We start from the raw sequence: 105945 nt of genomic DNA, 5'->3' as shown, positions 1-105945 counted from the left end.
ATTTTTTGTGATGGTTCAGTTCAGCAAATCAAATGGATTTCAAAGTTAATTCTTGTAGATCATCCCTCTTTTTGGGTTCTTAGTAAATGTGCTATATTGAAAAGAGGAGGGAACTGTGTTCTAAAAGTAGGAAATGTAAAATACTACATTTAATTTGACTCATTTTGATTGTCAACAGTAAAAAGAATATATAATGCATTAATGTAGTAATATGTACACCATGAAACATTTCCTGTTTATGCACAAATGTTGCTGACCACACATAAAATGAAAACCCAAGAACTATGAATTTATTTTTTTTATTCCATTAATATTTGTCTGATTAATCCTCAACAAAACAAGTTACTGTTGAAACATTAGCTCTGTCCATTACGTATTCCTCTGAGGCGACTATTAACCCTTAAAGACCTAAACAATCAATGATGAAAAAAATTTTCTACTGATCGACAATGTTTATTAACTGTTGAACCATTATTCATATTAATACATTTAAATAATTCAGGTAAATGCAGAATCTCATCTTTTCATGGTCATCACATATGACCTGCTGGATGTTCAGAGGCTCCGTAGTGAACTTGGAAACACCATCATCTTCTGTAACACTGATCCACCAGTAAAACCAATGTAGTTTGACAAACAACAGTGGTTGGAGGCATTGATTTATTACTCAATTAATGATATATTTTCCTGAAAAGATTCATTTTTATTCAGTTTTCCTAGTTTGTACAAAATACCTTTGCATTTGCTTTGAGCTTTTATGAACTTCTACATGGCTGGCAAATTAAATATAGAAAAATACCTGCTTTTTAATGAACAATACAGAAGCTAATATAAAGGGGTAGTATAACAGGGTAAGAAATGGCGATAAATTATTAGGAAAGTTTGATGTAGAGCAACATTTATTTGGAAGTCTAAAACATCTAAAATCAACTTTCCCATAGAAATAGTTCCAGGTCTTTTAATATTGTTAATTTTACAAATGCTAGCAGCAGTGCCTTGAAAGGATGAATATGCCTTTAAGGGTTGATATTGACAATTATATACAGTGTTATTCATAAAAATAAACAAATGCAAAAATAATCCCGATAAAAAACAAATGGTGTGACTAATATCTGATGAGTCAAAATTTTTCAAGCCATTTACAAATTGATCAAGTTACATGTGTAATTCCTTTTTAGCAGGCTGTAGAATGATCCCTTTCACTGTGGAAGCAAAATGAAAACTTGGCTCTAATGGTCAGAGGAGGATAAATGTGGAATAACGGTGGCTTAAAGCATTTAAGTTGTGTGTGGGCCTCCTGTCAATCACACAGACAATTTCCTCAAGCAGCGTGGATCCAAAGGCCAACCAAGTATTCCAAATATCTGTAATAATCACTAATGCAAACCAGGAGAAAAGGCCTTCACAGTTAAGTCTTACAGGCTTTTCTTTCTGTTTCCTCACGTGTGGATAAAAATGCAGTTGAGTGAACAAAAGCAGCCAGACTTCTGGTTTTTAGTCTGTTCACTGGGGCTCACAGTAAGGGAACAGCAGTGTTACAATGGAGGAACCCCTCATGCTTTGAATCCTAACATTTTGGTGTTAAAATTAAAGTGCTAGAAAACCAACATGTCTTGCAAAAATATGAAAATCACTTTTTTTTTCAGCTTTAAAAACAAAAATATTGTGTTAAGTCTTACTGTCATGTTTAATCATATTTATACTTAATACTTTAAACTTTACACACTTCTGTTCAGATATGTAAACTTTTATGTTCTGACAATTTTCAATGTAACATAACACAGACGACAGATGGAGTCTGCCATCAACAACTTTAATTAAAGAAAAGTTAAAAAGCTCAAAATTTCTTGGTCTCTTTTAAGCCCACCTTCAAAGTGCTCCACCATTTTTCATATTATACATTAGTAATTCTGCTTATGTTTATATTTAATTTACACCAAACTTCTCCCCTTAATTTTCCACAACACATCAGTTTCCTCTTGACCCTTTTCATTTCTGGCATTAATAAAACCAAAATACTAGATAAACTGCTGTGTATCCAAACTTTATTTTCTGTCTTTAGTACACCTATACTAAGGCCTGTAAAGCTGGAGATTGTTCTTAAAAACATATGGACCCAACTTTGACAAGAGAGTAATAATGATGGCTGAATCAGTGGGTCAGAGCATCTCCAGATCTTGTTGTTCATTCCCAGTTCAAAGTGGCTAATAGTATCTAAAGAACAACAACCAGATCTCAACTAATCGAGCATCTATGGGAGCAGAACGTTATTACTACAGGTATAACATTGTATAACTTCCCCTCTTTCCACAAAAAACATTTATGAGGACCACTCCATCAGCACACCTTCAGAGGAAAGTGTGCTGTGGTATCTGGACCAAGGCATTAGCAGCAGATCCCTGAAGTCCTGTGGAGACGTATTATATATTGCCATTCGAGTACTAGTGTCCTTGTCAAATGAAGCAATATAAAAACTAAAATTGAGCAACAGTGAACTCTTGTGGACATGTAATGGAAGTGACAAAAAGCCAAAACAACTTAACTTGGCCTCATAACTCTATTGTATTTTCCAGAAATGTAGACAATTCAGCGTAATAATCAATAATTGCTTAATTTTTTTAAACTTATGGCTTTGTGTAAAGAACTTTGTAAAATGGATTTGACGAGAGCTGTATAAATAACAATTTGTGTTTGTGGACTGTGTTGATGAATCAATTGATTATTGGATTAACTGTGTACAAGTGTCTATAGCGTGTGTGTGTGTGTGTGTGTGTAGAACTGAATCAGTTACACTTGCACTGGTCAACTGGTCATGTTATTACACCCAACAAGAGTGAGGGGATGTTCAGCAGAAACACTGATGGAAAAAAGGCATTTGATTTATTAGAGTCACTCATTTATTGGACAGGGGAGTGTTTTCACTGTATGTAATATCAGACATACATGTGTGTTTGTGGAAACCAGCTGAGGACAGTTCTAATGTCTTGTTACAGTTAATGAGTGAAGCTAGAGAGTTTTTTTTTTTATATGTATTTTCACAGACAGTCTTTTTGTTGAATTTTTTTTTTTTTTTTAAATGTTGAGCAACTCTATGAGTACTTTGTGAGAACCGTAAAAAAAAAAAAAATGGAAAAGTAAATGGAAGCATTATTTTTTCATGATTTAAGAGAAAAATGATATCCATTTAAAGGCTTGTTCATGCTTTATCTGAGTGTAGAGACTTTTAAAAGCTAAAGTTGCAGTTAATATGAGTGTCAAATTATATGCCCTTTGCCTTATACAGATGAAGAAGAGGTACCAATGTTTGTGGTTCCTGGATCATGAGACTGCACTAATAAATTTGTTCAAACAAAATCTTTCAACATATTTGTGCCTTTTTAATATGGGATTTATTGAAAGATAAACTTCTACTGTTCACTACAAATATATTATTAGAATCAACTTAACTTTGTTATGTATTATTGAAACCATTCAATCAACTTAGTATGCACTAGAAAATAAGTAATAACAATGAAAAGCAATCATGTTGGATTTAAGTAATATTTAAACATTTAAAGGCATGTGAGTTGTTGTTTGCTGTGAAAAATATTTGATGATGTTTTTATATTTTGTTTTTGTTTAAAGGTTTTCAACCAAACAATCCTCTAAATAAAAACTGAAAGGATGAAGAGTTGACCCGTTTCATCTTTTATGGTTTGCCAGGCCATTTTTCAAGTTTGGGCAGGAACTGAACAATATAAAAAAACTGTATATAACTTGACACACCTTATTTTACAATTCAGACATGCTCATCCTGCTCATCCAGTGTTATCAAAAGGCCCACACCATCAAAAGCTCTTAAAAATAGAGGCAGGAGACAAAATATGCTATTTGAACATTTTTCAGTAGTTATAAATAGATCAGTTCATTGTTTTTCAGTTACACCTTTATGTATACAATATTAGACCAATGTGTCACAAACTCAGCAAAAACTGGATCAACTAACAAGCCCCCAGATCTGGTTCTTCCATCATCCTGTGGCGCCCCCTTCAGACTGGATTGACTCCATTCGATCCATTGAACAACTACAGAGCTCTTGGTCAATGTGTGTGTGTGTGTGTGTGTGTGTGTGTGTGTGTGTGTGTGTGTAGGTGTGTGTGTGTGTGTGTGTGTGTGTAGGTGTGTGTGTGCGCATATATATCTATATCTATCTACGAGGGCCGTTCAATAAGTTCATGGCCTCACCCAGAACAGAACAACACAGACTGATAATTTATATTTTATTTTTCAACATAATCTCCATTTACAGCAATGCACTTGGTCCATCGATGTTCAAGCATCACTATCCCATCACGAAAGAATGTAACATCCTGTATTATAATAACCAGTATTTCTGGGTGAGGCCATGAACTTATTGAACGGCCCTCGTATCTATCTATCTATCTGTCTATCTATCTATCTATCTATCTATCTATCTATCTATCTATCTATCTATCTATCTATATACATATATATTAGTGCTAGGCAGCCATTAAAATTTTTAATCGCGTGGATTTCTGCGATTAATTGTGATTAATCACATAGTTATATGGGGGGGGGGGGGGGGGGGGGGGTTGCTGGCATCAACAGTGTGTATTGCCTTTAAGTGATACTTCAGACTTGAAGTACTCCAGTGATAAAAAATAATTTCCCATTGCAGTGCTTCCAAACAACTTTGGCCTTCTCAACCTTACCATCTGGAGACATTTAAAATGAAAATGTCCATGGAAAAGACCGGTACTTTTCTCCATGTTTATGTCCCCACCAGTTTATTTCTGCTTGTGACAGGAGTCTTAAGTCCACTAATAACTACTAATACTAATAAGTCCAATAATATGTGATGTTCAGTTGTTAAAAGCAAGCAAAGGGGGCCCTCTAGTGGTCGGAATAAGTTGCACTAGCATATGTTTTGTCCTTTCAGTGTTCCTGTAGTCAGTTCGGACATAAGAAGGAACTAACAGACATGTTTCTTTCACTCTGTTTGTATGGCCCCAAAAACATTTGCCTGTGAGTATTTTATGTTCAGATGTTGTAAGAATGAATAGTGTAAAATATCTCTGATGTGGACCTTTGTTGCTTGATAAAAAGATGTTGTAAATCTTAAATTAATCTGTAAATGCTAATCGTTTGCGTGTCTATGGATTTTCCCATTCAAGTTAGCATTGAGCTAGCAATCTTTTTCGCATTCTTTTAAATGTATAATGCCATGTAAATGTACTAAGCCAATGAACATAACTGAGACATATTTTGTATGTATGTTGCAGTTTTACAGTGAGTCTCCAGTAAAAGATCTGGAGAGAAGTTTTGGACTATTATACCTAAATACAACCAATGGATTTACATAAACTTAACATGAGCCTGCATAAAGAATTAGCAACCCATCTCCGACTGCTAGCATAAACGAATTAGCTTAAACATGTTAATAACACTTTGTAATAAACATATCCACAATAATGTCATAAACATATTTCTAACAGCACGTTTGCATGTGAAATTATTTAGCAAACAACAGAATGATTGACACATACAGGCACTGCTTCTGCAGGAGTTAAAGCTTGATTCAGCATTACTCCGAAAGTTCGCTTGCTTTTCTCCTCTCTCAGCTAGATGCACAGTTCACACAGAGCACCGGTGCTTGCTTCTACAGTGCGTGTGGAGCGCCAAAATAAAAGCATGAGTTTCAAAATAAGAGTCCGTATGTATAAATGAACTAAGACTTGCTTGAAAGGCAGAACAGCATTAATGGGAGATTTAAAAAATTGTCGGCGTTATTTAATGAAGGCATTAACGTGGTAATAACGCGTTAACTTGCCCAGCCGTAATATATATATATATATATATATATATATACATATATATATATATATATATGTATAGGGTGGGGAAGCAAAATTTACAATGAACATTTAGTTGTTTTTTTCTCAGCAGGCACTACGTCAATTGTTTTGAAACCAAACATATATTGATGTCATAATCATACCTAACATTATTATCCATACCTTTTCACAAACTTTTGCCCATATGAGTAATCAGGAAAGCAAACGTCAAAGAGTGTGTGATTTGCTGAATGCACTCGTCACACCAAAGGAGATTTCAAAAATAGTTGGAGTGTCCATAAAGACTGTTTATAATGTAAAGAAGAGAATGACTATGAGCAAAACTATTATGAGAAAGTCTGGAAGATACTATTAAAGAAGAATGGGAGAAGTTATCACCTGAATATTTGAGGATCACTTGCGCAAGTTTCAGGAAGCGTGTGACGGCAGTTATTGAGAAAGAAGGAGGACACATAGAATAAAAACATTTTCTATTATGTCAATTTTCTTGTGGCAAATAAATTCTCATGACTTTCAATAAACTAATTGGTCATACACTGTCTTCAATCCCTGCCTCAAAATATTGTAAATTTTGCTTCCCCACCCTGTATATATATATATATATATATATATATATATATATATATATATATATATATATATATGTATATATGTATATATATATATATATATATATATATATATACATATATATATATATATATATATATATATATATATATATATATATATATATATATATACACATACATATATATATATATATATATATATATATATATATATATATATATATATATATATTAGGCCTGTAATGGTACACGTACCGAACCGAACCGTTTCGGTACACACCTGTTCGGTTCGGTACACAGCTGTACCGAAACGGCACAGTATGATGAGAAAAAGAAAAGGAATGAAAGACGTCGATCGACGTGGAACTTTAAATCCGTGCAAGTTTCACACGGACTTAATAAAGGAGTACACATTGACCCGAAATATGAAATAGCAGTTGATATAAGGTAAAAAAAAAAACCAAACATGATGTGAACCTGGAATGAAGAGACTGAAGACCCTCCACCATCAGTCCAGTCCAGTTTGGATCAGTTCAGATTCAGGTGAAAGACAACAACGAGGAAAGAGACGTTAATAAGACAGACGTTGTTTGGCCCCTAGGAACTACACTAGTTCTAGAACACTTACACCTGCTCTGTCTGTCTGTCTGTTTGTTTGTTTGTTTGTCTGTCTGTCTGTCTATCACGCACGCTGTATAATAGAGGAATAAATAGAACATTGAAGGTATGTAAAGTTTCATTTTCGTTTCACAACAGCATTTGTTACATTAGTTATGGACCACACCCCCAGGTATGTAACTGCGCGCCCCACCTAAAAAAATCCCCCATGCACACAGGCACACACAAATACACACAGTGTCCTAAACAGTTTGTTCTCTGTCCTTAAATAAATAATTTGGTTCATTGTGTTGTCAGTGTTTCTCTTCAGTTTGTTTAAACAGAATACCAGTTTACCCTCTTGTTAATGTTGCACTTCATGTGGAATTTTATTTTTATGCAGAATGTGAACTGACAGAACTGTGATTAGATTTTTCTTGTTTGTTCGAAACTACCTTTCAGGGAAAAGTGCAATACTAATGTTTAAAATACATTTAGTAATATTAATAATTTATTTTATTTTCTATTTGATTTATAGCAGCAGAATTATATTATTCCTGTTTTTCTATGTTACATTGTCTCCAAAAATTGGGGGGAAAATGTAAAAAATTTTATAAATGCATTAATAGACATTTTGAGGGGTTTTCTTTCTTCCCGTACCAAACCAAAAAAACACAAACCGTAGCTTTGAAAACCGAAAATGTACCGAACCGAAATTTATATATATATATATATATATATATATATATATATATATATATATATATATATATATATATATGGGTCATTTCAGAATTGGGGGTGCATTTCGCGTCCCCAGAAAAATCTTTATTGAATCAGTTTTTAATAATACTACTAATTGAATCAAACTTTAACAATTAATAATGGTTTTTGTTTATTTTTGACAAAGTGTATACAGAAAATATTAGCCTAAGAAGTCCCACCCTATCCACAATTGACTGTCTTCAGCTCAGGATTCATACACTGAACTTAAGTTACAATGAAATAATTTAATATAATTTTCATTTTTTTTTGTGCTCACTCTAATAACATCAATGAAATCAATTGCACAGAATATCTATTTTCTGTATTATATGAAATTCCAGTATTAAATAAGTATGTTTTTTGTCTGTCTATACGTTCTGGTCAAAGTGCTGTTTCTCAAGGAGAGTGCAAGTATTTAGCATACCACACTTTTCTTAATATATGAGAGTACATTATATCCAATAATGAAACTCACATTTTTAATTTTGTTTTAAAAAACATTAATTCATAGTTGAGATGTTTGTTCAGTGTGATGCACAATAATAATCAAAAATTTTATTTATGTCTTTGGCGGCATAGGTTTCATTACTTTATTTAACACACATCTTTCTGCTGTTTATATATATATATATATATATATATATATATATATATATATATATATATATATATACAGGGTGGGGAAGCAAAATTTACAATGAACATTTAGTTGTTTTTTCTCAGCAGGCACTACATCAATTGTTTTGAAACCAAACATATATTGATGTCATAATCATACCTAACACTATTATCCATACCTTTTCAGAAACTTTTGCCCATATGAGTAATCAGGAAAGCAAACGTCAAAGAGTGTGTGATTTGCTGAATGCACTCGTCACACCAAAGGAGATTTCAAAAATAGTTGGAGTGTCCATAAAGACTGTTTACAATGTAAAGAAGAGAATGACTATGAGCAAAACTATTACAAGAAAGTCTGGAAGATACTATTAAAGAAGAATGGGAGAAGCTGTCACCCGAATATTTGAGGAACACTTGCGCAAGTTTCAGAAAGCATGTGAAGGCAGTTATTGAGAAAGAAGGAGGACACGTAGAATAAAAACATTTTCTATTATGTAAATTTTCTTGTGGCAAATAAATTCTCATGACTTTCAATAAACTAATTCCCCATGTGCTTGCAATGCAATGCACAGGGGACTATTGTTTGTCATATTTATTATTATTATGACTTATCATTATTATTATTATTATTATTATTATGACTTATACAAAAAATTTTGCAAAAAACATGCGGCCCAGACCGTTGGAAATAGACCCAAACATGTTATTACAAAAATGTGCAGCCTGATCTCGAAAGCTGTGCTATGTTATTGGCTTGACATTCCGATGCACAGATTTCGTTAAAATTGCAAAAAAAACGGTCAAATTTGTCCATCCGAAATGAATTGGGCCATTTTCAAGTGGCTACAATTCGTAAACGATTTGTGCTAAAATTATTCTGTCAACGCAGAGATGTTCAGCTTGGCCCAAAGATTATCTGTGTGGTCATGTGGTAACGATATCACTTACGGTTTTCGCACAAGAATGCGAAAAAAAACCCCATTCATTTTCAATGGGAGCGACAAAAAAGTTGTCTGTTTTCTGACCACTACTGCTTTGCCGTACTTTCACCTACAGACTTCATTTAAACTTTAAAACGCAGGCATTTTTGTCATCTCTCCAAAAATGTCTGTGGTATGAGGATGGGGTTTACGGTTTTCAATAGGTGAGTCTTCAAAAACCCCTGGATTTAGTGAAAATCTGATCTGCTAGAGTGTGTGATGTCATCACCTAGAGTGGAGGAGCAGCGAAAATTCACCTGAAAATTTTCTGGACAACTCGCCCTCTCGGCCAAATGATAAAGAGGAGGAGAATGATCTTTTCCACAGACGTAGCCACGGTTCCTGGGCTTCATATGAACCCATGTTTGAAGACCTAGCTCTTTCTAAAGTGAAATGACAGGCACTAGTTTGGAGGCTCATCCCTTCTTTCCCCCATTAACTTTCCATTGTAGCGGATTCCTTCTTGTCTTGGTCAGTTGACTGTTTTTAAACTGCCCTAACTCAGTCATTTTTCACAGTACGAGAAAAAAACCTATATCTGTATGTTCCCCAGGTCTCTCTGAAGCTCATGGTCATTTCGGTTTTCACCTATCTTTTACGGTTTTCCCGTAATTAGCAGTTTCTCTGGACCTGTTCTGAGTGCCTCACTCAGCCTATTCCTGCTGCTCTGTGTCTCTCTCACTCTGTGTGTGTCAGTGCAGCACCGTTGCTGCGGTAACAGCCCCTCTGCTCTGTGTCCCAGGTGTGTCCAATAAACCCAATCAGTCTGTGAAATGACAGGCACTAGTTTCAGGGCAGGTCCCTCCTCAGCTCCTATTCACAGCAGTACAGATTACTGCTAAACAGATCTCTGTGCTCCTGGTGAGATGACTGTTTTTACACTGTCATAGTTCAGTCATTTCTCACAGTACGGACAAAAAAAACACATCTGTGTGTTCCCTAGGTCTCTGCTGCTCACCATTATGTTAGTTTTCACCTATCATTTACGATTTTCCCATAATTAGCAGCTGTTCCAGAGCTGTTTCAGTGTTTCAGTCATACATGAGCATGCGTGTGTCTGTGTCCTCAGTGGCTGCGCTGCTCGTCGTTGTCATGGTAACAGCACATGTGGTCTATGTGTCACAGCTGCAGACAATTAAGATAATTAAGGCTCCACTAAAGAACATACACTAATACAGATACAGTACAATTACAAATAAACTGAAATAATAAATAATGAATGCAATAAGAATAAATATAAAAACATATAAAAAAAATATATATATATAATTAAGCTGAAAAACTTCCCATAAATTCTCTCTATGAAATGAATGAGCTCACCTGGGATCACAGACACACACACATGGAACTAGTCAATTAAAGGAGCCTATTGAAACACTGCTTTAACAGGACTGACACAGACTGTGGGAGGGGCTTCTCATCTGAATACAGGTCTACAGAAAGTCTGTGCTGACGTCAGTCCACAAACACTGACACACACATACACATATGAACTGAATGGGACATATTTCTTGCTTTAACATTGCACAAGTCCACCGATCCGGCAACAGGCAAGCACATGGGTTACATTTCCTTCAGGAAATGTATGGAAGTCTAGTTGGTCATACACTGTCTTTCAATCCCTGCCTCAAAATATTGTAAATTTTGCTTCCCCACCCTGTATATATATATATATATATATATATATATATATATATATATATATATATATATATACACATTGGTATTTACATTCTGAATTTATGCTTTATACATTCATTTACAACCCTAGCTGTTCTTAATTTACATTGTAAATTACAAATTGTACAAAAAAAAAAATTGTAAATTAAAAATGACTTTTTTCTCACATATGTTCTTATATATCCCGTTGTAATTCAGGTACAAATTAAACACAGTTTTAGAAACTTAGAGGTCTGTGTCTTTCATACTGAGTAATCAGAAATATTGTTTTAGAGAAAAAAGATATTGGCCCTGATGTTCACTTTTGCTTGGCCAGGCCTGGTAGCTCTGCACTCTACAGCTGGCAGAAGTAATTTAACATCCTGAGATTCCACCAGAAATGCGTAATGCTCAGCCGTGCCTCGAGCCATGATTTTACGTTATGGTGGGAATCTTCCAGGAAAAGCCAATAAGAAGCTTTGGTTTAATCTTCGTACCCACCTCCTCATTAGCATATGCTCAACTAGTTTACTAGTAGGCATTTTGCACTATACTAGTTAACTAGTATGTCTAAAATGCATCTACTAGTAAACTAGTGAGAGATTTTGGCTTTTACTAGTAAACTAGTAAAGGTCAAATATGCATTCACTAGTTAACTAGTGAACATTTTGGCTCCTACTAGTTAACTAGTGAGAGATTTTAGCTGCACTAGTAAACTAGTAATGGCAAAAATGCATCCACTAGTTAACTAGTGAACATTTTGGCCTTCACTAGTTAACTAGTGCACGTTTTTGCCCCTCACTAGTAAACTAGTGTGATGTTTTGCCTTACTAGTGCAGCAAAACAGCAGCAGATATCAAGGATATGTAATAAATGCTCAGTCGGCTTGCCATAACAGAGTTAAGGTCAAAAGTGGAAGAAAATGTCACTGTGTTAATGGTTTAATGATAACAGACACTTGACAGTGACTTACAGAGTCAAATGCTCCTAGTCTTTTTTGAGTATTTTGAGGCATTTTACTTTTTTAATATACACACATATATTCACATTTATTATGGCTGCTGACTCATATACTATAAAGGGAACATCAGTACTATAACTTTCCAGTTTAAGGAAACTGAATCATATGTTGTAGGCAGATGAAAATGAAGCTGTCAGCAGCAGAAAGCCAACGGCAATACAGGGAAAGTGAGATGCTGACCCTGTAAGGAGAGCAGAAAATGCGCAAAAAGACAGAGATAGATGGAACAAAAGAAGTGCAGGGCAGACAAGCAAAGTGGCAGATTTGAGTCAAAGGGAGCAAAGACAAAAACGCAGGTATTGGAGAGAGGCTCAGCAGAGGTGCAGAGCGAGAAGGTAGAGAATTTTAGAGATGACACCACCACCAAGTCCAGAACCAGACCCTGAACCACAGCTATCCAGGTTAGATTAGTACATGATTAAATGGCTACATAGGTCCATGAGTTTATAATTATATTCTATAAAGTACACTGCCAAATAAACTTATGGACAAAGAAAAATGTTTTCCAAAACTGTATCAGTAATATGCTGTGTTCTTTAATCGAATTAAGACTTCCTTAATTAATATTCTTATTTTCTTATTATTGAAGAATGTAAATTTCCATGTGCATATCTAATGTTATCTGAATAAACTGGCCACCCACTGCTTTTGAATAATCTGTTATTTAAGTAGAGAATGCTGATCAGCACTTGGTGTTTCCCGTAAAACTGTGGCCATTTCTTCTGAAAGAGAGAGAAAGACAAACAGAGAGAGATCAGCTGATCTGTCCTGTTCAGCCAGCTCAGAGAAGGCAACACCACACCCTCTACTTTTAAAAACACTTATTTACAAGTTTATTTATTGAATTAGTCAGATTTACATACACATATTCGCAAAGCCACAAATCCCCTCCCCCTTCTCCCAAGAGTCCACTCAATACTCATATTTTCACATCAGCTGCACAGGGCCTATGAGCCAGCCATGTTGTGTTTTCAAAGGGCTATTGAAGATCTGAAAACGTACATGTCAAACACAGGTGTATCATCTAGACTCAAGGAAAACATTGTTTTTTTTATTTAGAACCATTCAAATAAACTAATTGTAGCTGTTATGAGCACATAAGTTTCTAGCTTAACCAGTTGTGTGATGATAATAGTATGGAGCAGTGACCAGTGTAATAGGTGTGGTTAAAAAAAACCCTGCACTTCTGGGTCTGCCCTGATCAGCTGTTTGTGTTGTGATGATGATCCAGGTTATTAACTGACTGTCTTCAGATCAGAAAGACATTCACAGCAGATTGAACCACTCACTGCTCACCACAAAAACCATTATGGCGACAGAGGAGCCAAAGAAGAAAACAGCAAGGGTACAAACTAAGGTAATATCACAGACTTTATACAGCAAATATATGTTTATTGCTATATAGTAATTGTTTTTTGTAATTATTAGTGACTTTGTATAGCACCTGATCTTGATCTAGCAAATTAAATGAATATAAAAGTACTTAAAGTAACATGGGTCAGATTTTGTAACTATCAAGTCTGTTTATCTTTTTCCAACTTCATACACAATCAAATGGGATCAAAAGAACTGCATGTCAACATGTAGACAACATCACTGGTACAAAACAAGGTGATATATTTCATATGGTACCACAGATGTTTATGGCTATATAACAACTACACCTTGTTAAGGAATAAATTCTACATTTCTCATGCCTGTCTTAAAACATTAGTCAGATTGTATTGAGTTCAGTGAAATACAAAACCCAGAACAAAAGACCTATAACAACATGTTTTAAAGTGCTCATGAAAACGTTTATGACAATGAAGTGTTTGTAAAATATGTATTGTACAGCCAGAACAACCCATTTATGATTTAAAAAAAAAAAAAAAAAAACAGTTCAGGTATTCTTAATGGTATTTTGCTATAAATCTGGAAAATACAAAATTTTGACGACTCACCCTGCATATGTGTGTTTTCTAATCTTTGAGTCCAAAGAAATACTCATATTTTTATGTCAGCTGCACAGGGCCTATGACCCAATCAGGTTGTGTTTTCAATGGGTTGTTAAAGGTCATTGCTTCTCAACTGGGGTTGACTGATCAGAGTTTTATGTGAACTGGAGTGAGATAAGGGAACAGACGCAGTTAGAGAAAATGTCAGTCTGGGTAAAATGGTGGAGTGTGAAGAGGTGCGTTAGTTGAGAAGGTAGACAGTGAACTGAACAGAGGTGGACGTCAGAGGACAGGATGAAGACCAGGAAGGCAGTCATCAAAATGAGCCAGGTGAAAAACAAACCAGTCAAACCAGTTAAGGTTGGACTTGATGTTAGGTATGTTACCAACTCATGATCAAGAACCTGCATGCCAGCAGGTGACCCAGGAATGTTTCCTGGTGTGGCTGGCCCAGGAACAGGAATGACATTGGCATGAACATCGAAGGTAACATCAGCCGCAGCAGTGGGTGTTAGAGGCCATCAAACAAAACCTGCGAAGGGCTAGAAGACCCCAGTATTATATGATTAGTAGGGACTAGCTTTGTAAAGACAATCCACTGGGGATGGAAAATAAAGAATGTGTGGAAGTTCTTGAGGAGAATCTCTGGGCAATCACCAAAATCCACTTTTTGTTGTCTTTTATTTTAGTTAAAATGCATAACTTCCACCTCCTTTTAGAGTCAGCTTTAAAAAGTTCAGCAGTTTGTCTTTAGATATTTTGGGCTTGCTTTCTAACTTTCATGAAAACAGATGCATTCATTTATGTAATCCCTCTGACAGACAGATAGATGAACAAACCAACAGACAAAAGGAAGTGACTGAAAACTTTGGTCATTCAGTTTGATTACTCTTTACTTATTTACATTTTTGGGATGCTTTCAAAGCACAAAAATGAATATCAGAAATGTACATTTAATGTCAATGTGAAATAACAAATGTTGACAGAAACGAACATTTCAATTCTTTCAAAGACAGCCACTTGTCCTCAGATGAAACACTTCTGGGAGAAATCATGTACAAACTAGAAAAGCACTTGGAGAGCGCAGACCTCCGCCAAGGCAGATCAGTGTGTCATCTCCCCATCAACATTTCCTGAAAATATGCCTGTGGGTGGGCTAATAACAGTGTCAATATACACGCAGAAAGCTTATAATGTCGTACAGATAACACACCAATTTACCATCAAAAGGGGCATGTATATTGACACAAAGTCATGATATCACGTTGCATCACGTTGGACAAACAAAGAAAAAATCTGCCCCCCCCCCAAAAAAAAATAACTTTTTGAGTTATCTTGCTAACAGACAAACAAAACCCTGATGAAAACATAGCCTCCTTGGCAGAGGTAACTATAAGTGAACGAACTTAAGAGGTTTCTGTTCATAACTGTATCCTCCTGGTTCATGGTGCCGATAATGAAGAAAGACTCACTCACTGTAATGTTATGTTCCATCAGGTGTTCAATGATCCTGTACATGGACATGTGGAGTTACACCCTCTTCTCTGCAAAATCATAGACACGCCTCAGTTCCAGAGACTTCGAAACATCAAGCAGCTGGGAGGAGCCTATTATGTTTATCCTGGAGCATCCCACAACCGATTTGAGCACTCAATTGGGTATGCTGAAAGGTTTTACACACTCAGCATGCTCTATGTGCCTTAATACTACAATGAGACCAATGTGTTAATAAGATAGTATCAAGTTTTACCGTCTCCAATGCTTATTAAGGAAAAGGCTTTTATGTATCAAAAGTCAGACGGAAATTAATTTGTAAGGTGATCATGCAAGATTTGTAGAATATGGCATTTGTTTTTCACATATTTTGTTTTGTACCTGTACAGGGTGGCACATTTAGCAGGACAGTTTGCTCGAACTTTGAAAGAGAGGCAACTAGAGCTTGGAATAGACGACAAAGACATCCTTTGTGTGGAGGTTGCTGGTCTCTGCCATGACCTGGGTGGGTAATAGTCAGTTATCCTACCAAATGTGAGATGCATATATTTGATAAATCCATGACATGTAAAAGACAACTGGTGGATAAAAGATATACAAACAGCAAAAAAATAGAAAATGGAAGATCATAAAACAGTAAATCTTTTCATATAATATGATGTACTTATCAATTCTAATGAAAGTAAAAGTCTGCCTCAAGGTATAATAAAACATTTATCACATGGATCTGAACATACAAATAATTCATTTATATTTACATCTAAATATTTAGGACATGGGCCATTTTCCCATTTGTTTGATGGAAACTTCATTCCCAAAGTACGTCCAGGTCATAAGTGGAAGGTAAGAACAATTAAAACAATTAACAATGAAAAAAAAATAATGAAGCATTTAAAGGTTCCAGGTATGATATTTAGCCAGTTCTAATAGTGAAACTGAAACTGTAATTTACTCATCCTGAACCATACTGGTGTATATATATACATGTGCCAAAACTGGTTAACAAGCAATAACTTAATCTTTATCAGTTTACAGTGAATACTAAATAAAACTGAATCTAATTACAAATGAATGAGTCTGTTTCTGTTGCAGCATGAGGAAGCTTCTATTGCCATGTTTGACCACCTGATGAGAGAAAATGGTCTGGAGAATGAACTAGATGAGGACGACAGGGTCTTCATTAAGGAAATGATTTTTGGACCTCTGGAACCTGAAACATCTGAGAGAAAGGAGGTATTATCACCTATGTTTATTACAGGGTTATCAGTCCAGTCAAACACAAAGGAGGATAACAGAAATAACATTTAATAATAACAATAATAATTGATTAGATTTGTATAGTGCTTTTCAAGGCACCCAAAGTGCTTTACATTATTGACCCATTATTCATTTGCTCTCACATTCACACTCTGGTGGTGTTAAACTCCTAAACTCCTTAAACTCCACAGCTGCCCTGGGGCAGTCTGACAGAAGCGTGGCTGCCAATTCACGCCAAACAGCCCCTCTGACCACCACCGAGCATTCATACGCCAGTGTGAGTGAGACTGGAGGCAGGTTGGGTGAAATGTCTTGCCCAAGGACACAGTGGCACATGACTAGGACAGAGCGGTATTCGAACTGCCAACCCTCCGGCTATTGGATGACCCGCTCTACCTCCTGAGCCATGGCTGCCCATTTCACTACAAGTTTGCAAAAATCATAATTAATTAGGCCAAAAGAAGCATCCAAACAAACTCAGTGTTGTTCTACCAGACCTATTCCACTTTTAGTACTATGCAAAAAAAAACCCACAATATAACAACACATTTTATTACAGACGGGTATCTCTTGTAGCAAAAATGAATGCCAATTCTAAAGCAGGAATCCCAATGAACACAACTGAGCAGGTCTCCTTTCACTGCACAATGTACATCATCTCAAGCACAATCATCAATATGTACTTAACAAAAGGACAAAAAGACAAAAATGTTGTAAAATACACTATACTCGCAAAAACTACTACCCATTTTTAGTGTGTCCATTTCTTCTCCTCTGTCAGTTAATTTTGGTTGGGAAAACTATTAAATTTAAACAAATATATTTTAACTTATTCAAGTCTCTACAGGTGCAGTTAGCTGGCTGATTTGTTCTGACTAGTTAGTCTTTAACCATCCAATCAAATGACTTGAAAATACTGACTTTATTGTGCACTTTTGTGTTAGATCATCTCTATGTGGTCAATATGAAATCTGATCAGTTAAAGCAACAGGTTTACTGCCAATTATTTTAAACTGCAGATACTGTACTGTTGATTCTGAAGGGATCAAGATAGATTTATTTCACCCGGCAACACATGATGGTGAAACATGACTGGAAAATTTTTGAATATGTTTTTTTCTTCTTTTTTTTATGTTTTTACCCTCACCCACACTGGCTGCAGGGTATTGTCATCAGTTGGTCGTCCGTCCGTCTGTCCAAAAACTTTGGCATGCACTGATAAGTCAGGCCACTGGGGGCACTAGTGTGCCTGATAAGTCAGGCCAAGAGTTTTCCTTGTTGTTTTGGTTTTAAATGCTGATATTCGAAATAAAAAAATAAAACAAATGCCTTAACATACACATACACCACTGGAAGCAATGCAACCAAGAAAAATTTAACACATTTTCATTGAACAAATATAAAAATATAGGTTGTAAATGCAGGTCAGTGATTGTGATTCTTCCACCACCAGAGAAGGCCATGCTGGTTCTGAGGATCCACCACTGAACAAACTTAACCACTGCAAAATAACAAAAGTAAAGCCAAACTAATGAACCCCAAACCCTCCATAGGTCCCCAATGGTCTTATTAGTGCTTCCTCCATCTATAGATGTTGCATCCTTGGACCAACCTCTACCTGCACCCAAGGATAGTGACAACATGGAACCTTACAAAATACAAACAGTGTATTTTCAACATACAAAATAAAATGTATGAAATTATGTGTTAATTATGTGTAATATGTATGTGCAATAGTTGTGTGACTGCAGGTGTGGCCATTACAACTGTGATGCAACTAATGAGTTATGTCTACAGTGGCCATACAAAGGACGAACAAAGGACAAGTCCTTCCTCTATGAAATTGTGTCCAACAAAAGAAATGGCATCGATGTGGATAAGTTTGACTATTTTGCCAGGTGAGTGGATAGCTAGTAGAAGTTAGTATAGTTTTTTTTTTTCTTTATTTTCACTTTGTGTCTAATTAGGGACTGCCTCCATTTGGGCATGAAGAATTCCTTTGACCACTGCCGTTTCATCAAGTTTGCCAGGGTGTGCAAGGTGGCAGAAGATGGCCAACCTGACGGGGAATGGCAAATCTGCATTAGAGACAAGGTACTGATTTTCATTTTTGGGGGCAAGATGTTTAGATGATCAGATGTAACTACATGATGGTCATTCTCTTAACAGGAGGTGTCCAATATCTATGAAATGTTCCACACAAGGAGCCGTCTCCACAGAAGAGCCTACCAGCACAAAACGAACAAGATCATCGAGCTGATGTATGAACCAACTCCAGTATTTGTTACAGAAGAAAGTTTTAGCTTCATCTTCTGCCACCTGGAGTTTATTCCTTTTGTTTTGTGATTTATTTTTTAGTATTAAATGCTTTAAAATGCAGTGGTGGCATGATGAGTATTGTCTTTCAGGATCACAGAGGCCTTTGAGAAAGCAGACAAACACATCCGTAGAAAAGGTTCAGATAGAGAGCTCATTCTCTCTGAGACCATAGATGACATGGAAGCCTACACCAAGCTGACCGGTGTGTATTTGTAAAAATTGTGAATCAGTTTCCTCTTCATTACCTTGACTCTGGTTTTTACTCCCAACTGTGTCATTTAGATCACATATTTGATGAAATACTCAACTCTTCCTCTGCTGACCTGAAGGAGGCCAGGGAAATTCTGCAGAAGGTCGTCACTCGCAAATTCTACCCATATCTGGGCCAAATAAAGCGTCAGCAAAACCAAAACATCACAGAGGTTTGAATTTATGATTACAATTGTAAAAATACAATCATATCCTTAAATCATAATTATAATTGTTTTGTAAATAGTATTCAATATTGCATATTTAAGGCCTTCATACATTATCTTTCAAAGAACAAAAATTCCATCTTGCAAATTTCCAAGGCAACCTGTCATAAACAAAACAGAAAAACATCAGTCAGTGCCATTTTTTTTTAAACAGACATCCAATATCAGTATCTGTTGTCAGATCACTAGTTTCTACATTACCTGTTTCTGTTTTCTTTATGAATTATACTATTGCGTGTCTGTGTGTCATTTTGTATTCCTGCATATTATAATATGAAATCAGATGACAGATTGATGCTGGTGTTAAATGCCATTTAATGTATTTTCCATGTTAAATGATGGAGTAAGATTTACTTACTCCATCTCTCCCTCTTTATTTCCATTGGATTTCAAGATGGAACTCAAAGAACAACTGGCTGAAGAGTTCGGTGTCACAATGAAGCCGAATGACTTTGAAATCATTGTGAGTATTTGGTCAAAATGTTTTCACTGGCTTGTTAGAACCATAGGCTCAAGAGTATCCTTTTTTTCAGATGTTACTTGTGTTTATTGTGAGATAATACTTGTGTAAATATACAGAAGTGCTTCTCTCTTAGGTCAGTAAAATTGACTTTGGGATGAAACACAAAAACCCCATTGACTACTTGCGTTTCTACAAGAAGGATGACTCCAACAAGGCATTTAGGTTTTCAGATGACCAGGTAAGAACAAAAGACAAGACAGCACAAATATTCAATGATTATATTTCTTTGCCTGAGCTTTTAAGTGAATCTGAATCTACCAATGTGTTTGTCATCCTGTCAGGTGTCAGACTTTGTTTTGCCAAGGGTCTTTAGTGAGCAGTGGATCCGCTTTTACTGTAGGAAGAGCCTCACCAACGATGACCTAAAAGCTGCCAGAGAGACTTTTGAAAACTGGCGCCAAACAGTCCTCCATCCTGAGGTAACATTTTCATCCTAAATTGCATAAATATTTGATGGTTCCAGCTATAGCAGTCATGTCAGTAACATTTAGTTACAAGTCCAGTTAAAAACCTGCTAAAGTATTTGCACTTTTTCCATTTTAGATCAGCAGATGGTGTAATTAATTGCACCAAATACTAAGAAACAGCACACCTTTCTAATTTTTTTCTGCATTGCCGAATTTTTAATATAATGCCATTTTTTATCCTTTTTCTAGCCAAATGCAGATGGTCCCTGAAGAAAAAGCAGGAAGGAGGAAAAGGAAAATGAAAGCAAACACTCACTGATTCTTTATACATGAAAATTATTACATTTTTCCACAATGTAAGTAGCTAAACTTGGATCATGAAAACTTTTCACAGAAGAATTTATTATATCATCATGCCACAAATTGCATTGTTTTTAAAAAGCTTCTTTTAGGCTACGTTCAGACTGTGGTCGAATCAGGCCCAAATCCAATTTTTTTGCCCATGTGTGACCTGTTTCCGATCTGTTAAAGACAGTTTGAACAGCACAAATCTGATTTTTTTCAAATCCAACCCAGGCCACTTTCATATGTGGTCCTAAATCTGTTACGTACCTGATATTGTGCAATGCTACTTCAGCTGAACAGCCAGGTTGCATTTATTCGATCTTTACGTCATTGAAATGGGACAAATGTCACAATTCTGCGTTCCAGGAGTGTTACTTCCATATACACAGTGTGTGCCTGTGTGGTCACATATTACATCAGGACCTCTTTTGCGTATGCGGGTCACTTCACGGTCACGTTCAGTTCATACTCAAAACTGATAGAGGTCACATTTAATATATAATATGAACGAGCACACAAAAAAATCAGATTTCACAAAAAAATCCTAATTGTGCATTAAGACCTGCTGTCTGAATGTAGTTTACTGTCTCTTTTTACAGCTGCTGACATTAGTGAAATCACTTGTACATTTTTTTTTTTTGGTTTTTTTTTTTAATTTAATCATTTGGTGTGGTGTGGTTAAAAAATGGTCTAGTTTTTCTACTGTTAACTTTTTTCAGTTATAGCGTGTGTCTTGATCAATGTGTTAAATGTAACTGTTTACATATATGGGTTCATAAGGTTGGTGATGGATGATCATCTTTAACTCTTTATTGTAGCTACTCACATACACAGCTCAAGATGCTTTATAGTAACCACCAGTACTTAATAGATTTGGAGATTTGGTTTTTGCTCATAATTTGAAAACTATGTTTGAAATGTATGTGTTGTGTTTGTAATTTAAAATATATGAGGAAATATTGATATTGGTAACCTACAGACTTTTCCTGCTCTGTTTAGAATCAAAACTATTATTTGCTTGTGTGTGATCTAATAAAAATAAATTGTCAACAACACTATTGTGTGATGTGTGTGAATAAAGAGAACTTTGATAGCTAAACATAGATAGCCACAACCACAATAATACTTTAGATGAGCAATCCAGAGAAACAAGTATTCAGTAGGGGTTCCTTCCTGCATGATTTAGATCCATAACTGCGTTTTTTCCCTACAGTAAAGCTCCACCCTCCCAGTGACAGCCAAAGTGACAGAAATAGCATCAAGTTAACTGATAGAAACAAGCACCGTAAATGACAAATGTGAAATAAAGTCATATATTGGAATATGTGTTGGAACATATTTATGCATTTACATTTATGCATTTTTATGCATTTGGCAGATGCTTTTTTCCAAAGTGACTTACAGGGGAAAACCAATCAAATCACTCAATCAATCAAATTTTATTTATATAGCGCCAGATCACAACAAAAGTTATCTCATGACACTTTATATATAGAGTTGGTCAAAACCAGACTCGAAGCCAATTTACAGAAACCCAACAGAATACAAGGACAGATCGAGGCTATCGTGAAATTTTGTTTTCTATGTACTCAAAATAAAACTATATATGGTATGATATCCACATTTCTGCATTTCTGTAATTTGCAACACATCAAAACAAAGTATTTTCTAAGCTGAAAATGATCCTAAATAAGGAAGGGAGGGAGGAAGGAAGGAGAGAAGGAAGGCATCTTTCATCTTTCCTTCCATCATTAAGAGAGAAAAAAAAAGATGAGTGGAAGGACAGAAAGAAGGGAGGAAGGGAGGTAAGAAGGAAGGACAGCAGGTAGGCAACTTTCATCCTTCCTTCCATCCTAAAGGAAGAAAGATGGAAGGAAGGATGGAAGGAGGGAGGGAGGGAGTGCAGGAAGGGCGGAGGAAGGCATGAGAGAAGGAAGGCATATTTCATCCTTACTTGCTTCTATCCTTAAGATGGAGCAAAGAAAGATGAAGGGAAGGATAAAAGGAAGGCAGAAAGGGAGGGAGGAAAGAAGGAGGTAAGGAAGGCATTTTTCATCCTTCCTTTCATCATTAAGAAGAAAGATGAAAGGAAGCAAGACAGGAAGGATGGGGCGTGAAGGAGGGAAGGAAGGTATCTTTCATCCTTCCTTTCATCCTTAAGACAGAAAAAAGAAAGATGAAAGGAAGGACAGAAGGAAGGCAGGAAGCTTGAAAGAAGGAAGGAGAGAAGGAAGGCATCTTTAATCCTTTCTTCCTTCCATCCTTTAGATGGAAAAAAGAAAGATGAAAGGAAGGACAGAAGGAAGGCAACAAGGAAAGGAAGAAGGCATCTTTCATCCTTCCATCCTTACAGAAAAAGAAAGATCAAAGGAATGACGGAAGGAAGGCAGGAAGTGATGAAGGAAGGTGGGAAGGAAGGTATCTTTTATCCTTACTTCCACCCTTAAGAAGGAAGGAAGGAAGGAGAGAAGGAAGGGATCTTTTATCCTTCCTTCCATCCTTAAAATGGAAGAAAGATGAAATGAAGGAAGGCAGGAGTGGAGGGAGGAAAGAAGGAGAGAAGGCAGGAAGGGAGGAAAGAAAGAAGGAGAAAGAAGGAATCTTTCATCCTTCCTTCCTTTGATCCTTAAGACAGAAGACAAAGATGAAAGGAAGGATGGAAGGAAAGCCAGAAGGGAGGAATGAAAGAAGGTGGGAAGGAAGGTATCTTTAATCCTTCCTTCCATCATTAAGACGGAAAAAAGAAAGATGAAAGGAATGAAAGAAGGAAATCAGGAAGGGAGAGAGGAAGGAAGGTGGGAAGGGAGGTATCTTTCATCCTTCCTTCCCCCCTAAGAAGGATGAAAGAAAGATGAAAGGGAGGACAGAAGGCAGGAAAGCAGGGAAGAAGGAAGGAGAGAAGGGAGGTATCTTTCATCCTTCCTTCTTTTCATCCTTAAGACAGAAGAAAGGAAGGATGGAAGGAAGGCAAGAAGAGAGGGAAGAAGGAAGGAGAGAAGGAAGGAATCTTTCATCCTTCAGAAAGAATAAACGAGGCTGAAGTTGGCATCTGATTCACAGCTTCTAAATGGAATTTCCAGGTCCACCTTAAAAGTGGTCTGTAGATGAGGTTCAGTCATTTTCACATTCATTCATGAACTGAATCCACATCATATTAGACCAGGTCCATATGAAAAACCAGTATACTTAGACCTGTCAAATCTAGACTAGATTAACATGGAGACTCAAGACACTCTTTAAAACACAGTTTATGATTCGTTAAACCTTTATTCGATTTGTGAAAATGTAAAAAAGGACTACTGAAATCTTTTGCAGTTAAAATAATTTTTGAAATCAGCTTCTATATTAAGAAAGATACTTGTGTTTAAGTTTCAAAGTGGCTCATAAAAATGTATTGAGTATCATAAGTATATGGTGTTAGAATGTACTTAACCATAATCATTAAAAGTACAAGGGCTAAGTAAAAATATCTACTGTAATGCAAACATTTTATTTAGCAGATACATTTTAGTCAGATTGAAGTTTACATGCAATCATAAAAAGCTTCTTTGCTTTGGAAGCAGAATTTGTCTGATGTTACTTTAACTTATTTTTTGGTTTGCAACACAGTACTTTATGAGAGACTGACAATTGCGTTAATAAAAGTAGTATAATTAAAATTAATAATTAAAAAAACTCAGAAACTACTTCAAGTACTTTGTTACATTACATGTGCATGTGCAAACAACAAGGACTTAGATTTTTTATTTTTATTTTAGCAAGAAAAGATCAGTAAAATGCTACAGTTAGCTTTGGAGATGTTGGATATGTGACCATGATGATCGCTTAGCAACAAGTAAATTATACAGTATTAACTTTTCTTCTTTTTCTCTTATTTTCTTTCAATTCAAAGGACACTGATGGAGATGGCATCCAGACCGACATGCAGAAGACCACCATGGGCATTTATACTATCAACAGCGAGGGTGGAGAAGTTGAACATTATGATGACAGTGGAATTTTTGTCGATGGAGAGATCATCATGGACAACTTTGGATCTCAAACCCAAGCTTGTGCAGTGATGCTTGGAGTGATCAACTCACGGAACCTTTCCAACCTAAAGACTTGAGCTGTCACAAGTAAATGAGCAAGAGGAAAGTGAGTGTGTGTGTGTTTGTGTGTGTGTAGTTTTGTCGTATCTTTTCTCTTCTTCGCCATCATATTCAAATAAATCCCATACAGGACTCTGCTGTCTCCCAACTTTAGTCTCCATGTTTCCAGGTAGAGTGGGGACCAGAAGACGACTAAATGACAAGTGATGAGAAGTGACGGACCATGAAATATCATATGGTGCCGCTAGCTAAAATTACTTGAGGGAAATAAATCGCTTTCGTATCAATCCGACATTGACAAAAACAAAAACGAAGGGAATTTTATCCATAATTTTTAAATGTTTTAGTTAGTTTTGTAAGCACACAATACAGTTTCAGTTAGTTATCATTTTTTTCCTTTAATTATAGTTTTTATTTATTTCAGTTAACAAAAATGTTTTTTCAATTCAGGAGTGGATAGAGGTCCAGCTGCATGGACCATTGACTACCAAACCAACAGGACACAGTAGGTGTCGCTGCTGTGTGTCTGCAGCACGGGGGCAACTCAGGGAGCAGTGCTCTCCTTTTCACCCTCTGTAGTTCAGACAATATACGTACATACATTCATACATACATACATACATACATTCATACATATATACATTAGGGCTGCTCGATTATAGAAAAAAAAAAAAAAATCACGATTATTTTAGCAATAATTGAAATCACGATTATTAAAAACGATTATTTGTTAACCTTAAAGTTGTTTATTTTTTTCTTGCAAAGCAATGTAAAATATACTCTTTAAACATAAATAAAGCTTTTAACCACTAAAGCAAAGTATGTTCACTTTTGTACGAAACAAAAAAATCTTTGAATGCAAATAAGTATACTGTAAATTCAAGTATGTTTCCTTTTGTAAATAAATAGTGCACTGTAATTAAACTGCTATAGACTTGCCATAGATCTGTAGCAATTTAAAAAAAATAAATAAATAACTCACGTAAAGTGCAAATTATAAATTCAAGTATGTTCAATGTAGTATGAAACATAATAAATTCAGTGGCGTGCCATAAGGTTTCAGTTAAGGCCTTCTGTATGCATCAGCCATCTATAGAATACGTACGTTAGGGTTATACGGGTTAGGGTTAGGTTAATACGGGAGTTGCAGCGTAAAGAGATTCGGAAACTGAAGATTGCATTGCGGACGAAGTTGTTTTTATGTGTTTTAGTTTTTCATAAGATTACGATAAAGGTGGCAGTGGTTAAACTTTAGATGGTTAAAAAGGTTTGTTGTGTTAGCGGTCGGTGCGGACACAACTACGAAACACTTTTTGCACGTGATGTGTTTTTGCTCTTCGTCTTCTTCATCAAACCCAAAGTGATTCCATACAATTGAATTGGACTTGCCTTTTTTGTTTACCAAGCACTTCTGCTGTGATTCTCCTGCCATTTGTCAGGACCGCTAGGTACAACTTTCCTCTTGGGGTGGACCTGCCGGCTAGCTGGCAGCAGTAGCTTAGAGGGGGGCGGGGCAGAGCAGCTCATGGTAGCTTGCGTGCGCGTGAATTAAAACAACTCAAAATTAATAATCGTTTTTTCTCGATTACATAATTTTTGTAATCGTTGCGTCTAATAATCGAAATCGTAATTGAATTTCGATTAATTGCACAGCCCTAATATACATATAACATTACAGACTTTGATTATTGCTCCAAAAAATCAGATCCTCCTCATTAGGCACCACATATACTCTAGGTTCATCCAAATTCAGTCAAGTCTTCGGAGTCTGGGTGTTTTTGATTCAGCCATGTCACTTAAGCATCACACAAAAAAATTGATTGGGAACTTCTTTTTTTCAGCTGAGGAACGTTTCTAAGCTGAGAAACTTGAAGTCAAAGGCAGAACTTGAAATGATTGTTGATGCTTTTATTTCTTCCCAGATATACTTCGCCTATGGTGTCCCTGTATTTGAGAGCAGCCTTTGCCAACTTTGATGCTTGCCATGGGTTCCATTTCTTCCTAGTTTTCAAAATGGGGGCTGCTTGAGCTACAAACAGGTCTTTTGACTCTGTCAGCATCATCTCCAATCTACACTTTGCTCATTTGCACTCCTCGGATAGACTTGAAATGGGAAGCTCTTGAATTACTTGGCCACAGAGCTGTAAGCTGTTAACCAAGCCACTTCTTTGCATACTAGCTGACCATTCTCTCTAGTTTTTCAACTTGTGAGATCAGAGCTTCATACATGGTTAGTGACCACATGAAACATAGGAGGACCCCAAGCTGCAAGCACCAGAGCATCAGCTCCTCAGGAAGTGTGGTACTGTAGATGTTCTCCAGGCCACTGACCCCCTTTCTCTGTCTTTGATGGAAGCATCATACCAGCGACCGAGGTTCTTTTCAGGTTTCTCCAAGACTGTTGGAATAACTTCGTCACTGATATTGAAGTGGTGGTCTACCAGCTTCCCCTTCACATTGGAGATGCCTTTGGACTTTCTCAACTATCTATAGCTAGCTGAAGGGAAAATACAACATGAATAGTGGGTTAGACTACTTCTGTGTATGTGCCTTATGTTTATAATGACTCCTCATTGTGAGAAAATCATGATTTGTTCCAAGAAGTGCCTGAGCCAAGAGCAGGAATTGTTTCTGTAAGATGAAGTTGTAGCATTAGCGCTACACACCCATGCAAATACTATAGGTTCCTGGTAAATTGTGTTTCCATCGCACCCAAAGTTCAGGGTAATTTATTGAAATCAGGTTGATGATGTATGAGGGAGCAGTAACAGAAACTGTAGTCCAGTTCATGTACATTCACAAACTAACCTCTAGCACAATAAAATGACACAGTACTTAAGTGGACGGGTTGGGTTTAACGTTCTACTAGTTGTTGAATCACTTAATCCATCTGGAATACATTCTAAATGAAGTTAACCATCATTACATATCCTTAATTTCTATTTCAAAATGGTAGAACATGTATTTTCAACTTCTCATTCCTTAAACTCAATCACATCTAACTTTAAGTGTGATGGATGGTTCTGTTTCATTTCTATTGTTTACAGATAAAGTCCAGGTTCAACCCTAAAGTCAGACAGATTTACTCAAATGCCTGCATTTAATCTGACTGCATATTACTGATAAAAGTACTTATTCTTTACTTACATTTGGATGCCTTGTAAATGAACAGACAGTGTTGGATTTTTGTTTTAATTAAAAATTGAAACAAAATAAAAGGTGCAAAAAAAAAAACCAAAACAAGGTGCCTTGAGATTAAAAGGGAAATAAACACGTGTGAAAGGTTAAGGCTCCTGGACCAGTGTGTGGACCAGCTGGTCCAGGACAGCTGGTCTGGAACTCCATGGTCCCGCTCCCTTTTTCGCTTTCCTACAGGAAAAGTAATAAAAATGCTAAAATGAATAACAGAACACATGATAACACATTCCTTCCAGTGTGATGTGACATGTGAGATGTCTGACCTGGGCCATTGTAAAGGATAGTAGACAATGGACGAGGGCACAAACGAGCCGCAGGTTCAGAGAAAGAGGTGAGTCCGTCCGGTCCATTTCACGTGGAAATCACAAAACAAAGAATAAATCAGCTGACGGCGACAAAAGGAATACATCCAGTTCTCTGATTTAGGTTTAGCGTCAGACTGTTGACTAGTTAGCATTAGGTTAACCCAACTTCACTTTTGTGTAAACAGCTGATGTACCGCTGACTACTGTTACAGCAGTGAATGAACTAAACAGTGAATATTTCTGATATACATACCATTGATTTGTTCAACAGTCGGATCCACTGCGACCGCTGTGGTCCTTTAGTTTCTTTTAATCCTGCATAAATTTCTTTGGCTTTTCTCGTATTTCTTTTGGCTTGTGTCTTATATTTGGCTCCGACAGCTTTTACTCGAACCTCGCTCATTTCATGTCAGCGATTCAAAGTCCATCTGAATTTCCTCGTCGTCCGTCCACTTGTAGCTTCTCTTTTGGTCCATTTTCCGAATTATCAAAATACAAAGCTTGTGGAAATTAAATGAATGAATTAAATATTGGCGAGTGAACAGAATGTGGAAATGCTGCTAGTCTAGTCCACCACTCAGTGTTCTCCAGCACACAGCACCGCCCCTTATAGTTCCTGGTAATCTGAAAAGTACTACCTCCCTACCAGGAACTTCTTCGGGGTAAATTCGGGGCTGGGGGAAAGTCATTTACCCGGGTAATTTTTGGTGGAAACGCACCGGGAACTTTGAAAGTTCAGGGTAATGCACAAAGTTCCTGCAAAAGTTCCTGCGGTGGAAAAGGGCCTTATTATGATTACTAGAAAAATCATGCAAAGGAATGCCTCTAGGACCCAAAACAGAGTTTGTTTGAGGTGCTCCTTGGAAAAGGGATTCATAAAGTAGATGAACAGGAAGAAAACTCCAAGGCACTCTTGGCCTTATGGCATGGTACTGCTTTAATACTTAAAGAGAGTGCCTTGGAGTTTTCTTCCAGGTTCTACTATTATGGTTACTGTTGGGTGTGACCATTTTTACTCTGTAGAAACTACAGTCCTTTGAGCTAGTCAGCCAACTGCTACAGCTGTTGTATTTACTTGCCTTCTTGCTGCAAGAAGAGGTTTTTTTTATTTGATCTATCTGCATATTTTGATCTCAATTTGTAAAAGTTGCTTGTATTGCATATCTAGCCATCTATATATAAAGCACTGTATCTGGATATCTAGATATCTATCTGCATATTTAGCCATCTGTACATCTATATCTGTGCACTTATAAGCTATATGGACAAAAATATTGGGACTCAAGGCTAGCACAGCTCATTAGATGTCCTGTTCATGCTGATTTGAGATATGAACATCAATATGAAAAACTGATGTGATATAAATCACAATATAGAACTATATTATGACATTTGTCATTGTTTTGTAGCCCAGACCCCTGTTAGAAAAGAAACATCTGAATTCAATTTGTCCCAATACTTTTGTTGATGTGTGTATGAGTTAGGCAATTATGCTATGAGGCTGTAGAAGCCAATACCATAATAACGACCCATAATGTAATAAATTTGCCATTTTTAAAATATAACTGGCCAATAATGTAATAACTAGCCAACAACGTAATAAAAGTCCTGAACCGATAACGTATTAACTTTTGGCTGGTTTATACATGTTTCTATCTGGTTTACTGCTAGTTGGCTGGTTTATATATGTTTCTATGTGGTTTACTGCTGGCCGCTTCATGCATCTCCTCTCACATAACACATCAGTTATTGTGCTGCTGAAATTCGATTACCAGTCGACAAATAATACTGAAATAATAATCTTTGTTAAAATATTGTTGAGCATGTGTAACTGTAATTGTAGTGCAACTTCTTTTTGCCAGTTATGTATAAATACAGCTAGATATTTGATGTTATGCTGAACAATCACTGGTACAACTAATAGTTTGCTACATGTTTTGCTTGTACTGTTCAATAACAGGTAAATCTACTCTATCTTTGCTCAGATGTTCTGAGAAAATATTTGCAAAGAAGCTACTGGAGAGGAGACTTCTGCTCCCAAATCTACAGCACTCTGAAAAATGTAAGTTTAAGCAATTATTACACTGCTATGTTATCATTTTAATTACTGATGTTGTTGTTGTTAATACATATCCTTACTTAAGGGTTGATATCTATATCTATCTATCTATCTATCTATCTATCTATCTATATATATATATATATATATATATATATATATATATATATATATATATATATACACAGGGTGGGGAAGCAAAATTTACAATGAACATTTAGTTGTTTTTTCTCAGCAGGCACTACGTCAATTGTTTTGAAACCAAACATATATTGATGTCATAATCATACCTAACACTATTATCCATACCTTTTCACAAACTTTTGCCCATATGAGTAATCAGGAAAGCAAACGTCAAAGAGTGTGTGATTTGCTGAATGTACTCGTCACACCAAAGGAGATTTCAAAAATAGTTGGAGTGTCCATAAAGACTGTTTATAATGTAAAGAAGAGAATGACTATGAGCAAAACTATTACGAGAAAGTCTGGAAGTGGAGGAAGCAACAAAAAACGTACCAAAGCTTTTATTAAAGCTCTCAAATCCAAAATCCTAAAGGATCCAACCAAATCCATGAGAAAAATGGCAACTGAACTTGAGGTAGACAACAAGAGCGTTAGAAATGCAGTAAAATATGATTTGAAGATTTAAATTCTCATGACTTTCAATAAACTAATTGGTCATACACTGTCTTTCAATCCCTGCTTCAAAATATTGTAAATTTTGCTTCCCCACCCTGTATATATATACATATATATATATATATATATATAAATATGTGTGTGTGTGTGTGTGTGTGTGTGTGTATATATATATGTATAAACATATATATATATATATATATATATATATATATATATATATATATATACATACATATGCATCTTTGATTTTCTTGCAGCAGGTGAAGGAACCAGCCGAGCATGCACTGGCACTATTCAACAGCTTCAGGACACCCCATCACTTTTCTCAAAAAGAGAAGAGGGGAGAAGTTGCCATCACCATCACTTCTACAGACAATTAGTGATCTGAGAGAGAAAATCAAAAGAAGCTGGGTGGTTGATTCTAAGAAGAGAAATAGTTTACACTGGTTCTGTTGCAAGCTCTTTTCCCAAAAAAGATTGACATTAATCAGTGATGGGGTTAATGACTGGAAAAATTGCAGTGAAATACTCAAAACTCATGAGAGCAAACCGCAACATTCTAGGCACATGACATTATGGAGAGAACTGGAAACTCGTTCAATACGTATTGACAAACAATAGACAAAGTAGAAATGGCACTAACTGATGCTGAGAGGAGGAGGTGGCGTGAAGTTGAGCAGGGCACCTTTTTAATTCATCTCATGTAACAACACACAGAAGCTGTACTGGAAGGATGTTTTTCTTTATATTATTCAATAAATTGTATATGCAAATGTGGAGTGTTTGTTTAAGAAAGAATTAAATACCAAAGGTATGTAAGATGGCTGTTGTCTCAGAATTCCTCTTTTTATCTTTGATGATGTGTGGGGCGGGGTGTGTGTGTGTGTGTTTGCCAAATCCATATCTCGCGTAGGGCACCAAATTGACTAGAACTGGTCCCGCTTTTGATTTTAGGCTTTTACAGGCTGCAGTTGAGCCAGAACAAATGACAACTCTCACAGGCCTCACATCCTTTATCCACTGACTCCACAGATTTATTGCTGTTAGTTCTGCTGTTAACACTGATAGATCATTATTCATTCATTTGCACATGACTTTATCCTGGATGCTTTGCATGATGCCTGACACTGTCTTTCAGCTCCACTCTGTCTCTCACGCTCATGTATACACACCCACCACAAACACACACACGAAAACCGGACTGAGCAGTGATCACTACAGCAACCTAGGCAACCGCTTATGTACGTACACCTTGGTAATAGGTGTGGCAAACAAACAAAAACCCTGTACCTCTGGGTCACTGTTTTAGATGTGATGATAATCCAGGTTATTAACTGACTATTGTCAGATCACAAAGACATTCACAGCAGATTGAACCACTCACTGCTCACCACAAAAACCATTATGACGACAGAGGAGACAGAGAAGAAAAAAGCAAGGATAAAAACTAAGGTAATATAACAGATTTTATACAGCAAATATATGTTTATTGCTATATAGTAATTATTTTTTGTAATTATTCGTGACTTTGTACAGCATCTGATCTTGATCTAGCAAATCAACTGTATATAAAAGTACTTAAAGTAACATGGGTCAGATTTTGGAACTCTCAAGCCTGTTTATCTTTTTACTTAACTAGCGGCATTGTATTCATGGTGCCATTGTATGATAGCATGATAAGTAGAAGTTGTCTGCCACCACTACCCATTTGTAAACTACCATTTAATCCGCGTTGTGCAGGTAATAATTTGAGCCAACTTGCAAGGCATGAAGGGAAGAGCATGTATTTGTTTGCCCTGTTGAGCATGATTAAATTCATACAGCGGTAGTGAACTGCAGCCTTCTGGTCCGAGGTGAGCTGGGAGGCAGTCTGTGGTGAGGTGGCACCCTGTAAAAATTGCCCAGCAGCCGGTCTGAGGTTAACTGCGACCTGATCTGTGGTGAGCTGGGAACCGTTCCGAGGTTAGCTCGGACCCGATCTGTGGAGAGCTGGGACCCGGATAAAATCGCCCAGTGTACCTCACAACATTTGAATACGGACATAAAGTTGTGCGTAGTAGATAGTCAGGTAATGTTTCTTTTTATTTGGGGACTTTGGCAGCGATCGGGCCTGTGAAGGCTGAGGAAAAGGTGTACAAACGCCCTCATGTGCTGCAACATTAATCGGACAAAGACACGCCGGACAAAGACGCGCAGAACATCCATTATAGTAGGATACAGTCCTGGACAAAAGTCTTGTTGCATGTACCCATCGTATTTATAACAGCTAATAACTTGACTGCAAACTGACCAATTAGTCTCATTAATAACTCATAATGATGCTAAACATCTGCACTTTATTTATATACAACCAAAATGAAATTTCATAGATTTCATAAATATATATTACTTGAAAATGATGAACAAATCAATTTCTAGAAGGACAAAAGTTTTGTCATAAATTATAATCAATTATGAGGACACTTCATCAGGAGACCTGGACTTCAAGCTCTTGATGATTAACACTTTGGTCTCTGGGCCAATCTTGGGCATGTCTGAAGAGTTGTTGCACTTGAACTGTGGATCTTTAACAAGGTGTAAATATTCAAAATATTTTTTGACATGTAAGAATTTCTAGTTCTTTGGAATGATTTTGAATAATTGCTGATCTTTATTACATAATCTGGAGTTGAGATATTAGATATTTTCAGTTCATATGGCACCACAGATGTTTTTGGCTATACAACAACTACACCTTGTTAAGGAATAGATTCTACATTTCTCATGCCTGTCTTAAAACGTTAGTCAAATTGTATTGAGTTCAGTGAAATGCAAAACCCAGAACAAAAGATCTACAACAACATGTTTTAAAGTGCTCATGAAATCACTTATGTCAATGAAGTGTTTGTAAAATATGTATTGTGCTACCAAAACAACCCATTTATGATTTTAAAAAAGTTCAGGTATTCTTAATGGTATTTTGTTATAAATCTGGGAAATACAAAATTTTGATGACTCATCCTGCATATGTGTGTTTTCTAATCTTTGATTCCCAAGAAATACTCATATTTTTATGTCAGCTGCACAGGGCCTATGACCCAATCAGCTTGTGTTTTCAACGGGTTGTTAAATGTCATCACTCCTCACCTGGGGTTGACCGATCAGAGTTTTATGTGAACTGGAGTGAGATAAGGGAACAGACGCAGTTAGAGAAAATGGCGGTCTGGGTAAAATGGCGGCGTGTGAAGAGGTGCGTTAGTTGAGAAGGTAGACAGTGAACTGAACAGAGGTGGACGTCAGAGGACAGGATGAAGACCAGGAAGGCAGTCATCAAAATGAGCCAGGTGAAAAACAAACCAGTTAAAGTTAGACCAATGTTAGGTATGTCACCAACTCATAATCAAGAACCTGCATGCCAGCAGGTGACCCAGGAATGTTTCCTGGTGTGGCTGGCCCAGGAACAGGAATGACATTGGCATGAACATCGAAGGTAACATCAGCTGCAGCAGTGGGTGTTGGAGCCCATCAAACAAAGCCTGCCGAGGGCTAGAAGACCCTAGTATTATATGATTAGCAGGGACTAGCTTTGTAAAGACAATCCACTGGGGATGGAAAATAAAGAATGTGTGGAAGTTCTTGAGGAGAATCTCTGGGCAATCACCAAAATCCACTTTTTGTTGTCTTTTATTTTAGTTAAAATGCATAACTTCCACCTCCTTTAAGAGTCAGCTTTAAAAAGTTCAGCAGTTTGTCTTTAGATATTTTGGGCTTGCTTTCTAACTTTCATGAAAACAGATGCATTCATTTATGTAATCCCTCTGACAGACAGATAGATGAACAAACCAACAGACAAAAGGAAGTGACTGAAAACTTTGGTCATTCAGTTTGATTACTGTAGCAAGAATAGGATACCAAATTATTTATTAATTTAGTGTTGACTTATTGATTAATTTAATTATAGATTTATAACTAAGCTTAAACTTAAATCAACCCAAAACAATAATTTAGAAATCTTGCAAAGGTGATAGTTCGTGGACTGCACAGATGAACCCATGTGTGAATACAGTACACAAAGCACAACTGAGGCAATGGATTTATACACATATAAATAATTTATTAACTAAACTAAGACACACAAATAATATAAAGACAAGAGACAAATACAACAAAAGGAGCAGGAGATTATGGACAGGAGAATATGTAGATTAAGTTGGCAGATAGCTATATTCAAGATATTCTAACGTTAGTGAGGTTACGTTGAGGTAAACCTACTTAACTTGGAATAACACCAACTCAGATAAATCAGGAGCAAGTTTTCTTACAAGTTAGAGGCCTTCTGAAGGATGCAGGCTGGAGAGGCCTTGACGGCGGATGGATGAAGTCTTCTGACGTAGTTCGAAGCAGGAACAGGCTGTGAAGCGACGTGCTTGCGCTGGAGGCCTGGAGGTCTGAAGTTCTGCTGGCTGGAGGAGGTTCACAGCTGGCTCTGGCGGCTGGTTCTGGAAAGCTCGCCAGGAGAAGTGGAGAACAGCGAAGATGGTAAAGCTCTTTGAAGAGCTTAGAAGATGGAACAGCTCTGAGAGCCAAGGAGATGGTCAAGACTCCTTGGAGAAAGCTCTCTGCTCTTAGGTGAGAGCCCGGGAGAGGTGGAGAAGACTCTGCTCTGCTCTTTGAGAGCCTGGGAGATGGGAAAGACTCCGGAGATGGAGAAGACTCTGGAGAAGACTCTCTTGAAAAGTTGGTTTCATTTACTTTTATAGTTCTGTCCAAAAACCAACCCGGCACGCCTCCCTCGTGCATATTGATGAGTCATCGATGCCTTGGGGCGTTGCCTTCTTTGTCTGTTTTCGGCGGGAAACCGCCTCCTCGTGAATATTTAACGAGTCGTTTTCATATCTCAGTATCACGTTTCTCTTCCCTCTTGGGAAGACAGAGGGGGAGAGGACTGTGGGCAGCCTTGTAAGAAAATTTTGCATCCTTAAATAAGATCCTTAAATAAGATCACTTAAACTTTATACATCACCTGTAACCTCACTTAAGCATCAGTAAAATAATAGCATGATTATTCAGACATGCTATAAGCAGTGATACTCTTACTTTCACATAATTCACCGTGAACATGATCAGGACACACATATGTGAAACCACAGGTCAGGCAAATGGCTTAAGTCTTACGTGCATAAAAGAGTTAACATGCTGAGTTAATCAACATTAACACATAATGTAATACATTATTAACATGGCACATATAGTGAATTTGTCATTCAGTCCTTTGTTCGTCTCTGGGTTCATCTTCACCTCTGGATAAGCAACATAATGAAACACAGATGTTGAGAGGACAAAGTCGACTAGGTGTAAACACCAAATCCATTAGGCTCATTCCTTAAGATCATCTGTCTTCGTAAATGTCATTTGCAAAGGATGTCCGGGCATTGACCTGCTAACCAACCAATCAGCATGGTTGTTCAGGAATTTGGTTTGACACGGAGAGGAAGATAATATAATTTATAATTCTGTTTTTGAGTCTGTTCACTCACTCCACCGTCATGAGACTACATTACTCTTTACTTATTTATATTTTTGGGATGCTTTCAAACCACAAAAATGAATATCAGAAATGTACATTTAATGTCAATGTGAAATAACAAATGTTGACAGAAACTAACTTATTTCAATTCTTTCAAAGACAGCCACTTGTCCTCAGATGAAACACTTCTGGGAGAAATCATGTACAAACTAGAAAACCACTTGGCAGATCAGTGTGTCATCTCCCCATCAACATTTCCTGAAAATGTGCCTGTGGGGGGGCTAATAACGGTGTCAATATACACGCAGAAAGCTTATAATGTCGTACAGATAACACACCAGTTTACCATCAAAAGGGGCATGTATACTGACGCAAAGTTGTGATATCACGTTGCATCACATTGGACAAACAAAGAAAAAATTTGCTCCCCCCCAAAGATAACTTTTTGAGTTATCTTGCTAACAGACAAACGAACCCCGATGAAAACATAGCCTCCTTGGCAGAGGTAACTATAAGTGAATGAACTTAAGAGGTTTATGTTCATAACTGTATCCTCCTGGTTAATGGTGCCAATAATGAAGAAAGACTAGCTCACTGTAATGTTATGTTCCATCAGGTGTTCAATGATCCAATACATGGACATGTGGAGTTACACCCTCTTCTCTGCAAAATCATAGACACGCCTCAGTTCCAGAGACTTCGAAACATCAAGCAGCTGGGAGGAGCCTATTATGTTTATCCTGGAGCATCCCACAACCGATTTGAGCACTCAATTGGGTATGCTGAAAGGTTTGACACACTCAGCATTTTCTATGTGCCTTAATACTACAATTAGACCAATGTGTTGATAAGATAGTATCGAGTTTTACCGTCTCCAATGCTTGTTAAGGAAAAGGCTTTTATGTATCAAAAGTCAGTGGGAAATTCATTTGTAAGGTGATCATCAGTGGTGGAGGAAGAACTGGATCTTAGTATTGGAGTAAAAGTAAAAATATCCTGCAAAAACATATACTCTAGTAAAATTAGAAGTACTACATCAACAATCTTACTTACGTAAAAGTACTAAGTACTTACTTTTAAATATACTTTAAAGTATTTTTTAAAGTAAAAGTACTCACACAGTGGGTTGTCTCAGTGTCTGGGCTGTGGCATTTTGATAAAGAATGTAAATATACTACATTATGCCTCTGCCAATGTCACTGCTGTAATTAATTTAAAAAAACTATACAATATGTGTGTATTTTAAAGGTTAGTGTACTTATTGTGCTCTTTGCAATACTGTGCGTACTCTTATAATTCTGTGGATAACTTATCTATTACCCAGTAATTTACCATTAAGTTAAACCAATTAAGATACAATATATCTTTAAATAATTTATTTACTTGCAAAACTATTCAAAACATTGTGGCATGTAAAGAGCAGTAAAAGTGCAGCATTTTTCAGACGCACAAAACAAAAACCCACTACACTACAGACTCACACTGCACTACACACTAATTATACACTAAAAAAAAAAAATTTTTTTTGAAGTTTGCTAATCCTATTACTGTCTGTTTTCCATCGCAGTTACTTCCACAACTTTCCTGGTCAGCAACCAGATTACGCAGGGCGCAGTATGGACTTCTCTGATTGGTCCACGTGATGCACTTTTCTACTATTAGAAATGCAGTAATATGTTTTCTTTTGTGGAAGCACTTGCCTTCCCTTAGAGGCCCATTTTTACTGTGTCTTCCTGCACCGAATGCACTACAAACATAATGATACTATGGCTTTATTGTTTATGTTTATGTTATGTTTATGCATTTGGCAGACGCTTTTTTCCAAAGTGACTTACAGGGGAAAACCAATCAAATCACTCAATCAATCAAATTTTATTTATATAGCGCCAGATCACAAAAAAGTTATCTCATGACACTTTATATATAGAGTTGGTCAAAACCAGACTCTAAGCCAATTTACAGAAACCCAACAGAATCCTCCAGGAGCAAACACTTGTGACTGGTGACAGTGGTGAGGAAAAACTTCCCTTTAACAGCAGAAACCTCGAGCAGACCCAGACTCCTGGAGGATGGCCGTCTGCCTTGACCAGTTGGGGTTAAAGAGAGAGAGTAAAGAAAGAGAAAAAGAGAGAGCGATAGAGATAGAGACTGGGGGAGAGGGGGAGAAGGGGGGAGTAGGGGGAGACACATGGAGGCAGTTGAGGGTAAGTGAGTGGTGATGATGAGGGCAGGGAAGAGGCAGGACCACCGCAGCAGGTCCAGAGATAATCCTGGAAGAATCTGTGATAATCCTGGGAAAAACCTTATTAGAATATTTAAAATGGAATGTTTGAAAGTGTTAGGATAGGAGGTGCTCTCGGAAGAGCTGGGTCTTCAGGAGCTTCTTGAAGATAGGCAGGGATGACTCTGTTCTTGTAGCACTTGGTAGAGCGTTCCACCAACGTGGAACGACCCATGAAAAGAGCCTGGATTGTCTTGTACAAGGTCTGGGGACCACCAGACTACGTTCCCCAGACGAGCGTAGTGGTCGTGGGGCGACATAAGCTTTTATCAGTGCACCTAAGTAGGTAGGAGCAGACCCACTGAGAATTTTGTAGGCTAGGATTAAAGATTTGAATTATTATTATTATATTGTGTCTCATAAGTTTGGTTTTACTTCACCTTTCAACATGATTGAGTTAACCGTATTAGGCATCTGCATTTGACAAACAAATAGAAACAGAAATTCAGCCAAATGCACTCTGCCATCATTGGAGCGAACAGAGCCACCTGATTCAATGGCAAACAATGCCACAATGCAGTCAGTAGGAGAACTATTTTTACAGGCAAGATTTTCAGGAAATTATGTTCATAAAATGTAACAAGTAACGGCATATTCTGTATAAATGCAGTGGAGTAGAAAGTACAGATAACTACTGCAAAATGGAATAGAGTACAATCAAAAGTATGCATTGTTATTCTTACGTAAGTAAAGTGCAGGTTTGTAAAAATTTACCAAAGTAAACAAAGTACTAATACATTCCACCACTGGTGACCATGCAAGATTTGTAGAATACGGCATTTGTTGTTCACATGTTTTGTTTATCTACTTGTACAGGGTGGCACATTTAGCAGGACAGTTTGCTCGAGCTTTGAAAGAGAGGCAACCAGAACTTCGAATAAAAAAGAAAGACATCCTTTGTGTGGAGGTTGCTGGTCTCTGCCATGACCTGGGTGGGTAATAGTCAGTTATCCTCCCAAATGTGAGATATATATATATATTTGATGAATACATGACATGTAAAAGACAATTTTGATGGGTAAAAGATAAAATAAATGAAAATTGTAGAAGATAGGAGATCACAAACAGTAACAATAGAAAAGGGAGATCATAGAACAAGAAATACTTTCTTAAAATGTAATGTACTTACCAATTCTAATAAAAGTAAAAGCCTGTCTCAAGGTATAATAAAGCATTTATCACATTTGAACATACAAATAATTAATTTATATTTACATCTAAATATTTAGGACATGGGCCATTTTCCCATTTGTTTGATGGAAACTTCATTCCCAAAGCATGTCCAGGTCGTAAGTGGAAGGTAAGAACAATTAAAACAATTAACAATTATAAAAACAATTAAGCATTTAAAGGTACCAAATGTGATATTTAGTCAGTTCTAATGGTGAGACAAAAACTGTAATTTACTCATCCTTGAGCCATACTGGTGTGGTGTATACGAATGAGTACATGAGCCAGAACTGGTTAACAAGCAACGAGTTAACCTTTATCAGTTAGCAGTGAACACTAAATATAATTGAATCTAATTATAACTGAATGAGTCTGTTTTTCTTGCAGCATGAGAAAGCTTCTATTGCCATGTTTAACCACCTGATGAAAAACAAAGGTGTGAAGTCAGCGATGGAGAAGTACAGACTAGATGAGAAAGACAGGGACTTCATCAAGGAAATGATTTTTGGACCTCTGAAAACTAAAACATCTGAGAGTATGGAGAGCAAGGAGGTATGATCACCTATGTTTACAGGGCCATCAGTCCAGTCAAACACAAAGGGGGATAACAGAAATAACATTAAATAACTAATAAATGACAAATTAATGACAGAATATTTAGTTAGAAGTTTGCAAAAATCAACATTAATTATGCCAACAGAAGCATCCAAAAAAACTCTGTGTTGTTCTACCTGATCTAATCTACCTATACCACCAATTTGGTCAGGGGCGTAGAATTGGGTAGGGATGCCAGGGAAAGGGTTAATAGTTAGTCTCTGCTAGAAGTTCCACTGCTAACCTAAATATCTCTCTCTGATTGGCTCTGCGGTTTTACTAACGTACAGTTGATTGAACGTCCCTGCTGTCACTCCATCTATTTGTATAAGCTACTTGGAACCTGCTAGTTGGACAGTTGGAACTCTACATATAAGTTGTCAATATGTCTGACATTTGTTCTGCCTGGGTCACATCAGCTAGATGGATTTTAATATCAGTGGTGTCATTTACATTTACATTTGTACATGTGTCTGTTTGCGTGTCTGCGCGCCTATGTGCATGCGTGTGTGCTTGGTAATTAGGATTTGAAGGATGTCAAAGAAAAGAAAACTGGACATAAGACACTTCTTTAGGAGTTGAAGTGGAAGTTAGTTCAAGGGTATAGAACTGTAGAGGCTCAACAACACAGATATTGAATAGAAGACACTATATAATGCCAAAGAGATACACTTTTTTTAAACTTATTTTTACTTATTATTTTCATGTATTTCTATGGAAGAGAGCAACTGTATAAAAAACGCAAAAAAAAAAATCTGTCAGGAAAAATACAATAAAACCTCAGATTGTAAATGTGATTCTAGATGTGATTTTAGCCATATTTTTGGGGAATACATTTCATGTAATAATTTAAAATAAAAGCCTTTTTTTTCTCAGGTGCAATAACTGTACCATCAAACTCTACGATCATTGTATCCCTAATCTGTTCATGTTATGCATCAACATATTTATGTCAGGTGACAGACAGAAGAGAGGCTGGAGGAGACGGAGGAGGAGAGGCTGGAGGAGCTGGAGGAGGAGAGGCTGGAGGAGTTGGAGGAGGAGAGGCTGGAGGAGTTGGAGGAGGAGAGGGTGGAGGAGTTGGAGGAGGAGAGGGTGGAGGAGTTGGAGGAGATGGAGGAGGACAGGCTGGAAATTCACAGGTGAGGTTAAATAAAAATGGATATGTTAGTCATGAGAATATCATTGCAGAATGCATTAAAATGATTGTATTGTCTGTAGATCTTCATATATGCATTATAAACACGTCAATTACTGTATTTTTTTCTGTCTGATTGTTTGCTCATTTGATCAGTTCTCCATGATGTAAAATTATGATTGCAAATACAAAAAAAAACATCAACTTTCAGGACTGCTGCCTTAGAGCACTTTTGTGTCCCCACCAATGTAAAAATCAAACCTACTCCTTTGCCACCAATACTATGCAAAAAAAAACACAATATAACAAGACACTTTATTACAGACAGATATCTCTTGTGATGAGAATGAATGCCTGATCTAAAGCAGGAATCCCAATGAACACAACTGAACAGGTCTCCTTTCACTGTACAATGTACATCATATCAAGCACAATCATCAATATGTACTTAATAAAAGGACAAAAACATAAAAATGCTTGTAAAATACACAAAACACGCAAAAACTACGACCTATTTTTAGTGTGTCCATTTCTTCTCCTGTCAGTTATTGTTGGTTGGGAAAACAGCTACTAAACTGAAACAAATATATTTTAACTTGTTCAAGTCTCTACAGATGCAGTTAGCTGGCTGAATTTGTCCTGACAAGTTAGTATTTAACCATCCAATCAAATTGGATTTTTAATTTTTTTATTAAAATTGCTTCAGTTCGGACATACGAACACCAATCTGGCTCAAATTTGACTCAGACGTCTTTCTCTCAGGCCTACACCCATTTATAAGAAAAATTTGAAATTTGGTGCTATAGCGCCCCCTACAATTTTACCTTTAGGAAAATGACTTCACTTCAGACATACGAACACCAATTTGGCTCAAATTTGAATCAGTTGTCAATCTCCCAGGCCTACACCCATTTATCAAAAGAAATTGCCATGTCGCTCAATAGCGCCCCCTACAAATTTACCTTCACGAAAATTGCATTAATTCGGACATACGAACACCGATTTGGCTCAAATTTGACTCAGTGGTACATCTCGCAGGCCTATACCCATTCAATGGAAGAAATTTAAATTTAGCTGCATAGCGCCCCCTACAGATTTACTTATACAAAAATTTCTTTAGTTTGGACATACGAACAAAGATCTGCCTCAAATTTGAATCAGTTGTTAACCTCCCAGGCCTACACCCATTCATCAGAAGACATTGAAATTTGGTGCTAGAGCGCCACCTGCTGAACGATGGACATACTTCTACTGGACGTGCCGGTGGCGAGGGCCTTTAGATGCCGCTTGCGGCTTTAATGTTTCCTTGTTGTTTTGGTTTTAAATGCTGATATTTGAAATAAAAAATAATCAATCAAACAAATGCACTAACATACACATACACTACTGGAAGCAGTGCAACCAAGAAAAATGTAACATTTTCATTGAACAAATATAAAAATATAGGTTGTAAATGTAGGTCAGTGACTGTGATTCTTCCACCACCAGAGAAGGCCATGCTGGTCCTGAGGATCCACCACTGAACAAACTTAACCACTGCAAAATAACAAGAGTAAAGCCAAACTATTGAACCCCAAACCCCCCATAGGTCCCCAGTGGTCTTATTAGTGCTTCCTCCATCTATAGATATTGCATCCTTGGACCAACCTCTACCTGCACCCAAGGATAGTGACAACATGGAACCTTACAAAATACAACCAGTGTATTTTCAACATACAAAATAAAATGTATGAAATTATGTGTCATTTATGTGTATATGTATGTGCAATAGTTGTGTGACTGCAGGTGTGGCCATTACAACTGTGATGCATTTAATGAGTCATGTCTACAGTGGCCATACAAAGGACGAACAAAGGACAAGTCCTTCCTCTATGAAATTGTGTCCAACAAAAGAAATGGCATCGATGTGGATAAGTTTGACTATTTTGCCAGGTGAGTGGATTGCTTAATGTAGAAAAAGTTGTTGAGTTGGAGTTATAAACTGTTTGATTTGTACTGAGCAATTACATTTTTATTTAATTTCATTGTTAGTTCATTTATTTTCCCCAAATGTTTTTTTTTTCTTTATTTTTCACTGTGTGTCTAATTAGGGACTCCCTCCATTTGGGCATGAAGAATTCTTTTGACCACTGCCGTTTCATCAAGTTTGCCAGGGTGTGCAAGGTGGCAGAAGATGGCCAACCCGAAGGGGATGACCAATCTGAAGAGGATGACCAATGTGAAGAGGATGACCAATGTGAAGAGGATGACCAATCTGAAGAGGATGAGCAATCTGAAGAGGATGAGCAATCTGAGGAGGATGACGAATCTGAAGAGGATGATCAATCTAAAGGGGATGATCAATCTAAAGGGGAATGGCAAATCTGCATTAGAGACAAGGTACTGATTTTATTTTTTAGTGGCAAGATGTTTAGATGATCAGATGTATCTACATGATGGTCATTCTCTTAACAGGAGGTGTCCAATATCTATGAAATGTTCCACACAAGGAGCCGTCTCCACAGAAGAGCCTACCAGCACAAAACGAACAAGATCATCGAGCTGATGTATGAACCAACTCCAGTATTTGTTACAGAAGAAAGTTTTAGCTTCATCTTCTGTCACCTGGAGTTTATTCCTTTTGTTTCGTGATTTATTTTTTAGCAATTTATGCTTTAAAATGCAGTGGTGACATGATGAGTATTGCTTTTCAGGATCACAGAGGCCTTTGTGAAAGCAGACAAACACATCTGTAGAAAAGGTTCAAAAGGAAAGACGTTCACTCTCTCTGAAACCATAAAGGACATGGAAGCCTACACCAAGCTGACCGGTGTGTATTTGTGAAATTGTGAATCAGTTTCCTTTTCATTACCTTGACCCTGGTTTTTACTCCCAACTGTGTCATTTAGATCACATATTTGATGAAATACTCAACTCTTCCTCTGATGACCTGAAGGAGGCCAGGGAAATTCTGCAGAAGGTCATCACCCGCAAACTCTACCCATATCTGGGCCAAACAAAGCCTAAGCAAAACCAAGACATCACAGAGGTTTGCACTTATATCTTTGTATCACATGATTACAACTGTGAAAATACAATCATATCCTTGAATCATCATTATAATTATTTTGTAAATAGTATTCAATATTGCATATTTAAAGCCTTCATTCATTATCTTTCAAAGAATAAAAATTCAATCTTGCAAACTTCCAAGGCAACCTTTCATAAACAATACAGAATAACATCATCCTAGTGTTAAATGCCACTTAATAGGGATGCACCGATTCCGATACTAGTATCGGGCATTGATACTCGGCATGTGCACTTGTACTCATACTCATAAAAGTAATCCGATACAACCGTGCCGATACCACTTACAGCAGCGTGACATTCTCAGTTAAGTACAGCAGGTACGCGGCGGTGGAGTAATGTGTGGGGAGTATGAAGAGTGTGGAAATTTTTCAAAATAAATGATGGTGATGAAAGTAACACTAACTGCAAGTAATGTTAAAGACACAGACGGATATGGACGGAGCGTTCTGTCCATCCTCCGCATACATTCCATCCGTTTTCCAGGTGCTGGGGAATGTGTATCCAGATGGAGAATACCACCGGGAACCGTAGAGGTAGAGGTAGAGGATCTGTTCAAAGAGCGACTGTGTGAGTTAGAGAAAAACTGCTGACATATTTCTGACAACTACCCAGGGCTCGGCCGGTTTCCGTCCTATTTATAATGCTATGAGGGTAAGGAGCCCAACGCCAGCAGAAGTGAAAACGAAACTTATCTTTTCCCTACCTCCTGAAGCTTCGCTTTTAAACCTTACCAGCGAAAACGCTGCAACACTAGTATCCACATTAGTGTTACCTCTGTCGTCTCCATGTTTGTTATTACTGACTCTCTCCTTCTCAAAAAACTTTACTCTCCTTTGTGGTATTTGTCCAGTATGGTTAATTAAGAGCGGCGCCCTCTGGTGGATTGATTGAGAAACGCTCATTCCAACACATTAAATGTCAGTAGCAGCACTTTGTTGCAGTCCGACTAATGACAACGACAATAAAGCAGATTTTCAAAAGTAACTAAGAACTGTAATGGTATTATTAAGTACTCATATCAGTACTCTGTATCAGCAAGTACTCAAATGTAAGTACTTGTACTAGTACTTGGTCTGGAAAAAAGTGGTATTGGTGTATCCCTACCACTTAATGTATTTTCCATGTTAAATGACAGAGTAAGATTTACTTACTCCATCTTTCCCTCTTTATTTCCATTCCAAAGGGTTTCACGGAACTCAAACGAAAACTGGCTGAAGTCTTCGATGGCACAAGGAAGCAAGGTGACTTTAAAATCATTGTAAGTATTTGGTCAAAATGTTTTTCACTGGCTTTGTAGAACCATAGGCTCAAGAGTATCCTGTTTTTTTCAGATGTTACTTGGGTTTCTTGTGGTACTTGTGTAAATATCATAAATGCTTCTCTCGTAGGTCAGTAAAATTGACTTTGGGATGAAACACAAAAACCCCATTGACAACTTGCGTTTCTACAAGAAGGATGAACCTGACAAGGCATTTAAGATTTCCGATGACCAGGTAAGAACAAAAGACAAGACAGCACAAATATTCAATGATTATCTTTCTTTGCCTTAGCTTTTAAGCGAATCTTTATCTATCAATGTGTTTGTCATCCTGTCAGGTGTCAGACTTTGTTTTGCCAAGCATCTTTAGTGAGCAGTGGATCCGTGTTTACTGGAACAAAAGCCTCAGTAGAAAAGAGCTAAAAGCTGCCAGAGAGATTTTTGAAAACTGGCGCCAAAAGATCCCCCATCCTGAGGTAACATTTTCGTACTAAATTGCATAAATATTTGATGGTTCCAGCTATAGCAGTCATGTCAGTAACATTTAGTTACAAGAATAACAAAAAGACCAGTTAAAAACCTGTTAAAGTATTTGCACTTTTTCCATTTTAGATCAACAGATGGTGTAATTAATAGTACCAAATAATAAGAAACAGCACATCTTTCAAATTTTTTTCTGCACTGCCTACTTTTTAATATCATTGCCATTGTTTATTCTTTTCCTAGTCAAATGCAGATGGTCCCCTGAAGAAAAAGCAGAAGGGAGGAAAAGGAAAATGAGAGCAAACACTCACTTCTTTATAAATGAAAATGATTTCATTTTTCTATGATGCAGTAGCTAAACTTGGATCATGAAAACTTTTCACACAAGAATTTATATATTCCATATCATCAGGCCACAAATTGCATTGTTTTAAAAAGCTTCTTTTAGGCTACATTCAGACTGCAGGCAAATCTAGCCCAAATCTGGATTTTCTTGCCCATATATGACCTGTATCCGATATCTTAAAGACAGTTTGAACAGCACAAATCCGTTTTTTTTTTTTTCAAATCCAACCCAGGCCACTTTCATATGTGGTCCTAAATCCGATATGTATCTGATATTGTGCAATGCAGCTTCAGCTGAACAGCATTTATCCAATCTTTATGTCACTGAAATGCGACAAACGTCACAATGCCGCGTCCCAGGAGTGTTACTGAGCGTTACTACAACAGTGCATGTCTGCATGGTCACATATTACATCAGGACCTCTTTTGCGTATGCGGGTCACTTCACGGTCACATTCAGTTCATACTCAAAACTGATAGAGGTTACATTTAATTTGTAATTTGAACGAGCACACAAAAAAATGAGATTTCATCAAAAAAATCCTAATTGTGCATTAAGACCTGCTGTCTGAACGTAGTTTTCTGTCTCTGTTTGCAGCTGCTGACATTATAAGTGAAATCACTTTTAAGTTTTTTGATGTTTGTTTGTTTGTTTGTTTGTTTTTGTAATCATGATATCATGGTATGGTGTGGTTAAAAAATTGGCCTAATTGTTCTTAACTTTTTTCAGTTATAGCGTGTGGCTTGATCAATGTGTTTAATGTAACTGTTTACATATATGGGTTCATAAGGTTGGTGATGGATGATCATCTTTAACTCTATTGTAGCTACTCACATACACAGCTCAAGATGCTTTATAGTAACCACCAGTACTTAATAGATTTGGAGATTTGCTTTTGCTCATAATTTGAAAACTGTGTTTGAAATGTACGTGTTGTGTTTGTAATTTAAAATATATGGGAAAATATTGATATTGGTAACCTACAGATTTTTCCTGCTTTGTTTAGAATCAAAACTATTATTTGCTTGTGTGTGATCTAATACAGATAAATTGTCAACAACACTATTGTGTGATGTATATGAATGAAGAGAACGTTGATAGCTAAACATAAATAGCCACAACCACAATAACACTTTAGATGAGCAATCCAGAGAAACAAATATTCAGTAGGGGTTCCTTCCTGCATGATCTAGATCCATAACTGCGTTTTTTCCCTACAGTATAGCTCCACCCTCCCAGTGACAGCCAAAGAGCAGAAATAGCATCAAGTTAACTGATAGAAACAAACACCGGAAATGACAAATGTGAAATAAAGTCATATATTCGAATATGTGTTGGAATATAAGAACAGATTGAGGCTATCGTGAAATGTTGTTTTCTATGTACTCAAAATAAAACTATATATGGTATGATATCCACATTTCTGCATTTTTGTAATTTGCAACACATCAAAACAAAGCATTTCCTCAGCTGAAAATAATCCTAAATAACATAGTGTAGAGCGATGTTATAAAAAAAAAAAAACAAAAAAAAAAACAGTAGAATAGAATAGCAACATTTCAGATGATTAGTGGGGAAAAAACACAATAATAGTTGTAACATTACATTACAGTAATATATGTGGGTCATTTTGCACACAATTGTGGTTTTAATTTCATCTGGCTTTTATTTTGAAAGCGCCAACCGGAACCCCAGGTCATATTTTGTTTCCCAATGACGTGCCTGACGTAGAAAGCAAAACCCGGGTCTTTTCTTCACTCGCGGTTTCATTCTGTGCAGAGTCAAACTGATCAGCTGTGTCAGTCAACGTGAGGCGCTTTTGTCGGGTTGAATAGAGCGTGTTTTCGCTCTGCTGAGTTCGTCAAATACCTGCCGGGTCTTCTCAACAACATGGCCAGTCGAAAGCGACCGTTAGATGCGGTAGTTTCAGGGGGTGATGACAGAACCAACACGCCGGAGAAGAGGGTGTCCGTGTTCCAGCCGCTGGACTCGGACTACATGCACTGGGGAGTTGAAGAAACGTGTCAGTACCTGCGAAGAGAAACACTGGAGAAATGGGAGGATATATTTAGAGGTTGGTTTCACTTTGAGAGGATTAAACTGGATATTTTGTCTGTCATGACCGCTGTAGATAACATTACAGTCAGCTAAGCGCTTCTCCTGACATGCTAGCTAACGGCAGAACTGCCTCTTTCATACAGCGGAAAAAATCACCGGCATCGGGCTGCGGTACCTCCAGGATGCACATCTAAAGGAGATCGGCGTAGAGTAAGTGTTTATTTTATTTTATTTTTATTTTATTTGCATCATTTTTAACTAATCTCGTGGTTGTTCCTTCATTACCTCCAGCAAAGACGTTATGTGCCACTCCTATGTGTCTATGTCCTACTCTATTTACACATAATACACACACACATACACTCTATTTGCACATAATAAACTGATTTTAATGACATTTGGTAGAAGTGTAGGACAGTGGTTCCCAACCTTTTTTGGCTCATGACCCCATTTTAACATCACAAGTTTCTGGTGACCCTAGACATTCAAAACAGAGAGTTTTTTTTTTTTTTTTGTTTTTTTTTTTTCTAAAATGAATCTGTTTTTGATCATGTAATAGTTTGCTATATGTTGCAAACTAGAAAAGCACTCGGAGAGCGCAGACCTCCGCCAAGGCTGATCAGTGCCCCCCCCCCCCCCCCACGCCAAGGAGGTTATGTTTTTGCCAGGGTTTGTTTGTTTGTTTGTTTGTCTGTCTGTTTGTCTGTCCGTTAGTGTGCAGCATAACTCAAAAAGTTATGGACAGATTTTGTTGAAATTTTCAGGGTTTGTTGGAAATGGGCCCCCCCGTGGGCCCCCCCACCCCCGATCACCACCAAAATTTAATCATTTCTTCCTTATCCCATTTCCAACAAACCCTGAAAATTTCATCAAAATCTGTCCATAACTTTTTGAGTTATGTTGCACACTAACGGACAGACAAACAAACAAACAAACAAACCCTGGCAAAAACATAACCTCCTTGGCAGAGGTAATAAATGTTAATTTTAGCCTACATTTAGTCTATAATACAGGGTGGGGAAGCAAAATTTACAATGAACATTTAGTTGTTTTTTCTCAGCAGGCACTAGATCAATTGTTTTGAAACCAAACATATATTGATGTCATAATCATACCTAACACTATTATCCATACCTTTTCACAAACTTTTGCCCATATGAGTAATCAGGAAAGCAAACGTCGAAGAGTGTGTCATTTGCTGAATGCACTTGTCACACCAAAGGAGATTTCAAAAATAGTTGGAGTGTCCATAAAGACTGTTTATAATGTAAAGAAGAGAATGACTATGAGCAAAACTATTACAAGAAAGTCTGGAAGTGGAGGAAGCAACAAAAAACGTACCAAAGCTTTTATTAAAGCTCTCAAATCCAAAATCCTAAAGGATCCAACCAAATCCATGAGAAAAATGGCAATTGAACTTGAGGTAGACAACAAGACGATTAGAAATGCAGTAAAATATGATTTGAAGATTTAAATTCTCATGACTTTCAATAAACTAATTGGTCATACACTGTCTTTCAATCCCTGCCTCAAAATATTGTAAATTTTGCTTCCCCACCCTCTAGATTACTGCACAAAGTGAGAATTGGATTTTCCTTGGTCAGGATATGTACAGTCAGTCCAGCTTGGATTTACAAGGCTGACAATTAATACTGAACAAACAATAACTCAAACTATGAATTATGAAAGAGCTGCAGCATCTGAAACTGACCACAATGAACATTTGAAAGATGAATAGAACCACAGTGCTTCAGTTTCAGCTTCACAGTTTGTCCTGTCTTTTATGTATGTGATTGGCTCTGTCAACTCTACTTATATTTTTACTTAGTAAGTTTTTTGTTTTGTTTTGTTTTTTTACCAGTTACTAGAAATTTCAGGCGACCCCATTTGAATTCCAGGCGACCCCATGTGGGGTCCCGACCCCAAAGTTGAAAAACACTGGTGTACGACATGAGTTGTGGACATAGGTTACATCCACAAAAATGGGCGCAGACTTGAATCGTACCGGTGTTTTTGCATCTGACAATATCACTTGCACATTTATAAAAGTCACCTACTGCACACTTGTTACTTTATCATTATTATTGCTATTTTTATCACTTTTAGTTACTTTAAAAAATTTGTCTATATTTTTTTGTCTTTTTTTTTTTTTTCTATTATCTTTGATGCTTAGTCGTGGAAAAAATTATTAGACCACCCCTTGTTTTCTTCAATTTCTTGTTCATTTTAATGTCTGGTACAACTAAAGGCACGTTTATTTGGACAAATATAATGATAACAACAAATATAGCTCGTAAGGCTTTAATGTAAGAGCTGATGTCTAACCATTTTCCGTGGTTTCTTGATAATAACCAAAATCACTTCAGTTCTTACATCAATAGCTCTGGCATTGTATTGCCAAAAACAGTGCTTTTAGGCATCCTGTCTTTTCTTTTCTGTCTGTTTTAGTCACATGATACACACAGGACTTAGTACTTGATTGCATAACCATTGTTTTTGATGACTTTGGATGGTCTAATAATTTTTTCCACAACTGTATTGTCTTGTGCTGCTGTACACTTGAATTTTCACCTTGAAGATAAGTATATCTTATCTTATTTCACTTTCTGTAGCACATGGCAACAATAGCTTATAACTTTTCCTTTTCCTTATATTTAACTCTTACCAAGTGATTATTCACCATATATCTATAGTATAATCCTTTGCATTTGAGACCATGCAATGCATGCAATGAGACCATGCAATGCATTCATGTCAAATGTAGTGGACCAGAGTTTCACAGCTTCACTAAAAGAAAACAACTGTCAACTGCAAAGGACATTCATTAAAGAAAACAAAAATTTGTATCTGAAAAACTGTTGCATCTTTTTCCAATCAAAGCAATTAATGAATGTAAAAAAGCCCAAACTGTTAGTTACTGGGTCTCAGGATGATGTTTAATTCACTGATCATGAGGATGTTCATTAAAGCTCAGAGTAAATGCAAATGTTTTCATATCAAAACAGAGAAAATAGAAGAAAACACTACATTTTCAGCAAAATATATCATTAATTCTACATAAAAATAAGTATTTATAACCACTGTCATTTGCAAACTACATGGGGTTTATTGTTTGACCAGATGCTTTTGGGTCTTTAAGGGTTAAGTTCTGTATAAAGCGCTACATTAATACTGAGTAGATACAACAGCTGACAACAAACAGGAAAGTGTTGTTAGGATTTGTGGTTTGCTTGAGATTTAATAATATTCAGGAAGTCTCTGATGGTCTTGGCCTGGAACTTGGGAAATAATTACATCATTTGTTGTGATTTTCTGTGCAAACTCAACTTAACAACCCTTCAAAGCGACTATTTGATATTCTGTTCTAGGAATATTGTTTCTAGAGTGTTGTTTTCAAGATTTTATATTCCCGAAGTGTGCATTATGTCAGGACTAAAATGTCTTTGCACAGCACTTGCACAGCAGTTTATAAACTGGGCTGGTCTGAATCCTCAACAGAAAAGGAAAGAGGAAAAATACCATATTATCACACATATCCTTTTTCTTCCTCTGAAAATAAACCTTTTAAAAATGGAATTCATCTGTGATTTGAAACATTTACATTACATACTGAGTTTATCAATGAACAGACTTGTTTTACATGTTTGAGCTATTTCTAAACCTTGTAATAAAAGAAGACCAAAGTTACACAAAAATGCATCTCACATCACAATTACCGTGCCTAAGTTCTCTACAAACCTAAGGAAAACCATGTGTCTTCTGCCATATTTTTACATTTCATTTGCACAGAAAACAACCCTGATAGATTCACTCCTTGGTCACAGTATCTAGTATTTGTTTCCAAAGCTGTGTGCCCTTCTAGTTTTTTATTGACCAGGACGACCCATGACCAAATGGTGTCAAAATAAGGCCCCATTGAATCCTAATTAGTTTGTCACTCCCCATTTAGGCCCTTTTGATTCTCTTTATTTATGCTTTATTTACTTATGCTCTGTTTCAAGATGCCTCGGTGACCGTCTGGAGATCATGCACAAGCTGAGGAAGTTGCGGCAACTAGAGGCAGAGCGAAGTAAGGTAATTAATGCATCATATTTTTATTAGTTTCTGTAAATAAAACTGTGAAATGTGCTGTATATGTATAGAAGAGTGGCAGGTTTTGTTGAGTTATTTGTCCTCGTCTAGGCTAAGGTGTTAAACCTGTGAGGACTTATTCTACAGTTACATTGAAGTACTGAGAAAAGTGACTCAATAAGTTGGATATTTTTGCGTCTTTAAAACAAGCACAGAGACTTTGTTATTCTGCTACTGGTACTCTTAAACTGTTTTGTTTTCTCCAAGGTCTTCAATGATCCTATTCATGGCCATGTGGAGTTACACCCACTTCTCATCAAAATCATAGACACACCACAGTTCCAGAGACTCCGAAATATCAAGCAGCTGGGAGGGACCTACTTTGTTTTCCCTGGAGCGTCTCACAACCGGTTTGAACACTGCATTGGGTATGTCTTTGTGGAGCTAGATTAAGCATGTGAGGTACAGTTTATTTTTAGTCAGGATTAAAGCATCTTGTCTTGCACTTAAGTGTCCCTCCAACCACAAAGAAATTTTTTGAAGTAATGTACCTACGCCCAGAAAAATGTCAGATCAGGTTTAACTTGTTCAGCAAATGCAGGCTCACTTCTCTTATGCATTATTGACACAAATATGACACGAACGCCATATTTACCTCCGCCAAGGAGGTTATGTTTTTGCCAGGGTTTGTCTGTCTGTCTGTCTGTCTGTCTGTCCGTTAGTGTGCAACATAACTCAAAAAGTTATGGACAGATCTAGATGAAATTTTCAGGGTTTGTTGGAAATGGGATAAGGAAGAAATGATTAAATTTTGGTGGTGATCGGGGGTGGGGGGGCCCACGGGGGGGCCCATTTCCAACAAACCCTGAAAATTTCATCAAAATCTGTCCATAACTTTTTGAGTTATGTTGCACACTAACGGACAGACAGACAGACAGACAAACAAACAAACAAACCCTGGCAAAAACATAACCTCCTTGGCGTGGGGGGGCCCACAGGGAGGGCCACTGATCAGCCTTGGCGGAGGTCTGCACTCTCCGAGTGCTTTTCTAGTTTGTTTGTTTGTTTGTCTGTCTTTCTGTTTGTCTGTCCGTTAGTGTGCAACATAACTCAAAAAGTTATGGACAGATTTTGATGAAATTTTCAGGGTTTGTTGGAAATGGGATAAGGAAGAAATGATTCAATTTTGGTGGTGATCGGGGGTGGGGGGGCCCATTTCCAACAAACCCTGAAAATTTCATCAAAATCTGTCCATAACTTTTTGAGTTATGTTGCACACTTACGGACAGACAAACAGACAGACAGACAGACAAACAAACCCTGGCAAAAACATAACCTCCTTGGCGTGGGGGGGCCCACGGGGGGGGCCACTGATCAGCCTTGGCGGAGGTCTGCGCTCTCCAAGTGCTTCTAGTTAATGCTGTGAAAGACTTACCCAGTATCTGCTTTGGTATTCCCCTCGATGAATCAGTAAAAGAGCGAAAATTGCCATGCAAAGCCAATAGAGACACTAGTCTTTTATTTTGTTCACATAAACCACAAGTTGATGAGTCCACATACAGAGCTACCTGACTCAGACTGTTCTTGTTTGTTGGTGTTTTCAGTGGTTGGAGTAGTATGTTTTGTTTTGTGCTGGTACAGGGTGAGATACCATTTTGTTCTACAACTTCAGTGAACAAACAGCACTACTGAAAAAAGCCAAATATTCACAACCGCATTCTCTTTCATTAAACAATAAATCTGACAAGATTGTGAGCAAATTCTCTACATTTCTCACTTAAGCTAACAACATAAAATTGCATATATTTACTAATTTTGGCTTATTACAAACGCTAAAAACACATTCCATGTGGTGTCACTAAAATAAGAAAACTGGGATTTGTTCCTCTGCAAGTTTTTTTTTTCCTTTTTAGACAATGAAATGACCTCATTTACTAGGAAGGCTAATTTATACAAGCACTAAAATTTTATTTTGCTCACATAAACCACAAGATGAGTCCACATACAGAGCTACATGACTCAGACTTTACTTTTTTTTGGTGCTTTCATTGGTTAAAATAGTATGTTTTGTTTTGTGTTGGTACAGGGTGGGTTACTTGGCCGGGCGTCTTGTTCAGGCTCTGAATGAGAGACAGCCAGAACTCCTCATCTCTGGCAGAGACATCCTTTGTGTGCAGATCGCTGGTCTTTGCCATGACCTTGGTGAGTGATATGTATGCATGTGGAAGCTTGTTACTGGGGGTGAGCATGACAAAGAATGGAAGTGAAACTCTCTTGATTATTTATTGAAATTAGTAAAGTACTATGTCCGGAAAGGGTGGCATCAGTTAAGCTTGTATGCATTCCCTTTTTTCTAGGACATGGTCCATTTTCCCATATGTTTGATGGGATGTTCATCCCAAAAGCACGTCCAGACATTACATGGAAGGTAAGTAACTATGTGATGTGACCATAAGCCACAGATGCATTAGTCTAATACATGTGTAGGACTATCAGTGGTACAAGAGTTCAGGATGTAACCCAGTGACGTAGCCATGTCTGTTAAGAAATGCAGAAAGGCCTAATGTGATTTATCAGTGATTTGACCTTTTTCTGAACCTAGTAGTAGAGAGGGGCGATGAGGTAAAATTAATAAAACTAGTGCTGTCCTCAGTATGTTTCTTCTCTAGTAGTACGATTTCCTCTGAACATATAACCATGTTGCTGACATGTGGTGTTCTGTTTCAGTTTCATTCAGTTCTTATGAGTCATTAGAAAACAATTTGGCAGTTAGAGAAAGGACAGAAACACTTTGCTACAAAACTAGAATGACTAACCTGTACATGCATGCAAATTGAATACACTGAAGCGAAAATAAATACTAAGAAAGACAAACTGAGTTTTACAAAAAATTATGAGCCAAAAAATTTCACAAAATATTTTAAGAAAGCAGAAATTTCCCACTGCTTTGCTATAAAAAAATATGGCTCTAGCTCAAATATTCAGTGCGTTTTGGGGGGGAAAAAGAACAACAAAACTGGGAACTGTGAATGCAGTCAGACTGGTAGATAAAGATCACTGTGTGGAAAACCGGAATCCGCACTCAGTATTTTTCAGAAGTAACTAAAAGCAGCACACAGAATGTGTGTGAGTAATGGTACAACAATGTTTTATTTAGGCCTGACAGACACATTTTGCACCAACTGCAAATACTATAGGCCAAGGTGCTTCTGTAAAAAAAAAAAAAAAAAAAAAAAAGCATAACCGCATACAGTTCCCACAGTGATTGTAATGTCCAAGCTGATAAGGCATACTGATAAGAGCCGTTATGATTACTGTCATTATGTAAGTTCTGACCACAGACCTGCTGTCTGGCAAACGTGAGCAGTAGAACACATATTTAAGTTTATATCCTGGTGATAAGAACTTTCTGTTTGAGTAATGAGTCACTGTGTTTTCATTATCAAAGTGTGTGAGCGTTTTAATATATTCATGGTGTGTACTGTTACAGCATGAGGTCGCCTCCCTTGCTATGTTTGACTATCTGGTGGAGGATAACAACCTGAAGCCAATTATGGAGCAGCATGGCCTGGTGCTGCCGCAGGACCTGGACTTCATTAAAGAACAGATTGCTGGACCTCTGAACACTACTGCTAAAAGTCAGACGGTACAGATCAGTCCAAAAATGTCATCTCTGCTACATCAGCCAATATCAAGCAACTTTTATAATCCATATTTGTCCCATCCCATCATTTAGAATCTTCAGGTTTGTTTGTGCACTTAAGTAGCATTTACCAACAACACAGAAAGTAGATGAACTAGAATATGATGAAATAGGCAAGGAATGAAGTCTATTCTTAAAATAGAAATAGAAATAAAATATAGAAAAATAGCAGTAAAAACACTAGAATAAACTAAACAAATCTTTACAACATTGATTTAATTTGTTCATCTGGATGACTGTTATTTGAACAAAGTTATTTTTATACCATTTTGCTCTACAATTTCACTGCACAAACTGCACTACTCAAAAGAATCCAAATATTCACAATTATTACCAAATTCTTTTTATTTAAACAAAAAATCTGACAAGTGTGGTGGTGGTGTGCAAATTCAGCTTGTCTACATTTCTCACCTCAGCTAACAATATAAAATGACCAATTTTTACGAAGTTCAGCTTATTACAAGCACTAAAAACACATTCTATGTGATGTCACTAAAATAAGGAAACTGGGATTTGTTCCTCTACAAGTTTATTTTTTCTTTTTAGAGAAAGAAATTACTTTAAAACAGATTTTTTTTTTAGTGTTGTAACTACAAACCTGAAGAAACAAACCTAAAATCAAAACATTTACGTGAATACTTTAATCTATGCTGTATATAGATACTGTACTCTCTGCTAATGCTAAAATGTTATTTTAATAATGTGTATATGTGACTTTTTTGTATTGACTTACCGCCATATAATTGCTATATTGTTTGTTCATTGGCATGCTTTGGTTGTTTTCTTTGAGCTTTTCCTGCATTTCCTCCTGTGTGATTTAAAAAACAAAAACAAACAAACAATGTGCTCCAAAGACTGGAGTGGTACTCATTGTATGCTTAGACATGCTTTATGAAAACAGTTTGCTTTGATTGATTGTGATGCCATTAATGTGTTGTTCTGTCCAGTGGCAGTACAAAGGTCGAACAGAGGACAAGTCCTTCCTCTATGAAATTGTAGCCAACAAAAGAAATGGCATCGACGTGGACAAGTGGGACTACTTTGCCAGGTTCGTTCACTTCCCGGACATATATGTTGTGTTGTGTTTGTGTTAATATATTTCGATGAGTTCAGCTGAACTGTTTCATGACTCTGCCTCATCTCAGGGATTGTTCCCAACTCGGCATCCAAAACAACTTTGACTATCGTCGCTTCCTCAAGTTCGCCAGGGTTTGTGAAGTGGACGGGCAAAAAAACATCTGCACTAGAGACAAGGTGCCCCTCTTACTGCTTCTTCTTTCCAGTTTCATTAAAATGCCATTCTACTTACTGGGTTCGTGCGGGGTCTTAAAAGTCTTGAATTTACAAATCTGTACTTAATACCTTAGAAAGTCTTTAAAAGGTATTAAATTTGATATGGTAGTTCTTAAGTTATGTTGCTCGCTGAGTTTAAATGTGTCTGTTAAATGTCCAAGCTGCTAAGAAACTAATGTTTGTCTACAAAGTTCCACCTGTTCAAACCCCACAATTTATACTGAAATTAGGAACCAATTATCGCCAACTTTGAGACTGTGAGAAACGACTCAGAATAGTGGGATACAAGACATTGGAATAAATAAATACATTTTCCTAAATTGTGGGAGTCACAAATTTTTGCCACTATGGCTGTGAAATGGGCATTCAGTTCTGTTCTAAGTAATCGGAAAAAGGCCTTAAAAAGTCTAGAATTTAACTTGTAGAAACCTGTAGGAACCTTGTTCTTAATTTATTGTGACCAAACTGACTCTGTATTAACAGGAGGTGGGCAACTTATATGACATGTTCCATACCAGGAACTGTCTCCACAGAAGAGCTTACCAGCACAAAGTTGGTAACATCATAGAAACCATGTGAGTAAACCAGTTTTTATCTGTAATCTGTTGAGCATAGGTTTTTGTATTTGTTTCGTCATCTTTAATAATTTATTTAATTGTCCAGGATCACAGAGGCCTTTTTAAAAGCAGATGAACACATCCAGATTGAAGGTTCAGAAGGGAGGATGTGCACTCTGTCCACAGCCATCGATGACATGGCCGCCTACACCAAGCTGACAGGTCTGTAGACACCACTGTGTGTATGTAAACTTCTGTTTATAGAACATTAACACATGGGAAGAAGATAGTGAAAATGCACCGTATGTACCTTGTTAAAAACTCACTGGAATGTTCAAAGTCACTGTTGTGGGATTGTTTTAAGAAGCATCACTACCTGTTCTTTCTTATCTATTTTGTTTGTACTCTGTAGCTTCATATTTCATCCTCATGATCTTTCTACTAGCATAAAAGCATCATTATCTGACCTGACATTTTCTCTGTGTTGTAGATAATGTGTTTGAACAAATCCTCAACTCATCCTCTCCGGAACTGGCTGAAGCAAGGCAGATTCTACACAACATTGTCTGTCGACGTCTCTATAAGTGTCTGGGCCAAACTCAGCCGGATAAACCCATTGATGTCACCCAGGTGTGTGCTTGTGTCTCTAGTGTACTAATTAAAGATATTTACCACCAAGATTTTAGGTGTAAACATGTAATGGCCTTGGGGTTGTCAAGGAGGGACCAGAAGCTACACACATAAGACTCTATGTGTGGAGTCTTACGGGAGGAATGACTCAGTTCCGTGAATAAACAACTATTTTGTGAAAGATTATACTGATTATATACAGGGTTCCTGTGGGGTCTTAAAAAGTCTTAAAAGTCTTGAATTTACAAATCTGCATTTAATACCTTAAAAAGGTATTAAATTTGGTGTGATATGTCTTAAACTGTCATAAATGTGTTTAAATGTGTCTGTTAAATGTCCAAGCTGCAAAGAAAGCAACGTTAGTCGACTCAGTTCCCCTCGTTTAAACCAGACCATTTATATTGAAACTTGGAACCAATTATCACTAACTTGCAGCTGCTAGGATGAAATGATCACACAACATTCAGCCCAACACACGTGCAGCCATTAGTCACATTGCATCACCTGAGAAAGCTGATCGGGAGCTTTAAGGGACGGCTCTCAAGTGAAAAGTAAACATGAGGAAGTGCAAATTTAGAAATGCCTGGTTGGAGGAAAGGTCATTCTCCACTCTTTGACGCAGGTTTTCCTAAATTCTAGCAGTCGTGAATTTTTGTCAGTATGGCCGTGAAATGGGCATTAAATTCTGTTCTAAGTAGTCTTAAAAAGGACTCTTAAATTTAACTTGTAGAAATGTGTAGGAACCCTATATGTAGATTATACAGTCACCTGATCTCAAGATCTAATGATTATTTTGTTAGACAAGTGACAGTTTTGAGATGTTACAACACACAGGATTTATTTACACCATTTCAGATTTTTATATATTTCTACAAACCTGGTGGGAGTAAGGGTAAGAATGGAAGTGTTGATTATTTATTGTTTTCTTGAGGGGAATTAGCAAAGTACTAAGTCCAAAAACAGTAGCATCCTTTAATTATGTATTCGTTCCCCCCTTTTGAGGACATGGTCCATTTTCCCATATGCCTTTTTATGCCTTTTATTTATGTTGTCAAAACCAACATTAAGAATATCTGCGCATGATGAACATGTTACTTATCTCTCACATCACAGCTAAGAAATTCAGTCTGCTAAACCACAAGACTGTTGAAAACATTAAGAGAGCGTATGGTGACATCAGGGAAGTGACAACTTACAGTTGCGTAACATTACATTATCAACACAGAAACAGGCGAGATTAGAATCTTTTATCGTTAGTCTAAATATCTTTGGTGTAACAGTTTATCGTATCATTCACGCTCTGCAGAAAACAACTGGTTTCAGTACGTCAGGTGATAGTGAATTAGTCTGAAGTCACTTTAGTGAAGGTTACTGCTTTAATATTAATATAGTAAAATGTGTTTTACTGAAATGCTGGACTTTTTTATGTTTGAACCATTATATTTCTTTTTTTTTTCCACCGCATCTCCTCTCATTCCTGAAATTCACTCTATGTTTTCAACAGTAATGCCAAGTTTTACTTCATGTATGCGGGCCAGATATAAGTAACATTTCTTTAACCTCTTAATCCTTCTACTGTGGTCTTTCTCCCTCTTTAGGAACTAATTCTTAGCTGGGAAGCTGATTTGGCTAAGTCCATCCCTCAAAGTGGTTCTCAAGAAGAAGTCGACCTGCAGCCAGAGGACTTTGTAGTTAGCGTGAGTATCTCGTTCTGCGTTCTTTTAATTTGCTCTGTAGCTACAAAAGATTACTACCCATGTTTATGCTCTTTATTTGTGTAAACTGATGCTTTCATTTTGCAGCCCGTAACACCTCTGCTTTCTTTTAGGTTATTACTATGGACTATGGGATGAAGGACAAGGACCCCATCAATAACGTGCGCTTCTATTGCAAGAAGGACCCCAACAAAGCCATCCAGATTCGCAAAAACCAGGTCAGAGATGGTGCTTCTTTGCATGAGCTACAGTCACATTGAAATATCTGTATTCTTTTGCTACAACATCATTTCAAGATGATGTTTTAAAATAAACATAACACAGATCTTGTTTTTTTCAGGTGTCCAAACTTCTTCCAGAGCAGTTTGCAGAACAGTTGATCAGAGTTTACTCTAAGAAGACTGATGAAAAGAGTCTGGAGGCTGCAAAGAAGCATTTTGTCCAGTGGTGCATGGACAAGAACTTCTCAAAGCCTCAGGTAACATTAAGATACTGAAATGTCAAAGAAAGAACTGTTGGGTTTACAAGTAGCTATAGTGCAATAGAGTGTTATGCAATGTTAATGCTGGTTGCACAATGCTGCGTAGACTTTCTGGTCCTTTTTCCCTTAAAGCAGAGCGATAAATGCAGACGAATAGATAAGTGCAAAGAAAGATGCATTTTGGGAGCATTTATATCCAGGACAAACATGGAAAACAAAGAAAAGGTTACAGAACTGCTCACAGAAGACTTTAGAGTAAGTTTGTTTACAAAATGAGAGGATCAGAAGGGAAGAAAGTGGAAAGAAGAAGAGCAACTGAAGCAAAGTAACAGTTGAATGTTTTGGGTTCTGGTGAAACAACAGCGCCTTCCTGTGGTTGGAAACAGTAAGACAGTGGCCACATGAATTAAACTTTTAAGAGGGGCTTACTACTTATCTGACGAGATAATTCAGCATTTTTCCAATTTATTGTTTTATGATATGATATACCTGTCATGGAAAAAATTATTAGACCATCAAAAGTCATCAAAAACAATGGTTATGCAATCAAGTACTAACTCCTGTGTGTATCATGTGACTAAAACAGACGGAAAAGAAGACATGGAATGCCTAAAAGCACTGTTTTTGGCAGTACAATGCCATAGCTATTGATTTAAGAACTGAAGTGATTTTGGTTATTATCAAGAAAACCATGGAAAATGGTTAGATATCAGCTCTGAAATTAAACTCTTATGAGCTATTTTTGTTGTTATCATTATATTTGTCCAAACAAATGTACCTTTAGTTGTACCAGACATTAAAATGAACAAGAAATTGAAGAAAACAAGGGTGGTCTAATAATTTTTTCCACGACTGTATACTTTTAACAAGTTGGCTACTTTTTCTCTGAGGTAGCTGGTCTGGTGCTGCTTGATGCTGATTACTAACTGAGACACACATTTCACCACAAAATTAAGTTTAACTATTATTATTTTTATTTTATAAAATTCAAGGGAGAAATTTCCAATTTAATTTAATCCGAAATGCTGAACAGGAGTTTGTAGTTTGTTCCAAATATCTGTTATTAGTCATTTTTATTACTAATGGTTAATATACAGATAAAACAGTGGCAGATGTGTTTGTTTAAATGGGTCAGTACATTGTCTTGTTTATATTTATTGTGCCTATTGTGTGACATTTGGTCTTTGGTTTATATTTTTGGTGTCGTATAAGCCTATGTAAGGGCTGGGCATATTCTTATGCAAGACACAACAATAAAAATTCATCCATTCATATACAGTAGCGAGAAAAAGTAAATATCATTTGTGTTTCAAAAGGTGCATTGGACAGACACAAACAAATGCAAATTATTTTTTTATTTGTTGTTTACAAAAAAAACATAACAAAACTAACTTCTTGTCCATTTCAACATGTTATGCCCTGTGTGTGTTTACATTTTGTTCATGTGTAGAAGGGAACATATGCGTTTCAACAATGGCTCAATATCTGGCAGAGTTCAATGATTTAAGAGTGATTAGTAATGCAGTAAATCATAAATGCATGGGGTGTCCTAAAACTTTTTTTCCACCACTGTATATAACAAAAGAATCACATCATTCAGCCTGTAACATGTAAGGTTATGTCCTCTAACATGAGGGTTTATTTGGAAAAGCAGCAGATTATGGACATTGTACATCACTAGTGCCAGAGTCACTGTGACCTGCTTTAATGGTGAATTATTAACAGCGAAAACAGACTTTTTTGTCAGAAGATGGTCATTATTAATTCAGGCAATGCCAGAACTCTAGTCACTTCCCCTCTTTTTTTGTTTGTTTGTTTGTTTTTAAGTTTTTCTCACATGTAAAGTACTACTGCTAATGTTGTACGCAGGTCAAAGTTTAATGGAGAGAAAGTGAGGAATGGACTAGGACCAACCATTAAGTCATTCTGATGTTATGCAATTGTAAAAATGTAGAATACACTCCAAGTAAATGCAAAAACAGAAGTACTAGTAATAGTGAACATAGAGTACTTTTTATTTTATGACACTGAAGGTATTCATCTGTTGACTCATTGCAAAGAAAGCCTTCACATACAAGTCACTTTTTGCTGTACAACACAATAATGACAAATATCACCGTTTTCTTTAGTGTAGTTCTGTACATGCACCAAAACTTTGATTTAATCTTTACCAACTCACCATTTTAAGGTAAAACATAGTAAGGATTTTTTGGCTTTAAACATTTTTTTCTCATTATTTCTGCCCAAAAATGGCTCTTTAGATAGTAAAGGTTGCCTATTGTCAACAAGAGTGTCCTGCTGTCTTCTATGTCCTCTTGATGGAGAAATTTGTTGTTAGTATACATTATAGTAACTCTTAATCAGCCCTGAGCATTGTAAACAGGAATTGATGATATTATTTATTTTGTTGTTGTTTTTTGTTGTTGTGTTTTGTTTTTTGTTTTGTTTTGTTTTTGTGTGTGTGTTTATTAGGTTTGTAGGTTTGTTGAATAATTAGTTTTTTTTGTATTGTGTCTGTGTGGTTCTTTATGTCTAAGTACATGTTGATGTAAATGTATGTGTTAATGCTGATTCTCTCTATTCACACACAGGATGGAGATATAATTGCACCGGAGCTCACTCCTCTGAAAGCCAGTTGGTCAAACACCAACGATGGTGAAGGCGGCAGCTCCAGGCCAGTAAACTGTCCCACGGTCAATGGACAAGAGAAAGTCAGACATCAGCTCTTTAAGTAAAAAGACAAAGGAGCCTTGTTACACAGCAGCAGCAGAGACGGTGTTGAGGGAAAATATTTTTATACCGTTTTTACACCAAAAAGAAATTATTTGAGGGTTTACAAAGAGGAGATATTATTGTATATTCAGGGCCTGTCCTCAGGGTTTGTTTGTTTGTTTGTTTTTATTTAAAGATAGAGCCCCGTTTGTTGTGATACACATCTTCACTCTAAGTGAAATATTTTAAAATATTATTGTAAAATAAGCTTTACTGCTTTCTGTGTTATTTTATTTTAAGTTAAATCATAGCTTTTTACATGATCTATTACTGCTGTCATGTTTATCAATGCAACAAAGAAGTTATGATTATTCGGTCAGTTCATCTCTTAAAATAAGTATTATGACAATTGCATTTGCAAGAAAAGTTACTCGGTGAACAAACAAACACAGCTCAGGTATTGTCTTCTGACCTGAAAATTCTTTGTAAATTTGATTTGATTTTATTTTTGATCAAAAGATCTTTTTGGTATTTGAGGTATATTTTATTTATTCTTTAGACTAAAATAACCAAACAGGCTTGTTCCTTTGTCATCCTTACCTCAAGGTGCTTAAGGAATATTTTGTTTTTCATTGATAATATTTTCCTCTTATAAACGGTAACAGTCATCAAACCTGCCTCGTTGCCACTGCTCACTGCTGGGTTTAGTTTTTTCTAGTTGTGTTTAAAAACATATATATTTTTTGAAAGAATATTTAAAGTATCTTTGAGATTGGTGAAAACACACTTTGTACCGCAGATATTTTGACATATAAACTCTTCTCCCCAAATGTGTTTGTGTTGTAATTAAAGCTGTCAACAGTAGGGGGCGTCATACACCAGGCTGACTGGAACAATTTTAACCTCTTCACACAGCAGGTTGTTTGATCATATAAAAGCAGTGTATTTCAACTTTTATTCAATTATAGGACACGATCCTCTGTTATCAGTGTTCATCTCAATAATAGTTAATTTATCCAAAAGTCAAAGTGTATTACTCTTATCCCAATAACCGAAATCTTTTATTCTCTTAATCAAAACAGTAATAAAATATGTAGTAGTAGTAGTAGTAGTAGTAGTAGTAGTAGTAGTAGTAGTCAGTTATGTGTGCAGGGAATTATGGGAGTTGTTTTCAAGACTTATTCTGATGAACATCCATCAGACATGACTCAATCTACAGATAAGGTAATATTTTTCATCTTTTATAAACATTAAGTAATGAAGTGACTGGTAAATACTGCTGAATTTATATAAATGCCCATTACACTGAATAAAACAGTGGATTTCTCTGAATTTGGACAAAGTTTGACACTATATAGTGGTAATACACAGTTCAACAAAAGTAGCATAGTCCAGATCAGTTTTAGACAAACTGAAATAGTACATGTTAACTCTGTCATGTAATTATTATCAAACTAAGTGGAATCATCACTCCCAAACAAATGACATGTCCAATGTGATCATTTTGTGTGAGATGCATATATTGCAGTCAACTGTTTTCTTCAAGACAACTTTAATGATAATAAATATATTTTTGGCATTGTGTCTAAAATCCTCTCTCCATAAAGATAACAAGCTAACTGCATTTTATTTAGGAAAAGTTAACCTAAAGTATAACTAGTGGATGTTACACATAGATGGTACAAATTATCTGATAATGTAGAAAAACATATTAGGCAATCCACGTAGTAAATTTGGTTTTGTACTTTGGAGTAATTAATGCACACATAGTTTTAACTGAACCTTCAGTAACACTGTGCATGAGAGGTTTAAAAAAAGAATCTTTAATTTGTTCCTTTTTTTGATGCAATTTTGAAACATTGAACCAGTGTTCATTTCACTTATCACTCAATTTATTTTTATTCATTGAGTAAATTGAGTTAAAGTGAATAGAAATCAAGGTCATTTTTCTAATAGTACACTCCAGTCAATAACTTTTCAAAATAAAATCCAACCATTTTCTGCTCATTTATTTTATTCACCTCTGAGTGATAAAACCATAGGATGAGCCCTCGTTATTTAACCAGGAAGGTTGAGTTACAGGATGTATGCAAACACAGCCCTGATGTTCTGTGGACACACACACACACACTCTTCCACATCCTGTGGCACTCATTCCCTGTGGCAGGCGAGGAATATCCACCACACACACTCACACTGTGCACCAGCAGGACCAAGGCCAACTGCCTGCTAGTATTTTTATAATCTTCATCCTCCCTGACCTGTTGCTCCCCTCCTGGCGCCAGTGGTCTCAGCCCTCCCCCTGCGATGCCTCAACCTTACACACACACACACACACACATACACACACACATGCTCCTGTACACTCAGCAGCCCCTCCACGGATAATTGAGACCAGCTGTTGCAAGGTGCCTCTTCCCTCGACCCTGCACCCCTCCTTCACCCTGCTGCCGCTGCACTTGCCTTTCTGGCAAAAAGTGATTCCAAACCCCCCCACAACCACTACCCCTCCAACCCACTCACTCACTCCTTTGCTTTCTCTCTCCTGACTCACACCATCCCCCTCCCACATGCCTCAGAGTGTGTGTTTGCCACTTCCATCAGTTGTGCTGATTGACACATAGGTGTGTTTGTGTTTCGTTTTTTTCCCTCTTCATCCATCCTGTCATTTACAATATCTGCTAATCCAGCTGTCCAGGTTATTCACAAATGTTAACTTCACCCTCATTGCTGTATTTTCTGCCAATATGGCTCAGTTTTGCACTTGTCATCAAATCCAAAACACACTTAAAATTAAAATCAGTCACAAAAACACTGTCAATGGAAAACTTCAACTTCAACCTCAGCTTCAGTGTTTCTTATTTACGAAGCTTATTTCATATAAAATGCAGCTCCAAGTGCTTTTACAGGACAGGATCAAAACAACACCGACAAAAAATGTATAAAATGGTTAAATGCAACTCTAAAAAAATAGGAAAAGTAGCAGATTACATTTGTTGACAAGCACAAAGCAAAGAAGTACAAGCATTATGCATTACAAAACTCAAGTCTAATATTGATGTTATTATAATAATGATATATTTCACCTATATTTATGTTTATATGTACAGGGTGTCTCATAAGTCTCCATACATAGGACACATAATACATATGGTTCTAACATGTATTTCTTTATATTTCTTCTTTATAGTTGTTCAGCAGTGGAGGACACGCATTGAAATGTGTTCCTGACAAAATGGCAGTCAAATAGAGTATATTATATAAATAAAAATGGTTTATGTCAAGAAACGTTTATTTTTCCTATGTATGGAGACTTATGGGACCCCCTGTAGTATCAAAACCAGTGTAAAACTTAAACATTACTGATAAAATGTAAAACAAGTGGATTAAAGCTTGAAATAGAGACTCAAGTGACATTTGTGACCGCAAATCATTCCAGATTATCTGTCATTATAAGTCTAATAAAGCTGTAAGTGTTCCGTCTTTTTATTTATATATTTCTCATTGAGTGGATGAAGGTGTTGACTGTGAACCACCACGTCCCCAGTTGGATTTCCAGTCTCCATGACCTTTGCAGCTTATCATTCCCTTTCCCTGCCTTTGTTTTCTGCTATCAAATGAATAGAGACTCATTCTACCTGTATTTTTCCATAGTTTATCCATCAAGTGGCACGTTTCAGTGTGATTTGTTATTTCCACAGGGAGTTTTTGGACGTTCTTCTCTCCCTCTCCGGTCTCCGTCCACCCCTCTGGATTAAGGTATATTTTGGAGGAGACAAAACGAAGCCGGTGATGACTGTGAGCTATCCCGGTCACTGGTCGCTGGCTGGAATGTGTGGAGTTTAGGAGAGGAATGGGAGAGGTGAAGGGGGGGAGGAGGGTGGGGAAAGGCATGTCTGACTCTCTTTTCCAGCTGGTCCTGAGGGGTCAAACTGTGTGTGGATGTGTGCATGTCATGGCCTCTCATTAGGGGGTGAGACGCTGTGGCTCCAGACCCCCATGGTAGGATTGCTGGGTGAGTCTGCAGTGATCCTGCCACTTTGATGCCCCTGACCCCCACTCCTCCTACCAGGAGGTTAATGAGCCTCAGTGAGCTCTGTAGGCACGCTGTCGTATGTGTGTACGCCGCTAGGTTTGAGTCGGAGAGGTGCGGACCTGTGATACGCTTTTTGTGGCGGTCGGATCAGATGACCAGGCTGTGTATGTTTGGGTGTGGAGAATAATGTTAGAATAACTCTGAAATACTTAACACAGCACCTGCTCCTTACAGCAACTTCACCCATTAAGACCCAAACATCCATCTATGACCAAATGTAACTGTTTAATACCTGCTGAGCCACTAATCCTATCAATCCATGTAAATAATTGGTGTAAAATGCACTTTGTCATCTTTTCATGGTCATCAGATTGGATGTTCAGAGGCTCCGTAGTGAACGTGGAAACACTGTTATCTTCTACAACAGGGGTGCCAAACTCATTTTCTTTCAGGGACCATATTCAGCCCAATTTGATCTCCAGTGGGCCGTACCAGTAAAATAATAGCATAATAGCCTATAAATAATGACAACTCCAACTTTTCAGTGCAAAAAATAACATTAAATGATGAAACTATTTGTATCCAAAACAAAAAAAGATGTGAATAACTGGAAAAAACTGACATTTCTGAAGAAAAGTACAATTTTATCAATCAATATTATGCCTCAACTTATGATTTATACATGTGCATTACAGATCAGATCTACCAAGGCACAAAATTGCACTTATTTTTCTTTAGACATTCCAGGTTGTTCACATTTGTTCAGGTAATTGACATTTTATTATTAAAGGATATCTGTTCTTTGCAATGAATCAAAGAGAAAAAAAATTGGTGTTGCCATTATTTAAAGGCATAATATATTATTTTTCTCACATTAAACCAAGAAGAAAATTTGGAGTCATTATTTCTAGGTTATTATGCTATTATTTTTGAGTTTGATGCCCTTGACTGTTAATATCTTCAGGGTAATTTTTGCATTTTGTAAATTCATCTCACAGGCCAGATTGGAACCTTTGGCGGGCCAGTTTTGGCCCCTGGGCCCCATGTTTGACACCTGTGTTCTACAACATTGATTCACCAGTAAAACCTATAGAGTTTGATCAGTGACAGTGGATGGAGATGCTTGGTTTACGTTCAGTTAATGATAGTTTTGCTGAAAAAGTCACTTTTTTTCTGTTTTCTCCATATCTGATATAATAACCCTCAACTTTAACCTAAGCTTTTATAAGCATCTACAAGATCAGTGAATTAAATATGGGAAAATACTTGATTTTCACTGAAAAAACACAGATTACATAAGATAATATTACAATAAATGGTGGTAAATCACTTAAGGAAGGTTAAATATAGAGAGGAATTCATTTGGGAACTGTCACAAAAGTAACACTTGGTGTTTATGGGTTAAACTCACAGACTCCTCTTTTTTCTTCATATTTTCACACTTTAAGGCTACAACTGGCATCATGTCACATCTTCCTCATTTTTCTTTCTCAAAAGGCAGATGAACAGCTTTTACACATGGTTTTAGGTTGGAATTTGCATTTATTCAACCAAAAATTTCTGTTTTGCTTCTGTTAATGGTGGGTGTAGCTGATAATAATACAATATACTGGGGGTTTTATTTAGATTTCTGGTCATAATCTGAAAAATGTCATTGTTGCAACCCTTTTACAGATACACCTGCAGTGGAACATTTTAGCATTTCCCAGTTGCTGTAAACCTTCAAATGGTCAGAATTTTTCAGAGGTTTTGCAAGTCTCCTTCTTAAACATGTCCTGTATATAACATATAGAGTTTCATCACTATTATTATTTTTTGTATTGTCTGTTTTTTGCAGTGGTGTTATATATGCACATTTTGTTACACTGTATCCTGTTGCTGCTTTAACCAGTGACTTTTTATTTATTTTTTGGTTTTGTGGGATCAATAAAGTTTCATTTTATCATCTTAGGTTAAAATAGAAATGACACTAAATGATTCTATGACTGTTATTCAGTTTATTTACTTCCTATATAGACATCCTCTCTGTTTGTGCTTACACTTTTAAGAAAAAAAATCATATCTTTTTGGCCCTGCAGCAGTTTTGATTTACTGCCCCAACCATCAATAATCACTACCCATAATTACTAGCCCTTCTTGACTTTTTCCCTGTTTCTGTTTATCTCCAACCCCTGAAAATTGACCCGAGCACTCCTTCACATAGCTAAGCAGGCATTTAGACATGAATGTGTTGTTTTGGGTGGAGCAGTGCAAGCCCCAGCCCGCAACGCGAAGGCATGGGAGTCCAAAACAGGTGCTCACGCTCTTTTTTTTTTTTTACCCTTTTCTTTTCATCATTCACTGCCTTTCCCTCTTTCTTCTTCCCACACCTGTTGAAGTGTGAGGACCCATGCTGTGGGAGGTTCAACTGAGCAGCTTAGCTAAAAGGCTGAGCGCTGCCAAGACGGTGGTGTCAGTAATTAACTAGCAGCCTATGTGCTTTATCTGCTTTGCCCCCTCCCCATTGTCACCCCCTGGTCAGGTCCTGCTTTCCCTTAATTTAAGGTGTTACTCCTGGTTTGATTGGGAGGTAGTGCTGCTACTTTGGCCCAAAAAAATAAGGGTGAGGGAGCAGAAAGGAAGCAACAAATGAGTAAAAAAAAAAAAAGTTAAAACTAAATATCACTCACTCAGGTCTTCCCCTGTGATGGACAGTGATTTGATTCCAGCCTGAGTGATGGTCCCAGAGGTGACTGGTGGTCTCTGTCTCCCAGTGGAACATCTTTACTGGGCCAACACTAAGCCCTCGGCCTCCTGGTTGTAACCATGGGTCAGGATTTACCCAGCTGTTTGAGATCTGAATCTGGATCCACGAGGGGGCCGGAGGAGGTTATTTTACAACATAAGGAAAACCTGTTTGAAAGCAGTTGAACAAATGTGTCATCAGTATTAATATTTTTTCTACATCTTGCCCATTCTGCTGTCCCCTGTATGAAGGTAGATTTGCTTCTTTATTATTCAATCCAAAAACAAAAGTTGCTTTAACCCAAAAAAAAAAAAAAAAAGTTTCGGTGAAAGAAAAAGTATTCAAATGCAATTTTTTGGGGTCTCAAATGGGTTTTTTGCATTCAAATACTTTTTTTTTTTTTTTTTTTTTTTTTTGATTCAAAATGTTTTTTTATTGAAAATATTTTTGGGGGGGTTAAAGCACCTTTTTTTATTGAATAATAAAGAAACAAATCTACTTTCATACCCCTGGATCTGAATCTAAAAACTCACCAAAGTGCAGTACAGGCTAATCAAAACAGTGAAAAGACAACATATGAGTATAGTCGTCATGGTGGCAACTAGTGAAATATTACAGTTTCAACATTTTAGTTTCTCTGGAAAAATGCATAGACTCCCATCGATGTTTTTAACAACCTTTAATTTCCCACTAACTCATAGTATGATATTTGTGCCTTCATTATATGTGGTTTTTTTCCATACTGATACTAACATAAGGAAAGATATGATAAGATGATCCTTTTTTAGTCCTGCATCAGGGACATTAGTCATGTTACAGCAGCAAAAGAAAGAACAGCATCAACAGTAAAAAGCAGATATCTGTATATTATAAAAGGTAAGAGATAGAGGTAAGGGTTTTCCCCTGTAAGAAGGTAGATTTGTTTCTTTATTATTCAATAAAAAAAAGTTGCTTTCACCCCAAAAAAAAAAAAATTTCAATGAAAGAAAAAGTGTTCAAATGCAATTTTTGGGTTTCAAATGTTTTGTTTTTGTTTTTTGTTTTTTGTTTTTTTTTTGTTTGTTTTGTTTTTTTATTGAAAAGGTTTTTTTATTGAAAATATTTTTGGGGGGATAAAGCACCTTTTTTTTAATTGAATAAAAAAAGAAACAAATCTACCTTCATACCCCTAGATCTGAATCTAAAAACTCACCAAAGAGCAGTACAGACTAATTAAAACAGTGAAAAGACAGCATATAAGTATAGTCATCATGGTGGCAAGTGGTGAAATATTAGTTTCAACATTTTAGTTTCACTGGAAAAATGTACAGACTCCTATCAATGTTATTAACATCCTTTAATTTCCCACTAACTCATAGTATATTTGTGCCTTCATTATATGTGGTTTTTTTCCATACTGACACTAACATAAGAAAAGATGCAATAAGATAATACTTTATTTGTCCTGCATCAGGGACATTAGTCATGTTACAGCAGCAAAAGAAAGAACAACATCAGCAGTAAAAAGCAGATATCTGTATATTATAAAAGGTAAGAGATAGAGGTAAGGGCAGCAAAAAAGTTAAAGCAGAAAATGATCTTAAAATTACCTGAATAAATGTTAAAAGTAGTGTTTCTTTAGATAGAAATGAAGTGCAGCATTAGAAAACACCTTCTACAAATAATCACAAACTGAACAGACCTTTATTTACTTTTATTGCTGACATTTTCTTCACTGTACATGCACAAGTTGTCCAAATATTTCTTTGCAAAAGGTGTGACGCTAAATTTTAGTTGGCTAATGTCATACAGTATACTGGGACTGACAGTCTGTATCTGTGGAAGTAAAAATGTGAATATGGTCTTTCTTTTAATTATATCCAGTCATTAATACATGTTTGAATGTAAATTATTCTGATTATGAGGCAAAAGAGTTGTGTTTCATGGTGTTCACAGATCCTTAAACAGTTTTACGTTTGATCATCCCTAAATTAAGGCGTTAATTACACTTAAAATCAATAATTAATCTTTAAATATGTCACTCAAAGGTCTTGAAAATTCTACAGATGCAATAAATGATAATTCTATATTTACTTTGGAAATCTTTGTACAGAATTTATCCAGTTTGTACTGATTAGTTTTTGCATTAAAACAGATCAAACTAGTGGAGCCACCAATAATTATTCATGGGTGGAGGGTTCAGGTATGAGTTTTAGCAGCTTGAACAACAGTACCAGAAACATTAGTCATGTATAAATGGAAATGTAACATGTGCTGGAATGAAACATGGTTAATACTGGTTCAAGGCGATAACTATGAGGCCTGTTCTACTGTTATTTTTGTGGATGTAAGGTCTTTCATTTGATCAAAGATGCCTTGAAAATGTTCCTAAAATGTCATACAAACTGGCTGATACCCTATATTTTTTTTATTATTAACCTTTAACTGGGACAAAAATAACTTGTCAAGATAAAAAAAAAAATCTCTTTAGTAAGAGTGTCATGGCCAAGACATTAGGAACAGAAGTTACAGGAAATAGAGATTTCAGCCATACACCCACACTAAAAATATACTGTCGCAGAAAAAATTATTAGACCATTAAAAGTCATCAGTCAAGTACTAACTCCTGTGTGTATCATGTGACTAAAACAGACAGAAAAGAAAACATGGAATGCCTAAAAGCACTGTTTTTGTCAGTACAATGCCATAGCTACTGATGTAAGAACTGAAGTAATTTTAGTTATTATCAAGAAAACATAGAAAATGGCTAGATATCAGCTCTGAAATTAAACTCGTATGAGCTATTTTTGTTGTTATCATTATATTTGTTCAAATAAATGTACCTTTAGTTGTACCAGGCGTTAAAATGAACAAGAAATTGAAGAAAACTAGGGGTGGTCTAATAATTTTTTCCACAACTGTACATAAAAAACAGACTAAAACTCAGTGTTAAAACCATACAACTCCACCAATGTTTTAAAAATTATAAAAGTATACAACAATGTTCCTTGAAAGCATCTCATAGTAGAACCCAATTCAATCAGTTCAACAAACATCTACATCCAGATTTATCCTTTTCCCATTCGATTGCACCAAGTAATCATAAGCAGGTGATTATTCAACAGTTTTGACATTATAATCTTCTCCATCAGAAATTATTTCCTTTGGACGTCACAAATTTTACGCTGTTAAATCAAGTTAAATCTAAACATGACTTCTGATTGCACATTTTACGTTGTATGACTGTTTTTAACTCCTGATTTCCAGTTAAAATTAAAACATTTTCCCATTTTACATCTTAACAGCATATTTAATTAAGTATCTTTCGGTTCAGGTTAAATCTTCACAGTGGGATGGGACTTCCTCAAATGAAACTGGTGTGGGCACATCTGGAAAGGCTTTATGGTGAAGGTCCAAGTGTGTGGTTTCCAGTGTGTTTGTTTGTGTGTTTGTGTGGCACCGGGGGTCAGTCATGTGGGAATCCTCTCAGCATTCTCCACAGGGTGCTGTTTTTTTGGGGGGGCCTTACAAAACAAGCTCTCAGGTAATGTCTTCAGTGTGTTTTTATTATTTCACAAATGTAGTAACAGTCAATACATACAATGACAGCTGGATCTGACGTCTCATACACCGCTACGTCCGGTTATTCTACATACGCTGCCTGTGTTTTTATTTGATGTCTCATGCCATAAAGCCGGTGTTTGTGTGCGTTTTGGGCACACGTGTTTGCATTTGTGCCACCCCGGGTTCTCCTCTCATCTGGCCGGGCCCTCTAGCTGGTAATCTGAGCATAGAGATTAGAAAGAAAAACAGCAGAGAAGAATGTCTTTGGTTGAGCCAGCGAGGAATTTACAATGGCCTTCAGGCTGCTCTGACCTCTCCCTCCCTTTCTCTCACCCACTCTCTCTCCCTCTTTCACACACACACAAAGATCCTTAAAGGAAAACTGTTGTTGTAACCTGTTATTTTGTAGTTCTGGCCCTTTCTCTTATCAGCAATGATAAGGTTTGACATCACAGCCTTAAATAAAATGAGGAGGGGGATTTCGTTAAGAACACAACAAAATCAAAAATGAATGATAACTAGCACATTATAATAATAAAAAGGCAATGCAAAGGTTGTTGTAAAACTTTGCAGCAGAAGTTCTGTGTGTTTTAGATCCTTTTGACTTTCTGTTACAGGTAACAGCTAAATGAACCGATGACATTTTGAGCATGAAGTTTAACCCATGAAGACCCAAACAACCACTGGTGACCAAAACCATCTACTGAGCTAAACTTGGATCTGTTGATCCATTAATCCTATCAATCCATGTAAATAATTGGTGTAAAATGCAGTTTGTCACCTTTTCATGGTCATCAGATATGACCCATTTGGACGTTCAGAGGCTCCGTAGTGAACGAGGAAACACCGTCATCTTCTACAACTTTGATTCACCAGTAAAACCCACGGGGTTGGATCAATGACAGTGGATGGAGACGTTTGTTTTATGTTCAAGTAATGATATATTTTGCTGAAAGTCATTTTTTCCTCTTTTTTTTTGTTTCTAATATAATAAAACACAACTTTAATCTGAGCTTTTATGAACATCTACATGATCTGAAAATTAAATACAGGAAAACACATGTTTTTCACTGGAAAAAAACATATTGGAATAAATGATGATAAATCAATTAAGAATGATTAAATAGATAGAAAATTTCATTTGGGAACTGCCACAGAAGAAGCATTGGGTCTTTATGGGTTAAATTGCTCGGTATTCATTCTAATCCCTCTAAAAGCCAAATGTATGATATACAATTTAACCCTTTCATGCATGAATTATGAGAACCTCAATGGGTCCAGTCAGAGAGGGAATTTTCAGTGATTGCCATTCCAACATTTATTTCAATATAAAGTAGCTCCTTGTTTTGGATAATCCCTTATGGTCCAACTGAAGCAAAAATGAATTTAAAAATAAAAATGTGGGTCAAATTGTCTCTAAAATGTCCCTTCAGAGAGATTTTGAATACTGTGTTTTGACCCTAATCAAGTAAATTTTCTGGAGTGTTTTTATTCCTCTTCAGGCCTGTAAAAGACAATGCGATCGAAAAAAATTTTATGAACCTTTTTTTCATGGAGTTGCAAAAATATCCACTCAGCAGGACATCATAATTTAATTTTTGAAGCAAAGAAACATGTATTTACTGATACACTGTGTGAAAACTATGAAATCAGTTTTTTTAATGCTGCTAATCTGATGTTTTGTCACATTTTAACATACTGTAATATTAGTTATTACTCACTTTATGGAGATAATATGCAAAAAAAACCCAAACTTTTTGTGTAAGAAAAATGCTTAATTACAGTCTATTTACAATAACAAGCAATTGATTTACACTCAAACATGTTAGTGCAGATCAGGTTTATCAAAAACAGCAAAGTTACAGTAATGGTATGAATTACAATGTATGGGATGATGCATAGGTGTCCACTGTGTTGGCTGATATGGAACTAAAACAACAAAATCCATGAATATACAAGAGAACAGCTGTAGAAGAACTGTCCACTGTAGTGACCACTATGCATGAAAAGATTAAAGCCACCACTTATTATAATTTCTCTTGGACATGTACAGTACATAAGTTAAATGTGCACACTGTTTACAGGATTTACAGTAATTTTCATATTATATCTGTATTTTGTGGAAGATTGTGTCAGACCCCTGCACAAACTCATAGATCTTTAAAGGAAAACTGTTGTTGCTGTAACCTGTTATTTTACAGTTCTGCCCTTTTTAGTATCAGCAGTGATAAAACTGTGGACATCACACCCTGAATAAAAAGAGAGAGGGATTGCATTAGCTTTTAAAAGAAATCAAAATACTGAGCAAGCATAAAATAAGTAAAGTGAGCTAAATACAGTATAAAACAGTATAAAAATAACTGAACTTTCAGTATAATGTTAATGTATAAGATAAAGTTTATGTACCATTTGTACACATATTCAAGTACTGCATATTCTTGTGCAGAGATCTCCCAGAGTACAAGTAATGGAATAATTATGCTGATATTCCACTTTAATTTGAGTATGATCAGTGATCCATGTATAAACTGCCGTGATACAAAACAGCAAAAACATATATATAACACCAAACAGATGTGAGCTGTTTTTCTGACAGGTTCATATCCACAAATGTAGAATCTAAATGAATAATAAAACAGTAGCCATGAAACAGTTAGTCAGTCTGTTATAATATCATCAAGACTTCCTAGTTCATATACTATATAGGTGACTAGATAGACATAAATCAGTACCAATAGGAGGTTTTACACCAGAATATTTTGCTGATAGTGGTTGATAACTATCGCCCAGGTTACACACATGAGTGTTCTCGTAACTCTCTCCTAAATTCTTGACTGACATGTTTCACTGTATGAATGGCATTTGCAAACAGCTTTTTGTGGGTCATAGAAAATAAAAAAGGGCTGTATCTGGTCCAGAGGCTGCTAATTAAAGAGAACTGAAGTAAGAAAAACAATGATAAATAGCACGTTGTAATGAAAAGGTATTATAAAACTACTGTATGTGAAATCAAAGTAAGCCTTGTTTCTTCATTTTTGCTGTATATGTGAAACAAAATCACCTACTATTCCTCTTAATCTTTCTGAAATTGTAGCAAAATGTTTGATTTACAGTTACAGTATTATCTAATGTGTTCACTGTTATTTTCCCACAAATATACACAAGTGGGTTGTATGTGCGAACCAGGTGGACTTCCTTCCAAGTATATTGCAATTTATAGCTGACATTTCAGAAATTCAGCAAAATAAAATAAATTCTACGAGCCAGTTCATCATTATGGTTTAATGGTTACGGGTGCAAATTAGTATTTTTGCTATAATCTGATACATTTACATCTGCTGTTCCATACAGATGTTCATTAATGTGCGCTGTCTCTACCCAATAAATGAACAATTTGCCTGTCAAAAGTAATATTTCACACAATAGCATAGCCAGAAGCTTCATAAACGGTTTTCCATCCAATATCTGTATAATGTCTCTGTTTGTTTCTGTCATGAATTCAAGAGACTATTGTCTGTAATCCTCACATTTATTTAGAATCTGTTTACACTGCAGTTATTTGCATTTATATTTCATGAATACGTCAACTTTTCTATCTCCCAAGTTTTTTATTCGCAAATTGACGAGCAAATCAAACAAATCCACTGTTCAACTTTCTATAATAATTCTGACATCGTAGAAGTACAATGGGAAGCAATGTGTCTATATTCTTTAAACTGGTAGTAAAATTTTAAAAATCTATCATATATGCTGTATATGATGGTAAAAGGTTGTAATCTCAAATCTATTATAACTCCTGATAATAATTATAAAATTTAAAAAAAATGAGAGTCATGTTGTGCAACAGAGGCTCTTGTTATTGGACACAGAGGAAAGGTATGTTTTGATACATTCCCATCTGTTGCCAGAGACGGTCTGAAGCAAGTGATGTCGCCATGTGGACAGAGATAACGCCACAGTGTAGGACAGAGAGGGGACTTGAAGGCTTCGATTGAGTTCTTATTTCAGAGGGACAGCTGTGTGGACACTCAAGGATGGATACTCGACTCAAACTGAGCCCCCTCACTCCGTCACAGCCCAACAACCTGCCTTCCTCTCACACAAATCTCAGCCTGTGTGTGTATGTGTGTGTGTGTGCGTGCGTGCGTGTGCGTGTGCGTGTGTGCGTGCGTGTGTGTGTGTGTTTCTGAGAGGGAAGGAGGTATACAGGTCTCTGCACAGACGAGTGGGACAGGTGTTAGGGACAGGAGGTGCCGTGTGGCCTGGGGGTGTGGTCAGGTGGTGACACACCTGTCCCTACTTGCACAAAGGGGTCTGATTACACACACACACACACACACACACACACACTTAGGCACACAAACACGCACATCAGCCTGACCATGTGTTCTGACATGCAATGTTAGACCTGCTATCCTCTCAGGCAACATGAGTCTGGTGGCCATGACAAACCTGGGCTGACTCTTGTTATGCCAAGGAAAACATGGCAAGATGAGCTCTGTAGAGATCATGACGTGAAAGTGGAGGGGACACATGCAGTTCGACACAAGTGGAGATTTGGTTACCATGAAAGAGTGTGTGTGTGTGTGTGTGTGTGTGTGTGTGTGTGTGTGTGTGTGTGTGTGGGTGTGTGTGTGTGTGTGTGTGTGTGTGACAGAGAAGGGCAGTGAAAACTGTCTGGATGTGATTAATTATTGTTTTCCAAGCACGGAGTCTTAAATGTCTCCATGCTGTATGTTGATCATGTGGTCTTGTCTTTTCTTGAAATGTGCTTCAAATAGAAAAATCAAATACTCGCTGACTTTGCTGATGAATTTTGAGAAACTGTTCGCAAATAGAATTAGATAAGAAACAGCTGCATCAACTGAGACCAGATGCACTTTTTCAAAGCTTACATTTGTTTATTGAGACTTTATTTTTGGGTTTTGCATGGCAGACATCTTAATAAACAGCGTTACTGGTTGCAATCAGTTATAAAAAGAATGAAAAGAATATTAATCCCATGATACAGCGTGTAGCAAAGCTTCATATCCCTCTGTGCTCCCCTTTTAAACAGCGTAAGTGGACACCAGTGTGTGTGGTACATGCTCTGTTTCTGTAAAACCTTGGAGATGGGGGAGATAGGCGTCTGGCCCTGGGGTGTGGATTTCAGGCAGGTGCATTTGGCTGCCCTGCGGCTCCTCAAGGGACAGGACGGGACGGGACAAGGCAGGAGGAGGAGGAGGAGGAGGAGAAGGAGGAGGAGAGTGGAGGCAATCTGTGCTTTCTTCAGCCACACCACACACACTCTGCCACTAGTTCCCCATCTCAAAGACTGATCTCCACCCATCCTACTCCCCCAACACAACACCCTTCCCTCACTCCCCACCATATCCTTCATTGACAGGAATGCGTCAGGACAATAGGACTGTCCTGGTCCTTCGCTGGCACCCCCCCAGGCCCATACAGGCCCTGACAGGAGGACAAAAGTGCACCTTGCACCTCTCAGCGCACCCAGCAGCACCCTGGGGGCAAATACCTGAATACCTGCGGTAAAGAAGAGAGTGAGTGGGAGACAAAAAATGACACATGAGGTAAGAGAATAGAGGGATGAATGAAAAAAAAAAAGAGGCAGCACAGGAGGTTTTCTGCTCTCTGCTGCCAAGTGTAACACAGACTGTTCCAGAGGTCCAAGAAAAACAGAACAGCAGTGTCAGGCTTTTTATTTCGATACCCTCTTCCCTCTTATCGTCATAATACACCGTGTCGCTCTTCTTTGTATCACTCATGACACTGACTTTCATAGCAGCTTCTCCACCTGTGTGCACTCTTTCCTTGTCCATGTACTGGCTCATGTCTTGACTTGCTTGCTGCTGCCAAGTGTTCCTTGTGTGTGGTTTTGTGCACATTTGGCCCTAATACTTGCCTTTTTGGACCACATATTCAGCTTATTGTTTAAATGCACCACAGTAGATAGCACTGATGTTTTCATGAAGGATCTGGATCATAAACCTCACAGATCTGTTATTGACCAGATGAAGTGTCTTTCTAAAATGCCCTTATGTGTAACTAACTTGTCCCCCTTTGTGGGTGAAGTTGTGTGCTAATCAGTGAAATGACTTGTAGCGAGCCCCGGTCACATTACCACTGATGCAACTGCAGTCACTTCATTCTGCACGACACATGTGGGCGTAGCAGGGCAGTGAAACCATATAACAAGGACTTTGGAAAGTACAGCAAGTTTTGATTTAAGACACAGATACATACAATCTGCAGACATTTACAGAGTACTAAAACTTTAATGAAAAGAACAACAACAGTTTAATGATTATTTGTATATAAACTATATTACAAATGAAACTATTAACTGAAGTGATCACCGAAGCCCATAAGGATCACAGTTTTTTAAAGAAAAAAGGTGCATTTTTCAGGAGGAACATGTGTTTTTTTTAGTGTTATTATACCAGTATGCAAACAAATTGTCAGACGAAGCACCATCCATCTGATTTCTCTTTTTCCCTGTTAAAAAAAAAAAAACACAAACCCTTCTTGTTCTATCTCAGATTCCTTTGATATTGCTTGATCTTACCACTGCATGATCCATCACTCAAATTAATGGAAAACAATACTCACACAGTAAACTCATTCTGACTAAATTAAGCTGTTTATTAAACAAAATAACACCAACAAATAATACAAAAATGTTTCATTATTAAATGTTGTCAAAAAAAAACACATTTCTCCAACAGTTGCTGTACAGGGGTCACTGTAACATGGGTCACTTAGACTTCTCAGTCTAGTGTTTGTAATAAATGTCATAATCCACTTACATTTTATGGAACTATTGTGTGATTTACATGTTAGACTTTAATTGTAAAGTTTGTACTATTTGTAGTTATAGTATTTCAGTGTTTGTTAAATGAAACTCTAATAATGCAAATAAAACAGCAACATCTTCTATAGTCTGAGATGAAATAGATTTACTGTAAACTAAAACTGTGTGGCTTGTGAAATGTTCATTTTTGCTATGATGTGTCTGATTCTTTCATAGTTTGTCATGAATTTTTACATCAGACATTAAGTGCCCTCGGACTCCTGCTCCCTCCTCCTTTTGTTTTTATCCATCTTTACATTAAAAGACACAAATGATATATGAAACTGTTTATTATCCATGACACATCTCACCTCAAATATTCTCTTGTCCAGTAGTTTCATTCACCGTGACACCGCAAGGCACATTCTTGGATATATCAAGTTTATATAAGCATTTTAACAAAACATACTCCTATCATGTATTAAGAGAGTGATTATATTAATCCCTGTCTTTGTTGAAGTGATTATTAATGAAGATAAAGTAGTAGATGTGCAGTACAAATACATTTCTTATGATGTTGTACATGGTGCCTCAAAAAGAGACACCCCTGTAAATATAAAGAAAACAGTCCTCCAGGATATTACATTTGGTGTATGATAGGTGTCAACTTATAAAATTTCCAATCTTCCAGTAACTTCAGTCAAGGGGGAGGGATCAAAATGTAAACACCCTTTCATTCTGCATCATCAGTGTATAAGTAGGCACGTTTTCAATTTACAGTTTCACTTAAATATTGACTTTTATTTTAACGTTGGTTGCATCCTGATGTAGAACTATAGCATCACCTTTTACTTATTTGTTGGTTTGTTTGTTTGTTTGTTTGTTTGTTTGTTTGTTTGTTTGTTTGTTTGTTTGTTTGTTTGTTTGTTTGTTTGTTTGTTTGTTTGTTTGTTTGTAGCCCTGCGATGAACCGGCAACATGTCCAGGGTGTACCCCACCTTCACCCATAAGTAGCTGGGATAGGCTGCAGCGATCCCTGTGACCCCAGTGAGGATAAAGCGTGTTCAAAAAATGAATGAATGAATGTTTGTTTGTTTATTTGCGAGTAAGATTAAGCATTTCTGTCTGTCTGTCTGTCTGTCTGTCTGTCTAATTTCTCCATAATAAGAAACAGATGTATACATGTTGCTATATGTCTTACTCTGCAGTCTTCTTGGAATTTAAAGAAAAGAGTGTTCCGGTACACTGAGAAGGTCTGCCTCTTCTTTTTCAGTTTCACAAACATCATAACAGATAATGTACATAATAGTTGATGCTCAAGAAAGAAAAAAAATGAGTCAAATGCTACTTGAATATAAGTTCTTTCAGCAATCAAAGCAGTTGTGGTTACGAAATTTTATGACTATTATATACCAACATTATACACTCACAGTCAATGAAAACTTTGAGACCATATTTTTCGGCATAATTTTTATTTTGAAACCCTGAACTGGAATTTTTTCATATGAATCATTTGTTTAGGATATTGGCATACAGAAACAAAAATCTAAAGTTTCAAGAATAATTTCAAAACAAAAAACTCAACAAAAGAAAATGGCACCTGCCAAATACAAAGTCACAGCAGTCAATACCGGGTATGGCCTCCATTTGCTTTGATGCAGGAGGCCTATCGTGGTCTATCGTCAACAAAGCCTGTCGTGTTGTGGTGTTCAACCAGGTTTCTGATTGTGGGTTGGTAACAGCCCATACACCTGGCTGTATCACTGTAGCTCAAACCGGCCTCCACCATACCCAGTCCCAACCCGGAGACGTTGTTCACGTGATAGACGTGACATGATGCCGTTCACTGGACTAACAATGGTGGCCTTTTTTGGGCCTTAATATAGGCCTTCAAAACCAATCCTCAAATTGTGCAGATACCCACTGAGTATTGCTCAATGTGTATTTGGTCCACTTTTGCAAAGAGACCAACCCATGTGCAATGAACCGTGACAACATGACATCTCATCATTATCTCAACTACCTAAGCACTAAGTCATCAATAAATCCACAACCCCCCTACAAGTAGAAATATCCATACATTTCTACGTCAAAGTTTCTATTGACTGTCAGTATATAAACCACTCCAGATGAGTGCACTTCCAGTCCCCATGTAATATATTTTAAGTTATAAAAATATCAACTTAAAGGTTCAGGAGGGTCTAATATTTAGTGTATATTACAACCAATTGAATCCCTTTTATTTCCCATTACAGTGGCCAGTAAAGCCCTTCATTCAGACCAGTGTTGGGTTTGTTTTTTTTGTTGAGTTTGTAAAGGTCATATCAACCATTACGCCTGTCATAAAATAGAAAAAAAAAGAAGATTATTAAAAAAATCAGTGCTCATTCCAAAGTGTTAAAAACACAATGTTAATTTTCAGGTGACTATACAATAATAAAACATATAATTCTGAATATTATAGTTAAATTCATCATTTTCAGGGTGAGTTATTAGGACACTTTCAGCTTTACAACACAGTGCTGTCATCTGGTTGCTGCAAAGAAAACCTGTGTACATTCACAGCTCTGGATGGCACCAGGATGCAACATTGTGTATCTCATCTGTTTACCACCTCACTCTTTTATGGCTTGTCCTCTGACCCTGTGGGACAGAGAGGATCTGTGTTTTGGAGGAAACACAGCACCAGCCACATAACACACACACACACACACACACACCATTGAAGGGGACAGCAGGAGTGCGGAGGTGGGCAGGAAATTGCGTGTACCCCCTCCTGGAGGCCATATCCTGTCCATGGGTAAAACTGGTTTATTTGTCCAGAGACGTGAGCTCTTTGTGTGTCAACGCATCACATAGTCGCCTGCGTTTGTGATGTTCCTGTTACCAGCTTGAATTTTGCTCTATAAAAACACCCAGTGTGTATCTCCTCTGGCCTCTCGCAGCACATGTCGTTGATCAGGTCTGCATTGCAACATGTGGCATTCCTCAGCAAATTCTACTCCCTACTGATTTGATAAACGACTCACAAACAGAACCACTCATTCTTCACAAGATACCACAACCCCCCTCCCCTCCCTGATGTCCAATCACTTACCCTTAAACCTCATTGCCTTGCCTTTCCCTCCTCCCATTATTATCCTCTTATCCCCACTTCACCCTTTCCTCTAACTTCATGCCATGTGTTTTTCTGTCCCATTCTCTCTACAGCTCATTGGCATCACACTCTACTTATTTTCTACAGAGTGGAGAAATGTTGTCAGCGTGTAAATATTAAAATGAAAGAAGATTCGATTAATCCTGTAAAGGAAAAAGGCTGCAGGGAGAATGTGGAGAAATGTAGCTCCAGCAGAGGACCAAGGCTTAAGATGGTGACATTGTGTAAGAGCGCCTCAGTTTGTAAGAGTGTTTGAAACTTTAACCCAATGACTTAACCCTCCTGGCTAGAATCTCAAGTGAATCTGCTCTGCAACACCTGCCAGCTCTGGATCCTACAAAGTACACTCTCTATTCTTTGATATGAGCCACTATGAATCCCTGGCGGTGAAAAAATCCACGCTTCACAGAGACCCACAAACACACTGATACATTTATGAGCGCACAAACAGCTGTAGCCGCACCCAGATGCTTTATATCAGCACTTTTTTTTTTTTTTGGAATGGTTGTGTTTATACAAGACTGACAGTTAACTTCCTGTGCCCCAAACACATACAACAGCTATAGCAGGACAAAATTGCAACTTCAATTTCAGACTTGTCATTTTAGTGTTTTCCATGTTGTTTCCTTTTACTCACATCAGGAGAGTACAGTTCATGCAGACCTGTAATCTGTTCTGTTACACACATATGCAGCCTCACGGATGATTCTACTCAGAAACACTGTTTAAAGAGAAGCGTATATTTTCTGTTTCCAAGATGACGGTGCTTTACAAATCATGAAACTCATCCGGCTGGAGATTGTCAAACATCGGCTTTTGTGTACACAAAACCAAAGTAGCATCCATTGTTCATGAAGTAACATCCTAACTTGCAAACTGCTTGTTTCAGTTACTGGAACGAGGCAATAACACTTAAGCATCTCTTCCCAAGAAATAAACATGTGAGTAATACAAATGAGTGGCAATCCCCTTTTTTGTAATTAGGTCAGCATAACATTATTTCCTGTCGCGGGAAAATCTAATTATTGCTTTGACTTGAGACTCGCCTGCTAGGACAGCAGACACTGCACCTCTGTGTGTGTCTCTGTGTTAGATGGCAGTATTGTATGTCTGTCACTAATGGCTCAGGAATGTCACATTAGTCAGGGGCCACATGCGTGACGCTGCGAACATTAAAGCACTTTGAGGAGACCAATATGATATCACACAAACACACCGAAAAAGAGAAGGTGACAGGACCAGTGATCTCATTGCCTCAAAGCAATAGAGTGATAGATGGCCTCCCACTCACTCCAAACCAAAGAAATGTCCCTCTAGGTAGACGTCAGAATTAAATTTCAAAACGACCGAAACATATCGAAAAGATGGTGACATGTCTGAATCCATTTGTGGAGTTGGAAAAAGCAGAATATCAAATAGGACATTTTAAGACATAATTCAACATGTTGTATCATTTTGGATGCTTTAATTTATCGACTTCTGCTTCTTTTTAGCTTTGCCCAACGAATGTGACACTGTCGGCAGTTCAAGCGGAGTTCAGTCCCCTGTGGCCTGATTCTCTGACTCACTGCCTGTGTAGGTGTGCAGCCGCTAAATGACTCTCACCTCTCTCTTTTCACAACAGCCCTGAGACAACAGCAGCCAAACAAATGAAAATTCCCCCTTCATCTAAGTAATGCCCCTCTCTTAATAGTGTAGGTGTGCGCCTTCTGTGTGTGTGCCCCGGCTTGTATGTGTGCTGTTTACACTGGACAAGCTAAGTCGTGCAATCTGATTCCTAGCTTTTTGACTGAATCCCCTACCCCCACCCCCCCCCACCCCACACACACACACACACACACACACACACACACACACACACACACGTGCATCCACCTCTCAACACTAGGAGCTATTGGAGGAAACACGTTGTTACCTCACTAAGACATGCTGGCGTCAGTGTGTGTGGGTCAGGAGGGCAGTAGGATTGCAGACATATTGTTGCCATATGTGCACCCTGGATGCTCACTCTCAGCTGGGATCATAAGCACACACTTCCTCCAGAAGTTCCTACAAGGTGACTGGAGTTTAACCATTACATGGCTCAAATACAGGATCAGTTACATGGTTCCACCTGTGCAGTTTAGATAGCTGAAGTCGGAAGTTTATGTACACTTCAGCTAAATGCAACCTGTTTTTGGACACTCTTAAAAGTTTTCACAAACTCAGTAATTATCATGATATATGTGTTGTTGATGGGGTTTTTTGCATTTCAAAAAGTGTGGCTGCGTCAGACTAACACAGACTAATGCTTTTTTTTGTTAACAAGAAAAAGTAACAAAACTAAATTCTTGACAGTTTCAACATGCCATGCCCTGGATATCTTTCAAGGGGCATTATCTTGCTGAAACATCCAGTTTTACCCTAGACAGAACTGTGCATGTGCAGAAAGGATCGTGTGGGTTTGAAAAATGGCACAATACTTGGCAGAGTTCAGTGACTTGCGTTATTCTTTGTAATACATCACAAATGTGTATCCAAAATTTATTTCCACCACTATAGTTGAAGTCAGAATTGTACGTACACTTCCACTAAATGCAACAGACTTTACATAATTCTGAACGTTTAACATTAAAATGTGTTCCCTCTTAGATTAGTCAGCCTGACAACTATATTTTAACAGTTTACTTTAAATATCTGTTCTTCTATATTTTATTACATTCTCTGTGTCACAAGTTTGCTCATCTTGTGTCTTTCAACAGCCTGGAAGCTTCAGATTGACTAATTATTGTTTTCAATAGTCAGTTGTGTGTATGTGGCCGTATTTTTGGGCCACTTTCCAAAATTTAAAGAAACTAGCCAAATCTGTACAGGCAACAGGATACAAATTGTACACGACTGGACCACACAACTATGTGTACTTTCTTCTAAAGATGAATAGATTTCAATAGTAGGACAAGAATCAAGGAAATGGAACAGATGTTGGAGGTAACTGGTACAAAATATGTCCACCACTGCAAACAGAGTTCTGCATAGTCATTACCTGAAGACTTTTTTTGACAAAGATCTTACCTTTTGGAGGCATTTTCTTTAGTAAAATATGACAAAATATATAACTGTATGGCCACAATACAAGCTAAGGAAAATCCTCCCAACCACACACTATGGTTAATTTGGTGTACGATGGATGGCATCATTAAGAAAAATGGAGGAATTATGTCGATAATTAAATGTTGCGCCGGGCATAAATGGATCTTTGTGGCAGACAATGATCCTAAGCATTGCTCTAGAAAGGTAGCATGACTTAGAGCCTACAATGTCAATGTTTAAAAATAGAATAGACTTTATTGTCATTACACAGTCATGTGCAACAAAATAAGGGTCCTCATACCAATACAGTGTGTCATTATATAAGAGAATTAACAAATTAAAAAAAAAAAAAATCATAGCATAAAGAACAGGTATAAAACACTTTCAAAAAAATAGAACTCTGAAGTACAAAATTTAAAGTGCAAATAACGAGGTGTACTTTAAAATTTTACACCAAGCTACACTGTCTTTCCTTTCCTTTGTAATCATCAAAAGCAGATTTTTTTTGTTCCCCTTCCTGTGGCCCACCTGCAGTTCATGCACTCTTTAGCATGTGCTGTCCATGTGTGCACGCTGACAGCTCTGCAGGTGTGTGCAGGTGTTCCCCTTATCACTCAACACCACACAAACCTGTCCCACTCTCATGCACCAACACAACAACGTGCAGCTCTATCGTCCTATTCAGATACTGTCACGTCTGTCTTGATGAAGTCATTTAGAGTATTAAGTTAATACAATGCCCGGTGAAATGTGATTCAAATAAAAACACATAGAAACAAAGGTGATTTTTCAACAAAGACTTTTATTTACACATGGCCAAAAAATACACTCATATGGCACACATCATCTACTTGCATGAAAAAACTGTGCCGAAAATGAAAAAAAAAAAAAAAAGTACAAAAAAAATCTGTTATAAAAGGTTCAGAGTGTAAAATTGCAATAAAGTGAAGGCATTAAAATTGCATTTTGGTCAAACTTAAATGGTCCAATAACAGACTGAGTGTGTGGAGTCACTGCATGAGGAGGGATGAGCAGAGGGTCACCTGTCGTCGAGGTCACAGCTAACATGTCTCTCAGCGCCCGGCCTCCCCAGTACACCATACACAGACAGCTGTCTCAACACACAGACACACACACAGTTGCTCATATGCACTTGCCATGTATGTATAGTATGGTGAGGAATGACATCCCCTCATACACACAAACACACCCAAGCAGCTGCAACATGGCCAGAGTCCCGGACCGGCCGGCACCAATGGAGTTTCCTAGGAATTAACTGCATGTCCAGCTGCCTACGAATCACACAAATACACACACACTTGATGGACCCAGAAATGACCAGTGACCTAAAAAGTCTCCAAAAAAAGGCACTTAAAAAGCATCAGTTATTATTTTTTTCTGTCCCATCAGAGTACACAAGAATCTCCTGCATGAGATCAGTCCAGGGAATGTAAGGCTATAGTTGCAGAGCAGCATCCAGAGGCGGTGTGTTTGTGCAGCAGGGACATACGGCTGAAGGTCCGGGCACAGGAGCCACACTGGTACTTCTTAACCTCGGAGTGGGTCTGCAGATGGGCGCGCAGGTTGGAGCGGTCAGCAAAAGCCCGGTTACAGTGTTGACATGCAAAGGGACGCTCACCTGATTAAAGAAAAAAAAGAGAGACACTGTTAACTTCAGGAAGCAGCGGAGTCTTCGTTTGCAGGCCAAAAGGTCTGTCCTCTTGTCTTTGTTTTTCAAATCATCTAGAGATAACAAACAAAGACTAGGAACACTACTCTAACTTAGTTCATGCAGATTGGCCTTTTTCATGCAGAACTACTGTGAGGGGGAGATAAGATAAAGCCATGCTAAGCAATAACATTTGGTCAGAGCACAGCAGGCAACAATGCATATCAATGAGCACAAGGTGCAAACAGCTGTTCCATTTACTAACAGAGCTTACACAGCACCACAAGAAATGCATTACTTATATGGCCCAGTATCACAAATGTGCCTCCAGGGGGTTTACAACCATGAGAAACCACATACCTGTATGTGTGCGAATGTGTCCCCTGAGCAGCCACGGTCTGGAGAAGGCTTTTCCGCAAGTGGGACACACACAGGGCAGGGTGTGTGAGCGAATGTGCATCTTCAGGGCTCCTAGGCTGGTGTACTCCTTGGGGCAGTGTTTGCAATGGAAGGTGGGGCGTCCTGAGACTTCACCACTGGGCAGAGATGGCGTTTGCTGCAGCACTGTGCACTGAGACACTCGGTCAGGGGGCATCTGATGGTGGGTCATCTGGTGGTGGGAAAGCGAGGAGAGCCTTTTGTAGCTTTTACTGCAGTACAGACAGTGGAAGAGGTCCTGGATGACGTCTGGGCTCGGGGGATCTGAAGTGCGTCCCCCGTCGTCCTCTTCCTCTCCACTGCTGCTGGAAGGAGAGCTTCCGGGGTCCACAGGGGCCAGGGGTGATGGGGACAGAGCAGGAGACGCAGGGGTGGCCGGAGAACGGGGTACAGGCAGGCAGTCGAATAACAGGCCTGTGTAGCATGTCAGGGCAGAGCTGTTATCCTGGGTTGGTAGTTCAGCCCAATCCAGGTTTTCTGGAACAAATGCTACAAACACAGAAGACAGCAGGGGGTCAGATGGACTCTGTTTAAAGTGACAACACACCAAACTTATTTTTTTTTCTCTATTTACTTTGCAGTTGCAGTAGGCCTGATCACTTTGCTTTACTTTCCCACATGCTTTTATGCAGAACACATTTCCATTTCCATTTAATCTGAACTGCAGCAGTGATTTGATGCAGATCTCATGGCTGATTGACTGGGCTTCTCTGCTTTTGTTATGCGCATATTTCACTCAGTAACTTACCAGCCTGACTGTCCAGAGGGCTCTCCCTGTAGTATGGCTTCTTGTTGTTGTAAAAGTATTTCTTCACAAGGAATGAGCGAGGCATGTTGAAGTCGGGTAAATAAAACAAATGTATATTTCAGTTCAACCCTCTATCCCCGCCTCTAGAGTGGGTTTAGGCTTTGTGGATCTCCCCTCCGTGCAGCTGCAGATTCCTGTCCAGCGATGTGAATCCTCTTGCGGAGACCTTCAGGACAACGTCTGGGGCTGAATGTGTCTGGTCTGAGAAGTTCTGCCCCTCATATATTCGGAAGAGGGGCGCAGCAGCGGGGGTGAGGGGGCAGATCCCCGCCTTAAGACACACCCATGTGACAGAGCGCCACCATCCCCACTCACAGGTGCGTAATGTGTCAAAAGCCGCAGCTATGCGCCAATCTAACTGTGCCTTTCACGCCTCTAATCACTCTTTGCTTCCTAAAGTTTTGGCACCTACTGTCATTAAATGTGGATGCGCGTTTGTGAAACTTACAGATTTGGTCAGACATTGTTTATTTACATAAATGGATTTTTACAGAGAAAATAAAAAGTAATAGTAGAAGTATCCACTGTGGCAAACTTACAAATCTAAATCCATCTACATAGACAGCATTTTAGGAAAATACTCCTAAAACTACTCTTTCTTAAATGATCTCTTAAATCAAATGGTCACGTATAATAAACTGAAGCATGAGCGTCCTCTGTCGGTTTATTAAACATGTTTGAGCATCAGAGAAGTGCTGTTATTTCACCGAACACAATAACAATGTGTGCGTAATGGTCAAATTGTGAGCTCCAAAGTGGATTGATTAATCTGGTTTGATTTATAAATGTCATGATTTTAATTTATGTCACCATTTGTATCTAAGCAGTATGTTTATTTTAGTCTTTTTATATACAATTTTAATTATTTTAATAGTGTGTTTTATGACTTTTCTTTGTAATGCGCTTTGTATTTTGTTTGAAAAGTGCCTTATAAATAAAGATCAGGGGCGTAGGACACGTCCCTACCAATATCCAGCCACTACTGTGTACTCACTATCAACACAGTAAAAGACATTATTTAATGCCAAACAGATAAACTTTTTTAAAGTTATTTTTACTCATTATTTTCATGTATTTCTATGGAAGACAGCAACTGTTTAAAAAAACACAAAGAAAGAAAATTTGTGAGATTTTAAATGTGATTCTAGATGTGATTTTATCCATATTTTTGGGGAATATATTAAATAATTGAAAGTAAAAGCCTTTTTTGCTCAGGCAGTAACTGTACCATCAAACTGTATGATCACTGTATCCCTAATCTGTTCATATGTCGTGAATCAACATATTTATGTCAGGTGACAGACAGTAGAGAGAAATGAGGAGGTAGAGGAGGAGAGGCTGGAAATTCACAGGTGAGGTTAAATAATACGGATATGTTAGTCATTAGAATAACACTGCAGAATGCATTAAATTCTTACATTGTCTATAAATATTCAGGTATGCATTCTAAACATGTCAATTACCAAACTGTTTTTTCTGTCTATGATTGTTTGCTCATTTAATCAGCTCTACATGACATGAAATTATGATTGCAAATGTAAAAAAAAAAAAAAAAAAAACATTATCTTTCCGGAGTGCTGCCTTGGAGCACTTTTGTGTCCCCACCAATGTCAGAATCAAACCTACTCCCTTGATAAAGATTATTATTATTTGTCGTTTTGAATTATCTACATTTCTACTGTTTCCTTTTTTCACTTGAATCTTGTTCTGGCCTTTACGCACCATACTGCTAAACCATGTACGAGTCCGTCTCTTCTTCTCGACATAAACCATCAGGAACTCGGTTATTTGTGCTTAATCCTGACCTCTGCTCTCTGCAGGGAACCAGCCCGTTCAGATAAAGGACGGACTGTCTGCTCTCAGCACGATCCGAGGCCAAATTAACCGAGCTGACAAGAACAATATGATGGTTGAAAGCCCTGGCCTAAACCTTGTGCCTTCAGGTGCCGTGAAATGCACCCACCCGGGATGATGCCTCCAGAGGAAACCGCTGCGTTAATGCGTTAATGCGCCACAGCAGGAGCAGTGACTGCAACGGATAGAAATAAATGCATTTAAGCAACTGATACAGAAGTAAAATATAGAGAAAAACAGGTGGACAAAATGGATTAGTTGTATAATTAAAGTACTATTGACTATTATTGTAGTATTTTCCCATATATTATACAATATTAATACTGTTTGCTTTTAGTTGACTGGGAACTTGGTTGTTTAATTTTATGTTTTTACGTTATTTTAATTGCCCTATTTATGTTTTATGCCACTGCAATTTTATTGTAAGCTATTGTGATTTTATCTATGAAAAGTGCTACAGAAATAAAGTTAATATACTATTTACGTTTTACTGTTAATATGTATAGGCTATATATTTATCATTTTTATATGTAAATAAACTGAAATAGAAAAATTAGTCATGTCATTACGCAACAAATATATAAATTACGCCAAATTACACCAAATTCCTCAGTATGTACGAACCTATTCACCATTTATCGAATACTCAGTGAGAGCCTGTAAATGTTTTAACAGAGATAAAGGTTGATGATATGACTGTGAAGAAGAATAAATGTTAAATATTGTAATCATGTTTCTGGAGAATACAAAAGAAAAGGAATAATCATGTCAATGTATAGATACTGTAGGTTATTTTCTAAGAATGAAAACTGATTTTTGCTCCTGTATCCTGCTTTAACCCATAAAGACCCAAACATCCACTGGTGACCAAAAGCATCTCCTGATTTATAATGTTTAATACTTGTTGATCCACTAATCCTATCAATCCATAATTGGTGTAAAATACAGTTTGTCATTGTTTCACGGTCATTAAATATGACCCATTGGGACATTCAGAGGCTCCGTTATGAATGTGGAAACACCGTCATTTTCTACAACACCGATTCACCAGTAAAACCCATGGAGCTGGATCAATGACAGTGGATGGACACACTGGGTTTATGTTCAGTTAATGATATATTTTATTCAAAAAATCACTTTTTCTTTAGTTTTCTCTGTTTTGATACAATAACCTTTCAATTTACTTTGAGTTTACATTAACATCTAAATTAAATGTGGGAAAATACAGGATTTACAGAGAAACATGTAAAATACAGATACATTATAATACAAATGCTGTATAATAAAGGATGATAAATCTGTTCAGAAAGGTTAAATACACAGAAAAGTTCATCTGGGAACTGTCACAAAAGTAACACTGGGTCTTTATGTGTTCATCCGTTTATTTTCTGCCTTTGTTTGCAATAATTCTTTGACAGCATTAGGGGAGGTCCAGTGGTCCTGAACTTGTCCAGCAGGTTTCTGGGTCTGGTGGTGCACATGGGATTGTGAATCAGGTGCGATGCGCCATCACGCAGGAATGTCCCCGTCCTTAATGTCCCGTTGAGCATCGCTGAAAGGCTCCTCGTTGGCAGGGTGGGGGTGTGTGGGGGGTATGCACCTGTCTAAAAGGCGCCATTGTCATGGCATGCCCAAAAGTTCACACATCGTTAGGACGCTTGTTGACGCCGACGCCACGTAGACTGGGGGTCAGCAGGGCAGGACAGCAGTAAAGAGCAAAAGCAAAGACATGGAGGTGATGGAGATGATGTCCTAAAAGCAGATCAGAATCCTGTAGAACAGAACTGTCAAACTCATGTTAGTTCAGGGGCCACATAAAGCCCAGTATGGCCTGCAGTGGGCCGGATCATTCAAATAATATAATAATATATAAATAATATCAATTTTCAAAATTTGTATGTCTAATTTCTACGTTTTAGAGTGAAAAAGTAAGATTATCAAAATTTTACATCTACAAACTCTTCTTTAAAAAAATGTGGGAAAACATGAACAAACCATGACCAAAATGAAATTTATTAAGAAAAAAAGTGCAATCTTAACAATTTATGCAATTATTTGGCCTCAGTTTCTCAGTTTTATATGTTCATTACAATGTACAGATCACAGTGGATCTACAAATACCCAAAACATTTAATAACAGACAGAATATTGGTAAAATTACTCTTAAATCTCTTAAGACATTTCAGGTTGTTCATATTTGTTCAGGTTTTTCACATTTTTTTTAAAGGCTAGTCTGTAAATGTTAAAATTTTTGTAATTTTACTTTTTTTTTTTACACCAAAACAAAGAGAAAAATTTGTGGTTTTCGTTATTTATAGTTTATGATGATAACATTTTACTGGTCTGACCAACTTAAGATGGAATTGACCTAAAATTATTTTGACATCATTGATCGTTAATATTGTCAGTGTAATTTCTGTATTTCCCTAATTCATCCTGCAGGCCAGGATATAAACTATCCAAACAAAAAGGATGTGAATAACCTGGAAAAAAATGAAATTTGTTAAGACATGAAACTACAATTTTTTCAATATTGTGCCTCAACTTATCATTTATACATATGCATTACAGATCAGATCTACAAAGGCACAAAACGTTTAGTAACAGGTAGAAAATTGTTAAAATTGCACTTAATTTTCTTTAGACATTTCAGGTTGCTCACATTTGTTCAGGATATTCACATTTTATTGTTAAAGGATAATTTGTTAATGTAAACATTTTCAGAATTTGATATTTTTTGTGCTAAATCAAAGAGAAAAAATTGGTGTTGTTATTATTTATAGGTTATTATGATATTATTTTTGAGTTTGATGCCCTAATTTGGACTTTGCAAATTCATCCCGCGGGCCGGATTGGACCCTTTGGCGGGCCGGTTTTGGCATGTTTGACACCCCTGATGTAGAAGTTTACAGCAGTCAGCATTAACTGCATGAAACATCCACCTGGACGGACACATACAAAGAAAGGCTGCATGAGTGAAAACAGCTGATGACACAGTCTGATGACAAACTGAGTTAAAAGAGGGTTAGACCAGGGGTGTTAAACTCATTTTAGTTCAGGGGCCACATACAGCCCTATGTGATCTCAAGTGGGTCAGACCAGGAAAATAATAATAGGTATAACAACCTTTAAATAATAATCAAAATAGGGTATCACTTTACTTTAGTGTGAAAAAAGTAAACTTCAATTATGAAATCTGAATAACCTGAACAACCAAGTACAACTTCAAATATGTATTATGTATTTCAAGTTGTGCATACGTATTATTAATAAGGCCCGGTTACTATGAACATACTAATGAATTGTTTATGAAATCCCATATTATGAAATTTAATGATTTGGTTTACTATAAAATGATGCAAATAATGTATATAGCCAAATTAAAGTTACTCCCTGTCTGTGTACAAAGGTTCTTCTCAACACAAGTCTAAATATGATTCGTGAGATGTCTGTAAATTTGTTGTACAAAAAGCTAAAAAAAAAAAAAAAAAAGAGACTAAAAGAAGATGTATATCTGTTGTTGGAGTTACACTATGGAATGAGTCCAGCATGGATTTAAGAATGTGTAGCCCATTTTTAATATTTAAAAAAAATGGTACGTAAGGCAATTTTTGAAGGATACAATTGTTAAGATCTAATAAGTAATAGGTAAATAATTTATTTTTGATTCTACATTAAATTACCATTAATTTGGTTGGTTAAGTTTTCTATTTTTCTGGTTACCTCCGCCAAGGAGGTTATGTTTTTGCCAGGGTTTGTTTGTCTGTCTGTCTGTCTGTCTGTCTGTCTGTCTGTCTGTCTGTCCGTTAGTGTGCAACATAACTCAAAAAGTTATGGACAGATTTTGATGAAATTTTCAGGGTTTGTTGGAAATGGGATAAGGAAGAAATGATTCAATTTTGGTGGTGATCGGGGGTGGGGGGGCCCACGGGGGCGCCCATTTCCAACAAACCCTGAAAATTTCATCAAAATCTGTCCATAACTTTTTGAGTTATGTTGCACACTAACGGACAGACAAACAGACAGACAGACAAACAAACAAACAAACCCTGGCAAAAACATAACCTCCTTGGCGTGGGGGGGCCCACGGGGGGGGGCCACTGATCAGCCTTGGCGGAGGTCTGCGCTCTCCGAGTGCTTCTAGTTTAGTTTCAGTTTTTTATGTTTTTGCTTGTTTGTTTGGTTGTATGCATTGTTGTTTTTTCTTTTTCCTATATTGAATGCTGGGTAGCTGAATTTGTTCTGTAGGACAGGCATTAATATAAGCATTCTGCTTCTGCCTGTGCTTTTTCAGTCATTAACCTGTTGGTAATGTTCGTAGTGTTGACACTGGTTGTATTATTATGTGATGCCTGAATTAAGAATTTCATCATCATCATCATCATCAAATTGCTTAAGAAAACAAGTACAATTTCAATAACATTATGTCTCAACTTATTAACATTTACAAATCACAGTGGAAGGCACTAAACATGTAGCAACAGATATTAGGTCCTATTGTTCAAATTCCACTTATTTTTCTTGAGACATCTGAGGTTGTTTATATTTGTTCAGGTTATTCACATTTTCTTGTGCAAAGATAGTCCGTAAATGGGAACTTCTATGAAACCCGTCCCTGTAAAGTGGACGTGGGGGCTAAAAATTCAAACCAGATATAGACTAATGTTATGAAGCAAGTTTGGAAGTACTTTGGGTCTATTTTGAAAATAGATATTTACTGAGATAAAAGAGAAACTATTTTTCCAATAAAACACATTTTTACATTATCTTTATACAAAAATCTGCATGTAACACAGCAAAAAGGACACGAAAATTACGTGCTACTATTTTTTTGAATATCTCTTTATCTCTCACAGGTACATTATGCCAGGCTGAGTGTTTCACAAAAATGACCTCTGTTGCAAAATCACTCACGATTTATATGTGTTTAAATGGGCAGATTCTGCATGTAACACAAGTGGACACAATGGGTTATGTGCAAAACCTGGAATGAGACTGCAGATTCATGAAAAACCCACATGTCTAGAGTAGAAGAACTACTAGGATCGTCAAATTTAACACAGTGTCTGTATTTATAGTGGTTTATAAGACCATTTCAAGCCATGTTTTACTAATTAAATGCACTGACAGCCCAGGTAGCTTTTCCTGTTCCAGTTTTAGTCCTATTTTTGGCCCCAGTATTTTATTAAAAATTCATTAATTTTGGGATGGCTCAGAGCAAGTGTATTTTTTTTTTTTTTTTGCACTTATCCAAGGTCATCATTACATCCTGGGGAGAAATATGTCTAAGATTCTTTTTTTATTATTTGGTCTAAAAAGCTGTCAAAGGGGCAGGTACCAAACTGTAGTAGAGTGTAATTTTACTTTTTTCACATTAACACAAGATATAATGTGGAGTTGTCATTATTTCTTGGTTATTATGTTGTTATTTTACTTGAGATCACATTTAAAATGAGTTAGATGAAACTGTTAATAATTTCAGTGTAATTTTTGCCGTTCACAAATTCATCCCACGGGCTTCATTGCACCCTTTGGCAGGCTGCTTTTTGGTCCACGGGCCATATGTTGAACATCCCTGGGTTAGAGTGTCCTTATGACACCTGTGGATGCCAAGACACCCATGTTCTGTGCTCAGAACACATGTTTTTCTACCTGGCTTTGGTGATAAACCACTACATCTGACATATAAATAATGTGATGAATATAATTCTTTCTTTTGCGAAAATTAATAAATGTATCTTTTGTAAGGGAGACCTGGCCAAGGAAGCAGCCATACAAGTTACACAAATGAACAATAAAACAAAATAACAGCTGTTCAAGCCCAATGGCCTCTAAAGATAAACAATGACTTCCCTCCCTCACTACATTCTTTATAATGCTCTTAATAATCATTAATGGATATTAGTATTTTTAGTTTAACCAATAAAGACCCAGTGCTACTAATGTGCTGGTTCCACAATAGATTTTTTTTTCTCTATATTTAACTTTTCTTAAGTGATTTATCACCATTTATTCTAATATTATCCTCTGTATTTTATGTTTTTACAATGAAAGTCAGGTTTTTTTCTATATTTAATTCACTGATCATGCAGATGGTCATAAAAGCTCAGATAATAGCTGATGGTTATTATTATCAAAACAGAGAAAACTGAAGAAAAAGTGAATTTTTCAGAAAATTATATCATTAACTGAACGTAAACCAGGTATCTCCATCCACCGTCATTGATCCAACTCCACTGGTTTTACTGGTGAATCAATGTTGTAGAAGATGACAGTGTTTCTACGTTCACTATGGAGCGTCTGAACGTCCAAATGGGTCATATCTGATGACCATGAAAAGATGACAAACTGTATTTTACACCAATTATTTACATGTATTGATAAGATTAGTGGGTCAACAGGTATTAAACACTTCAGATCAGTAGATGGTTGTGGTCACCGGTGGCTGTCTGGGAGTTTAATGGTTAAGAACTTCTTGGAGATTAAGCCATGACCTCGGTGCATGGTGGGAAAAAGATGTTTGGCCAAGGCCTGTCCAACATATGAACATATACCAATGTTGTTGAATGAATATTTAATGATGTCCAGCCAACTAAAGCAGTGGTAAGTAGGAGATTTTGCATTTGAAATGAAACAGAGAGAAACATGTTGCACTGAATCTGGGCTCTGTAATGTGGAGGAGGCTGCATGTATGTACAGTACATTCACCATTGTCAATCACAGACACACCAGCTTTTCTTGGCAGAGAGATGTGAAACGTGACCCATTTCTACTATAAAAATCAATCTTCTTTTTGATTTTCTTAAGTAGACTAGAAATATGTATATTAAATGACAGCTTAACTTCTTTCCACATTCCCATGAGGACACCCTTTCAGTCAATGTCCCATCAAATGTGTCCTTATCTCTAAAAATATTACAAAAGTCTAATGTAGTGAAAGTTGTCTTAGCCTTCCACCAGTTCTGTATCCTCATAAACCAAGCTAAGTTACTTTAACCTTTTCATGCATAGGTCACTACAGTGGACAGTTGTTCTCCAGCTGTTCTCTTGTATACTAATGGGTTTTGTTGTTTTAGTCCCATATCAGCCAACATAGTGATGCTTAAGCACCATCCCATACACTGACATTCATACAATTACTGTAACTGTGCTGTTCTTGATATACCTGATCTGCAATAACATGTTTGAGTGTAAATCAATTGTTATTTGTTAGACAAAAAGTTGGTTTTTTTTTTTGTTTTTTTTATTATCTCCATGAAGTGAGTAATTACTAGCATTAGAATATGTTAAAATGTGAGAAGACATCAGATTAGCAGCATTAAAAATGTTTTTATTTCATTGTTTTCATATCACTTTCTGATATTGGGTTTTAAACAAATGTTTCTTTACTTCAAAAATTAAATGTATGGAAATTTTTGTAACTCCATAGAAAAAAAAAAACTCGATCAATTGTTTTTTTCATGGCTAAGGAGGAATAAAATACTCAAAAAATAAATCTTGACTAAGGTTCTCACAATTCATCCATAAAAGAGTTAAAAACAAACATATAAATAATTAGTCATAAAAGGTGCGTTTAGATGCTGCGAATGTTATTTAAATAATATACTTTGTGGGATTCTTTGAAAGCAGGGGTGTTAAACAGGTGTTGAACTTGCTTTAGTTCAATTTCCACATACAGACTGATGTCATCTCAAGTAAAATAATTGCATAATAACGTATAAATGACTCCAAATCTTGGTTTAATGTGGAAAAATAATATTACATTACGCCTCAAAATTTTTCTTTTTATTTTAGTGCAAAAAAAAAACCCATTAAATTATGAAAATATTTACATTAACAAATTATCCTTTAACAATAAAATGTGGATAATCTGAGCAAATATGAACAACCTGAAAATTAAATATAATTTTAACAATATTCTGCCTGCCAGCCTTGGTAGCTCTGATCCATAATGCATATGTATAAATGATAAGTTGAGGCATAATATTGTTAAAATTGCACTTAATTTTCCTAAGGAATTTCAGTTTTTCAGGTTATTCACATCTTTTTTCCTTTGGATAGTTTGCAAATGTAAATATTTTCATAATTTAAATGGGTTTTTTTGCACTTAAACAAAGAGAAAAATTTGGAGTTGTCATTATTTCTAAGTTATTATGCTATTATGTTACTAATCCGGCCCACTTGAGGTCAAATTGGGCTGAATATGGCCCCTGAAAGAAAATGAGTTTGACACCCCTGTTTTAAAGCATCTAATTGCTGTGTATGAATTAGTATAAAGGAGTCACATGTCAGTCATTTAATTAAACTGTTTTCACTCACCTCTACACTAATGTCACTTGCCTTGAAAAACATTATAAGGGGCATAAATTCACATTGTTCCTAGTATTACACACATCACTTGTTAGAAACAGAGCAACTAAAACTCTCTGATCTGGAATTGTAAAATAAACCAGAAACAAATATTTTAATTAAATCTGCAGACATGTCCATGAAGATAAATATCCTATAACTAAGTCTCACCCGAGATATGAACCTGATGTCTCATTTTATTAACCCTTTCATGCATAGCAGTCACTACTGTGGACAGTCATTCAAATCATTTTCACTTGTTCCATTGACAGATTTTTTTTTTTTTTTTGCTTAATTCAAACAAAAAAACTCTTCCTGTGGAACAAGTGAAAATGATCTTGGTAAGATTTCTTGAAATAAGATTTTCAAGATCTATTGTTTAAAAATAAGTTCTTATATCTCACTGAAAAGTTACTCTTTAGGTGATTATGTCTAGTTTTAAGTGTGATGAGATATTTGGACTAGAAATGAGAAAAATACACTTGGTAAGATTTAGATTTTTGCCGTGCGGTGCATCATTCATACACTGACATTCATACCATTACTGTAACTATACTATTCTTGATAAATCTGATCTGCACTAACATATTTGAGTGTAAATCAAATGCTAATTGTTATTAGACTGTAATTAACAGGGTTTGTTTGGTTTTTTTTTTTTCACAAGAACGTTTTTGTTTTTTCATATTATCTCAGTGAGTAATAACTAGTATTATAGTATGTTAAAATGTGAAAAACCACTTTAATTTTTTTTTAATACCTTTATTGAAGCGATACCAAGTGACAAAGAGATTTATGTACAGTATTGTACAATATTTACATTTACACTACATCATCATAATGTGTGTGTGGGGGGGGGATAAGATATATGGCATATAATATACAAAAGAAACAAAATGTCAGTCAGTAATAAGAATCAATGTCCTGTCTTGGTTGTGTAAATGTCCTGTGTGTGGTGGAGTGTGTAAGATGTGTAATATTTTTATGTCATAGTTTTCACACGGTATGCCAGTAAATGCATGTTTCTTTGCTTCAAAAATTAAATCCATGGTATCCAACTGATATTTTTGTAACTCCATGAAAAATAGGTTCATAAAAAATGTCAATCACATTGTTTTTTGTTTTTTTTTTCATGCCTAAAGAGGAATAAAAATACTCAGGTAAAAAATCTTGATGGAGGTTCTTATAATTCATGCATGAAAGGGTTAAAAAATGAGGACATTTTCACTTGCAGACTTCAAAGTGACTAAAGGACATTGTTATCATTTCAAGCTGAGGGAAGGAGTTGTCCTATATAAATGCTGTTTGTGGTTGTTTTTGTTGAAATAAAAAGAATGAATTGTTCTGTGAACTCTTCATGCACCTCAGATGTAGATGAGGCTGTACTGAACTCAGGGTTGGTGTCAGGTTTGAGCATGTTCATGTGTACGAGTCTCAACAACAACCAAACCTCCGCTCTGTTTTTCTGACAATGCAAACATTCTCTACACAACAACTACAAGTGCTGCTTTTTTTAAATTTCTTTTTTCTTTTAAATTGGAAGAATGACAAACCCCCCCCCCCTCCTTTGGCAAATGGATATGTGATGTCATGTTTTTCCTTAAAATAGAAAAGATTAGATACACACTGAAGGGATCAATGGGGAAGTTTAATGTGGTATGGCATCCTTTCATTTCTTATGTAGAACAGCTGACAATGCACCTCGACTCCGGTTAATGTGTTCTGTGTACAGTGGTTGGGTAATTACATAGTGGAACTTTTTTTTTTTTTGTGCTGTCTTATTCCTCTGTTATATGTCTTAGTATTTGTCTTACTTTTGGTATGTTTGAAAAACTGAAAATGAATAAAAATACACTGATAAAAAAAATTATTTTGCATACTTTTATGTTAGTGTTGTCTATCCTGTTTACCTTTTTTTATATTTTATTTTATTTTATCCTTTTATCTTCTATTCTTCAAACCTGGGTGACTATATTTGGTTCTATCGTGTAGTACCACTGATCGAATGACAATAAAGCTGAGTCTGAATAATCCAATGCACTGTTCACATTCATTTCATCCAGACGATAGGTAACGGCCACTCAGACTCATTTACATGTGATACCTCTGCAGGTTCCTCTCCAGATTGTCACTGAGGAACAACAATAGCTCAGATAAATCAATCTTCTCTTATGCACAGAGTCGTCTTTGTGTGGATGTGTCGAGTCAAAGGGCGCAACTAATCACTGAAGTCATCAGTCAGAGGGTGGACGTGCAGATACAGTCACTGTTATTGAATGGAAAAGAAGGCAGATGATTCTGTCATGACCAGCGTTACACAATCACAGCTGCCATTGTCTCCTCATTTGTGACATTTAATCGTCTTTAGATGTTTCAGTCTTCACGTGCATGTTAAATTTTTAACCTTTGCTTTATGATTCTAAAAGACTATTGGTTATATTTATTGATTGTGTGATCTTTTGGTGTCAAAATCCCACTTTCGCTGCATATTTTTTTAAGATTTCAAGGCCTAATGTTCCCTGTGTTATATCTGAACTGCTGAATAATACCTTGTCAATAAATAAATGTCATTTACTTAATAAAACAGACAAAACTGTAACAAATATTAATCTTATTTCAACATAAATTAAACATAAATCACTTATTGGTTAGACTTTTAACAATTTTAATCAAAACAAATCTGATCACATGTAATACATTCATTTTAAAGTTGCAAATTATTTGATGAGTAAATACATTTTAATCATTTTTTCATGATTGAAATTTTGAGTGATGTGATACTGAGAACACTTAATGAAAGTGCAGTTAAATGAACTTATTTTTGTCATGTAAAGTTAGTGATTTATGTGATTTTCAGCTTAAATTCTTTTCTATTAATTAATTAATATATTAATTAAGACCCAGTGCTGTTTTTGTGGCAGTTCCTAAATGATTTTTTCTCTATTTTTAACCTTTCTTAAGTGATTAATCATCATTAACTCTAATATTGTACTCTGTATTTAGCATTTGTAAGTGAAAATCAGCTGTTTTCCAATATTTAATTCATTGATTATGTAGATGTTCATTAAAGCTCAGATTAAAGTCGAGGGTTATCATATCCAAAACAGAGAAAATCAAAGAAAAAGACAGTTTTTTCTGCAAAATATATGAACTGGACACAAAATAAGTGTGTCCAACAACTGTCATTGTTCCAACTCCATGTGTTTTACTGGTGAATCAATGTTGTAGAAGATGACAGTCTTTCCACATTCACCACGGAGCATCTGAACGTCCAAATGGGTCATATCTGATGAAAATGAAAAGATGACAAACTGCATTTTACACCAATTATTTACATGTATTGAGGGATTAGTCTATCTACAAGTATTTAATACTTCATATCAGTGAATGATTTTGGTCGCCAGTGGATGTTTGGGTCTTTATGGGTTAACTGACATTTAATAATAAAGTTTGATGATACTTTAAAGAATGCAAAGTTGTCCCAAACCTGATTTCCATTGATTACACTAATTTATTATGAGTCATTCAAAACATTTCTACATATCTTGTGGCAACAAATTTACACCATATTTGTAATAAATTTAACTTCTTTGTAAAATTATACTGACACATTACTTCACTTATAATTATTTCACTTCCTATATACTCAATAATATTACATGTTACTTGATGTTTCTAATGGTTTTTACTGTACTGTATTGGAGCTTCATGTCATTGTTTGTTCATATTGACTGTAGCGTGTGTTTGAAAGTGCGTTGCCCTACAGTTCAGAGGTCCATAAGCTCAGCAGGACTGAGATAAGATTATCATAGAGGAATGCAGACCTGACTCACACTCCCACTCTCACAGCAACATCATGTAAGACACAAGTATGTTTTAGGAGAAAATGATGGGCAGCAAATTCCATGCATTTCCAATGAATAAAACCTGTAGATTCTGGCAACAATGTGATGCATAATGTTAATGAAGACGTATATTTAAAAAGTTGCAATTTTCATTTTTAATATAACCAAATGAAATTTGCAAGAATAAGACATCTGGTGCTGAAGTACATGAAATGCTTGGTGAGATGTCAGTTATTTTCTTAAATAATTTATAACTGACGAACATATAGTCACGGAAAAAATCGTTAGACCATCAAAAGTCCTCAAAAACAATGGTTATGCAATCAAGTACTAACGCCTGTGTGTATCATGTGACTGAAACAGACAGAAAAGAAAACATGGAATGCCTAAAAGCCCTGTTTTTGGCAGTACAATGCCATAGCTATCGATGTAAGAAGTTAAGTGATTTTGGTTATAATAAAAAAAAAAAAAAACATGGAAAATGTCTAGTTATCAGCTCTTAAATTAAACTCTTATGAGCTACTTTTGTTGTTATCATTATATCTGTCCAAACAAATGTACCTTTAATTGTACCAGGCATTAAAATGAACAAGAAACAGAAGAAAACAAGGGTGATCTAAAAAAAATTTCCGCGACTATAATGTATGGTTTGAACAAAATACATGTATGTGTAAATGTCTGTATGGGCACTTCTGTGTTCTGGTGTGAAGTTGTAATGACTCTTTTAGTTTTGTGTGTTTCTATCCAGGCCACATGAACCATGAATCATGTATATTTTTTATGTTGATTTCTTTGTTGATGATAAAAAAAAATTAATATCTAGCATTTTTTGTTAGAATGTTTCTTTGCCAATCTAATATAGACAGAAGGAGACATAAAATTATGAACATATTAGAGTTGGATATGTTTTACAAGCAAGACAACAAAATACATGTTTATGGTAAAAGCAAGTGTTATTTCTGGTGACATGGTGTAAATTAGTTGAAATAAAACTCTGATCTGAAGATTAGACCAACTATTTATTTGACTTTGTTTAGTTTGTATTTTTCTTTTTTGTCACTTAGCCTTAATTTTGTTTGATGGTTTCGTTTGGTTTGCTTTAAATTTGTCTTTTATTTGTTCATATGTTTTTTAAAATTTATTTCTGTTCCATAAAAAGTGTTGTTTTGTTTTTTTAAATTTATCTTTCACTATAATCAGAAGAGCCACTGAAGCTGGGACATTGTCAATTCATTCTAGAACAAATGGATAATATAGTACATAGCATGATGTGTATAGTGTATACAGTAAAGTGTATAGTATGTAGTATATTGTATATATGAAGTGCACATAATATATAGTTTTAGTAAATTGCGTCTAGTCAAAATGTCATAAAATTCTGCTCATAATCAACTTTATCCTTGATATTTCACACATTAAGCTTTGACGCAGCAGAAAAACAATCATTTATGCCTATGTTTTCATCCCTGCCACA

The 105945-nt window shown here is 36.8% G+C and overlaps 4 protein-coding genes across 5 annotated transcripts; 3 read left to right on the top strand and 1 right to left on the bottom strand.

Annotated features, from left to right (window-relative positions):
• Positions 1-13287: 13287 nt before the first annotated feature.
• Positions 13288-21880, top strand: LOC115423252 (deoxynucleoside triphosphate triphosphohydrolase SAMHD1-like). The gene is made up of 14 exons (XM_030140031.1): positions 13288-13424; positions 15502-15662; positions 15888-16003; positions 16271-16341; positions 16591-16731; positions 18553-18653; positions 18723-18849; positions 18925-19016; positions 19164-19276; positions 19357-19496; positions 19945-20013; positions 20147-20251; positions 20355-20492; positions 20730-21880. The coding sequence occupies exons 1-14, from the start codon at positions 13377-13379 to the stop codon at positions 20748-20750; spliced, it is 1443 nt and encodes a 480-aa protein (XP_029995891.1). The 5' UTR covers positions 13288-13376; the 3' UTR covers positions 20751-21880.
• A 10566-nt stretch (positions 21881-32446) lies between these two features.
• On the top strand, positions 32447-48341 carry LOC115423245 (deoxynucleoside triphosphate triphosphohydrolase SAMHD1-like). Its single transcript, XM_030140022.1, has 15 exons — positions 32447-32572; positions 37243-37403; positions 39724-39839; positions 40137-40207; positions 40465-40629; positions 43641-43741; positions 43900-43974; positions 44155-44188; positions 44264-44355; positions 44503-44618; positions 44698-44837; positions 46065-46139; positions 46270-46374; positions 46478-46615; positions 46866-48341. Exons 1-15 carry the CDS (start codon positions 32525-32527, stop codon positions 46917-46919), a joined length of 1491 nt encoding a protein of 496 aa, XP_029995882.1. The 5' UTR covers positions 32447-32524; the 3' UTR covers positions 46920-48341.
• A 335-nt stretch (positions 48342-48676) lies between these two features.
• Positions 48677-79089, top strand: LOC115422806 (SAM domain and HD domain 1). Of its 2 annotated transcripts, XR_003935877.1 has the most exons (17): positions 48859-49042; positions 49170-49236; positions 53028-53100; positions 53365-53525; positions 55184-55299; positions 55455-55525; positions 56588-56743; positions 57748-57848; positions 57946-58054; positions 58577-58668; positions 58757-58872; positions 59141-59280; positions 60879-60977; positions 61109-61213; positions 61336-61473; positions 64068-64330; positions 79068-79089. XR_003935877.1 is itself a non-coding variant. In XM_030139355.1 (16 exons), exons 1-16 carry the CDS (start codon positions 48859-48861, stop codon positions 64209-64211), a joined length of 1872 nt encoding a protein of 623 aa, XP_029995215.1. In that variant the 5' UTR covers positions 48677-48858; the 3' UTR covers positions 64212-66570. The 2 variants fall into 2 exon arrangements, 1 of the variants encoding a protein (XP_029995215.1); XM_030139355.1 differs by lacking the exon at positions 79068-79089 and having other exon boundaries at positions 48677-49042; positions 64068-66570.
• Positions 79090-88364: 9275 nt separating this feature from the next.
• Positions 88365-90605, bottom strand: snai1b (snail family zinc finger 1b). The gene is made up of 3 exons (XM_030137960.1): positions 90367-90605; positions 89541-90107; positions 88365-89150 (listed from the first exon to the last, which is right to left on the bottom strand). The coding sequence occupies exons 1-3, from the start codon at positions 90449-90451 to the stop codon at positions 88948-88950; spliced, it is 855 nt and encodes a 284-aa protein (XP_029993820.1). The 5' UTR covers positions 90452-90605; the 3' UTR covers positions 88365-88947.
• Between the last annotated feature and the right edge of the window lie 15340 nt (positions 90606-105945).

This window comes from Sphaeramia orbicularis, chromosome 7 (genome assembly GCF_902148855.1).
Source record: "Sphaeramia orbicularis chromosome 7, fSphaOr1.1, whole genome shotgun sequence".
Classification (NCBI taxonomy): Eukaryota; Metazoa; Chordata; class Actinopteri; order Kurtiformes; family Apogonidae; genus Sphaeramia; species Sphaeramia orbicularis.
This window is presented reverse-complemented; position numbering and strand designations above follow the sequence as displayed.

Bases quoted from the DNA above. Each gene is read 5' to 3' on its own strand.
- LOC115423245 (XM_030140022.1), top strand. From the start codon at position 32,525: ATGACGACAGAGGAGACAGAGAAGAAAAAAGCAAGGATAAAAACTAAG. The intron at 43,742-43,899 runs GTGAGTGGATTG...GTGTCTAATTAG, and splicing joins AAGTTTGACTATTTTGCCAG to GGACTCCCTCCATTTGGGCA. The intron at 46,375-46,477 runs GTAAGAACAAAA...TCATCCTGTCAG, and splicing joins TTAAGATTTCCGATGACCAG to GTGTCAGACTTTGTTTTGCC.
- snai1b (XM_030137960.1), bottom strand. From the start codon at position 90,451: ATGCCTCGCTCATTCCTTGTGAAGAAATACTTTTACAACAACAAGAAG. The intron at 90,108-90,366 runs GTAAGTTACTGA...CTGTGTTTGTAG, and splicing joins CCCTCTGGACAGTCAGGCTG to CATTTGTTCCAGAAAACCTG. The intron at 89,151-89,540 runs GTATGTGGTTTC...TTCTTTAATCAG, and splicing joins ACACATTCGCACACATACAG to GTGAGCGTCCCTTTGCATGT.
- LOC115422806 (XM_030139355.1), top strand. From the start codon at position 48,859: ATGGCCAGTCGAAAGCGACCGTTAGATGCGGTAGTTTCAGGGGGTGAT. The intron at 58,055-58,576 runs GTGCCCCTCTTA...CTGTATTAACAG, and splicing joins ACATCTGCACTAGAGACAAG to GAGGTGGGCAACTTATATGA. The intron at 61,474-64,067 runs GTAACATTAAGA...ATTCACACACAG, and splicing joins AGAACTTCTCAAAGCCTCAG to GATGGAGATATAATTGCACC.
- LOC115423252 (XM_030140031.1), top strand. From the start codon at position 13,377: ATGGCGACAGAGGAGCCAAAGAAGAAAACAGCAAGGGTACAAACTAAG. The intron at 19,017-19,163 runs GTATGAACCAAC...ATTGTCTTTCAG, and splicing joins AACAAGATCATCGAGCTGAT to GATCACAGAGGCCTTTGAGA. The intron at 20,493-20,729 runs GTAACATTTTCA...TCCTTTTTCTAG, and splicing joins AAACAGTCCTCCATCCTGAG to CCAAATGCAGATGGTCCCTG.